General features: G+C 46.2%; 1 long non-coding RNA gene across 1 annotated transcript; it reads left to right on the forward strand.

The window, feature by feature from the left end:
- The first annotated feature begins 885 nt into the window (after positions 1–885).
- On the forward strand, positions 886–97,154 carry LOC141073717 (uncharacterized). Its single transcript, XR_012227051.1, has 3 exons — positions 886–1,056; positions 58,557–58,732; positions 94,988–97,154. It is a non-coding gene; the product is annotated as an uncharacterized lncRNA (long non-coding RNA).
- The last annotated feature ends 47,025 nt before the right edge of the window (positions 97,155–144,179 follow it).

A 144,179-nucleotide genomic window follows, 5' to 3' on the forward strand; every position in this document is an offset into this window, starting at 1 on the left:
CTATAAATGGAGAAGCTGATAAAAAAGAGATGAATCTCATGGACATGAGCGATATGTCCTTGGTGTAATAAGGAAATATTATTATTATTATATGTTACCTGTCCCAAGTCTATCCACAGGATTTTTTCTGAGCAGCTGAGTGATGAGGTCCTGAGCTTGGGGAGGAGGAGTGTAATCAGGATCCCATATTATATTTCCTGTTATATAGAAAATTACAGAACATAAAACCTCTTTACTGGACTGTAAGATAAAGCAAAGAAAGTAACTAAACCAAGATAACAGGTCAAAGCAATGATCAGATTATTCTACTTACCAGTGACCACATTGTCATAAAGCTTAGTTTTGGAATCTGCCTTAAATGGTGTGTATCCCATGAGCATTTCATATAATATGATGCCCATTGCCCACCAGTCAACAGGTCTTCCATAGCCTTTGTTCAGGATGACCTCAGGGGCTATGTAATTCAGGGTGCCACCGAACTAGAAACCAACAGAAGATACAGATGAGAATTGATGAAACAATTATTATGACAAGTTCTTGACATAAAAACAGAATGACAGAAGATAAAATATCAGTAAAAAAGCTCTAAAAATGAAGAATGTAGGGAAGAGAAAATAGAGTTATGAGATTTGTACAGAACAAGCACAGTTCCTGTAGGTATTGCTGACCTCATGGTCCATGAACTCTCTGGAGATGTTCTCTGCTGATTCCTTGTAGACGTTGGTGTGTGGTATCATGACACCAAGTTTTGAAAGTCCAAAGTCGGCAACTTTAATATGTCCAGTAGATGTTATCAGGAGGCTGTGAAAGAGAAGATGAGTTTAGCTTCATAGACCGTGAGATAATAAAGGATAACTTTCCTCTCTTTGTTATATTATAGGTATTCACTTACTTATCCGGCTTCAGGTCTCTGTGCACCACACCGTAACTATGCAGATATTCCACAGCAAGGACAGCTTCTGCAAAGTACCGGCGGACCAAGAGGACAGATAAACGACGCCTGGTCGTTAGAAGGGTCCTACAGTCTCCACCTATAGAAGAAAGGAAATATGACCGGTGAGAGGTTTATACAACAGATCAACATGATGTATAATGAGAAGTGAGCGGAAACATTGGGGCAGGAAACAATATTTAAAGATAAGTCATGGTGAAATGTCATCTATAAAACTAATGACATAAAGTGACATCACAACTCGTCTACAGCTGGAGATACTGACGTGCTCAGGGCGGATATACAGAGAGATCACACACATCAATGCCTTTATAGGCTTCTTGGCATTAGAAAACTTATAGTAAATACTCTGTGGGGATGTAACCGTCCACGGGGACAAGTCCTAATGATATGAGATGTGATAAGATGTCAGCAGACATGGGCGGAATATAATACAATGTACGTGTCCTACCTCCTACATACTCCATGACCATACACAGGTGAGATTTAGTTGGGAAGGAGCAGAGCATGGAGACCACAAAGGGACAGTCTGCGAATGTGAGGATGTCTCTCTCGATATAGGCCCTTTCCACTTTATTACGAGTATTCAGGTTCCTCTTGGCCATTTTCTTCATAGCGAAGATCTGTTGTGATTCCTTATGGCGCACTAAGTAGACGGCCCTGGAGAGAAGGAGAATCCATGGTTTATAATGAACCCTTATTAACAGTCTATATATACAAGTCATTATATGATCTTTTGTAGTAATGTTTGATACCAGCAGTCCGGCCATCACTAGAAATCCACATCTAGAAATACATAAAAGAACTCTACATGGATCACCTATAGGAAGTCTGCACAAGGCCACGTCTGCCGGACCCTCACCCAGGTCACATTATAGATGAGAGAATCTACTGAAATTCATCTTGGGCAGATTCCCTATAACCGACCAGTAGATACGATTCACTATAAATAAAAATTGGTCTAAATTGAAAGTTCTCCAATTGTCGTAGCAAGATGTTTTTTTTTTTTTTTGCTTTCTCCACAGACTAAGGCACAATAAATGGAGGGGAGGGAAGAAGTTAAAATATAATTTAACACATTACACCCACTTGTCCTCGTCCCTGCCCTTCCATCACTGCAGACCTCCGTCCTCTGTGCCAGTCTTTGGTTGTTCTCTCTTCTGCTGCTGAGGCCAGTGATCGGACTCACATGGTCATAGTGGAGGGTGGGGGTGCAGATGTCATTGGCGTCAGTATCGTGTCACCCCTCATGTGACCGTGTGCAGCCAATCACTATTATCAGCTCCATAATGGGGCCCCATAAAATCCGAAGATTGGTACGGAGGACGGGGAAGCTGTGGTGGAGGCGGCAGCATAAGAACAGATGAGGTCTAGGGGCGGTGAGTGTAATGTATTATATTATATCATATTATATTATATCATCCCTTTCCTTACAGACTGATTTGCTACAGATCTGGTGGCTCAGCTGTATATAACTGACCAGAATAGTGACATCTAGATGTGGACAGTGATGTGGACTCTGATCGTTTCCCTATGATAACACTGAATGGCAGAGCACAATGGTAAATCATTGTCATAGGGAACCCCGAGAAATGGGGATTATAGGAAATCTCACCCAAAAGCTCCACTACTGATCAGATTGGTAGTTTCATAGTCGCTCATACGTGGCTCTGCTGCCGGGATCAATGATTTGATCAAGTCCTAAAAAAGAATAAGAAATAATACTAAGAAATAGAATCAGCAGGAAAACATATCCGGATGTAAAAACTCCTATATTATGTCCCAGTTGATTTACACTGACCTGATGTAGGGGACAATACAAGCCGAACACTCCACATGGATGTAATATAAGGGGAGATCCTCTATATACCGGTATTATTGTAAAGTGCTGGATAATATGGGAGATCACACAGGGGAGAACTATGTATTCTGAGAGCAGCATGATTTAGGAGCAGAGACCCTGATTCCAGCGATGTGTTACTTAATTGTGTGCTGTTGTTTCAATAAAATCAGTGTTTTATCAGCAGGAGATTATCAGTGGAGGACTAGGTGTCTCGTGCCATGTACTCCTATTGCTCTACATAATCAGAAAGGACTAACCCAAGATTTACAGATGCACCAATTGTAACTCTACAAATCACGCGCCATCATGAGAACTTTTCTCAGAAACTTCTCTCACTTATGTGGGCTAAGATGAGTTAACATTGAAAAATCTCATGTTCGGTGCCAGTTTTCATTTTATGCATCGTGATATCCCAGAGCTGCGTTATTTGCGTTCTTTACACCATGGATACATCTTGTACTTTATCCATTACATTATTGGGTAGAATTGCTTTACACTGCAGCTCCTCTCCACAAGTCCACATTAACATACTGTACAAGGGACTGGTATACACAACATTTCTTTAATGACGTGTATTATCTTATTACAAGCAGGAAGACTCTGAGGGCATGTTTCCACGTAGCGGAAACATTCAGTATTTGCTGCGTATTGAACGCTGCATCCTTCCGCAGCGGCCAGATATTCCAGCATAGTGGAGGGGCTTTTATGAAATCCGGTCTCAACTATGCGTCCTAGTATGCGGGTGACACACCCACGAAACCGGACATGTGGCGCTTCTTTTTAGACCGCAGCATGTCTGTTTACCTTGTGGAGGCACTCAGTCTCTCCAAAGTAAATAGCCTACTCTACGGATACGCTGCGGAGATTCCGGATATGTTCAGTGAGCACATCCGGAATCACCACGTGTACAGAAGGGGGCGGGGCTTTGGGCAGAGCAAGGTTTCCGCTCCATCCAAAGCGCAGGGATTACGGTAAGTGGAAACGTACCCTGATAGAGCGAGAAAGAAGGGAAAATACAGACCCCCCCGCTGAGCTGTGACATCAGCAGAATACAGACTGTCCTCACAGACGAGAGAGCAGCACAACAGGCGGCCATAAAACCTCCTGTGGCTGCCGGGGACTGACAGGGAGGCTTGTAAGATCTGATACCAGATCTTCTGATATCTGGTGATCGGGAGAAGATCAGAAAACAAGGACATGTGATAGAGAAGATGAAGGCTCCTTACCGGGTGTTCCGACGAGCAGACCGGACTTCCTAGTACACGCAGGATTTTTTTGGCCAGGTCTTTAATAAAAGCCAAATCTCCAATTTGAGATCTTTTTTCAGCCTATGAAGAAGAAAAGAAACAAAAAAAGAAAAGTCTGAGATGAGAGGCGGCCATTGTATGTGTCATCTGCTCCTCTCTGCAGATACACTGACTCCATACAGTATTTGGGGACACATCATATTTTATATTGGAGGAAAGAAGAAGCTTCTATCCACCATTATTATCTATTATAGAGTAGATTTGTGCGGAGTGTCCGCCACTTACCTGGTGTAGTAATGTCCTGATGTTGTGACGTAAATCCGTCAGATACTCTGACGTGATGTTGTGACGTAAATCCGTCAGATACTCTGACTTTAGTTGATCTTGTCTGTTTTTGGTCAGGCAATCCTTTACTAGCTGCACCATCAGCCGATAAGTGAAGCAGAGGACGCCATCGGGTGGTAGAAGCAAAATGTCAGGGCGATTATTATTGATAACAATCTCCCACAGTGCTTGTACCTGAAAATCGTGCAAACGTAATTCAGCCATAGTGAATAATTGCAAATGCTCTCAGTCACTATAGAACCAAAAATGGCACCGGTGATCCTGTGTACATTCTATAAGTAGAGACTGTGATCAGTGATGTCATAATGGTTGAGAATCATCAGTGATGTCATAATGGCCACGCATCATCAGTGATGTCATAATGACCGATCATCACCAGTGATGTCATCACGGAATCTTGTGATAGAATCTTCAAGGATCGGCTCTGCACTAGTACAGTGGGGAAAATAAGTATTTCATACACTGACAACTTTGTAAGTTTTCCCACGTACAAAGAATGGAGAGCTCTGTAATTTTTATCGTAGATACACTTCACCTGTGAGAGACAGAATCTAAAATTTAAAAAACAGAAATTTGATATTGTATGATTTTTAGTTTCAACGAGTTTATTGAAGAACATAAGTATCTTTTAACATGAAAGACATTGATATCAAAGCAGTGAAATCCCCGCGCAGGGGGGTGCGTATGAAAGCATACATGGGAAAGTATACAATATCTTCCTGATCATATGCCAAGTTTTATAAAGCTATAAAACAACAGTCTCAACATTACTAAATTAGGGTAGGGGGGGAATAAACGGTGAGTGCTGTTATTAAGAACTGAGTCAATGCGGATTAATGTAAGTTTTGTTTCAGGCTTTATATTTATCAGCGGCGGTATCTATTTCTATATACTACACTGATAGGGATATCACTCTAGGGAGATCACTTATTTTGTGCCTGAATCCAAGGTTCCCAAATACCCCTAAAGGTTCCGAATGAGTTAGTTCTGATGGCTTCTATTTTTTCATATAGCATCATTAAGTTAACCCGATTCTTCACCTGTAATATTGATAGCTAGCTGAAGAGCCCGGCGCTGCCCGGGCATAGTAACTAACTGTGGTTAGTTATAGCAAATTATAATATCCTCCATCCCATAGTCCCGTGCCCATATACCCATCATACATATCCACGATCCCATAGGCCCGTGCTCATATACCCATCATACATATCCTCCTTCCCATAGTCCCATGCCCATATACCCATCATACATATCCGCCATCCCATAGTCCCGTGCCCATATACCCATCATACATATCCTCGATCCCATAGTCCAGTGCCCATATACCCATCATACATATCCTCCATCCCATAGTCCAGTGTCCATATACCCATCACACATCCTCCATCCCATAGTCCCGTGCCCATATACATATCTGCCATCCCATAGTCCCGTGCCCATATACGCATCACACATCCTCCACCATCCATGTGATTCCTAGCTGCCATGGCGATAAAATCAATAAGACGGCACATTTTGTTATTAACATGAGTTGGTCTGTCCCTTAGCAGTAACACTGTCGGTGTTAGTGTTAGCTTCCGATTCAAGGTAGTATTGATAAGTTTTATGATGTCTTTCCAGAGGGATTTTACTATGGGGCATGTCCACCATATGTGGAGTGTATCCCCATTGTCAGCGCAACCCCTAAAACAGTTACCGGGAACCGTGTGGTAAACATTATGTAGGAAACTGGGGACATAATGTATTCCATGAAACACCTTGAGTGACGTCTCAGTGAGTGATACCTGGTTACTACCCTTTACTATATTTTCATAGCATTTGTACCATCTTTGAGGTGTAAGGGAGATTTGTAAGTCTTCCTCCCATTGTTCCATGACTTTCATTTTCAAACATTCCCCAGGTTGCTGAAATACAGAGTAGAGATATGATATAAGACCATTTCCCAATGGATTGTATAGGCATTTTAATTCGTAGGAAGTAGGTTTAGGGTTTATAGCTAATTTTTGTAGAAAATGAAAAACTTGTTCTAATCTAAAAAATTCAGACCCTGGTACCTGAAACTTTGTAATGAAATCTTATTTTGGCATTAGCTTAAACTGGATTGATAAATTTTGTAGCTTAGTTAAATTGTTTTGTTTCCATCATGTGTGATTTCTTGATGCTACTCCTGGCGTAAACATGGGGTTGTTGAATAAACCCAAAAGAGGGGAAGGTTGGGACTGCAATGAAAATTGGAATCTGTTGGTTCTCCATATCCGTAGCGAGTGGGAGGTGTATGGCGAGTGCATAGCTAAATCTTTTGGCAAAGGACCCGTAGCCCACATCAAACTTTCTAAAGAGTAAGGAGCTATTTGCGAGTTTTCTAGTGATATCCAGGTGGGTGCCTGTGGTTCAGAATTCACCGCTGCCAGTTGAGCGATTTGGGCCGCCTTATAATAAAGAGCAAAATTCGGCAGCGAGAGTCCACCATGTCTTTTGTGTTTAAACAAGGTAGTCTGAGAAATGCGAGATTTTTTATTATTCCAAACAAAGCGCAGTATTTGTGAATGTATCATTTTCAATGTCATTTGAGGTATCGGGATAGGCAAGGATCAAAATAAATATAGAAATTGAGGTAGTATAACCATTTTCACTGAATGAATCCTACCCAAAAAGGAAAGGGGTGGGGCAGACCATTTTGTGAGAGTTTGCGGTAACTTATGGAGGAGAGGGGCGTAGTTATATTTAAATAGGGTGGATTTGGACATTGTAAGTTTAATCCCTAAGTAGGTGATATGATGTTTTGCATGACAGAAATGAAAATTATTTAATATAGATGATTGTTCCGTTGATGGGGTATTCAAAAACATAATCTCTGATTTATCCATGTTAACCTTGAGTCCAGATATCTCCTCAAAATGGTTAAGTGCTCTTATAAGATTGGCCCATTATGTCGGGGTGTAAACGAATCTTTTGAGCCAATGGCTCCATCACCATAGCAAACAGGGCCGGGGACAAAGGGTATCCCTGTCTGGTCCCTCTGCCAATAACACTGGTCAACAGCATTTTTGGTGCCAAAGATATTTCATCGAATTTAGGGTATTTTTGGGGTGCTGATTCTGAATATGTCATCAGTTTTGCCAGATTGGCTCAAGTTTTTGAGATTTTTGGTATCTTATTTATAGCACTTGTTGGTAAATGCGACGCATCATCTCATTAATTTCTTTGGATTAGTACTTGAACTGAGCAGTTCTCAATATAGTTTTGTGTTAATTAGTGTTCTAAAAGTTTGTTCATAGCTTGATTTTTGCACTAACTTTATGTTGTTGTCTGTTTTCCAGTGAAAAGCATGAACTCATCAAGAAGAAGTTGTCTTAACGATCCAGACTCATTCTGTTACATTTGTGGTGAATACACACTGCCAAAACATAGAAGAAACATAACAGACTTCGTAAAAAAAGTGTATTTTGCCTATTTTGGGGTTATGCTTGGGGACCAAGACAAGTTTTGGGCACCACACATAGTGTGCAAAGCATGTATCGAATTATTACAAAAATGGAGCAAAGGACAAAGAAAAAGCTTCAAATTTGGTGTTCCAATGGTGTGGAGAGAGCCAAAAAATCATCATGATGACTGTTATTTATGGTAAACACAGGTACAGGCACATCTTCACAATGAGGGACAGGCCTTCTTGCAGATTCCATGTTACTCCCATTTTCGTTTCTTATGCTTATTGAATCCTTGCACTTGCACTGCACAGAAATAACAGTCATCATGATGATTTTTTGGCTCTCTCCACACCATTGGAACACCAAATTTGAAGCTTTTTCTTTGTCCTTTGCTCCATTTTCGTAATAATTCGATACATGCTTTGCACACTATGTGTGGTGCCCAAAACTTGTCTTGGTCCCCAAGCATAACCCCAAAATAGGCAAAATACACTTTTTTTACGAAGTGTGTTATGTTTCTTCTATGTTTTGGCAGTGTGTATTCACCACAAATGTAACAGAATGAGTCTGGATCGTTAAGACAACTTCTTCATGATGAGTTCATGCTTTTCACTGGAAAACAGACAACAACATAAAGTTAGTGCAAAAATCAAGCTATGAACAAACTTTTAGAACACTAATTAACACAAAACTATATTGAGAACTGCTCAGTTCAAGTACTAATCCAAAGAAATTAATGAGATGATGCGTCGCATTTACCAACAAGTGCTATAAATAAGATACCAAAAATCTCAAAAACTTGAGCCAATCTGGCAAAACTGATGACATATTCAGAATCAGCACCCCAAAAATACCCCAAATTCATTAAAATATTTTGGACACCAGAAAAAAAATTTTTTTTCGTTGACCTGTGTAATTGTTGGTTCGGGGATAGTTGAGGGTAGTTTCAAGTAAGCTACCGGGTTATTGTAAAGGAGTTTAAGCGAGTTTATTAATTGTTGTGAAAACCCCATTTTATATAATATAATATATATATAGGGCCAAACGACGATATCAAAAGCCTTTTCTATATCTAGGGCTAACAAAATCAGGGGGGATTTTTGTTTATAAGCGTTATGGATGAGATTTAAATTTCTACGAATATTGTCTGGGGCCTGTCTTGTTGGGATAAATCCGATAGGGTCTGTCAGGAACACCTAACTGAACTTGCTCACTGAGCCAGTGTGCGTGTCCTGAGTAAAGCGAAACAGTGCTCAAAGATACCTGTGGAGCGGGCAGCAACCGAGTAGATGCGTACTTCAGAGCCGCAGGACCTGAAGCACGTGACTGCTAGAGGCGTGGCCTAAACTCCATAGAGCTAGTGGCTGCAAGAGAATTCCTAGCAGAGTAACTGCGAGACAAAGTTACCAAGGGGCATAGACAGGGAGAATAGTCAGGACGTAGCCAATGAGTCACACACAGATATAGCTGCAAGGTACCAAAGGGGCGAGCAGAGAGTAGTCAGGTCACAGGCAATGAGTCATACACAGATAATAACGCAGTACAAAATCAACAGGCAAACTCACAACGGGAAACCGAGCCGGGTCAGAACCATATAAACAAGCTATAGCAACAAACAGGCACACAGGGGTCAGCACACTAGGCCAAAGGCAAAAGTATAACTGGCAGGGATTGAAGCTTCCCAGGGGTTTAAGAAGCTCTCCCAGAACCAGAAAGAGGCCACAATCATTAACCCCAAGTGTGCAGGTCAAAACCTGCACCAAGCTCCAGACATTAACCCCCGGTGTGCAGCTCAAAAACCTGCACTGGGATCATGACAGTACCCCCCTCTCAACGGAGGGCCTCTGGACCCCCAGGCTTCCCCGGTTACTTGGCATGGAAAGCCCGAACCAGGCGATCTGCATGTACTGAGCAAGCAGGGACCCATGAGCGCTCTTCTGGTCCATATCCCTTCCAGTGGACCAGGTACTGCAAAGAGCGGCGCACCCGCCGAGAGTCCACAATATGTCCGACCTCATACTCCAATTGACCCTCCACCAACACTGGAGGAACAACAGTCTCAGAGTTCTCTTTGACAGATCCTGCGGGTTTCAACAGAGACTTATTGAACACATTAGATATTTTTAAGGAGGCGGGGAGACGCAACCTATATGCCACAGGGTTGACTATCTCCATAATCTCGTACAGACCAAAGAACTTTGGTCCCAACTTAACTGATGGTACCTTTAAGTTGATGTTACGTGTGGAGATCCACCTGAAACATGTCTCCCGAGGCTCTCTTTTTGTCCGCAAAATATTTGTATCTCCCCTGGGCTAGAGAGATATTACGCTGGACTTCAGCCCAGAGGTTTTTTTAACCATTGAACGGACCCCTCTGTTCCTTGGCAACCGGAATCCACCCGAGAAAACTCCCCAAAATGCGGATTAAAGCCATAGTTAATCAGGAATGGGGACATGGTGGACTGACTCACCCGGTTGTTAAAAGCGAATTTAGCCAACGGTAATGCATCACACCAATCCTCCTGTCTGGCGCAGGTCAGACACCTGAGAATTTGTTCCAGGGATTGATTGGTGCATTCTGTCTGACCATTGCTCTCCAGGTGATATGCCGACGAGAAGGAGAGTGAGATGCCCAATTTCATACAGAACGCCCTCCAAAATTTGGCCACAAACTGCACACCTCTGTCAGACACAACATTCAGGGGTACCCCATGCAATCGGACCACATGCTGCACAAACAGAAACAAATTCCTTGACATCGGACCTTAATGAAGGCCACCAAAAACCCCTGGCTACTGCCTCTCTAGTGGCCATGATACCTGGATAAGCACTCAGCCTAGAATCATGAAACTCCTGCAGAAGTCTAGGCCGCAATGAATCTGGAACAAACAGTTTATCGCCTGGCCTGGTTGCCGGAGCTAGGGCCTGAGCCCTTAGGACTTCTTGTTCCAACTCAGTTGAGACCCCCGCCACTACCACCCCTGGGGGAAGAATGGAGGACGGCGGCTCAGGGGGAGACACTGGATCAAAACTTCTGGACAGGGCATCCGCTTAACATTTTTGGACCCCGGTCGAAAAGTAATGGAGAACTGAAATCGTGAAAAAAAAAAAATTGACCAAAGGGCCTGTCTAGGAGTAAGCCTCTTAGCAGATTCAAGGTATGCCAAATTTTTGTGATCCGTGACAACCGTGATAGGGTGAGCCGCCCCTTCCAAAAAGTGCCTCCATTCCTCAAACGCCAGCTTGACCGCAAGAAGTTCTCTATTGCCTACATCATAGTTTTTCTCAGCTGAAGAGAACTTCTTGGAGAAGAAGGCACAGGGTTTGAGATTGGTAAGGGTGGCCGGACCCTGGGACAGCACAGCCCCCACCCCCACTTCGGAAGCATCCACCTCCACAATGAATGGTTTGGACGGGTCAGGTTGTACCAACACCGGGGCAGACATGAAACATTTCTTAATCGCTGAGAAGGATTCCTTAGCGAGTACAGACCAATTTTTTACATCAGCTCCATTCTGGGTAAGATCCGTGAGTGGTTTAACCTCTTGTGAGAAACCTTTAATGAATCTCCGGTAATAGTTCGCAAATCCTAAGAAGCGCTGGAGCCCCTTGAGATCTCGAGGCTGAACCCAGTCAGCGATCGCCAGCACCATCTTAGGATCCATACGAAACCCCTCACAGGACACAATCAACCCGAAAAAAGACAGCTCCTGTACAAAAAACAAACATTTTTCCAATTTAGCAAACAATTGGTTCTCCCTGAGTCTCTGGAGAACTGTCTTTAGATGTTGCAAGTGAGATTGACTGTCCGGGGAATACACCAAAATATCGTCCAAATAAATAATAACAAAACGGCCTATCAGATCAGAAAACACAACATTGATGAAATTTTGGAAAATAGCGGGTGCATTAGCTAACCCAAATGGCATTACCAGGTTCTCAAAGAGTCCTTCTGATGTGAGGAATGCCGTTTTCCACTCATCCCCTTCCCGAACCCTTATCAGATTGTAGGCCCCCCCGCAGATCTAACTTGGAGAACCATTGGGCCCCAGCTAACTGGTTACATAAGTCTGGGATGAGGGGAAGCGGGTAAGAGTTCCTAACCGTTATCTTGTTCAGTTCCCGAAAGTCGAGGCACGGCCGCAAACCACCATCTTTTTTCTTCACAAAGAAGAACCCTGCTGCCACAGGTGACACAGAAGGCCTGATATGCCCTTTGCGGAGGCTCTCAGCTATGTACTCCTTCATGGCTTCATGCTCAGGCCCAGACAAATTGAACAATCGAGCCTTAGGTAACTTGGCTCCAGGTACTAAATCAATGGTACAATCGTAGGGTCTATGTGGTGGCAGCGCCTCAGCCTCACTTTCGGAAAAAACGTCTTCGAAATCCTTCAGGTACTCCGGAATACCTTCCAGATCGACAGACGACACAGACACGGATTTAACAGCATTAACAAGATGTCCCCGGTTACCACATTTATTATTGCATCCCCATTGAGTGATTTCCCCTGTAACCCAATCAATGGTAGGATTATGGTGTTGAAGCCAAGGCATCCCCAGTACCAGTCCTGCAGGCAAGTTATCTAGCACCAGACAACTTAGTTTCTCCACATGAGTGGAACCCACTTTTAGAGAAAAAAGTTCAGACCTGCAACAGATACCGTCTTGGGTAAGAGGAGATGAGTCAATTGCCACAAGTTTAACAGGATCGTGAAGCCTGACTGTCCCTATCTTATTAAGAGTCATAACCTTGGTATCAATCAGGTTTACAGCAGAACCGCAGTCAATAAAAGCAGTAGTCTGAACAGGACCATCACCAAGTTCCAGTTCCACCTGCAGCACCATTTTTGCACATGAGGAAAATTGTACCTGAAGGTCTGGGTAGCCTCCTCTACTACTACCCAGACCTAGTCATTTCCCGCCATCTTGGAGGATGATGGACAGGAGGGGCAGTCCTTCTTCCAATGTCCAGATTTCCCACAATAGAAGCACAACTGTTTTTCACGGCGGCGTCATCTTTCCTTTCCCTCACAGGTGACAGCGCTCACCTCCATAGCCATAGGAAGAGTCCGGGTCTCATCTCCACTGAAGAATAAGGGTGTTTCCCGTTGCATAATGCCTCTAGCCTGCAGCCTGCGATCCATGCGAACCACTTGGACCATAGCATCCTCCAGGGAGTCAGGCAGAGGATGAAGTGCCAAAGCATCCTTCAGACGTTCACACAGGCCTCTGTGGAACAGCCCCCGAAGGGCGGCATCACACCAGGAAATTGCCGCTGCCCAACGTCTGAATTCAGTACAGAACCATTCGGCCTAGTGCTCCCCCTGACAGACACTCATCACTTTGTCCTCAGCCAACCGCACTCTATCAGGCTCATCATAAATAAGCCCTAAGGCTTCAAAAAACGTATCCACAGACATTCTCTCCGGGGCAGAAGAGGAAAGTGAAAATGCCCAGGCTTGTGGGGACCCCCTAAGCAGGGACATCACCACCCCCACCCTCTGTTTCTCATCCCCAGAGGAGCGGGGTCTCAAAGAAAAAAAAAGCTTTCAGCCCTCCTTAAATGCCCTGAAATCATCCTTGTTACCAGAAAATATATCTGGCAATTTAACCGGGGATTCAAGTGGGACTAAAATGACATCTCTATTCCCCACCTGCTGGAAGCCTGCGGAAAGTACCCCCTGAACTGAGTCCTCCACCCGCCGTTGGGACTGGGCCAGAGCTTGGTGTTCCAAACTAAGCTTCTGCAGTGACTGAGTCAAGCATTTCACCTACTCAGATAAAGCACACATTGGGTCCATGCTGCAGAAGTGAGGAGAGAAAAACAAATTGTAGGCCAGTTATAATGTCAGGAACACCGCACTGAACTTGCTCACTGAGCCAGTGCGCGTGTCCTGAGTAAAGCGAAACAGTGCTCAAAGATACCTGTGGAGCGGGCAACAACCGAGTAGATGCGTACTTCAGAGCCGCAGGACCTGAAGCACGTGACTGCTGGGGGCGTGGCCTAAACTCCAGAGAGCTAGGAGCTGCAAGAGAATTCCTAGCAGAGTAACTGCGAGACAAAGTTACCAAGGGGCATAGACAGGGAGAATAGTCAGGACGTAGCCAATGAGTCACACACAGATATAGCTGCAAGGTACCAAAGGGGCGAGCAGAGAGTAGTCAGGTCACAGGCAATGAGTCATACACAGATAATAACGCAGTACAAAATCAACAGGCAAACTCACAACGGGAAACAGAGCCGGGTCAGAACCATATAAACAAGCTATAGCAACAAACAGGCACACAGGGGTCAGCACACTAGGCCAAAGGCAAAAGTATAACTGGCAGGGATTGAAGCTTCCCAGGGGTTTAAGAAGCTCTCCCAGAACCAGAAAGAGGCCACAATCATTAACCCCAAGTGTGCAAGTCAAAACCTGCACCAAGCTCCAGACATTAACCCCCGGTGTGCAGCTCAAAAACCTGCACTGGGATCATGACAGGGTCTTTGTGAATAAGGCTGGGTAAACATTTATTGATCCTATTTGCAATGATGGCCGAGAATATTTTAAGGTCTAGATTTAATAAAGAGGCCTGTAGTTCTTGGTAAGTAGAGGGTCTCTCTGCTGCTTTGGAATAACTGTAATATGTGCAGTAAAGAATTCTGGTGCCATTGGTCGACCCGTTAACATGCTATTACAGTATGCTTGGATATGTTTAGACAGTACTGCAGAAATTTTTTTATAGTATAGCGCCGTTAACCCATCAGGGCCTGGAGCCTTTTCGGCTTTTAAATGTTTCATAATTGAAGTTATTTCTTCCTCTGAGATAGGGGAGTGCAGTGACGCAGCGCAAGTCAAGGTTAAAGAGGGTAAGGGTATGTTGGATAGAAAGTCATCTAATTTGGGCAATGAGAAGCTCCCATTGTCAGTGTATAACTTCTGAAAATAATTTTGGAATGTCTTGTAGATTCTGTTCGGATTAAACATGGTATGGGACTGCTCGTCTTTTATAGAGAAGACTGAGTTTAACCTCTCTGTTTGCTTCAATTTTCTCGCAAGCATTCGATCCATTTTATTGGAAAACCTGTAAAATGTCGCTTGAGTCCACCGTATTGCCCATTCAGTACGGGTAGTTAATAAGGTGTTCAGCTGCAGTTTTACATCGTATATTCGTTTAGTTAAATATAGTGAGGGGCATGATTGGTTGGCGATTTCTAATTTAAGAAGCTCATTTTCGAGTGATATTTGTTCTCGGAGACGGTCTCTCTTTTTTTGGGAGGCTAGCCTAATGAGAATGCCCGTGATATATTTTTTGTGGGCCATCCAAACGTTACCCACAGAGACGTCAGAGGTAGTGTTTGAAAGAAAAAAGGTTTTAAGTTCACATTCAACTAGTGATCTTATCTGGGGGTCCGCTACTCATTCAGCCTCCATCTATATAGTCGTGAGGTTACTATGTCAAATTTAAACACAGAGAGCACACCATCATGGTCAGACCATGAGGAAGGGATGTGTCTGGAGTATAGCAGTGAAGGTATATTCTCTGAGTTAGTAAGAATCCAATCTATCCTGGAATATGACCTATGTACTCTAGAGAAGTAGGTGTATCCTCTTGTTTGGCGGTGATTTTCCCTCCATGAGTCCACCAAATGATGGGCCTGGAAAATATTTTTAAGCGCGTTTTTTTCCTTTTGCGGTATGTCAGCTCTCTTATTATTAGAGCTATCAAGTGCCTCATCCATGTTCAGATTGAAGTCACCCCCCCAAATAATATTGTCATATTGAATAGAGTTTAGTGATCTTGCAACTAATTTAATGGTCTTCATTTGTAAGGTTGGGGGTGCATAACAGCTGATAAAACAAGCTCGCTTCTCCTGCACCTTGCCCCAAAGAATTATATATCTGCCTTCTGTATCTCTAATTACGCCCTCCTGTATAAATGGAAAAGAATTGTGAAATAAAATAGCGACCCCTCTAGTTTTTTTTATCTTATTAAGCCAAAAAGAACCTTGAATAAAGCCTATGGAAGAATCTGGGGGATGAAGCATTAGAAAAATGAGTCTCCTGTAAAAATATCACATCAGGGGAATGTTTTTGATAATAAACGCACGTTTACTTTTTATCGGGGAGTTGAATCCCCTAACATTGTGTGATAGTGTTTTAAACATTTAACATGTGCGGGGAGGTTCTGATATACATATAACTAAGTCCCCCAGAGTGACAGAATGTGTAGCATGTTGTTCCACATCTTCTATCAAATCATCTATACTTTCAAAACTTTTCAGCACTGTTACAGGGTAAGGGAAAACACCGAGGTCAAAAGGGAAAATACAACAAGGTAGAAAACGGTTACAACCATTAACCAATATGTGGGGTAAAGCATGTCGGTCCAATGTTAGTAGGACCTGGAACAGCAATATCCCAAGGTGGAGTGGCATGGCTACTCCAAGGGCACAGCACTCCAGTACAAAAGGAAAACTACATATCTTAGAACTCTCTAAAGAGAATATAAAAGAATATAAAGTGGCAGCGACATCGGAACAGTAGCTTTAACTGATCTTTGGGTCATATTCAACATAAGGTCCGACAAAGGCCTCGGATGGCGAGTCAAGAATTATTCTGTAACCTGTCAGGCCTCGCATGGTGGACTTCAGTCCAGTCTCTACGGGGTCTTTGTCTCTGCGGCGTGTCTCCCGGGTCCAGCATTGGGATTCCTGCTTTTTCTAGCGCCCTTTTTCCTTCTTCTTGATTTTTTGGCGAGTAGACGGTGTTACTGTGAGAGAAGATTAATGCTGTCAGGAACACTGCACTGAACTTGCTCACTGAGCCAGTGCGCATGTCCTGAGTAAAGCGAACAGTGCTCAAAGATACCTGTGGAACGGGCAGCAGCCAAGTAGATGCGTACTTCAGAGCCGCAGGACCTGAAGCACGTGACTGCTAGGGGCGTAGCCTAAACTCCACAGAGCTAGGAGCTGCAAGATAACTCCTAGCAGGGTAACTGTGAGACAAAGTTACCAGGGGGCATAGACTCCCTCAGCACCGGAGCTGGCCAAAATCTTCATTCATCAAATCTTCAGACTTCACGGATTACCTCGAGGCATTGTGTCTGACCGAGGGGTTCAGTTTACCTCCAAGTTCTGGCGTTCGCTTTGTAAGCTCATGAATGTTTTCCTCGACTTCTCCTCAGCCTACCATCCACAGTCCAACGGACAGGTAGAGCGTACCAACCAAACTCTTAAGGGGTACTTGCGTCACTTCTCCAACGCCCACCAGAACGATTGGGTCATCTTACTCCCCTGGGCAGAGTTCGCTTATAACAACCATGCTGGTGAATCTTCAGCCAAGTCTCCGTTTTTCATTGTTTTTGGCAGACATCCTGGTGTTCCTCTTCCGATAACTCCTGCCTCCAAGGTACCTGCGGCCAACGCCTTGTCCTCTGAACTTTCTAAGATTTGGGCTGAGACCAACACATCACTCAAGAGATCCGCTGATCAGATGAAGAACTATGCCGACAAAAAGAGGTTGGATCCTCCTCCGTATCGTGTTGTGGACAAGGTCTGGCTCTCCTCCAAATTCGTCCGATTAAAACTGCCCTCCTACAAATTGGGTCCACGCTACATCGGTCCGTTTGAAATTCTGGGACATATTAACGAAGTCGCCTACAAATTGAGGTTGCCTGCTTCGTTCCGGATCCCGAACACCTTTCACGTCTCTCTCCTGAAGCCTGTGGTGCTGAATCGCTTCCATTCCTCGCTTGATCCTGGTCCGCAGCCGGTGGGTGCCGATGATGTTTTTGAAGTGCAGGACATTCTCGCTGTGAAGAGGGTTAGAGGTAGGACTTTCTTTCTTGTTGATTGGAAGGGCTTTGGTCCTGAGGAGAGATCCTGGGAGCCTCGGGAGAATATCAATGCTCCCGTATCCTCAAGAGGCTTTTTACTAACCTCCGGGGGGGGCGGCTTAGGGGGGGTACTGTTACACCGCTCCGCCATGCTCACCTGACCTCTGCTCCCACGCCGCAGTCCACCTGACCTCTGCTCCCACGCCGCAGTCGGCCTCCGCTTCTACGCCGCATCATCTCTCCAGCCGACGGCCGCGGCGGTCACCTGAAACGAGCTCGCGACCGATGCCTTCCCTGCATGGTATGCGCATGCGCCATAGGCCGCAGCCGCGCCTCCTTCCTGCTTCTTGTGCTCCGGCTGTGCCCTGACCCGGAAGCACCTTTGGACCAATGGCTGACCAGACGGGGCCATATCAGGCCGCTTCCCCCTGAGGGAGGCACCTGATCGGTGTGTTTCCTAGCACTCTGGCCTCGCTTCATCGTGTGCTCTCTGCTCCTGCAGTTCCGTTCTCGGCTGCTCCCCGCAGCAGCCTCTCAGTCCTGCTACCTGTGTTCCTTGCTCTCGTCCGCAGTTCAGTCTCCAGTGTTCCTGCCGTCCTACTCCAGTCCTGTCTCCAATGTTCCTGCCGTCCTACTCCAGTCCTGTCTCCAGTGTGTCTGCTGTCCTACCCCAGTCCTGTCTCCAGTGTTCCTGTCGTCCTACTCCACTCCAGTCTCCAGTGTTCCTACTCCTGTCATTCCTCCTCGTTCCAGTCTTCTGTCTCTCTTCATTCCAGCCTCCTGGTTCCAGTCTTGTTCTGTTATTCTTTACTCCAGTCTCAGTCTTACTCTGGTCTATCCTGAGCCGTCCCTCTCGGTACCGGGTACCGTGGTACTCGAACCCCTGGGCCTGCTCCTAACGGTCCCTGTATAGGGGTCGGTTCCATCTGGCAGCTCGTCCGGGGCCCCTCAGTGCCACGGTCCAGAGAGTCCACTCCTGGAGGTTCCTTCTCCAGACCACCCACGCTAACATCCATTGGGAAAAGAAGGTGCCGCTGCCAATAACTCAGAAGAGGAGGAGAGGATCCGCAGCAGGCATCGACATCGCAACAGCTGTTATCTGGCAGGCCCGTAGCATTTCAAAAACGGTTTACAAAAACCCAAAGGGTTGCAGGACAGCTTGGCCAGACGGTCAAATTTGCAAAGCGTGCAAGGCCTCAAAATGTCTTCCATAGTAGGAAGAGTGCAGTGTGGCACTTTTTTGAACAAAATCCTAATGATCAGGCAAAGGTTATCTGTAAGAAGTGCGCAAAGACCTTTAGCCGGGGGAAAAATCTGAGAAATTTGAATACCAGTTGCATGCTTAGACATTTAACCACCATGCACTTGCAAGCGTGGACGGACTACCAAACCTCACGTACCACATGTGCACCTGCTGCGAATGAAGGTAGTCAGCAACGCTACATTGTTTCCCCCACTGTAAGCCCACCGGTTAGCACACCACCAGCAGCAAATGTTGAGGTGTCGTCGCAAGGCCAAAGCAGTCAGGGAATCACAATGTTATTGCTGCGAAAGACTGAATCTAGGCCATCAGCAAGACCACCAACACCATCAACATCACCAACCCTCTCTCAGTCCGCCATGTCCACCGCTAGTTCCACCATATGCAGCTCTCAAGTCCAGCTCACCCTACCAGAGACTCTCAGTAGGACAAGAAAGTACTCATCCTCTCATCCGCGTATACTGTGTTTGAACGCCCACATTGCCAAACTAATCTCGTTAGAGATGATGCCCTACCAGTTGGTTGAAAGCGAAGCTTTCCACGAGCTCATGGCCTACGCAGTACCACACTATGACCTACCCAGTCGGCACTTCTTTTCTCGAAAAGCCATCCCAGCCCTCCACCTGCATGTGAAAGACCGCATTGTCCATGCACTCAAGCAATCAGTGAGTGGAAAGGTGCACCTCACAACAGATGCATGGTCCAGTAGGCATGGCCAGGGCAGTTACGTGTCCATCACTGCGCACTGGGTTAATGTGGTGGATGCAGGGTCCACAGGGGACAGTGGCGGTGGGACAGTGCTGCCTAGCCCACGGTATAGGAAACAGTTGGCTGTAGGTGTTCGACCCTCCTCCTTCAGAAGCGAAAGCTCATCCACAGAGCGCAGTCACACGAGCTCTCCATCCGCAGCTGCCAGTGTTGCACACGAGGTGTCCCACTATCGAACAGCTAGTGGTAAGCGTCAGTAGGCTGTGTTGAAGATGATGTGTTTGGGCGACAACAGACACACCGCGGAGGTACTGGCTGACTACTTGCAGCGACAAACTGAGTCATGGATGGACAGTCTACATCTTGAGGCAGGCAAGGTAGTTAGTGATAACGGCCGGAATTTTGTGGCAGCCATAGCCCTTTCAAAACTCAGACACATACCTTGCCTGGCTCACACCTTGAACCTGGTGGTGCAGTGCTTCCACAATAATTATCTGGAGTTAACAGCCCTGCTCCATAAGGTGCGAAGACTGTGCTCGCACATCCGCCGGTCACCCGTACACTCCAGTCGAATGCAGAAGCTGCAGCGATTGCTCCACCTTCCCAAGCACCGCCTAATTATCGATGTTGCAAAAGGTGGAACTCCACCCTGCACATGGTTCAGAGGCTGTGCGAACAGAGGCAGGCTGCAATGCATTTGTGGGAGGATACATGGGCAGGCAGTTTGAGGGCAGACATGGAGTTGTCTGGTGTGCAGTGGTCGAAGCTGAAAGACCTCTGTAAAGTCCTTCAGTGTTTTGAGGAATGCACATGGATGGTAAGCGCAGACAGCGCCATCATAAGCATGAGCATCCCACTTATGCGTCTGCTCATGCAAACTTTGATGCACATTAAGGAGCAGGCGTCTGCAGCCGAGGAGGAAGAGGAGGAGGGAAGCCTTGATGACAGTCAGCCATTGTCTGCTTAGGGAACTCTCCTGGACGAGGTGGAGGAAGAAGAGGAGGAGGATGCTTCTCAGGGGGCAAGAGAAAATGTTGGCGTGGCAAGGTCAGGTACAGGGTTTGTGCGTGACTGGAGGGATGTTGATTTGCCAGAAAGTGCTCCTCCACCCAGCACTCGCAGTGCATCATTGACACCTGGAACATTGGCCCACATGTGTGATTATGCCTTGCAGATCCTAAAAAGGGACCCCTGCATTGCCAAAATGATGAACGATGACGACTACTGGTTGGCCAGCATCCTGGATCCACGCTATAAAGGCAAATTCCAAAACATCATGCCACAGGAGAACCTAGAGCTAATATTGGCTAACAAACAAGCAACTCTGGTAAACCGTTTGTTTGAGGCATTCCCAGCACACAGCGGTGGTGATGGTTATCCCACGAGCTGTAGAGGGCAACATGGAAGAGGTGTTCGTGGTGCACACAGCCGAAGTGGCGTTGGACACAGTGGTTTCATGACCATGTTGTGGACTGATTTTTCAAGTACCGCTCACACAACTGGTAATACTGCATCGATTGAAAGTGACAGGAGACAGCAGTTGTCAACTATGGTTACAAACTACTTCTCCCATATCGATGTTCTCCCTCACAGGTCATTCCCCTTTGACTATTGGACCTGTAAACTGGACACCTGGTCTGAATTGGCACAATATGCCTTACAGGAGCTCACTTGCCCTGCTGCTAGTGTGCTATCCAAAAGAGTCATCAGTGCTGCTGGATCAATCCTGACAGAAAAAAGGACCCGTCTGTCGACCCAAATTGTTGATGATCTAACCTTCATTAAAATGAACCATGCATGGGTTTCAAAGGATTTTGTCCCACCTTCCCCTGCTGACACGTAGGTTGCCAGAAAAATGGCTCGTTTTTGTCCTCCTCTTCCTCGGACTTCTCCAATTCCTCCATTTGCAGCTGCTGAATGTCCAACATCATGAAAATAAGGATGAGTGACCTCATGGAGATCAACATCCAACACTGCGGAGACACCATCACATGTTTCTCAACGCAGTGATGCTAGAGCAATGCCCCCATCCCTTATGGGAAATATGCAAAAACATGTAAATCAACAGCCGCGGAGACACCATCACATGTTTCTCAACGCAAGCAATGACTAGCCAGGTCTTTCACCGGGAAGGAACAACCACAGGAAGGGCAGTCTGCAATGAAGGAAACCACCTATGCCAAAACATGGTATCCATCCACAGACAGCTGTTTCGGGGTATTGCCCCTTATCAGTGTGGAGTAGGAAATGTCCAACATCAACATATGCCATTTTTTCAACCTCACTAACTGGGCTGCCTCCCCCCAGGGCCGGGGTCACCACCTGGCGCACGCACCCGTGCGAGTGCCGTTGCCCTGGACTGGTGGGTGGGCCCACTCTTGGGTGACGGCACTGGCACAGGGTCCCTCATAGTACAATCAAGTGTCTCTGATGGTGGGGGTGCACACCCGCTGTCAGACACATCGGTGTACTATGAGGGGCCCTGTGCCAGTACCGCCGCCCACGAGTGGGCCCCCCCTGCTTGAACAGGGCCCCAGCACTTGCAATACTTACCTCTCCCTGCTCCACCGCTGTGTAGTCTGGGCTGTTAAATCCTTCACTGGGACTGCCAATACAAATTTGGTGGACTGATAGATGATGGTTAAGACGTAGCTATGCCCTGTCCTGCTGGGCTCTATCTTCAGATGATCAATGGCTTCCATTTGTTATGGACGTCGACTCACAATGAGATGCAGTGGTGGTTTATCATCAGCTTTCACGGTTTTCCTGCTCACAGACGTGTGATATTCCTACCCACATTTTTAAATGTGTCCTCTCATGCCAATCCAATAGAATCGCCTACGGCCTGTAGCTTCTGTCTTTTGCACTCCAAAGTTACCTGAAAGAATAGAGGTACAGAGAGATACATAAATTGCATGTATACTAATATGAAAACCTCCATAAAAGGAAAAAAAAAATCCTCCAAAAAATTCAGTTACAAACCAGACAGGCCCAAATGCATCTGCACTAGTCCAGGGTGCAGCAGAACCAAGTAAAATGGCAGTTACACAGGTGCATAAATACCAAATGAAACAGCCAGCCTACAATCAGGGATTGGCCGTGTGGTACACCTGTGCACTTTTTATATTTTTTCCAGGGTGCAGTTGGGCCCAAATGGTTCTGCAAACTTGTGGCCTCTGTTCACACGGGATGCATTCTAGTTGGCACTGGGCAGCCCCCCTAAATGGTGTTACTAAGAGGTTGTGAGCCAGAAGCCCTGCATTCCCTGTGTGAACACTGCCACATTCGGATTATTTTTTCTGCACAGGTGTACCACACGGCCAATCCCTGATTGTAGGCTGGCTGTTTCATTTGGTATTTATGCACCTGTGCAGCTGCCATTTTACTTGGGTCCGCTGCACCCTGGATTAGTGCAGATCCATTTGGGCCTGTCTGGTTTGTAACTGCATGTATACTAATGCCAGAAGCATCGTCAACAAAATGGAGGAATTGGAGTTAATGTTGTTGGAACATAATTATGACATGGTGGGGATATCTGAGACGTGGCTGGGGCTGGACGAGAGCCATGAATGGGTGGTTAATTTACAGGGCTATAGTCTGTTCAGAAATGACCGAACAAATAAGCGAGGGGGAGGCGTGTGTTTATATGTAAAATCATCCTTAGAACCCATCCTGCGTGATAATATATATGAATCTAATGAAAATGTAGAGTCCCTGTGGATAGAGATAAGGGGAGGGGGGAAAAATAGTAAATTACTGATAGGGGTTTGTTATAAGTCTCCAAAAATAATGGAAGCAACAGAGAATATCCTCATAAAGCAAATAGATGAAGCAGCGACTCAAGGAGAAGTCATTATTATGGGGGACTTCAACTACCCTGAAATACATTGGGGAACCGAAACCTGCAGTTCCAGCAAGGGTAATAGGTTTCTGACAACGATGAGAGACAATTACCTTTCACAACTGGTTCAGGACCCAACAAGAGGGTCCTGCTAGACCTAATATTAACCAACAGGCCAGACCGCATATCAAATGTAAGGGTTGGGGGTCACTTGGGTAATAGTGATCACAAATTAATAAGTTTTGATGTATCCTTTAATAAGATGTGTAGTAGAGGGGTTACAAGGACACTAAACTTCAGGAAGGCAAATTTCCAACGGATGAGGGATGATCTTGGTGCAATTAACTGGGACGATAACCTGAGACATAAAAATACGCAAACAACATGGGAGACGTTTATTAGCATCCTGAATAGGACCTGTGCACAATATATACCATATGGGAATAAACATTCTAGAAATAGGAGGAAACCACTAAGGCTAAATAGAGCTGTAAGGGGCGCAATAAGAGAGAAAAATAAAGCATTTAGAGAATTAAAGCAAGTAGGTAGTGATGAGGCATTAACTAAATACAGAAAATTAAATAAATTCTGTAAAAAGCAAATCAAGACAGCAAAGATTGAGACAGAGAGACTCATTGCCAGATAAAGTAAAAATAATCCCAAAATATTCTTTAACTACATAAATAGTAAGAACCTAAAAAATGATCGTGTTGGCCCCCTTAAAAATAGTCTGGGTGAAATGGTGGATGAGGATGAGGAAAAAAAACAATATGCTAAATGACCTTTTTTCAACAGTATTTACACAAGAAAATCCCATGACGGATAACATGATCAGGGATAAAAATTCTCCATTAAATGTCACCTGCTTAACCCAGTAGGAAGTACGACGGCGTCTAAAAATCACTAAAATTGACAAATCCACGGGCCCGGATGGGATACACCCCCGAGTACTGCAGGAATTAAGCACAGTCATAGATAGACCATTATTTTTAATCTTTAAAGATTCCATAATAACAGGGTCTGTACCACAGGATTGGCGTATAGCAAATGTGGTGCCAATATTCAAAAAGGGGATAAAAACTGAACTTGGAAATTATAGACCAGTAAGTTTAACCTCAACTGTGGGTAAAATCCTGGAGGGTTTTCTAAGAGATACTATACTGGAGTATCTGGAGAAGAATAACCTCATGACCCAATATCAACATGGGTTTACAAGGGACCGTTCCTGTAAGACTAATCTGATAAGCTTTTATGAAGAGGTAAGTTCCGGACTGGACCAAGGGAATGCAGTGGACATGGTGTACATGGACTTTTCAGAAACTTTTGATACGGTGCCACACAAAAAACGTTGATACATAAAATGAGAACAATGGGGATAGGGGAAAATATGTGTAGGTGGGTTAAGAGCTGGCTTAGGGATAGGAAACAAAGGGTGGTTATTAATGGAGCACACTCGGACTGGGTCACGGTTAGCAGTGGGGTACCACAGGGGTCAGTTTTGGGCCCGCTTCTATTTAAAATATTTATTAATGACCTTGTAGGGGGCATAGAGAGTAGAATTTCAATATTTGCAGATGACACTAAACTCTGCAGGGTAATCAATACAGAGGAGGACAATTTTATATTACAGGAGGATTTATGTAAACTAGAAGCTTGGGCTGATAAATGGCAAATGAGCTTTAATGGGGATAAAGGTAAGGTCATGCACTTGGGTAGAACGAACAAGAAGTGTAATTATGTGACTAATTGTAAAACACTGGGCAAAACTGTCACTGAAAAAGACCTGGGTGTATGGGTGGACGACAAACTCACATTTAGTGGCCAGTGTCAGGCAGCTGCTGCAAAGGCAAATAAAATAATGGGATGCATTAAAAGAGGCATAGATGCTCATGAGGAGAACATAATTTTACCTCTATATAAGTCACTAGTGCGACCACACTTAGAATACTGTGTACAGTTCTGGTCTCCGGTGTATAAGAAAGACATAGCTGAACTGGAGCGGGTGCAGAGAAGAGCGACCAAGGTTATTAGGGAACTGGGGGGTCTGCAATACCAAGACAGGTTATTACACTTGGGGTTATTTAGTTTGGAAAATCGAAGGCTTTAGGGGTGATCTTATTACAATGTATAAATATATGCAGGGACAATACAAAGACCTTTCTAATGATCTTTTTACTCTTAAATCTGTGACAGGGACATGGGGGCATCCTCTGCGTCTGGAGGAAAGAAGGTTTAAGCATAATCACAGACGCGGATTCTTTACTGTAAGAGCAGTGAGACTATGGAACTCTCTGCCATATGATGTTGTAATAAGTGATTCCCTAATAAAATTTAAGAAGGGACTGGATGCCTTTCTTGAAAAGTATAATATTACAGGGTACATACACTAGTTTCCTTAATATTGCGTTGATCCAGGGAGCTAGTCTGATTGCCGTATGTGGAGTCGGGAAGGAATTTTTTTCCCCAGTGTGAAACTTACTGTTTGCCACATGGGTTTTTTTTGCCTTCCTCTGGATCAACATGTTAGGGCAAGTTAGGATAGGATATGGGTTGAACTAGATGGACTTAAAGTCTTCCTTCAACCTTAATAACTATGTTACTATGTTACTATATTAGATCATGATAGGCAGTGAGGACAATGTCTACATCTCTCCCTGTGATCAAAATTTGATGGAGATGTGTTATGAGCTCATTTTCTGCTCCACCAGCTGGGAGTTCTCCTTCCGTTCTCCCTCTGGTAGTGACAGGAGGTAGTGAGGTTAGTTTAATTGGTAATGGTCTGCCACCTGACGAGGATAGTGATTGGATCTCTGGAGTATCAGACTGGAATATAAGACAGCCAACGCCCTATCCTGTTGCTGGTGATTCAGTCTGTTTCTCATGTCTTGGACTTCAGCTCTTCTCCAGTCATCTCAAGTTAAGTTTGTTTTTTGCTAATGTTCACACTTGCTCTTGTTGGTCAACTCAGTTTTTGTGTGGTCAGCCAGCCCGGCTGGGCTGTGCTGAATTTCCACTCTTATTTATCTGTATTTGCCAATTTGTCTTTTTGTCCTTTATTAGATTGGCCTCTTTTTGCTCTTTCTCAGAATATTCCAGAGTGCTGATATAGTGGGAGAAGTCTAGTGACTTCAGGGTTAATTTTGTTATCAGAAGCGTTGGACATTATTTTTGTTAGGGTTTTTTGGCAGATTGCAGACAGTATCTTTCCTTTCCTGTCCTTTCAAGTTAGTTTGGCCCCATCGTTTGCTCAGCCTATTTTTCTGACTTTGTTTGTGTTTGTCACTTCGCTGTCAGACTCGGGGCCAGCTGTTCCGCCCTCAGCCACTAGGAGGCGACGGACTGTCACGCCGCCCTCGGGCTCGGGGCCTGCTGTCCAGGCCTCGGCCACCAGGAGACGCTGGACTGACATGTCGTCGTCGATCTCGGGGCCTGCTGTTCCGCCCTCAACCACTAGGAGGCGCTGTGGCTCGCGCCCGAGTGAGGGCGGCAACAATGAAAGGGCTTCTGCGCAGGCGTCTACTGGACGCAGACTCCGCTCCTCTGTAATTCATGAAGGGGCTGGTGCATCATCATCAGGTCTGGTCCTGGGGGTGGTCCTGATGACATCACCAGCCCGGGAGCCTGTGAGGGACGACTTGATCCCTCAAATACCTTGGGACTGGGCTTGCAAGCCGCCGGATATATTCTTGGTTCCCCTACGTGTTACTTGTGATTGCCTATCGTTAACTCCGACCTCAGCCTGAACTTCTGACTACTCTGTTGCCTGCCGTTTTTGTACCTTGCATTTCTCCTGATTACTGACGCTGACCTTGGCCTGGATTCCTGACCCCCTCTACTGCCTGACGATTTTGTACCTCCGCTACTCTCCCGGTTTTTGACCTCTGCCTGGACTCTCGACTCTGCCTCTGCCTGCCGTTTCTGTACCTCCACTGCTCGCCTGGTTTCCGACTCCATTTTTGGCTCCCTTCCTGCTTTTCTATTGCAACCGTTCTGCTCTGGCACTCTGCTCCTGTTCAGACAGCGCTTCCTGGGCTCTGCAGTAAATCCAGATCCCTGTATAGGGGTAAAGGGTGTTGGTGCTACTCGGGGCGCTGTCTGTCTGCAGCCCAGACTTGCAGACGGACGCGACATTATATCCGGCCCAAATAAAACTGTCTCTTGTGTGTGTGTGTGTGTGTATATATATATATATATATATATATATATATCACACCTATATAAAGACAGTTTCTCTGAATTTTTTTTTTCCCTTTCCTCTCTTGCCTGAGCTGATTGTTGGCCTAAAACACCTGTTACTAAGCCTCAGTATACAGCCTGGAGGATCAGTCTCACCTTCCTGCTCGAGCATGCTGCAGTTAGGAGATTCCAGGGACAAAGCTGAACGTCAGAGATCCGTACCCCGGGAACATCAGCCTCTGAGCAGCTCTGGCTATGGTTGCGCAGAGGCTCAGATATTGCCCGCAGATGCGGCCAAAGTTTTACTACCTATTTCGTTGTATTTTGGTCAGGATTCTCTGTGTTTAAAAGTCTATTTTTGATAGCGGGTCTGAAGGGAATTTTATGGACTCTTTTGCTGCTAAGATAACTATGTCAGTAGGAGCACTACATACTGAGCTTATTTCCTTTTTTGTGTTGGACAATCTATCTTCTGCAGTCATTTTGGGGATGCCGTGGCTACGTCAACATAACCCTGTCCTTGACTGGCACCTGGGTGATGTGGTGCGCTGGAGTTCGCAATGCCAGGATAATTGCATGTCTGTAGCAGTAAATCAAACCAAGCTATAAAAACACCCCTTCATACCGTTTGCTCTCAGGGATTATGGAGATGTCTTTTCCGTTATAGAGTCTGAGAAACTACCACCCCACAGAGAGTATGATTGTCCTATAAACCTAATTCCAGATGCCCGTCTTCCAAAAGGGAGAATATTTAATCTCTCTGGTCCAGAGCGTCAGGCCATGAATGAGTACATAGCGGATAGCTTAAGAAAGGGGTTCATTAGACCATCTATTTCACCAGTTGGAGCTGGGTTCTTCTTTGTAGAGAAGAAAGATGGTGGTCTCAGACCCTGCATTGACTACCGGGAATTAAACGCAATCACACTAAAGAACCAGTACCCGCTTCCACTCATCCCTGATCTTTTTAATAAGCTAATTGGAGCCCGTTGGTTTACTAAACTTGACCTTCCGGGGGGAATACAATCTAATCCGCATAAGAGACGGCGATGAGTGGAAGACAGCGTTTAATACACCTCTTGGTCACTTTGAGTACCTAGTAATGCCTTTCGGACTCAGTAATGCTCCTGCAGTGTTTCAGCACTTTGTTAACGATATTTTCAGGGACATCTGTGGTGTGTATGTCGTTGTGTACTTGGATGACATTTTGATTTACTCCACTGACCCTGTGACACATGCTCAACACGTCCGTTCAGTACTGCAGAGACTGCGGGAGAACTCCTTGTTTGCTAAGTTGGAGAAATGTGTCTTTTTTGCTGAGGAGGTACAATTTTTGGGGTACATGGTCTCAGGCAGGGGGTTCCGCATGGATCCTGCCAAGATCCAACCTATTAAGGCGTGGGTGCAACCCAAATCGCTGAAAGCACTGCAGCGATTTTTGGGATTTGCCAATTACTACCGTAAGTTTATCAGGAGTTTTTCTGAGATTGCCAAGCCACTCACGGATCTAACCCGGAAGGGGGCGGACGTGGCCAACTGGAATCCCGAGGCCATTCATGCATTTTCTACGTTAAAAGAATGCTTTGTGGCCAACCCGGTTTTAGTACAACCTAACTTAGACCGCCCATTTATTGTGGAGGTGGATGCCTCCGAAGTCGGAGTGGGAGCAGTGCTATCGCAAGGCACTGCAGCCCTCACTCAGCTGCGCCCATGTGCATTTTTTTCCCGAAAGTTCTCTGCCACAGAGAAGAACTATGATATTGGGAATCGGGAATTACTAGCAATCAAATGGGCCTTCGAGGAATGGCGTCACTTTCTCGAAGGCGCCAAACAAAAGGTCACCGTCATTACAGACCACAAAAACCTTACCTACCTGGAGTCAGCTAAAAGACTGAATTCCAGGCAGGCCAGGTGGGCCTTGTTCTTTTCAAGGTTCGATTTTTTTTTTTAATCACCTTTCGCCCTGGTACGAAAAATGTGAGGGCCGATGCCCTCTCTCGCAGTTTTTGCCCCACACAAGCCGAAGACTGTGAACCCGTTCCGATATTAGCCAATGGGATCGTCGGGTCGGCAGTTTCCTTGGACCTTCTGGAGGAGATCCGTAGGTCTCCGGAACGAGCTCCTGACACTACACCCCCCCCAAAAATTGTTCGTTCCGAATTCCTTTCGCCTTCAAGTTCTTAAAGAGTCACATGACTCTGTTCTGGCAGGCCATCCTGGGCTCAATAATACCACCAGGTTGGTAACTAGGAACTTTTGGTGGCCGACGGTGGTCAAGGACTGTAAGAACTATGTTTCAGCATGTGAAGTCTGTGCCCGCGCCAAATCCCCCCTATAATCGCCCTGCTGGCTGGCTTCAGTCCTTTCCCACCCCTGAGAGTCCATGGACCCACATCTCCATGGACTTCATCACAGACCTGCCGACCTCAGATGGGAAAACATGTATCTGGGTGGTGGTAGACAGGTTCAGCAAACAGTGCCATTTTATTCCCCTGTCTGGCTTACCTAACTCCGAAACCTTGAGGAAATTGTTCCTTGTGCACATTGTACGTCTTCATGGTGTTCCGTCAAATATTGTGTCCGACAGAGGTACCCAGTTCGTCTCAAAATTCTGGAGGGCGTTCTGTAAACGCATCGGTGTTGAGTTATCCTTCTCCTCGGCCTACCACCCCGAAACCAATGGGCAAACCGAACGTGCTAATCAAGCTCTGGAGCAATACCTCCGTTGTTACGTGTCAGGACACCAGTCCGATTGGGTGGAACATCTGCCATTGGCTGAGTTTGCCTTAAATAATCGCTACCAAGACTCCATTAAAACTACCCCTTTTTTTTGTAACCTTGGATTTCATCCGCGCTTTGGGTCGTTCTTGGCTAGGATGTCGGAGCTCCCTGGGGTAGAGAAAAACATACATCGCTTGAAAACAATATGGTCTGAAGTAAATACGAATTTGAAAGGAGCTCAGGTTAGACAGGCTTCAGCTGCAAACAAACGACGGTCCAAGGGGCCACACTTGGGGGTTGGGGACAAGGTTTGGCTTTCTACTAAAAACATCAAACTGAAAGTACCGTCTGCCAAACTGGGTCCCAAATTTATCGGCCCATATGAAATTATAGAAGTGGTTAACCCGGTAGCCTTCCGTTTGAAACTTCCGCAGTCATTTAAATTACCTAACGTGTTCCACAAGTCTCTCCTCAAACTGTATCGCTCCCCAATTCACCCTGTCCAGTCCCCTCCTCCTCCTGTTTCGGTCGGAGGGTCCTTGGAGTATGAAGTCCAGGGTATCCTTGACTCCCGCCTTGTGAGAGACTCCATACAGTATCTTGTACACTGGAAGGGCTACGGCCCGGAGGAGAGGTCCTGGGTCCCCGCAAGGAACATCCATGCCAAGGCATTAATTAGGAGATTTCATCTCCTTCACCCTGACAAACCGGGTTTTGAGGGTCCGGAGGCCCCTCCTGGAGAGGGGGGTACTTTCACGTCGCCGTCAGACTCGGGGCCGGCTGTTCCACCCTCAGCCACTAGGAGGCGACGGACTGTCACGCCGCCCTCGGGCTCGGGGCCTGCTGTCCAGGCCTCGGCCACCAGGAGACGCCGGACTGACATGTTGTCGTCGATCTCGGGGCCTGCTGTTCCGCCCTCAACCACTAGGAGGCGCCGTGGCTCGCGCCCGAGTGAGGGCGGCAACAATGAAAGGGCTTCTGCCCAGGCATCTACTGGACGCAGACTCCGCTCCTCTGTCAGTCATGAAGGGGCTGGTGCATCATCATCAGGTCTGGTCCTGGGGCGGTCCTGATGACATCCCCAGCCCGGGAGCCTGTGAGGGACGACCTGATCCCTCAAATACCTTGGGACTGGGCTTGCAAGCCGCTGGATATATTCTTGGTTCCCCTACGTGTTACTTGTGATTGCCTATCGTTAACTCCGACCTCAGCCTGAACTTCTGACTACTCTGTTGCCTGCCGTTTTTGTACCTTGCATTTCTCCTGATTACTGACGCTGACCTTGGCCTGGATTCCTGACCCCCTCTACTGCCTGACGATTTTGTACCTCCGCTACTCTCCCGGTTTTTGACCTCTGCCTGGACTCTCGACTCTGCCTCTGCCTGCCGTTTCTGTACCTCCACTGCTCGCCTGGTTTCCGACTCCATTTTTGGCTCCCTATTGCAACCGTTCTGCTCTGGCACTCTGCTCCTGTTCAGACAGCGCTTCCTGGGCTCTGCAGTAAATCCAGATCCCTGCATAGGGGTAAAGGGTGTTGGTGCTACTCGGGGCGCTGTCTGTCTGCAGCCCAGACTTGCAGACGGACGCGACAGTGTTTTCATCTTGCTTCACCGTCAATACATGTGGGGGGCTGTCTTTCCTTTGGGGTCTGCTCTGGGGAGTTAGTTTTCCTCTTTTCTTACTTTAGGCTTATTTAGCTCTCCGGTTGTGACGAGGCGTCCAGGACCACCGTAGGCACGCTCCACGACTAGTTCTAGTTGTGTGTTAAGATCAGGGCTCTGCAGTCTGCATAGTTACCAACCTCTCTGGTTTTCTGAGACTTAGCATGTGTTGCTTTTTTCCTCCTCTGTGACCCATTCATAACAGACTCACCAGCCATACCGCAGATTCTAGGGTACTCAAAAGCAGGAAGGAATTGTTTAAGAAAAAAAGGGGGAAAAAAAGTGTCAGAATTTTTTTTTTTTTTTTCCTCTTTTTCTCTGGGGCCGTAGGAGGATTTTTTTTTCTCTCCTAATGGAGATTAAGCAACTGTCTGATCGTATGGAGCAACTTGCTGCTGAAGTGCAGGGAATTTCTACCTACCTCATTCAGTCACATGTTGCTGAACCCAAGATCCCTACTCCTGATGTGTTTTCTGGGGATCGGTCTAAATTTCTGAATTTTAAGAATAATTGTAAATTATTTCTTGCCTTATAGCCTAACTCATCGGGGAGCTCTGTGCAGCAGGTTAAAATTGTCATCTCCTTGCTGCGCGGCGATCCCCAGGATTGGGCGTTTTCTCTTGACACCTGAAAATCCTATTCTGACTAATGTGGATGCATTTTTTCAGGCTTTGGGGTTGTTGTATGATGAACCTAATGCCGTTGATCAAGCTGAGAGAACCCTGTTGGCATTAAGCCAGGGTCAGGATCCTGCAGAGTTATACTGTCAAAGATTCCGAAAGTGGGCGGTCCTTTCTACATGGAATGATAGTGCACTGGCAGCTCTCTTTCGGAAAGGTTTATCAGAGACCGTAAAAGATGTTATGGTGGGATTTCCTGTTCCCTCTGGTCTGGATGGCTCTATGTCATTAGCCATTCAAGTTGATCAGCGTTTACGTGAACGTAAGACTACACGGGAGGCGCTGCCACTTTCTGAACAAATGTCTGACCCTATGCAATAATACAAATAACTTGGCACTCAACTGAATGATCCTTTGCACATGGAGATATCTTATTTTTTATATATATATTTCCTATGCAGTCCTAGGACTGCATAGGAAATATATATAAAAAATAAAATAACTCCATGTGCAAAGGATCATTCAGTTGAGTGCCAAGTTATTTGTATTATTTCACGTTGGTCTGGGTAACCTACTTGTGCACCTTGTGGTGGTGCCACGCTATACTTGACACTGAACCTATGCAATGTGATGGGGTGTTGTCTAGGGCGCAACATCAGGAGTTTAGAAGGCATAATAAGCTGTGTTTTTTCTGTGGAGACGCCTCTCATATTATTTCTGTCTGCCCTAAACGAGAGAAACGTTTTGCACACACATTTGCTGTGGGCAGCGTACAACCTAAGTTCCTTTTGGCAATTACTTTGATCTGCTCCTTGTCCACATTTTCCACAAAGGCTTTTGTGGATTCAGGAGCAGCTCTGAATCTGATGGATTTGGACTTTGTTAAACATTGTGGTTTGTCCATGACGCCTCTGCAGACGCCCATTTCTTTGAGGGGTATTGATGCCACTCCTTTGGCAGAGAATAAACCTCAGTTTTGGACCCAGGTGATAATGCGAGTTGCCCCAGACCACCAAGAAAATTGTACATTTTTGGTTCTGCATAATTTACATGATACTGATGTTCTGGGTTTCCCCTGGTTGCAAACTCATAACCCAGTTTTGGATAGGAAATCTGGGTCTGTGGTGAGTTGGGGTTGTCAGTGTGTTCTTAGGGACGCTCCTGTTTTCTCCACCTCTCCTCAGTCTCATGATATTCCTGATTATCTGACTGATTTCTCTGATATATTTAGTGTGAGTAAGTCTGCGTCTTTGCCTCCTCATAGAAGTTATGACTGTGCAATTGAGTTGATGCCTGGGTGTAAATTTCCCAAGGGTCGGCTTTTCAACTTATCTGTACCCGAACATGATGCTATGCGATCCTATATTAAGGAGTCGTTGGAGAACGGTCATATTAGACCATCCTCGTCACCTTTAGGCGCTGTTTTTTTTTTGTGGCCAAGAAAGATGGTTCATTAAGACCGTGTATTGATTATCGTTCCCTTAACAAGATGATGGTTAAATATCAGTACCCATTACCTCTGATGTCTGATTTATTCTCCAGAGTTAAGAGTGCCTGCTGGTTTACTATGCTTGACCTCAGGGGGCGTATAATCTTATTCGCATCAAGCACGGGGATGAAAGGAAGACTGCGTTTAATACTGCGGAGGGACATTTTGAGTACCTGGTGATGCCTTTTGGGCTCTCCAATGCCTCTTCTGTCTTCCAGTCCTTTATGAATGATAATTTTCGAGACTTTGTAGATAAGTTTTTGATCATCTATCTGGATGATATTTTGATCTTTTCTAGTGATTGGGATTCCCATGTGGAACATGTCCAGACTGTGTTCCGGATTTTGAGGGAGATTTCCCTGTTTATTAAGGGATCGAAATGCCTCTTTGGTGTACAGAGGATTTCATTTTTGGGATTTATCTTGTCTCCATCGACTATTGAAATGGACCCGGCCAAGGTACAGGCCATTTATGATTGGGTTCAGCCCACTTCTTTGAAGGCTCTCCAGAAGTTTTTGGGTTTTGCTAATTTCTATCGTAAATTTATAGGTAATTTTTCTAGTATTGTCAAACCACTGACTGATCTGACCAAGAAGTGAGCTGATGTGCTGAATTGGTCTCCTGAGGCTGTCTCAGCATTTCAGGAGCTTAAGCGGAGATTTACTTCAGCTCCAGTTCTACGGCAACCTGATGTCTCACTTCCATTTCAAGTGGAGGTAGACGCTTCTGAGATTGGTGCAGGAGCTGTTTTGTCCTAAAAAGATCCTGTGACTTCTAAGATGAATCCCTGTGCCTTCTTTTCTCGAAAGTTCTCCCCATCTGAACGCAACTATGACGTGGGGAATTGGGAATTGTTGGCCATGAAATGGGCATTTGAGGAGTGGAGACATTGGTTGGAGGGAGATAGACATCAATTTGTGGTCCTCACCGATCACAAGAATCTGATTTATCTGGAGTCGGCTAAACACTTGAATCCTAGACAGGCTAGATGGGCCTTGTTTTTCATGCGTTTTAATTTTGTGGTCTCTTTTCTTCCGGGCACTAAAAATGTTTAGGTAGACGCCCTTTCTAGGAGTTTCTTTGCTGATTCTCTTAATGTGACTGAGCCTACTACTATCCTAGGTGCGGGGGTAGTTCTTTCTGCCATTTCGCCCGATTTGAGACGCGCCCTGGAGGAATTTCAGGAGGATAAACCTGAGCGTTGCCCTATGGGAAGATTGTATGTTCCTGACCAGTGGAGAAAGAGAGTGATGTCTGAAGTCCATTGCTCCGCATTGGCTGGTCATCCAGGTATTTTTGGTACCAGAGATTTGGTGAGTCGGTCGTTTTGGTGGCCTGCCTTGTCTCGTGATGTCAGGAATTTTGTACAGTCCTGTGGGACTTGTTCTCAGTCTAAACCCTGTTCTCATTTTAGTGGGTTGCTGATGCCCCTCCCGGTGCCCAGGAGGCCATGGACCCATATCTCAATGGATTTTATTTCAGATCTTCCTGTCTCTCAGAGAATGACTGTTATCTGGGTGAGTTGTGATAGATTTTCGAAGATGGTCCATCTTGTACCACTCCCAAAGTTGCCATCTTCCGCTGAGTTGGTACCCTTGTTTTTACAACAGGTGGTTCGGTTACACGGGATTCCTGAGAACATTGTGTCCGATAGAGGGGTCCAGTTTGTTTCCAGATTTTGGAAAGCCTTTTGTTCCAATCTGGGAATTCAGTTATCCTTCTCCTCCGCGTTTCATCCCCTGACCAATGGGCAGACTAAGAGAACAAACGAGACCTTGGAGTCTTATTTAAGATGTTTTATATCTGCTGATCAAGATGATTGGGTCTCATTTTTGCCCTTGGCCGAATTTGCGCTGAACGATAGAGCTAGTTCTGCCACTTTGATGTCACCCTTTTTCTGTAATTTTGGGTTTCATCCTCGATTCTCTTCAGGACAAGTGGAATCTTCGTCCTGCCCAGGTGTGGACACTGTGGTTGTGAGAATGCAGCAGATATGGGACCAAGTGGTGGATAAGTTGTTACTCTCTCAGGAAAAGGCCCAGCGTTTTTCCAACCGGCATAGGACCATTGGTCCCCGGTTTAAAGTGGGTGATATGGTTTGGTTGTCGTCTAAGAATATTCCTATGAAATTTGCATCTCCAAAATTTAAGCCAAGATTTATTGGACCTTATAAGATTTTGGAGATTCTTAATCCTGTTTCTTTTCGGTTGCCTCTTCCAGTTACGTTGAAAATCCATAACGTATTTCACAAATCACTGTTAAAGAGGTTTGTTGAGCCAGTAGTTCCTGTGGTGGCTCCTCCTGACCCTGTTTTGGTTAAAGACAATGTGGAATATGAGGTAGAGAAAATATTGGATCCTCGCTTGGTCAGACGGGGACTCCAGTATTTGGTCAAATGGAAGGGTTATGGCCAGGAGGATAATTCTTGGGTCTCTGCCTCGGATATTTATGCCGATAGATTGGTTCGTGCTTTTCACCGGGCCCATCCTGATTGGCCTGGTGGCGTGGATGAGGGTTACGGTGACCCCTCCTCAAGGGGGGTACTGTTATGAGCTAATTTTCTGCTCCACCAGCTGGGAGTTCTCCTTCCGTTCTCCCTCTGGTAGTGACAGGAGGTAGTGAGGTTAGTTTAATTGGTAATGGTCTGCCACCTGACGAGGAGGATAGTGATTGGATCTCTGGAGTATGACTGGATATAAGACAGCCAACGCCCTATCCTGTTGCTGGTGATTCAGTCTGTTTCTCAGGTCTTGGACTTCAGCTCTTCTCCAGTCATCTCAAGTTAAGTTTGTTTTTTGCTAATGTTCACACTTGCTCTTGTTGGTCAACTCAGTTTTTGTGTGGTCAGCCAGCCCGTCTGGGCTGTGCTGAATTTCCACTCTTATTTATCTGTATTTGCCAATTTGTTTTTTTTGTCCTTTATTAGATTGGCCTCTTTTTGCTCTTTCTCAGAATATTCCAGAGTGCTGATATAGTGGGAGAAGTCTAGTGACTTCAGGGTTAATTTTGATATCAGAAGCGTTGGACATTATTTTTGTTAGGGTTTTTTGGCAGATTGCAGACAGTATCTTTCCTTTCCTGTCCTTTCAAGTTAGTTTGGCCCCATCGTTTGCTCAGCCTATTTTTCTGCCTTTGTTTGTGTTTTCATCTTGCTTCACCGTCAATACATGTGGGGGGCTGTCTTTCCTTTGGGGTCTGCTCTGGGAGTTAGTTTTCCTCTTTTCTTACTTTAGGCTTATTTAGCTCTCCGGTTGTGACGAGGTGTCCAGGACCACCATAGGCACGCTCCACGACTGGTTCTAGTTGTGTGTTAAGATCAGGGCTCTGCAGTCTGCATAGCTACCAACCTCTCTGGTTTTCTGAGACTTAGCGTGTGTTGCTTTTTTCCTCCTCGGTGACCCATTCATAACAGAGATGAGTAACGGTGATGGGATCCACGGTACTGCAATACAGCAAACCTTTTTTCACAAGAACTGTTTTCGCTGTCTCCACAGACAAAGTAATTGAGGGTCAGCATCGCCTCTGAGAATTCTCCCGGGAGTTTGTCCCGTGATTAGTAAATCCAAAATTTCTGCAATCACTCGACTTTCCGTCTGTACTTGTATCCATCTCGTTTCCTCTTGCGGAGAGTCTGGACTGTCTTACTGAGACTGAAATCTTTATGAAGATTGAAAAATACCTCAACAGTGTATACTGTTGCACGCTTCGAATACATTACCCTTTTTCTACTTTTTAGATTCTTGTCTAATCCATACTGAGGCTGTGAGTGTCTTTGTCGGACTCCGGAAATATACACGGAGATTTTTAATGTTTAAACTATGCTATATATACCTGGTATCCGGTGATACTGTACCCTTTCTCAACTTTCTACAATCTTGTCGAATCCATACTGGGCCTGAGACTGTCTGAGTCTGCCTCCTGTTATATATGAACATAAGGATGAGTGACCTCATGGAGATCAACATCCAACACTGCGGAGACACCATCACATGTTTCTCAACGCAGTGATCTAGAGCAATGCCCCCATCCCTTATGGGAAATATGCAAAAGCATGTAAATCAACAGCCGCGGAGACACCATCACATGTTTCTCAACGCAAGCAATGACTAGCCAGGTCTTTCCCCGGGAAGGAACAACCACGGGAAGGGCAGTCTCCAATGAAGGAAACCACCTATGCCAAAACATGGTATCCATCCACAGACAGCTGTTTCGGGGTATTGCCCCTCATCAGTGTGGAGTAGGAAACTGCCTCCTGTTATATAGACATAGATTTTTAATGTGTAAACCAGAGGTCTCAAACACGCGGCTCGCGGGAGTGGAGCCATATGTGTACAAGGTTTACGGAGCGGAGCCACGTGTGTATGAGGTGTAAGGAGCAGAGCTGCGTGTGTACGAGGTGTGCAGAGCCACGTGTGTACGAGATGTACGGAGCGGAGATGTGTGTGTATGAAGTGTACAGAGCTGTGCCTTGTGAGTATGAAGTGTACGGAGCGGAGGCACGTGTGCGAGGTGTGCAGAGCCACGTGTGTATGAGGTGTACGGAGCGGAGCCACGTGTGTATGAAGTGTACGGAGCGGAGCCACGTGTGTATGAAGTGTATGGAGCGGAGCCACGTGTGTATGAAGTGTACGGAGCGGAGCCACGTGTGTATGAAGTGTACGGAGCGGAGCCACGTGTGTATGAAGTGTACGGAGAAGAGCCGTGTGTGTATGAAGTGTACGGAGCGGAGCCGCATGTGTATGAGGTGTGCAGAGTGGAGATGTGCGTGTACGAGGTGTGCGGAGTGGAGATGTGCATGTAGAAGGTGTGCGGAATGGAGATTTGCGTGTATTTTGGCATGGCACCAGGGCCCATAACTTTGTAGTTACGCCACTGCTCACGCTAGAAGAGAGGAGGAGTGCGCCGCTCCATAGTGGCTGTGGCCCTGCGTGATGACATCCCTCTGGCGCTGTGTAATGACATCACGCCAGTGCACAGAGAGCAGAGGCGTGACTTTCCTCCCATTGCTGGATTTTGCAGGTGACTGTGGCTGTGCATGTACAGCGAGATGATAGCGCCGGCTCACATGCAGAGCTGATACTATCATCTGCTGAGGTTAAGGCCCCGTCACACACAGCGATCTCGCTACCGAGATCGCTGATTTTGTGATACCACAGCGATCTCGCCAGCGAGATCGTTGTGTGTGACGGGGATCAGCAACTGGCCCCCCTGCCGGTTATCACTGATCGTGCAGCAGCTGCCTGGGCCGTTTTTCGATCGCTGGTCTACCGCTGCCCAGCACGCATCGCTGCGTGTGGCAGCGAGAGACCAGAGATCAGCGACGCTGGACGCTGGTGTCTAATGTAAACATCGGGTATCCAGGAGTCGCGCGGCTCCTGGATACCCGATGTTTACATTAGAAACTAGTGTCCAGCGTCGCTGGTCCTGATCGCTGGGGCTGTCTAACGATGTCCCAGCGATCCCATCATGTCGGATCGTTCGTGGGATCGCTGGGACATCGTTATGTGTAACGGGGGCTTAAGCTGTACATCACAGCTGACAACCTATTTAAACGGCCACGATCGGTATTAGCACCGATCGCGGCCGTTTAACCCCTTAGATACCGCTATCAATTGTAACTGTATTACGTTTGAAAGGAATGCGGCCCACCAGCTTAAATTTTTTTTTATGTCTGGCCCATTTACTCTGCCGAGTTTGAGACCCCTGGTGTAAACTGTGCTTCATATATACCTGTTATCCGGCGATACTGTACCCTTTCTCAACTTTCTACAATCTTGTCGAATCCATACTGGGCCTGAGACTGTCTAAGTCTGCCTCCTGATTAGAGATGAGCAGTGTTCGAGTCGACCCGTTTGCCAAGCTCAAATTCGAGCTGTTTTGGGAGGTGTTTGAGCCGTTCGTTGAACTCGAACACTTTGCTTAAAATTCGGCTGTTCGAGGTTCCGTTCGAGAACGGTTCGTTCACCAAAAGCGTCACTTTATTTTCACATTAATAATGGTTTTCAATGTTAATAGACAGTTTCATGGCATAGTAGCGGTGTCTGGTAGCCAGCGGGGTAGTACACCTGTCAAGGAGCTACACCGTGTGTGTTTCTAATAATTTTTTACCGCATCTTGTCCAGAAAATCCTTTTGGGCCTTGTAGCACTCTTTGCTACTCAGCAGAGGAGCCCACCTAGCTATGCCGCCTGTTTATGTAAGAACCATTTTTTAACTCCATTTAGCCCAGTGAATACTTTGGGCCTAGTACCTGTGTCTACTGCTCAGCAGAGTTGCCCACCTGTGAACCAAGCTATGCCACCTGTTTATGTAAGAACTGCGTGCTACTCAGCAGAGGAGCCCAGCTGTTAAGCAAGCTACAGTACCTGTGGTTTGGACACTTAATTTTTTCATATTCTTTCTGGAATGCCGGTTAGGCCTAATTCCAGAATTCCGGTTGACCTGCACTTACTGGGAAATCCTCGTTCGCGGGGAAGAATTGGAATGCCAGATCCCCATCACTAACGGGGTTCAGCGGGTTATCTGCACCTGTAAGCGACACATGCTGGTCCTTTCAGTGTAGCGCGCATGCAGCCCCGGACATGTAAGGGCGTGACAGACCTGTTACTGCTCGATCTCATGTGCCAGAGCCTCGCGTGTCCCTCTAGTAAGCTGGATGCGGACCGCGGGGGCATGCCGGAGTCTCGTTCATTAACGGAATTAAGCTGACAAATCGCTAGCACAACTAAAAACGGCCATGCACTACCACCCACAGAATCGACAAAGCTTGCAATCTGTCCATCCTTTCCGTGACTGGCATGGTTGAGGTTGCCCATGTGGAGTCAAATTAAGACGCAGGCTCCACTCCTGGTGGTGCCCTTCTGGACATTCCTTTAAGGTTCAGCTTTGCAACCATACTGCCCCTGGAAACCAAACACTTTGCCTTCATGGACGCTGTTCAGAGGGTCGTGGGAATAACGCCGCCCGATCGGCAGTTGGCATAATTTATGGTGGGAAGTCCGACGGTATATGATCATCTTCGATTTTAGAATTTTAGATTTTTTTTTTATTTTAAATTTTTATTCCAGCCTTTCTTGACTTCATAAGGGCATGACATGCCTATATCTGTGTCTCCTCCTCCTCCTTTTACTCCTCCACCTCTTTTATATATGTAGTTGCCCTTTTCCATATGTTACTTGTGTCTTCTGAGCATTTCGTCTGCTTTGGGACACCTTTTAAGGTGTTATGTAATTGTTTTCTATGTGTTTGTATGTGTTTGTCTGCCATTGTTTTCAATGGGGTTCGACGGTGTTCGTCGAACGTTCGACGAACATTCGACGAACTTGCCTCCTGTTCGACGAACAGAACCGAACTCGAACACTAGCGGGGTGACTCAACACTACTCCTGATTTATAGACGTACATTTTTAATGTTTAAACTATGCTATATATACCTGGTATCTGGTGATGCTGTACCCTTTCTTCCAGGAAGTCCTCCTCCACCCACCACTCTAAGTGTATCATTGACACCTGGAACATTGGCCCACATGTGTGATTATTTATTTTTATATTGTGGTGTGATCCATCCTGAGCGTGTGAGAGTCTGTGGGTTAGTCCTGCAATTTATATGTAGATTTAAAAATTACCCCAACACTGTATACAGCTCTACGCTTGTGATATATTACCCATTTACTGCTTTTTATATTCTGGTCTAATCCAAACTGACCAAGTGAGAGTCTGTTTCTGACTGTGGAAATAAATACTGAGATTGGCAATGACCCCTACACTGTGTACAGCTGTACGCTTCAGATCCATTACCGTTTTACGGCTTTTTATATTGTGTTGTAATCCATACTGAGCCTGAGAGCGTCAGTGTCTGACTCCTGAAATATATACGAGAATTTAGAATGTTTAAACTATACTATATATACCTGCTATCTGATGATACTGTACCCTTTTTCTACTTTTTATATTCTTGTCTAATCCATACTGAGCCTGTGAGCGTCTCTGTGTGACTCATGAAATATATAGGGAGATTGACAATTATCCTTTGACTGTATAGAGCTGTACGCTTCTGATACAGTACCATATATCTGATGTTATTTTGGGTACATTTTCTCCAAAATTTGGAAGTATGGTGGAAGAGGCCGTGGGCGTGGGGGGCCAGCTGGTACTGATGGTGGTGGTGCATCTGCTGGTAGTGGCAAAAGCACAATAGCAGCTATGGTAGGAGGTGTTGATCCTGCGTCATGGTCTGTCTCCGGAACACCTGGAAGGCTACCTTTTCTGGGAGTAGGTTAACCGCTTTTAAAGCCGGAGCATCGGGAACTGGTTTTGGCTTACATTGCCGAAACAGACTCCAGCTAATATGCCCTCCTTTTCTGAGGTTTCAAAAAATGCAAGCACTGAGTCATCAAGTGCTGGCTCCTGGTCAGGAAGAACCCCTTTCCTTGTGTCCTTCACCCCCACCAAAAGTGAATGATGCAGCAGGCCACTCTTCACATTAGTCCATGTAGCTCTTTCTCACATACCATGCCTGGGTTATCAAGTCAAATCGTGAATTCCCCAGTCCAAGATGAATCTGACATGGAGTGTGGGTGGCCAGCCAGGGCAGTGGGGTTAATCGGTACCAGGCCGGTGTCTCTGAGAGATTTGTCACGGTGGTGGTGACCCTGTCTGTGGCCCTGGGCTTCCATGCAAAGGGGTGAATAACATTTATAGGTGAATGATACGTGACGCCACCTGTGGTTTCTGATCAGATTGACCAGCGCTGCAGTGTTGCTTCTCTGGGACAGATGTTGTGGTGCAGCTAAGATGTAGAAGCCCTGCACAGGTAGGGCCGTAGTCGCAGGGCAGATGAAAAAGTTGGTAGATGGTGTGCAGTGCAGGATGTAGCAGAGCCGTGCGCCAGGCGCAGGAGAAAGATGACAGACACAGTTGTGTAGTTCCTTTACCTGTACTTGGTAAGTGCCGTCCAGGACCCAGAGTACAGATGGAGAAGGAGTTGGTCAGCTTGGAAGCAAATTAGGAATTCTCTCTCTGCAGATACTGTAGGTAGTGTGGCCTCCGTTCTAGCGCTTATCTGAGGTACTCGCAGTACTGAGTTCACTGAAGTTCCCCCTGTTGACTCTCTTTTGAAACTTTGTCATATGGCAGGCAGCCGTAGCCTTTTCCTTCTGGCTCACACAAGTCGCTGCTGGGGCCTCCGAGCCTTAGTTGGGAACAGAGCATTTACAGCTGCTACTTCCTCCGGTTTCTGCTGCAGGACCGTCAGTGTCCCTACAAACTCGGAGACCGGAATCTGGACCATGCGCTCCAGCTAGGAGTGAGCTTTAACTCTGCTCATCCTCCAGCTCCCCTTCTCACGTCCACACACTTCCCCTTCCCTTCACAGACTGCCCTAACTTCCCTCCTCCCGACCACAGAGAGCAGCTCCTCAGCAGTCAGGTTCAGAGCTCTCCCTGCTGGCCTGGAGTGGGAATTGTGTTGTGTGATGGTTTAACTGCTAGAGAGATCCTTTGTTGCTCCCAAGCATGACATCACACTCCCTAGGAGGATGGTAATGCCACTGTGCCGACCGTCCTGGGGCCCCACAAGTGCACTGATGTCCAGCCACTGCTAGATGATTCTGCTGGTACATTGACCCAGACCACTACATTCCCATCGCACTCTACACAGCCAGAATCTGACCCTGATGAAACTCAGGTTCCCCTTCCCACACACTATATACCACCTTACACGGTGACAAAGAGGAAGGTGCAGATGAAAGTGCAGGTTCTTTGAGCAGGTGGGGGGCATACTCATGGGCGACGGCACTGGCACAAGGCCCCTCATAGTACGCAAAAGTGTCTCTGCTGGTGGGAGGGACCACCCGCCGTCAGACACACGGCCGTACTCTAAGGGGCCCTTTGCCAGTGCCGTCGCCAATGAGTGGGCCCCCCCTGCTTGCTAAGGATCAGAGCACTTGCAAAGTTGAAATACTTACCTCTCCCTGCTCCACCGCCGTGACGTCTTCCGTGTTTCCTGACAGTGACATTCTGGTCAGAGAGCGCGATGACATCACGTCTGTACACCCTCTGCCTAAACAGTCCAAGTGCAGACAGATGGAAGATGGGGACGACGAGGAGTCCACACTAGTACAGGGATTCCCTAGCGAGGAGACTCATTTAATTGTTTTAAAGGTTGGGAGCAATTTTTGGGGAGCACTATACTCTGGAGAATGATATATGGGGCCCACCGTACATTGGAGCATTCCAAAGGTGGACATCAGACACTGGAGCAGCATTTACAGGGCCCATTATACACTGGAGCATTAGAAATGGGGCCCATTATATATGGAGCATTATTTGGGCCCATAAGACAGTGGAGCTTCATCCATGGGGACCAACATATACTGTAGCATTATGTGGAGCTCATCATATACTGTATCGAACATTATATGGGACCAATGATTCTGTATGGAGAAATATATGGGCCTCATTACTCTGTATAGCGCACTATGCGGTGGCCATAATACTGTATTGAGTAATATACTGTCCGTTTTTAGAGCTATTTGAGAATTTAAAATTGATATCAGTCATGTGATGTAAGAAGTGAAGTATTTTTCATTGTACTATACAGCTGTTTCTCTGCCGTATCAGAGGATCATGAATTGTGGCATGTGTTAAAGGAGCCCATTGACACTCTTTGGCCCTGGGCCCACAAAAATCTGGAGCCAGCCCTACCCCCCCACAACTTTAGCCATATAACCCGCAGTTTTCAATGCCTAACTATTAGTAAGCTTAAGTAATAAGAATTTATGTTTTTGGCATTAAAATAGGCACTGTAGGTGTGTTTCCTGTCCTCCACTCACTGCCGACTTTTCTTCCCCATTGACTTGCATTGGGTTTCGTGCTTCAGTCGGCCTTCGACTTTTCACGATAATCGGCCGATTTGCGTTCGACCCGACTTTTGCAAAAGTCGGGTTTCATGAAACCTTACTCGACCCGAAAAAAGGCAAAGTCGCTCATCTCTACTCACAACAAATGCACTGCACACTTTTAGGAATCTCCCTTACCGTTGGCAAGAGTACACGGTCATGTCAGCACAAGCATGTGATTTATATACTTCTGGCCACATTCCGACTATACGTGAGATAGAATGACCTCCTTGCTTCCCTTCTAATTGTCTTTTATCTGTTGATGTTTACACACGTTAATGTTGATAATGTCTATGATAAATGCTTGCGGTACTGCTACATAGAAAAGTGTATTATCGCTCATATTCATGGTACTGCCACATTTATATATGTGTTACCATCCTTTGGAGAACTGTATTATGTTGTGATGTGTTTCTAAGAATCATACTGTAAATAATGTTATGTGACTAATGTTCATGTACAGTTTAGGGTCAGTAAAGTGCATCCTTTTTGGGGACATTAGAGGAGGGCACTTTAGTATTATAGTTCCTATACATAGGAACAGAAAAAGCGATCACAAGTCCAAAGTTATTATGAAAAATCCATGAAAAAATTCTTTATTATAAAAAAGCATACAGATGAGGAAAGCAAAACACCACAATGTGAAATTAGCTAAAAAGCCAAGGCGCTGACAAATGCTGCAGACATCTCAAATATAAATTACAGTAAGATAATATTGCGTTTTAGAAAAACACCCCTATGCCCTTTTTATAGATCATGATATCAGGTAAAATTCTGTAAACAAAACACATTAGTAATATGTAAGCACCAACATAAGTGGGCACTCAATTTCTCTCAATACATGGGTAGTTACTGAGGAAGGAGCATAGCGCTCTGAAACGCGCGTTGGGGTGACGCTGGCACATTGATTGCTCTCATTTCTTCTCCCCTGCTGCCGCTCTGCTAAATAGGTATGTTTACTTCAGTAACTACCCATGTATTGAGAGAAATTGAGTGCCCACTTATGTTGGTGCTTACATATTACTAATGGGTTTTGTTTGTAGAATTTTACCTGATATTATGATCTATAAAAAGGGCATATGGGTGTTTATCTAAAACACAATATTATCTTGCTGTAATTTACTTAATATTTGAGATGTCTGCAGCATGTGTCAGCGCCTTGGCTTTTTAGCTAATTTCGCATTGTGGTGTTTTGCTTTCCTCATCTGTATCCTTTTTTATAATAAAGAATTTTTTCATGGATTTTTCATAATAAGTTTGGACTTGTGATCGCTTTTTCTGTTCCGTGTTTATATATATTTGCGATTATTCCTTATTTTGGTCCATTATTCCAGCATCAAATTTATTTGGCATTGGCCCTATGAACTCATACATTAATTATGATATTGGTGCGTTTGTTGAATTGTTTTCTCCCCTTTCCTATACATAGGGTAGGTGTAGTTCTGTTGTGGGTCGCTAGATGGGGGCATATTAGTGTGCACTGTAAGTATAGCTTATAGGATGTTTACAGAGGGTTAAGTGTAGGAGGGGCTGCCGGCTGGTAAGACAGGAGTTTCTAGGAAGTTAGGTCAGACGGGGCCAGGGTGCCCAAGTGTCCAGATTGGCTATAGGCCCGGATAGCTCAGCAGCCACGTAACGTTAAAGCACTGCAGCCCACGTTATCCATGGCCACTGTACATCATTGCAGTGGGCCAGAACAGGAAAGGAAAAATGTGGCGACTCATTGCCTGGGCAGATGCCTTTAGGGCAGAAGTCGGTTGGAGTGAGGAGTTGAAGGAAGTTGGAGCTTCGTCGAGATCGGTACAGACTGGCCAGATGCTTTACCAGAAGCAACCGAACCTGGTGACTGATGATTTCGAGTCTGGGGCGAAACAGGCAGAAGGAATTGTCATTATGGCGAGGTTAGGCCAGAAAGGAACTGGGGAGCAGTCTAGCACAGAAGCGACAGCCAAGCAGGGAAAGATGAGGAAACAAGTGAATATCATGATGTGCCAACTGTGGATGTAATATGTGAAGTATTAAGTAAAGAGAATGTTCAAGTTAACCTGGACTGTGTCTCCATTACTGGGGGTCACCTGAAGGAGGGACCGCCGTTGCCTGGGAAGTGCTCAGGGAAGTCTGGATTTGGAGATGCAGGTATGCTGAAGAGAAGAATACAGTTTTCTGTAGGGGAAGGACTGGACATAGATGTTACAGTATCTCAGGTCACGACTACAGTCCTGTCCCTCCCTTACACATTTTCATTGAGTGAGGCCACACATGTCTAGTCAGCACGTGACCACATGTATGTAAATTACCAGCATGAGAGAATCCTAACAGCGTTCAGTGCGCACTGTGAGAATTCAGAAGTCTGCAGTCACGTGGAATGACTGCACAAACCAGGCCAACCCCTTTTAATGCTCCTAACATAAATAAAAACATGAGAATAAGTCAGTTTCACAAATAATATTTACATCCAGGAACTTTACAGAGGAAGTCGTCTCTGGAGTCATTCTCCTTGTTTTCTTCATCTTGTCCAGACCCCATGATGATTTTTCTCATCTACAGCTCTTCTCTGCAGACTTCCATCTTCTCCGGTCTTCTGCAGCAAATCTCCACATGATGCCCTTAAAGATAGCAGTGTCATTATAATGCTCCTGAATAAAAATATCTGCAATACACTTAGCCCCTGAATAAATAATTGCCCCTCACTATATTGTCTGCACAAAATATTACCCCACACTGTCCCTCTTTTGGTACATGCTCTTCACACTGGCCTCTTCTTTCCAGACTGGGATACCTTTTCACACTGTCCTCTCCTCTCACACTGTGTCCTCCCTGTAGTGCCCATTCACTATACTGTATCTTTTCCTTACACTCCCCCTTCTTGGTATACTGTCCCCTCCTGGCTGTACCCTTTCACTGTCCCCTCATGCTACACCCCCGCTACTCAGTCTCTATTCTGTGCCCACTCACTTTTCTCCCCCCATACTGTTGCCTCACACTATTCCCCTCCCTCCTCATACTGTCTCCTCTCACATCCCCTGTTCACCATATTGTCTCCTCATATATTTACCCCCTCGCTCTCTATACTGTCTGCTCACACATACCACTGACCCCCACACTGTGTCTGCACACATCCCATCACCCTCACTCCCCATACTGTGTCCACATACATTTTTCCCATCGCTACTCATACTGTGTCCACATAGATTCACCTGTTTGCTCCCCATACTGTCTGCACCCATCCCCCCACTCACCATACTGTGTCTGCACCCATCCCCCATACTGTTTCCTCACACATGCCCTCATACATACATGCGCCTCATTTTGTGTCCTCAAAACTCCCTACACACATTAAATCCCCCATCCCCAATCCAAATCTCCTAACACACATTAAATCCCCCCATCCCCACTCCAAATCCCCACACACATATTAAATCTTCCCATCCCCTCTCCTAATCTCTCCACACACATTAAATCCCCCCATACCCAATCCAAATATACACACACACATTAAATCCCCCCATCCCCACTCCAAATCCCCACACACATTAAATCTCCCCATCCCCACTCCAAATCTCTCCACACACATTAAATCCCCCCATACCTAATCCAAATATCCCCACACACATTAAATCCCCCAATCCCCACGCCAAATCCCCACCACATTAAGTACCCGCCATTCCCACTCCAAATCTCCTCCACACATTAAGTACCCCCATCCCCACTCCAAATCCCCCCACACACATTAAATCCCCCCATACCCAATCCAAATATCCCCACACACATTAAATCTCCCCATCCCACTCCAAATCCCCAACACACAGTAAATCTCCCCATCCCCACTCCAAATCTCCACACACATTAAATCCCCCATCCCCAATCCAAATCTCTCAACACACATTAAATCCCCCATCCCCACTCCAAATCCCCACACACATTAAATCTCCCCATCCACACTCCAAATCTCTCCACACACATTAAATCCCCCCATACCCAATCCAAATATACACACACACATTAACTCCCCACATCCCCACTCCAAATCTCTCCACACACATTAAATTCCCCCATACTCAAGCCAAATATCCCCACACACATTAAATCCCCCATCCCCAATCCAAATCTCTCAACACACATTAAATCCCCCCATCCCCACTCCAAATCCCCACACACATTAAATCTCCCCATCCACACTCCAAATCTCTCCACACACATTAAATCCCCCCATACCCAATCCAAATATACACACACACATTAAATCCCCCCATCCCCACTCCAAATCTCTCCACACACATTAAATTCCCCCATACTCAATCCAAATATCCCCACACACATTAAATCTCCCCATCCCCACTCCAAATCCCCTCCACACATTAAGTACCCCCCATCCCCACTACAAATCTCTCCACACATTAAATAACCCCCCAGCGCCAGAACTCTCTGGTTCTTATAGGTTTTTATGCAATCAGGGTGCACCTGTCTAATGTGTCCCTGACCAATTATCAAAAGGCCTCTAGTATTTAGAGCAGCTCCACCCGGTGGTAGCTGCCTGTGCAAAGCCTAAACTCAGTTAGTGTCTTGCTGCTAAGTTGCCAGGTCCTGTCCTATGTTTCGCCTTCTCTGGAGGCTTGATTCCTAGTTCTGTGTCTGTGCCTGTCTTTCCACCCTCTAGGAGGCAGAATATCCTTGTTTCTGTGTCCTTGTTCCTTGCCTTGACTTGTACCTCTCCGTCCGCCCTCCAGGAGGCAGAATATCCTGATCCCTGTGCTATTGTTCTTTACCTTGCCTTGTACCTCTCCATCTGCCCTCCAGGAGGCATAATATCCTTGCCTTGCCTTGCATGTGTCCTCTCTGCTCACCAGGAGGCAGTATATCCATCTTCCTGTGTCTTTGTCCTTGTACCTTGTCTTGTACCATTACCTTGTCTGAACTTAATCCTACCTCTGCCTGTGCTCCGTACTCTTGTGACTCTTCCTGTGCTTCGTACTCTTGCTGCTCTGCCTGCTCTGCACTCTTGTGGCTCTGCCTGTGCCCCACACTCTTGCGGCGCTGCCTGCTCCGCACTCTTGCAGCTCTGCCTGTACTCCGCACTCTTGCAGCTCTGCTTGTGGTCCGCACTCTTGTAGCTCTGCGTGTGCTCCGCACTCCTGCGGTTCCGCTTTGTTCTGCTTTGTTCTTCTTCTACTGCTGCGGAGACTCTTGCTGTTAACTGCAGCTCCTCACTGCAGCCTTGCGGTTCTTCACCTCCTGTGTAAACAGGTCTCTACCTGTTTCTTCATACACAATTCCTTCCTGCCAGTACCTGCACCTCCTGTGTAAACAGGTCTCTACCTGTTCCTTCATACACCACTCCTTCCTGCCCATGTCCCTGTGTCTCAGCCGTGTCCGCCTGTCAGTGTCTCAGCCATGCCTGCCTGCCAGTGTCTCAGCCGTGTCCGCCTACCAATGTCTCAGCCATGCCCGCCTGCCAGTGTCTCAGCCGTGCCAGCCTGCCAGTGTCTCAGCCGTGCCAGCCTGCCAGTGTCTCAGTCGTGACCGCTTGCCAGTGTCTCAGCCATGTCCTCCTGCCAGTGTCTCAGTCGTGCCAGCCTGCCAGTGTCTCAGCTGTGCCAGCCTGCCAGTGTCTCAGCCGTGCCCGCCTACCAGAGTACCAGCCGTGCCTGCTGTGCTGACCTGCCTGTCTGTCAGTCGCACCTGTCCTAGTGTCCTGTTCCCCAGTGGGATCAGCAGCCACAGCCAGACACCACCCTGGAGTGGAACTTGGCAGCTACCTGCTGCACAAGCCTGACCTCACCATCAGAGGCTCCAGCGAAGACCGAGGTAGCTGTCTTAGTCACGCCCCTTCCAGGGTAGTCTGGTTTGTGGCACAGTGGGGCCACAACCCCCTCGCTAGCGCCAGCCTGCTAAGGCACCAGCGTGACAGCAGACATGAGGGAAATGTTATTTATTAACTATTTTGTTTGGTGTAAATATTCAGGTTAAAGAGATAATCATTCAGAGTTTGAAAATTGCAATTTGAAAATTGCAGATTTGAAACATTTGGTCTCGTCGCAAAGAGGCTTTAAGAGTGTTTTTTGCTGCATGAAAGGTGTTGACTTTTTCATATCTTTGTGGCGTAATAGGGAGATTTTAACATGTATGAATAAATATAATAGAAAATTTTACTGAAATGTTGTAGCACATATGTTTTTTCTATCGAAAATACTGGCTGCTTCATAGGAGAATGATGGCTGGCTTAACCGGTTTATTTCTGCCCTCAGTGCTATCAGTGCTTTCCTTGGTGCTTTCCTTGTGGTGTTCCCTATGTGGTATTCTATAAAAAGTCCATTTCCATGGGATACCAGATGTAAATTGTGTTTCATGCAAATACTGCGATTTCTGTGTAAACTGTATGTTGTAACATATTGCGAGAACTACTGACAAGCCCCATATCATTAGTAAAGAGACTGTTCATTTTAAATTATCTCTGCTTCTTCATAATTGTGCATCAGGTGCACAAACCACCATCACCACCACCATACTCTACTTAAAAAGACATTACTGCTCAAATCATCATTTTCCACATTATATATTCTAATGTCCGCAGATTTGGGATTCATCGTCAATATAATTGGGAACATGGGGGTGAGGAATATATTTCAAAACAAACAAGTAGAGGTCACAGTTGAATTCTCGCTAGCCATGCGGTTGCAAAGTGTCAGGCATAGTCACCCAGCAGTAGTTGTCTGAAGAGGGAGATGATGGTGCCAGTCTAACGGTCTAATTAGGACGACTATATGAGGGTATAATGCCATAGACAAAAGGCTCACAGTAAACGATCCCTGAGTATTGGGCACATCCATAGCCTTATTACTGCCCCTTGACACATGATGACTCTGTATTGAAATTTTTTTTAGAAAAACGGACTTAAAAATATTTTAATTGATCAATATCATAAAACATAAATCTAAAAATATTAGGCATTTTATATAATAATAAGAATTAATAATAAAATAATGTAGCTATCCCACGATGTTTCCCAATTCAGAGGCTACAGGTACAATGTCAGACATTACAAGGTAACACATAGTTCAATTCCTACAAGAGGAGGTGAGGACTGCTCGAACATTTACAGCTCATAATACAGCTCATAAGTAAAATGTTGGACAACAAAGGTAATAAGTGTTTGCTGTATAAGGTCCAGCCACCTTTACAATAAATAAGGATATACATATAAGGCTGCATGAATCGGCCAGTATCTGTATATGTACAGATTTTTGTCAGATAACAAAATGCGTTCATAAATGTGAAAAAAATTTCAATAAACGTAAAAGTTTTTTTTTTTAGATATATTTTTTATTTTGACTAATAATAGGATAGAAGTATAAGGGAGGGGTAAAACTAGGAACAGAATCAATAGACACAAATCATAGTCAGGTAGTCAGCCGGGGTCAGATACCAGGTGATCAGTAAAAGCCCAGTCAGGCGAGCAGTAGGATTACCGCGGAGCCTGGTGATAGAGGTGATACCAAAACATGACCGGGTCTAGATGTAAGCGTCAGAAGGCCACAGGTAGATGGTGAAGGTCCTTCTATACAGGTCCAGCAGTGATGGTGGATCTGCTGGACTTCAGGGAGGGAGAAGATAGGAAACAGAATCAATAGGCTAAATCATAGTCAGGAGGACAGCCGGGGTCAGATACCAGGTGATCAGTAAAAGCCCAGTCAGGTGAGCAGTAGGATTATCGCGGAGCCTGGTGATACAGGTGATACTGAAACATGTCCGGGTCTAGATGTAAGAGTCAGAAGGCCACAGGTAGATGGTGAAGGTCTTTCTATACAGGTCCAGCAGTGATGGTGGATCTGCTGGAATTCAGGGAGGGAGAAGATAGGAAACAGAATCAATACGCTAAATCATAGTCAGGAGGACAGCCGGGGTCAGATACCAGTAGGAGCCCAGTCAGTCGAGCAGTATGAATACTGCGAAGCCGGGAGACAGAGCTGATACATGTCTGGCAAGAGATGTAACAGAAGGCCACAGATAGCTGGCGAAGGTCCTTCTATACAGGTCGTTAATACTGTTCGGGTAGAGCTATTCGATAGTGCTATCCATGAAGAAAGTGCACGGGTAGAGCTATCCCATAGCTCTATTCCTAAAGGAAATGAATGGGTAGTGCTATCCGATAGCGCTATCCCTCAATCTTCCTGAGCATAAGCTATTTTACATGGTTGAGCGCACTTGGGATCTGCCCCCAAGGCCCTGCCCATGCCCAATGTTTGGTCCGTAGACCGCGGCTAGGAGTTAGTCCCGCTTCTAAACAGGTCCAGTAGTGATGGTCCAGCAGTGATGGTGGATCTGCTGGACATCAGGGCTCTGGATGCTTAGGTTTCCTGTTCTTTAGATGTACTACAGCAACAGTGACAACAAGCAAATACTTGCGCTGCCCTGGATAATCCGCTCTGGCAGGATGATAATATCCAGCGGAAGATGGAACCTATGAGAAGAGAAGTAAATATAATGCAAGTGATGGGACTCCATATGACATGATACTACTGTGCGGTCACTGTGGCTGGACTGCAGAGGAATATGATCACACAAAGGGCAGGATCATTGTCAGCCATCATACAAGTGATAATCCCATCACTGACAGATGACATCTGCTCCCCACGAATGATTCTCACTGACATCCCAGAACATGGAGATGATTCTCATACTTACCGAGATTCTTTATCCCCTTTTCTCCATTTTCTGATTTTTCTTCTTCTTTACTCAGATTTACTGGAGATTTTTTTCTTTCCGTCTGACCTGGAAATTCTGATCAGAAAGTAAACCTCCCCTCATTAATAATATATCCTAATGGGATCTGCTTTGTCTCCTTTATATAGTAGGATTGTTCAAGTCCTGTCTCTAATAGTCCTGATAATCTGGTATTATATCATAATAGGGTAGAATATGTCCAATATAATGTACATAATTCCATATGAGGGGCATTAGATGTGTCACTTATATACAGCAGTAAGCGCCCTGTGTGCCGCCATAAGGTGCATCACTGATGAGCGATATTCTATGATAGGAGACGTCTCCTTATGATAATGCAGGTTATTGTATGCTACAACATATCTCACAGAACTCATAAAATAGCTGTACAAAATTAGTGAAATAGAGGTACAGTATGGGCCCATGGGCAGCATAATTGGGATCCATGAAACATGGCTAACATAGGAGACCTATTACAGAAAAAACATGTGGAAATATTTGAGCCTTGAAGTTAACATTCACATTGTTGGTGCAGCAGACATGGACATACCTGATAGTGGGGACAAGGTTGGCAAGGTGGTAATAGCGTTGTCTCTATCAGATACAGGGACAGATTCTTTCTGCCTGTTTGGAAGAAAAAAACATGTCAATCACAAGTAAACGCAGTATAAAAGGGGTTGTTTCACTAAAAGAACACCGACTATAGGGCCTAATAGGACATATGATTGTCATAGTTGGGAAGGTCTTCTGCTCAAAACTATGCTTTATAGAGCGAAGCGGAATTAAGCTACTAAGAATATCTGACATGTAATACTACATCTCTCCTACAGTGTGGGCAGCACTAAAGATGCATGACTGGCTGCAATCATGGGCTGTTATCACCAGCACTTTCTAAGGACAAAAGCAAAACGACTGGTAACCATGGGCCGGTGGATGTTGCATTTGATATTATGTCATTTCTATCCTATATTTGATGGTGTGCACATATAACATATTTCTCCCAGTAATGACCCCATAATCTACTCACATTTCTGAGATGTTTGTGATGGGTTTTGGTGCATACTTTGGAGGTGACTTGGGATCCTCATCGTTCATCACCCCGCTAGTGGTGGTATAAAGCTACATGCAGAAGCAACAAGATATGAAATTATTTCATGTTTACTTTTATGGGTCTTTTTTATACATCTTTTGGATTTACTGATCATACACTTACTTTAGAAAGCCTTTCAGATGATGATGTAAAATTTTGGAAGTCCTCACTTGTGTCCTTCTCATCCTCTGAGACCAGATGTTTTTTCATATCAGAATGGTCTATAAAACATAGATAATGAAGTGTTATTAGAGGTTGTCAGTATAACACAGTCACCATTTATCATTAATATGAATGGGAACCGATTAGCACATAATATGGAAGACGAGACAAACAGACACTTAGTCTAGATGACGTCTTTTCTACTTACTGATAAATAAACTGGTGTCCACATTTGATGCAAGATGAGGAACGTACAATGGACTTTGACTTAGAAGGTTATCAAAGTCTAAATCTCTAACGAATGCATGATTCTTGATCTCAAATGCTCCTCCTGGATAAAGAAAAACAAAAGTGATGCAGACATTGTCAGAGAGAGCTCTATACCAGGGTTTCCCAACTCCAGTCCTCAAGGCACACCAACAGATCATGTTTTCAGGATTTCCTTAGTATTGCTCAGGTGATAATTGCTTCACCTGTGCAATACAAAGGAAATCCTGAAAACATGATCTGTTGGTGTGCCTTGAGGACTGGAGTTGGGAAACCCTGCTCTATACCAACAAATTAAGGGAAGAGCCTAATTGAGTAGGCTGGGACCATCTCATGGTAACTGGGGATTCCGACCGTAAATGGGGCATATTTAAGGATATACGACGAGAATCCAGTATTAAACTTATACTCTCTGGTAATAAAAGGTCCAGGAATAAAAAGAAACCATTATGCATAAATAAGACACTATAAAGTTTAATCAGACTAAAACAAAAGGCATTCAAAATCTTGAAAGCCGAGATTACTGAAATAGCATTTCAGGAGTATAAAGATCTAAGTAAGAAATGTTAAAAAGAAATCAAGCTGGCAAAATTATCCACAGAGAAACAAATTACCAGTGACATTAGAATAAATCCCATAAAATTTTATACATTCATCAATGCCAAAATGGATAAAAAAAGATGGTATAGGTCCCTTAAAAGACAATAATAACAAGAGAATAATACAGGACAAAGAAAAGGCTGAGATATTAAACAGGCACTTTGCATCCGTGTTCACCAGTGAACTAACTGTTCCAGGGATCATTTAAAAAAGGCAAAAATCAAAGGTCACCACCGGAAATAGCCTAAGAAGCATGCCTGCATCTGAGCAAATTAAACATTGACATATCCCCTGGCATTCATCCACGGATCCTGAGGAAATTGAGCCCAGTAATTGACAGGCCGCTGTATCTTCTATTCTTAGCTTCTCTTGTAACAGGGGTGGTGCCACAGGATTGGGGGATGGCTGATGTAGTACCGATATTTAAGAAAGGTAAGACTGACATCAGTAGTGTGCAAAATTTTTGAGGGCATTATAAGAGATGACCTGCAGAAATATATTGTAGATAATATAATAGCTGACAAACAGCACAAATTCGTTAAAGATAGGTCGTGTCTAACTAACATGTTGGGTTTCTATGAGGAGGTAAGTGCAAATCTGGATGTTGGTAATGCAGCTGATGTGATTTATATGGAATTTGCAAAGGCATTTGATACTGTACCAAAAAGCAGCCTTATACTGAAGCTACAGAAGCCAGGACTGGGGGGAAACTATACGCAGATGGGTAAGGAATTGGCTAAATGACAGGAAACAAAGTTGTCATAAATGGTATGTTCTCTAAATGGGATGTAGTCAGCAGTGGGAACCGGAGGGATCTTACTGGGAGCAGTGGGGACCGGAGGGATCTTACTGGGATCAGTGGGGACCGCAGGGATCTGTACTGGGAGCAGTGGGGGCCACAGGATGTGTACTGAGAGCAGTGGGATCCGCAGGCATCTGTACTGGGAGCAATGGGACCGCAGGAATCTGTACTGGGAGCAATGGGGACCGCAGGGATCTGTACTGGGAGCAATGGGAACTGCAGTGATCTGTACTGGGAGCAGCGGCGTATCGCAGCCATCTGTACTGGGAGCAGTGGGACCGCAGGAATCTGTACTGGGAGCAGTGGGACCTCAGGAATCTGTACTGGGAGCAGTGGGGACTGCAGGGATCTGTACTAGGAGCAGTGGGGACCACAGAGTTCTGTTCTAGGACCAATTCTTCTAAACCTATAAATCACTTTGTGAGGCCACATCTAGAATAATGGGATCCAGTTTTATCCTCTACATTTAAAAAGGATGTTCAGAAATTAGAGTCAGTTTATAATCAGGCAACTAGATTATTACAAGGGATGGAAGACAACCATATGATGAGAGGTTGGAAAAGTTGGGCTTGTTTTGCTTAGAAAAAAGATGCCTCAGAGGAGATCTCATTTATATGTATAAATACATGTGTGGTTAGTACAGAGGACTGGCGCATGTCTCATACCAAGGACCAGGGGGCTCTCATTACGGGTGTAGGAAAGGCGATTCCAGTAGGTTAATAGGAAAGGGTTCTTTACAGTTAGAGCAGTTAGACTATGGAGTGCCCGACCACAAGAGGTAATAATGGCAGACAATATGACAGCTTTTAAAAAAGAGCTGGATGATTTCCTCAATGCACATAACATTGTGGGTTATAGTTAATCTAGTTATAAAATGAACAACTGGTGGAGAAAGGTTGAACTTGATGGACTCAGTTCTTTTTTCAACCTTTGTAACTATGTAACATATCTAAACAGTTTATCTTAATCTGAACTAATTACGTAACTGAGCAGACATGTAGGAAATAGACTGAAAATCTTAGTATTAAGAACTATAAATGAAGAAGCTGATAGAAAAGAGATGAATCTCATGGACATGAGCGATATGTCCTTGGTGTAATAAGGAAATATTATTATTATTATATGTTACCTGTCCCAAGTCTATCCACAGGATTTTTTCTGAGCAGCTGAGTGATGAGGTCCTGAGCTTGGGGAGGAGGAGTGTAATCAGGATCCCATATTATATTTCCTGTTATATAGAAAATTACAGAACATAAAACCTCTTTACTGGACTGTAAGATAAAGCAAAGGAAGTAACTAAACCAAGATAACAGGTCAAAGCAATGATCAGATTATTCTACTTACCAGTGACCACATTGTCATAAAGCTTAGTTTTGGAATCTGCCTTAAATGGTGTGTATCCCATGAGCATTTCATATAATATGATGCCCATTGCCCACCAGTCAACAGGTCTTCCATAGCCTTTGTTCTGGATGACCTCAGGGGCTATGTAATTCAGGGTGCCACCGAACTAGAAACCAACAGAAGATACAGATGAGAATTGATGAAACAATTATTATGACAAGTTCTTGACATAAAAACAGAATGACAGAAGATAAAATATCAGTAAAAAAGCTCTAAAAATGAAGAATGTAGGGAAGAGAAAATAGAGTTATGAGATTTGTACAGAACAAGCACAGTTCCTGTAGGTATTGCTGACCTCATGGTCCATGAACTCTCTGGAGATGTTCTCTGCTGATTCCTTGTAGACGTTGGTGTGTGGTATCATGACACCAAGTTTTGAAAGTCCAAAGTCGGCAACTTTAATATGTCCAGAAGATGTTATCAGGAGGCTGTGAAAGAGAAGATGAGTTTAGCTTCATAGACCGTGAGATAATAAAGGATAACTTTCCTCTCTTTGTTATACTACAGGTATTCACTTACTTCTCTGGCTTCAGGTCTCTGTGCACCACACCGTAACTATGCAGATATTCCACAGCAAGGACAGCTTCTGCAAAGTACCGGCGGGCCAAGAGGACAGATAAACGACGCCTGGTCTTTAGAAGGGTCCTACAGTCTCCACCTATAGAAGAAAGGAAATATGACCGGTGAGGGGTTTATACAGCAGATCAACATGATGTATAATGAGAAGTGAGCGGAAACATTGGGGCAGGAAACAATATATAAAGATACGTCATGGTGAAATATCAACTATAAAACTAATGACATAAAGTGACATCACATCTCGTCTACAGCTGGAGATACTGACGTGCTCAGGGCGGATATACAGGGAGATCACACACATCAATGCCTTTATAGGCTTCTTGGCATTAGAAAACTTATAGTAAATCTTCTGTGGGGATGTAACCGTCCACGGGGACAAGTCCTAATGATATGAGATGTGATAAGATGTCAGCAGACATGGGCGGAATATGATACAATGTACGTGTCCTACCTCCTACATACTCCATGACCATACACAGGTGAGATTTAGTTGGGAAGGAGCAGAGCATGGAGACCACAAAGGGACAGTCTGCGAATGTTAGGATGTCTCTCTCGATATAGGCCCTTTCCACTTTATTACGAGTATTCAGGTTCCTCTTGGCCATTTTCTTCATAGCGAAGATCTGTTGTGATTCTTTATGGCGCACTAAGTAGACGGCCCTGGAGAGAAGGAGAATCCATGGTTTATAATGAACCCTTATTAACAGTCTGTATATACAAGTCATTATATGATCTTTTGTAGTAATGTTTGATACCAGCAGTCCGGCCATCACTAGAAATCCACATCTAGAAATACATAAAAGAGCTCTACATGGATCACCTATAGGAGGTCTGCACAATGCCACGTCTGCCGGACCCTCACCCAGGTCACATTATAGATGAGAGAATCTACTGAAATTCATCTTGGGAGGATTCCCTATAACCGACCAGTGGATACGATTCACTTAAAATAAAAATTGGTCTAAATTGAAAGTTCTCCAATTATCGTAGCAAGATGGGGTTTTTTTTGCTTTCTCCACAGACTAAGGCACAATAAATGGAGGGGAGGGAAAAAGTTAAAATATAATTAAACACATTACACCCACTTGTTCTCGTCCCTGCCCGTCCATCACTGCAGACCTCCGTCCTCTGTGCCAGTCTTTGGTTGCTCTCCCTTCTGCTGCTGAGGCCAGTGATCAGACTCACATGGTCATAGTGGAGGGTGGGGGTGCAGATGTCATTGGCGCCAGTATCGTGTCACCCCTCCTTTGACAGTGTGCAGCCAATCACTATTATCCGCTCCATAATGGGGCCCTGAAAAATCCAAAGATTGGCACGGAGGACGGGGAAGCTGTGGTGGAGGCGGCAGCATAAGAACAGATGAGGTCTAGGGGCGGTGAGTGTAATGTATTATATCATATTATATTATATCATCCCTTTCCTTACAGACTGATTTGCTACAGATCTGGTCGCTCAGCTGTATATAACTGACCAGAATAGTGACATCTAGATGTGGACAGTGATGTGGACTCTGATCGTTTCCCTATGATAACACTGAATGGCAGAGCACAATGGTAAATCATTGTCATAGGGAACCCCGAGAAATGGGGATTATAGGAAATCTCACCCAAAAGCTCCACTACTGATCAGATTGGTAGTTTCATAGTCGCTCATACACGGCTCTGCTGCCGGGATCAATGATTTGATCAAGTCCTAAAAAAGAATAAGAAATAATACTAAGAAATAGAAGCAGCAGGAAAACATATCAGGATGTAAAAACTCCTATATTATGTCCCAGTTGATTTACACTGATCCGATGTAGGGGACGATACAAGCCAAACACTCCACATGGATGTAATATAAGGGGGATCCTCTATATACCGGTATTATTGTAAAGTGCTGGATAATACGGGAGATCACACAGGGGAGAACTATGTATTCTGAGAGCAGCATGATTTAGGAGCAGAGACCCTGATTCCAGCGATGTGTTATTTAATTCGTGTGCTGTTGTTTCAATAAAATCAGTGTTTTATCAGCAGGAGATTATCAGTGGAGGACTAGGTGTCTCGTGCCATGTAGTCCTATTGCTCTACATAATCAGAAAGGACTAAACCAACATTTACAGATGCACCAATTGTAACTCTACAAATCACATGCCATCATTAGAACTTTTCTCAGAAACTTCTCTCACTTATGTGGGTTAAGATGAGTTAACATTGAAAAATCTCATGTTCGGTGCCAGTTTTCATTTTATGCATCGTGATATCCCAGAGCTGCGTTATTTGCGTTCTTTACACCATGGATACATCTTGTACTTTATCCATTACATTATTGGGTAGAATTGCTTTACACTGCAGCTCCTCTCCACAAGTCCACATTAACATACTGTATAAGGGACTGGTATACACAACATTTCTTTAATGATGTGTATTATCTTATTACAAGCAGGAAGACTCTGAGGGCATGTTTCCACATAGCGGAAACATTCAGTATTTGCTGTGTATTGAATGCTGCGTCCTGCCGCAGCATTTAATCCACAGCGGCCAGATATTCCAGCATAGTGGAGGGGCTTTTATGAAATCCGGTCTCAACTATGCGTCCTAGTATGCGGGTGACACACCCACGAAACCGGACATGTGGCGCTTCTTTTTAGACCGCAGCATGTCTGTTTACCTTGTGGAGGCGCTCAGTCTCTCCAAAGTAAATAGCCTACTCTATGGATACGCTGCGGAGATTCCGGATATGTTCAGTGAGCACATCCAGAATCACCACGTGTACAGAAGGGGGCGGGGCTTTGGGCAGAGCGAGGTTTCTGCTCCATCCAAAGCGCAGGGATTACGGTAAGTGGAAACGTACCCTGATAGAGCGAGAAAGAAGGGAAAATACAGACTCCCCCCTGCTGAGCTGTGACTACATCAGCAGAATACAGACTGTCCTCACAGATGAGAGAGCAGCACAACAGGCGGCCATAAAACCTCCTGTGGCTGCCGGGGACTGACAGGGAGGCTTGTAAGATCTGATACCAGATCTTCTGATATCTGGTGATCGGGAGAAGATCAGAAAACAAGGACATGTGATAGAGAAGATGAAGGCTCCTTACCGGGTGTTCCGACGAGCAGACCTGACTTCCTAGTACACGCAGGATTTTTTTGGCCAGGTCTTTAATAAAAGCCAAATCTTCAATTTGAGATCTTTTTTCAGCCTATAAAGAAGAAAAGAAGCAAAAAAAGAAAAGTCTGAGATGAGAGTCGGCCATTGTATGTGTCATCTGCTTCTCTCTGCAGATACACTGACTCCATACAGTATTTGGGGACACATCATGTTTTATATTGGAGGAAAGAAGAAGCTTCTATCCACCATTATTATCTATTATAGAGTAGATTTGTGCGGAGCGTCCGCCATTTACCTGGTGTAGTAATGTCCTGATGTTGTGACGTAAATCCATCAGATACTCTGACGTGATGTTGTGACGTAAATCCGTCAGATACTCTGACTTTAGTTGATCTTGTCTGTTTTTGGTCAGGCAATCCTTTACTAGCTGCACCATCAGCCGATAAGTGAAGCAGAGGATGCCATCGGGTGGTAGAAGCAAAATGTCAGGGCGATTATTATTGATAACAATCTCCCACAGTGCTTGTACCTGAAAATCGTGCAAACGTAATTCAGCCATAGTGAATAATTGCAAATGCTCTCAGTCACTATAGAACCAAAAATGGCACCGGTGATCCTGTGTACATTCTATAAGTAGAGACTGTGATCAGTGATGTCATAATGGTTGAGAATCATCAGTGATGTCATAATGGCCGCGCATCATCAGTGATGTCATAATGACCGATCATCACCAGTGATGTCATCACGGAATCTTGTGATAGAATCTTCAAGGATCGGCTCTGCACAAGTACAGTGGGGAAAATAAGTGTTTAATACACTGACAACTTTGTAAGTTTTCCCACGTACAAAGAATGGAGAGCTTTGTAATTTTTATCGTAGGTACACTTCACCTGTGAGAGACAGAATCTAAAATTTAAAAAACAAAAAATTGATATTGTATGATTTTTAGTTTCAACGAGTTTTTTGAAGAACATAAGTATCTTTTAACATGAAAGACATTGATATCAAAGCAGTGAAATCCCCGCGCAGGGGGGTGCGTATGAAAGCATACATGGGAAAGTATACAATATCTTCCTGATCATATGCCAAGTTTTATAAAGCTATAAAACAACAGTCTCAACATTACTAAATTAGGGTAGGGGGGGAATAAACGGTGAGTGCTGTTATTAAGAACTGAGTCAATGCGGATTAATGTAAGTTTTGTTTCAGGCTTTATATTTATCAGCGGCGGTATCTATTTCTATATACTACACTGATAGGGATATCACTCTAGGGAGATCACTTCCATTTTGTGCCTGAATCCAAGGTTCCCAAATACCCCTATAGGTTCCGAATGAGTCAGTTCTGATGGCTTCTATTTTTTCATATAACATCATTAAGTTAACCCGATTCTTCACCTGTAATATTGACAACTACCTGAAGAGCCCGGCGCTGCCCGGGCATAGTAACTAACTGTGGTTAGTTAAAGCAAATTATAATTATCCTCCATCCCATAGTCCCGTGCCCATATACCCATCATACATATCCTCCTTCCCATAGTCCCATGCCCATATACCCATCATACATATCCTCCTTCCCATAGTCCCATGCCCATATACCCATCATACATATAAAAAAAAAAAAGAAAGAGAAAAAAGAGAAAAGAAGCCAGCGCTGCTAAGGTTAGAATGCATAACATAAAGTGCATATGCACATAATATCTAACTGTATTCAAAATGAGACATTTGGCAAAAAAATTGATCAATTCAATTGAGCCACCCCGCCGCGCCAAGGCAATCTCATGTGGAGGGTCCTACTCTACGTTTTTAATAAACACTGTGCTATTACAGCCTCCTAGATACATTAAAATCAAGACTACTTTAAGTGCAATCCGTACCTGAGCATTTCTGGATCGCTCCCATGATGCCAGAAAAAGCAAGTGCAGATGAAGGCCAACCAGGTCTGAATGCAGACGTGTCAGGTTTAGCCTCCACACATTGCCCGACCAGCAAGCATAGATGAAGGGCAATGCAGGTTCAGACACAGGTGCACAATTAAATAAAGCTTGGGGCAGGGCGGGGCTGCTGTGTGTGTGCACAGCAGCCTAGATCCATCACAGTGAACACAGAAAAAATGGCGAACATAACCCAGCGCGCACGGCAACAGTGGTGGTCAGCCACATACCAACATACAAAAAGAGAAAAGAAGCCAGCGCTGCTAAGGTTAGAACGCATAACATAAAGTGCATATGCACATAATATCTATTAAGTGGTCTTGCTTTTAATGTATCTAGGAGGCCGTAATGGCACAGTGCTTATTAAAAACGTAGAGTAGGACCCCCCACATGAGATTGCCTTGGCGCGTCGGGGTGGCTCAATTGAATAGATCAATTTTTTTGCCAAATATCTCATTTTGAATACAGTTAGATATTATGTGCATATGCACTTTATGTTATGCGTTCTAACCTTAAGCAGCGCTGGCTTCTTTTCTTTTTTTTTCATCATACATATTCTCCATCCCATAGTCCCATGCCCATATACCCATCATACATATTCTCCAACCCATAGTCCCATGCCCATATACCCATCATACATATTTGCCATCCCATAGTCCCGTGCCCATATACCCATCACACATCCTTCATCTCATAGTCCCATGCCCATATACCCATCATACATATCCTCCATCCCATAGTCCCGTGCCCATATACCCATCATACATATCCTCCATCCCATAGTCCCGTGCCCATATACCCATCATACATATCCTCCATCCCATAGTCCAGTGCCCATATACCCATCATACATATCCTCCATCCCATAGTCCAGTGCCCATATACCCATCACACATCCTCCATCCCATAGTCCCGTGCCCATATACATATCTGCCATCCCATAGTCCCGTGCCCATATACGCATCACACATCCTCCACCATCCATGTGATTCCTAGCTGCCATGGCGATAAAATCAATAAGACGGCACATTTTGTTATTAACATGAGTTGGTCTGTCCCTTAGCAGTAACACTGTCGGTGTTAGTGTTAGCTTCCGATTCAAGGTAGTATTGATAAGTTTTATGATGTTTTTCCAGAGGGATTTTACTATGGGGCATGTCCACCATATTTGGAGTGTATCCCCATTGTCAGCGCAACCCCTAAAACAGTTACCGGGAACCGTGTGGTAAACATTATGTAGGAAACTGGGGACATAATGTATTCTATGAAACACCTTGAGTGACGTCTCAGTGAGTGATACCTGGTTACTACCCTTTACTATATTTTCATAGCATTTGTACCATCTTTGAGGTGTAAGGGAGATTTGTAAGTCTTCCTCCCATTGTTCCATGACTTTCATTTTCAAACATTCCCCAGGATGCGGAAATACAGAGTAGAGATATGATATAAGACCATTTCCCAATGGATTGTATAGGCATTTTAATTCGTAGGAAGTAGGTTTAGGGTTTATAGCTAATGTTTGTAGAAAATGAAAAACTTGTTCTAATCTAAAAAATTCAGACCCTGGTACCTGAAACTTTGTAATGAAATCTTGTTTTGGCATTAGCTTAAAGTGGATTGATAAATTTTGTAGCTTAGTTAAGTTGTTTTGTTTCCACCATGTGTGATTTCTTGATGCTACTCCTGGCGTAAACATGGGGTTGCTGAATAAACCCAAAAGAGGGGAAGGTTGGGACTGCAATGAAAATTGGAATCTGTTGGTTCTCCATATCCGTAGCGAGTGGGAGGTGTATAGCGAGTGCATAGCTAAATCTTTTGGCAAAGGACCCGTAGCCCACATCAAGCTTTCTAAAGAGTAAGGAGCTATTTGCGAGTTTTCTAGTGATATCCAGGTGGGTGCCTGTGGTTCAGAATTCACCGCTGCCAGTTGAGCGATTTGGGCCGCCTTATAATAAAGAGCAAAATTCAGCAGCGAGAGTCCACCATGTCTTTTGTGTTTAAACAAGGTAGTCTGAGAAATGCGAGATTTTTTATTATTCCAAACAAAGCGCAGTATTTGTGAATGTATCATTTTCAATGTCATTTGAGGTATCGGGATAGGCAAGGATCATAATAAATATAGAAATTGAGGTAGTATAACCATTTTCACTGAATGAATCCTTCCCAAAAAGGAAAGGGATGGGGCAGACCATTTTGTGAGAGTTTGCGGTAACTTATGGAGGAGAGGGGCGTAGTTATATTTAAATAGGGTGGATTTGGACATTGTAAGTTTAATCCCTAAGTAGGTGATATGGTGTTTTGCATGACAGAAATGAAAATTATTTAATATAGATGATTGTTCCGTTGATGGGGTATTCAAAAACATAATCTCTGATTTATCCATATTAACCTTGAGTCCAGATATCTCCTCAAAATGGTTAAGTGTTCTTATAAGATTGGCCCATTATGTCGGGGTGTAAACGAATCTTTTGAGCCAATGGCTCCATCACCATAGCAAACAGGGCCGGGGACAAAGGGCATCCCTGTCTGGTCCCTCTGCCAATAATTGTTGGTTCGGGGATAGTTGAGGGTAATTTCAAGTAAGCTACCGGGTTATTGTAAAGGAGTTTAAGCGAGTTTATTAATTGTTGTGAAAACCCCATTTTGTATAATATGTGGAACATATAGGGCCAAACGACGATATCAAAAGCCTTTTCTATATCTAGGGCTAACAAAATCAGGGGGGATTTTTGTTTCTAAGCGTTATGGATAAGATTTAAATTTCTACGAATATTGTCTGGGGCCTGTCTTGTTGGGATAAATCCGACTGGGTCTGTCAGGAACACCGCACTGAACTTGCTCACTGAGCCAGTGCGCGTGTCCTGAGTAAAGCGAAACAGTGCTCAAAGATACCTGTGGAGCGGGCAGCAGCCGAGTAGATGCGTACTTCAGAGCTGCAGGACCTGAAGCACGTGACTGCTAGAGGCGTGGCCTAAACTCCAGAGAGCTAGGAGCTGCAAGAGAATTTCTAGCAGAGTAACTGCGAAAATAGTTACCAAGGGGCATAGACAGGGAGAATAGTCAGGACGTAGCCAATGAGTCACACACAGAGATAGCTGCAAGGTACCAAAGGGGCGCAGCACAGAGTAGTCAGGTCACAGGCAATGAGTCATACACAGATAATAACGCAGTACAAAATCAACAGGCAAACTCACAATGGGAAACAGAGCCGGGTCAGAACCATATAAACAAGCTATAGCAACAAACAGGCACACAGGGGTCAGCACACTAGGCCAAAGGCAAAAGTATAACTGGCAGGGATTGAAGCTTCCCAGGGGTTTAAGAAGCTCTCCCAGAACCAGAAAGAGGCCACAATCATTAACCCCAGGTGTGCAGGTCAAAACCTGCACCGAGCTCCAGACATTAACCCCCGGTGTGCAGCTCAAAAACCTGCACTGGGGTCAAGACAGTAACCCCCTCTCAACGGGGGGCCTCTGGACCCCCAGGCTTCCTCGGGTACTTGGCATGGAAAGCCCGAACCAGGCGATCTGCATGTACTGAGCGAGCAGGGACCCATGAGCGCTCCTCTGGTCCATATCCCTTCCAGTGGACCAGGTACTGCAAAGAGCGGCGCACCCGCCGATAGTCCACAATATGTCCGACCTCATACTCCAATTGACCCTCCACCAGCACTGGAGGAACAACAGACTCAGAGTTCTCTTTGACAGATCCTGCGGGTTTCAACAGAGATTTATGGAACACATTGGATATTTTTAAGGAGGCGGGGAGACGCAACCTATATGCCACTGGGTTGACTATCTCCATAGTCTCACGGACCAATCAACTCTGATCCCAACTTAGCTGATGGTACCTTTAAGTTGATGTTACGTGTGGAGAGCCAAACCTTCTCTCCCACCTGAAACATGTCTCCCGAGGCTCTCTTTTTGTCAGCAAAATATTTGTATCCAACGGCCGTTTCGCGCTGCTCGGACCCGTTGAAGCGCTCGAGCAGCGCGAAACGGCCGTTGTCAGCCTTTCTTGCACTCCTTATGTCACTCCCCCGACTTGACATGTTTATGATATGTCAATAAATCAATGAAACTTCTATCTCGATGAGTGCGACCTTTTCTCTTTGCATGGATTCCCAGGATTGACTGTTTCCAGGTCTGGCACCCGAGATTCCCAGCTGCTGGGCTTCTGCATGCCGCACATCATTTGAAGTCACACGGTAACAGCGGTGCCGTCCGCTTTTTATCTTGAGTTTTGTGAAAATATTTGTATCTCCCCTGGGCCCGAGAGATATTACGCCGGACTTCAGCCCAGAGGTTTTTAACCGTTGAACGGACCCCTCTGCCCCTGGACAACCGGAATCCACCCGAGAAAACTCCACAAAATGCGGATTAAACCCATAGTTAATCAGGAATGGGGACATGTTGGTGGACTGACTCACCCGGTTGTTAAAAGCGAATTCAGCCAACGGTAACGCATCACACTAATCCTCCTGTCTGGCGGAGGTCAGACACCTGAGAATTTGTTCCAGGGATTGATTAGTGCGTTCTGTCTGACCATTACTCTCCAGGTGATATGCCAACGAGAAGGAGAGTGAGATGCCCAATTTCATACAGAACGCCCTCCAAAATTTGGCCACAAACTGCACACCTCTGTCAGACACAACATTCAGGGGTACCCCATGCAATCGGACCACATGCTGCACAAACAACCTTAACAATGTTTCTGCTGAGGGTAATGCTGCCAAGGGAATGAAATGGGCCTGTTTAGAAAACATGTCCACCACCACCCAGATCACGGTATTGCCCCTGGAAGGTGGAAGGCCGGTAATAAAATCCATGGAAAGATGAGTCCATGGCCTATCAGGAACCGGTAAAGGTATGAGTTCCCCAGCCGGTCTGTTATGCGAGCTTTTGGAACGGGCACACATGCCACAAGCAGAAACAAATTCCTTGACATCGGACCTTAATGAAGGCCACCTAAAAACCCTGGCTATTGCCTCTCTAGTGGCCGTGATACCTGGATGAGCACTCAGCCTAGACTCATGAAACTCCTGCAGAAGTCTAGGCCACAATGTCTCTGGAACAAACAGTTTATCCCCTGGCCTGGTTGCCGGAGCAAGGGCCTGAGCCCTTAGAATTTCTTGCTTCAACTCAGTTGAGACCCCCGCCACTACCACCCCTGGGGGAAGAATGGAGGACGGCGGCTCAGGGGGAGACACTGGATCAAAACTTCTGGACAGGGCATCCGCTTAACATTTTTGGACCCCGGTCGAAAAGTAATGGAGAACTGAAATCGTGAAAAAAAGTGACTAACGGGCTTGTCTAGGAGTAAGCCTCTTAGCAGATTCAAGGTATGCCAAATTTTTGTGATCCGTGACTACCGTGATAGGGTGAGCCGCCCCTTCCAAAAAGTGCCTCCATTCCTCAAACGCCAGCTTGACCGCAAGAAGTTCCCTGTTGCCTACATCATAGTTTTTCTCAGCTGAAGAGAACTTCTTAGAGAAGAAGGCACAGGGTTTGAGATTGGTAAGGGTGGCCGGACCCTGGGACATCACAGCCCCCACCCCCACTTCAGAAGCATCCACCTCCACAATGAATGGTTTGGACGGGTCAGGTTGTACCAACACCGGGGCAGACATGAAACATTTCTTAATCGCTGAGAATGATTCCTTAGTGAGTAGAGACCAATTTTTTTATATCAGCTCCCTTCTGGGTAAGATCCGTGAGTGGTTTAACCACTTGTGAGAAACCTTTAATGAATCTCCGGTAATAGTTCGCAAATCCTAAGAAGCGCTGGAGCCCCTTGAGATCTCGAGGCTGAACCCAGTCAGCGATCACCAGCACCATCTTAGGATCCATAAGAAACCCCTCACAGGACACAATCAACCCCAAAAAAGACAGTTCCTGTACAAAAAAGGAACATTTTTCCAATTTAGCGAACAATTGGTTCTCCCTGAGTCTCAGGAGAACTGTCTTTAGATGTTGCAAGTGAGATTGTCCGGGGAATACACCAAAATGTCATCCAAATAAATAATAACAAAACAGCCTATCAGATCAGAAAACACAACATTGATGAAATTTTGGAAAATAGCGGGTGCATTAGTTAACCCAAACGGCATTACCAGGTTCTCAAAGAGTCCTTCTGATTTGAGAAATGCCGTTTTCCACTGGTCCCCTTCTCGAACCCTTATCAGATTGAGGGCCCCCGCAGATCTAACTTGGAGAACCATTGGGCCCCAGCTAACTGGTTACATAAGTATGGGATGAGGGGAAGCGGGTAAGAGTTCCTAACCGTTATCTTGTTCAGTTCCCGAAAGTCGAGGCACGGCCGCAAACCACCATCTTTTTTCTTCATAAAGAAGAACCCTGCTGCCACAGGTGACACAGAAGGCCTGATATGCCCTTTGCGGAGACTCTCAGCTATGTACTCCTTCATGGCTTGGCGCTTAGGCCTAGACAAATTGAACAATCGAGCCTTAGGTAACTTGGCTCCGGGTACTAAATCAATGGCACAATCGTAGGGTCTATGTGGTGGCAGCGCCCTAGCCTCACTTTCAGAAAAAACGTCTTAGAAATCCTTCAGGTACTCCGGAATACCTTCCAGACCGACAGACGACACAGACATGGATTTCACAGCATTAACACGGTGTCCCAGGTTACCACATTTATTATTGCATCCCCATTGAGTGATTTCCCCTGTAACCCAAACCATGGTAGGATTATGGCGTTGAAGCCAAGGCATCCCCAGTACCAGTCCTGCAGGCAATTTATCTAGCACAAGACAACTTAGTTTTTCCACATGAGTGGAACCCACTTTTAGAGAAAAAAGTTCAGACCTGCAACAGATACCGTCTTGGGTAAGAGGAGACGAGTCAATTGCCACAAGTTTAAAAGGATCGTGAAGCCTGACTGCCCCTATCTTATTAAGAGTCATAACCTTGGTATCAATCAGGTTCACAGCAGAACCTGTTATGAATGAGTCACCGTAGGAGGCAAAAACAGAAATACTAGCTAAGTCCAGAAAATCAGAGAAGTTGGCAGCTATCGGATTGCAGACCCCTGAACCTAACAACAACAACTAGCAGTAGCCGTGGGGGGTTCCTACGGTGCCCTAGACCCCTCGATCACAGCCGGAGAACTACATAGCCTAAAGACAGAAAGGGATCTCTAAACTGCCCCAGAGCAGACCCCAAAGCAATAGGCAGCCCCCAACATATGATGACGGTGAAGCAAGATGAAAAAACACTCACACAGATAGAAAGATAGGCTGCGCAAATGATGGGGCCCAAGCTAACTAAATTGGACAGAATAGAAAAGCTGCTGTCTGCAATCCACCAAAACCCTCTCAAAAACAAGAGCCAACAGACTGATAGGGAAAAAAGCCCTGAAGACGCTAGGCTTCAAAAAGACTATATCAGTACTCAGGTATTTTCTGAAGACAGAGCAAAAAGGAATTCAGCTCACCCAGCAGGGAATGGCAGAAATCCAGAAAAACAAGGCAAAACAAAACCAAAACACAAATGCAAAAAACAGAGCAGAAAACTTAGCTTTTGAGGAGCAGGAATCAGACTGGTCTCCTAGAATCCCTCAGAGAAATCACCCACAAGGCAGAAGGGCGTCAGCTGCCTTACTGTATATCCAGTCAGCAACCCCAGTCACCCAGTCATCATCATTCTGCTCAGGTGCTCTGTAATCAGCCTCACTACCTTCCTTCACCAGAAGAGGGAGTTCATCAGACCTCAATGGTGAAGGGGAAAATGAACTCACATCAAGAACTGCAGTCAATAAAAGCAGTAGTCTGAACAGGACCATCACCAAGTTCCAGTTCCACCTGCAGCACCATTTTTGCACATGAGGAAAATTGAACCTGAAGGTCTGGGTAGCCTCCTCGACTACTACCCATACCTAGTCGTTTCCCGCCATCTTGACGGACAGGAGGGGCAGTCCTTCTTTCAATGTCCAGATTTCCCACAATAGAAGCACAACTGCTTTTCCCGGCGGCGGCGTCTTTCCTTTCCCTCACAGGTGACAGCGGTCACCTCCATAGCCATAGGGAGAGTCCGGGTCTCATCTCCACTGAAGAATAATGGTGTTTCCCGTTGCATAATGCCTCTAGCCCGCAGCCTGCGATCCATGCGAACCGCTTGGATCATGGCATCCTCCAGGGAGTCAGGCGGAGGATGAAGTGCCAAAGCATCCTTCAGACGTTCACACAGGCCTCTGTGGAACAGCCCCCGAAGGGCGGCATCACTCCAGGAAATCTCGGCTGCCCAACGTCTGAGTTCAGTACAGAACCATTCGGCTGAGTGCTCCCCCTGACAGACACTCATCACCTTGTCCTCAGCCAATCGCACTCTATCAGGCTCATCATAAATAAGCCCTAAGGCTTCAAAAAACGCATCCACAGACATTCTCTCAGGGGCAGAAGAGGAAAGTGAAAATGCCCAGGCTTGTGGGGACCCCCTAAGCAGGGATATCATCACCCCCACCCTCTGTTTCTCATCCCCAGAGGAGCGGGGTCTCAAAGAGAAAAAGAGCTTACAGCCCTCCTTAAATGCCCTGAAGTCATCATTGTTACCAGAAAATGTATCTGGCAATTTAACCAGGGATTCGGGTGGGACTAAAATGACATCTCTATTCCCCACCTGCTGAAAGCCTGCGGAAAGCACCCCCTGAACTGAGTCCTCCACCCGCCGTTGGGACTGGGCCAGAGCTTGGTGTTCCAAACTAAGCTTCTGCAGTGACTGAGTCAAGCATTTCACCTGCTCAGAAAAAGCACACATTGGGTCCATGCTGCAGAAGTGAGGAGAGAAAAAAAAATTGTAGGCCAGTTATAATGTCAGGAACACCGCACTGAACTTGCTCACTGAGCCAGTGCGTGTGTCCTGGGTAAAGCGAACAGTGCTCAAAGATACCTGTGGAGCGGGCAGCAGCCGAGTAGATGCGTACTTCAGAGCCGCAGGACCTGAAGCACGTGACTGATAGGGGCGTGGCCTAAACTCCACAGAGCTAGGAGCTGCAAGATAACTCCTAGCAGGGTAACTGCGAGACAAAGTTGCCAGGGGGCATAGACAGGGAGAATAGTCAAGACGTAGCCAATGAGTCACACACAGAGATAGCTGCAAAGGTACAAGAGGGGCGAGCAGAGAGTAGTCAGGTCACAGGCAATGAGTCATACACAGAGATAATAACGCAGTACAAAATCAACAGGCAAACTCACAATGGGAAACAGAACTGGGTCAGAACCATATAAACAAGCTATAGCAACAAACAGGCACACAGCGGTCAGCACACTAGGCCAAAGGCAAAAGTATAACTGGCAGGGATTGAAGCTTCCCAGGGGTTTAAGAAGCTCTCCCAGAACCAGAAAGAGGCCACAATCATTAACCCCAGGTGTGCAGCTCAATAACCTGCACTGGGATCATGACAAATGCGTGTGGGAATCCCCATCTATATTTGATCAGAGCCAACGTCACATCTTTCATATCTCTTCTCCTCAACAGGGTTGCTGGGCATATGTCTGGGAATAAGGAAACCGTGTCTGGAACCACTGATAATTTTTGCATTTTACAAGCTGCAGCCAAGATCAGGTCCCTAGATTCCTCGTAGTGCATTTTAAGGATAATGTCCCTAGGCGAAGTCCGGTTTGGGTCCCCCCAACGCTCTATGAATCCTGGTTTTTCGTAAGGTGGCAGGGTCTGCCTGAGGCAGGAGAGCACTGAATAGACCCACAGCAACCTCCATTAAGTTAGTATTGCTTTCTGGTAGTCCCTTTATTCTAATGTTGGCCCTTCGTGAGCGGTTTTCCAGGTCTTCACACTTAAGCTCTAGGAACTCAACTCTAGAGTCTTGCTCCTTTTAGTTGTTCTCTGTCGGATTCCATAGCATCAGCAGTATCATCCATTCTTTTCTCTAAATCATTGGTTCTTTGAGCAATATCATGGATTTGCTGGGTAAAATTATCTACTGCCGTTGAGAGTTCAGCTCTGAACGTCTTCTGAATGGTGGTCAGTAGGTCCTCCATCGTCATAGGAATCATAGTTGTAGAGCAAGTCGGGTCATTATGTTGGGACTTCAAAGGGGGACTTCTAGAACTCGAAGTCGATAGTGGTGCCGACATGGCGTGGCTTGTTGATTTAGCCTTCTGGGACAATAAGTGTGTGATCGATCGAGTATTGACTTCTGATGCAGTGGCTTTTTTGGGATGCATCGCCTATAAACCTCCCATGTGCTGCCTTTCAAATCATGGAGTTTAATTATTCATTTGAGTGCGTGTTTGCGCCCGTGGCGGCTGACCTAGTGTACCACAATCATAGTCCATCAGGGCCGCCCATGCCCTCCGTGTTGAATTACTTCAGGTTATGGGATAAATTGCGATATCCACAACTATGCATCTGTTTGTTTCTGATTCGGACTTATATAGCTCTGTAGTTATGCTCGGATATATATCCCGTGGAGCCGTGGCCACCTCTCATGTATCAGATATATTTGATCTCTGCTATATAGGGAACTGAGGGCACCAAGTTTGTGCAACAACACCCAGTGGTCAGCAGGTGGAGTCCCACTCCCTCATAAAAACCACGAGGAAGCAATAAATACAGCACCTCTTCACGTGGGGTTCTGGTCCCTCTAATCGTCAGTAAATAAATCAAGGAGTAGTCCCCTAATCCCGGGAATTAATCAGAGCCCACGATATAGTGATTCTGCAGGACCTCTATTATAACGGACTAGGTCCTGTCAGGAAGCCGTAATGTGTCTCCTGCAGCGTGCACCCAGACTAGGATATTCTTTTGTGCTCCCTTGTCCCTCAATGAGATGTCCGCCCCCGGGTACTGGGATCTCTGGTGCCCCCTCTTATGTTACCTCCTCTGGGTTATACTCGCGCCTCTCACTATCGGCACTGCTGTCCGGCCGTCCTTTTCAGCCCGCCACCTCTTCAGAAGTGCAGGCCACGGGCACCGCCGCGCTCTCTCCCGGTCTCACCAGGCAGCTCCACTCACATTCTCCCCGCAGTCCCGCCGGCGGGCGAGGTAGGGCAGGCGTCCTCCGTCCTCCGCTCTCAGCACTCCCAGCACGGGAGGGAAATTCCCGGCCCCCAAAGTCAACGTCCGGTCCGGTGCGCCTCCAGCAGGCTTCAGGCTCCCAGGTAGGCCGCAGGCGTCTGCCCCGCTCCACGGGTCCAAATGCAGTCGCAACGGGCAGAAATCACCCCGCAAGTCTCCTCCAGGTTATCGCAGCTTCAGGTGGAAGCGGGTGGGCATTAAGGGGTTGAGGGTTACCCGTAAAGTAAATAGGGTAAGAGGAGCTCTAATCCACACGCCTTGTTCCTTCGGCGGTTGATATTGTATGATTTTTAAATAATTAAATTGCATTTTATTGCATGAAATAAGTATTTGTTCATCTATCAACCAGCAAGAATTCTGGCTCTCACAGACCTGTTAGTTTTTCTTTAAGAAGCTTCCTACTTTGCACTCATTACCTGTATTAATTGCTCCTGTTTGAGTTTGTTAACTGTATAAAAGACACCTGTCTACACAATAACACTCCAACCTCTCCACCATGGCCAAGATCAAAGAGCTGTTTAAGGACACCAGAGACAAAATTTTAGACCTGCACAAGGCTGGGATGGACTACAGAACAGTAGGAAACCATAATGATCATGCCGCATGTGTGCAACAGAAAGATCAAGAATTGCTTATATTCAACGCAAAATTAAATGGAACACCTTATTTTTTAAATGTAAAACAATACATAAAAGACAAAACATTAACGAGATAAAAAGGTGTCTCAACCAAAAAACACAAGGAGGGCAGCTGCAGCAACTTACTAGTATACTAGTAGTTGTAACACAAATGACCCTATATAAATCCTAATTGTTCCCGTGTTCAGCCGTCGTGCATAAAGATAGATCTTAAATATATATAATTGAATAAACATGCCATACTATAATATCCTGATATCTGCATGGAAGCCAACTATTGCCAGACCTCAATGGAATCAGGTGACGGTGAACAATTGCACCCCTCACATGAATAAATAATTGGCAAGAGTGCCTTGACAACAGTGCGCCCCCAATCATCAATCCTTGAGGCCTGGGAATGATACACCCTGCAGACACAGTGTATGCTGGGGTGATATGAGATACTGTGTAACAAATATATAAGGTATGCTGCCTATATAGATAGACACTGCTGTAGTAAAATTCCCATCTGATGATAACTACTCATAGAGGTGACATCACAAAATGACATGCGTAGCAAGGCAATGTAGATATAATCGGGAGTGCACTGGCATACATAAACATGAGATAAGGGAGCAGAACAGAGATTAATAAGCCTACTACATGGAACCAAGCCTGCTACATAGAAGCTGGAGCAGAACTGAGCTTACGGCATACATACAGTACCATAATCTAGATTACTACATTGATACAGTACCAGAACCAAGCTTACTGCTTAGATATGGTGCCATAACTGAGCTTACAAACAAACATACTGTACATACAGCAATACGGCTTCACAATGCCTAATACTATCACCACTACACAGCAAATACAGCATATTATAATATCACCATTACCTCTACACAGGGGCGGACACAGACTGTAGTGGGCCCCTGTGCAAGAAATTTTTCGGGGCCCCCCCGTCCTTCATAGGGCAACAAAGTTATGTAAACATATAGATAGGTAATATATATAGGCACCCCCGTTTCCCTTTGTTTCATAATGCTCTCCCCTATATGCGGTCTACTTTTGGCATAGTGCTTCTCGCCCTATGTGGCCCCCCCAGTTTATGCTGCTTCTCCCCCTATGTGGGCCGCCCGATTCATGTTTCTTCTCCTCCCCCATGAGCCGTCCCATTCATGAGCAGCCAAACATCTCCCCCAGGGCCCCCCCATTCATGAGCAGTCATGCTTCTCCCCGGGGCCCCCCCATTCATGAGCAGCCATGCTTCTCCCCAGGGGCCCCCCATTCATGAGCAGCCAGGCCATCATGCTTCAGTTCTTCCCAGGACGGAGCCCCCCCAAAATCATGCCTGCCATGTTCAGTTCTCCCCCACCCCAGGAGCCCTCCAAAATCAAGCCTGCGCCTTCGTCCCTGTCCCTCAGTCCTGCTCAGCTCTGGTAGTACTCTTACCTGGAGCAGGCAGGGCAGGCCAGACCAAGAGGATCCATCCATTCCACACTGTCTAGTGTCCGCACTCCACATTCCTTAACTGCTGCAGCATATGGGCAGGGGCAGGGCTGCCACTAGGAATTTTGGCGCCCCATACTGGGAAAATTTTCGGGGCCCCCGTAAGACTCCGCCTAGGCTCCACCCCAGCCCCACCTCCACCCTTCAAACTGTCCACAGTCCCACCGCCCTCTCTTGGAAAACTCCACTCCTCACCAATCACACATTAACAGTTCCATCACCAGATCACACATATAGCCGGCACACTTTTTTTTTCCGCCAAAATATTTTTTAAGCCGCCATCACAACACTGTAGACACTTTTGGCCGAGCTTTACTTTACTGTAACCTATTAAATATTTGTTAAAATATGCAATACAATTTAGGTACATTTGTATTAATTTTTCAATTTTTAAAATGACCATTAATATCACATACAATGGACAAATAACACCGCACCATGACCAGACACAATATTACCACCACATAGTGACCTATAATTAATACCACATACAAGGAACAAATACCGCCACACCAAGACCAGACTATACAGTATATTACTACCACAGTGACCGAACAATATCACATACAAGGAACAAATACCATCGCACCTTGACCAGACCACATATTACCACCACAAAGAGACCAAATAATAGCACATACAAGGGACAAATACCGCAACACCATGTCCAGACCACATATTACCACCACATAGTGACTGAATACTACAATACTGATCAGTAATAAAAAAACAATACTATCGCCATAAGTGCCATTATACACAGGGGATCTGTACTTACTATCCAGTGTCTGTGTACAGGTAATACAGTGATTAATGACATTATACACAGGAGCTCTGTATATAATGTACAGGTAATACAATGATCACTGGTGACATTATACACAGGACCTCTATATATAGTATACAGTGTATAGTGTCAGTTTATAGGTAACACACTAACTCACCAGTGACGTCTCTAGGTAAAGTCCTTCATCCTTGCTTTTCATCTTTGATCCAGCACAGATCGCCATCACTTCTTCCAGCCAGGGCTCGTCTCTGCAGGAAATAACAGTTATCTAGAGCTCCATTTGCAGAACACATTACTTATTTTTTCCCAACTTCTACACTACACCACATGAAGAAAAAAAGGCAACATAGTATCACTCTACACATTAACAGGACTGCCCCCCATTTAAAATAGTATACTAAAAAAATAAAATAAATACATCTCTGCAGTAATAATATCCTTTAATTAGCCCCTATGGCAATAATATCCCCCATCCTGGCTCCCGTGTGTCTCATTCCTGGCTTCAGCCATATGTTCTCCCATCCCACCCTCATGAGTAACCTTTGTGCACCATATGATCTCCCCATCTGTCTCCATTGTGTCCATCCTGCCCCATGATCCTGCCCCATCTGTCTACAATCCCACCCCATCTGTCTACAATCCTGCCCCCTGTGTCTCCAATCCTGCCCCATGTCTCCATTTTGCCCTGTTTCCAATCATGCCCCTTGTGTCTTTCATCCTGCCCCCTTTGTCTCCAATCATGCCCGTGTCTGCAATCATGCCCCCTGTACCTGCAATCCTGCCCCCATTTCCTTCATTCTGCCCCCTTTGTCTCCAATCATGTCCCCTTTACCTGCAATCCTGTCCCGTGTCTCCAGTCCTGCTCCCATGTCTCCAGTCCTGCCCCGTGTCTCCAGTCCTGCCCCATGTCTCCAGTCCTGCCCCATGTCTCCAATCATGCCCCTTGTGTCTGCCATCCTGCCCCCAGTATCTCCAATCCTGCCCACTGTGTCTCCAATCCTGCCCCCTGTATCCAATCCTGCCCCGTCTCCATCCTGCCCCCAGTGTCTCCATCCTGCCCCCTATGTCTCCATCCTGCCCCCAATTGTTGTGAACTCATTTTCTGGTCTACCAGTTGTGAGTTCTTCTTCCGGGCTCCCTCTGGTGGTAACAGGAGGTAGTGAGGTTGATTTAATTAGTAGAGATCTGCCACCTGATGATGAGGATAACGATTGGATCTCTGGAATCTCAGACTGGATTTAAGACAGCCGATGCCCTATTCTGGTGCTGGTGATTCCTTCTGGCTTTTCAGGTCTTGGTTTTCAGCTCTGTTCCAGTCATCTCAAGCTAAGTGTTTCTGCTAATGTTCACACTTGATTTTGTTGGTCTATTCAGTTTTTTGTGTGGTCAGCCAGCCCCGGCTGGGGCTGTGCTGAATTTCCACTCTTATTTATCTGTATTTGCCAATTTGCTTTTTGTCCCTTATTAGATTGGCCTCTTTTTTGCTCTGTCTCAGAATATTTCAGAGTGCTGATATAGAGGGAGAAGTCTAGTGACTTCAGGGTTAATTTTGTTATCAGAAGTGTTGGACATTATTTTTGTAGGGTTTTTTGGCCAGATTGCAGACAGTGTCTTTCCTTTCTTGTCCTTTCTAGTTAGTTTGGGCCCCATCGTTTGCTCAGCCTATTTTCCTGCCTGTGTTTGGGTTTTCATCTTGTTTCACCGTCAATACATGTGTGGGGGCTGTCTATTCCTTTGGGGTCTGCTCTGGGGCAGTTAGTTTTCCCCTTTTCTTGCTTTAGGCTTATTTAGTCCTCCGGCTGTGACGAGGCATCTAGATTCATTGTAGGAACGCTCCACGGCTGCTGCTAGTTGTGTGGTTAGGATCAGGGGTCTGCAATCTGCATAGTTACCAACCTCTCTGGTTTTCTGTGAATTAGCTTGTTTAGTTTTCCTCCTCGGTGACCCATTCATAACACTCAATGTCTCCAATCTTGCCCTGTCTCCATCCTGCCCCCAATGTCTACAATCCTGCCCCCAATGTCTACAATCCTGCCCCATCTCCATCCTGCCACCGTCTCTCCTGCCCCCATCTCCATCCTGCCCCCATCTCCAATCCTGCCACCCGTCTCCAATCCTGCCCTGTCTCCAATCCTGCTCCCGTCTCCAATCCTGCCCTGTCTCCATCCTGTCCCGTCTCCAATCCTGCTCCATCTCCATCTTGCCCCCAATGTCTCCAATCCTGCCCCAATGTCTCCATCCTGCCCCGTCTCCATCCTGTCCCGTCTCCAATCCTGCCCCATCTCCATCTTGCCCCCAATGTCTCCAATCCTGCCCCCAATGTCTCCAATCCTGCCCCAATGTCTCCATTCTGCCCCATCTCCATCCTGCCCCCAATATCTTCATCCTGCCCCTAATGTCTCCAGCCTGCCCCAATGTCTCCATCCTGCCCCATCTCCATCCTGCCTCCATCTCCATCCTGCCTCCATCTCCATCCTGCCCCATCTCCATCCTGCCCCCAATGTCTCCAATCATGTGACATTATACACAGGAGCTCTGCATATAGTGTCAGTGTACAGGTAATACAGTGATCACCAGTGACATTATACACAGGAGCTCTGTATATAGTGTCAGTGTACAGGTAATACAGTGATCACCGGTGATATTATACACAGAAGCTCTGTATATAGTGTCAGTGTACAGGTAATACAGTTATCACCAGTGATATTATACACGGAAGCTCTGTATATAGTGTCAGTGTACAGGTAATACAGTGATCACCAGTGACATTATTATTATTAATAATAACACTGGTCAACAGCATTTTTGGTGCCAAAGATATTTCATCGAATTTAGGGTATTTTTGGGGTGCTGATTCTGAATATGTCATCAGTTTTGCCAGATTGGCTCAAGTTTTTGAGATTTTTGGTATCTTATTTATAGCACTTGTTGGTAAATGCGACGCATCATCTCATTAATTTCTTTGGATTAGTACTTGAACTGAGCAGTTCTCAATATAGTTTTGTGTTAATTAGTGTTCTAAAAGTTTGTTCATAGCTTGATTTTTGCACTAACTTTATGTTGTTGTCTGTTTTCCAGTGAAAAGCATGAACTCATCATGAAGAAGTTGTCTTAACGATCCAGACTCATTCTGTTACATTTGTGGTGAATACACACTGCCAAAACATAGAAGAAACATAACACACTTCGTAAAAAAAGTGTATTTTGCCTATTTTGGGGTTATGCTTGGGGACCAAGACAAGTTTTGGGCACCACACATAGTGTGCAAAGCATGTATCGAATTATTACGAAAATGGAGCAAAGGACAAAGAAAAAGCTTCAAATTTGGTGTTCCAATGGTGTGGAGAGAGCCAAAAAATCATCATGATGACTGTTATTTATGGTAAACACAGGTACAGGCACATCTTCACAATGAGGGACAGGCCTTCTTGCAGATTCCATGTTACTCCCATTTTCGTTTCTTATGCTTATTGAATCCTTGCACTTGCACTGCACAGAAATAACAGTCATCATGATGATTTTTTGGCTCTCTCCACACCATTGGAACACCAAATTTGAAGCTTTTTCTTTGTCCTTTGCTCCATTTTCGTAATAATTCGATACATGCTTTGCACACTATGTGTGGTGCCCAAAACTTGTCTTGGTCCCCAAGCATAACCCCAAAATAGGCAAAATACACTTTTTTTACGAAGTGTGTTATGTTTCTTCTATGTTTTGGCAGTGTATATTCACCACAAATGTAACAGAATGAGTCTGGATCGTTAAGACAACTTCTTCATGATGAGTTCATGCTTTTCACTGGAAAACAGACAACAACATAAAGTTAGTGCAAAAATCAAGCTATGAACAAACTTTTAGAACACTAATTAACACAAAACTATATTGAGAACTGCTCAGTTCAAGTACTAATCCAAAGAAATTAATGAGATGATGCGTCGCATTTACCAACAAGTGCTATAAATAAGATACCAAAAATCTCAAAAACTTGAGCCAATCTGGCAAAACTGATGACATATTCAGAATCAGCACCCCAAAAATACCCCAAATTCATTAAAATATTTTGGACACCAGAAAAAAAATTTTTTTTCGTTGACCTGTGTAATAATATTATTGTGCATTTGTATAGCGCCATTTATCCCATAGCGCTTTACATGTGAGAAGGGGAAATATAGACAAGTATAATAAACATGTGTAAGACAAGGGACACACAAGTACATAAGGAGAGGGGACTCTGCCTGCGAGGGCTCACAGTCTACAGGGATGGGTGAGGATACAGTAGGAGAGGGTAGAGCAGGTCATGCGGTGGTTCAGTAGACGGAGGATCATTGCAGGCTGTAGGCTTGTCTGAACAGGTGGGTCTTCAGGTTCTTCTTGAAGGTTTCCGTTGATGGTGAGAGTCTGATGTGTTGCGGCAGAGAGTTCCAGAGTATGGGGGAAGCAGGGGAGAATTCTTGTATGCAGTTATGGGAAGAAGAGATAAGGGGAGGGTAGAGAAGGAGATCTTGAGATGATCGAAGGTTGCGTTCAGGTAGGTACCTGGAGACCATGTCACGGATGTATGGAGGAGGCAGGTTGTGGATGGCTTTGTATGTCATGGTTAGGGTTTTGAATTGAAGCCTCTGGCCAATAGGAAGCCAGTGAAGGGCCTGGCATAGGGGGGAGGCTGGGGAGTAGCGGGGAGACAGGTGGATTAGTCGGGCAGCAGAGTGCAGGATGGACTGGAGTGGTGCCAGAGTGCTAGAGGGGAGGCTAGAGAGGAGGAGGTTGCAGTAGTCGAGGCGGGAGATAAGAGAATGCACTAGTGGTTTTGTGGTTGAGGAATGAGTGGATCCGGGAGATACTTTTGAGTCTGAGGCGGCAGGAGGAGGCGAGGGCTTGGAAATGTAGTTTGAAAGAGAGCACAGAGTCGAGGATCACCCCAAGGCACCGAGCGTGCGGGACTGGGGAAAGAGAGCAGCCATTGACATTGGTGGATAGGTCTGGTGGAGGGGTAGAGTGAGATGGGGGAAAGATGATGAATTCTGTTTTGCCCATGTTCAGTTTGAGAAAGCGAGCAGAGAAGAATGCTGAGATAGCAGACAGACATTGTGGGATTTCGATCAGTAAGGAGGTGAGGTTGGGTCCAGATAGGTAGATCTGCGTGTCATCAGCGTAGAGGTGATATGGCAAACCGTGGGATTCTATGAGCTGTCCCAAACCAAAGGTATGGATGGAGAATAGTAGGGGTCCTAGGAGAGAGCCTTGAGGAACACCTACAGACAGGGGGCAAGGTGAGGAGGTGGTGTGTGAGAGGGAGACACTGAATGTTCGGTCTGTTAGATATGACGAGATCCAGGATAGGGCCAAGTCTGTGATGCCAAGAGATGAGAGAATCTGTAGCAGGAGGGAATGGTCCACGGTGTCGAAGGCAGAGGACAGGTCCAGGAGAAGCAGGACAGAGTAGTGTCGCTTGCTCTTGGTGGTTAGTAAGTCGTTAGTGACTTTAGTTAGGGCAGTTTCAGTTGAGTGATGCGGTCGGAAGCCAGATTGTAACCGGTCAAAGAGGGAACAGGAGGAGAGGTGGGAGGACAGTTCAAGATATACATGCTGTTCCAGTAGTTTTGAGGCGTAAGGGAGAAGCGATATCGATCGATAGTTAGACACAGAGGATGGGTCAAGGGCTTTTTGAAGATGGGTGTGATTGAGGCATGTTTGAAGGATGAAGGAAAGACACCATTTGTTAGTGAAAGGTTGAAGATGTGTGTTAGAGATGGGATGAAGACTGTGGCCAAGTTAGGGATGAGGTGGGACGGCAGTGGGTCGAGGGCACAAGTGGTGAGTTGTGATCTTGACAGAAGGGTGGAGAGCTGATCTTCTGTCATGGTGGAGAAGCTGGCTTTTGCAGAACAAGGCTGAGCGGCTAAGAGGGGCATTGGGGGCTGTCTGATCGTATCGATCTTCTGCTTAAAGAAGGATGCAAAGTCTTCAGCAGAAATGAGAGGAGAGGGAGGAGGTGCTGTCAGACGGAGTAGAGAATTGAGTGTTTTGAAGAGCTGTTTAGGGTTGTGAGCCAGGAAGGATAAGAGAGATGCGAAGTAAGTTTGTTTTGCGGCAGAGAGCGTGGACTTAAAGCCGGCAACGGACTGCTTGTATGCGCTGAAGTGCTCAGTAGAATGGGTTCTCTTCCATCTCCGCTCAGGGGCCCTGGAAACCCGTCTCAGTTCTTTGGTCAGGCTGGTCAGCCAGGGCTGCCTGTTGATTGTTCGAGTTTTGCTCTGCGTGAGGGGGGCAGCCGAATCAAGTGTTGCTGTTGTTGTGGTGTTATAAAAAGTGGCAGCAGCGTCTGTGTCATGAAGGGAAGCTATGTCTGTAAGAGGGAGAAGGGACTCAGAGCGTGATTGTAAATTGAGGTGTTTGAGATTCCTGCGAGGGTGAGTGGGTTTATGGAGCGGTGATTGCGGAGTAGGAGAGGAGAGGGAAGAGAATGTCAGTGTCATGATCCAGGCTGGATCTGACAAGCTAAATGGACAAATTGAACTTTTTTTCCTTTGGCTGTGTGCCAAAGTGTGGTGATTGCCCCCGGTGGCCATTAGAATTATTGCACTGTGGTGTCGTTTGTTCTAAGATGCCCCGGTGGTGGTGAGCGGTAGTGCACTTTTTTCTTTGGTTAAGTGCACGTAATTATAAAGCAGGTGTGAATGCTCTATAAAAGAGTGTCAGGTGTATTAATCACTGTTGGTGATAGGTCTTCAGTTAGTCATTCACAAGTAAGCCTGGGTGAAAGATGGAGCTGAACAAGAATCCTGGGCAGCCCAACCAGAGGGGACGAGTAGCAGCTATGGAGTCTGCAAGGAGTGCTGGCATGGATTGGTGGAGTCCAACGATGGGGTCTGCAAGAAGGGTTGGCATGGCGTGGTGGAGTCGCAGTTTATGGTGTCAGCAGGAAGTGCTTGCATGTCTTGGTGGAGTGGCAACTATGGTGAGAGTTGCACTCAGCATGCTGGTCTTGGTTGCTGAAAGCTGGACTCAAGCATGCTGGACTTAAAGGCAGAAAAGTTGGACTCAAGCATGCTGGACTTTTTGGCAGAAGCTGGACTCATCTTTGGGACTCTGTTTACTGGGCAGCTGCAACTGGTGGTGGACTCTGCTCCAAGGCTGCACTATGGTGATGGATCCAGTTATGGTGATGAATCCGGTTGAAGGAGAAGATGCACACAGGTGGTGGGTTCTGTTGCGGGGAGCATAAGCAACAGAGCAAAGCTAAGTGGTGTCCCCCTGTATTGTCATTTTTCCTTGTGTATGTTTAGTGCAGTGGTGGGATTAGTTTCCGCACCGACCAATTCCCTAGTGAGGGTTTAGGTGCAGGGCGAGTCAGGGTTTTGAGGTTCCTGCATCGCTCGGTGTGGAACCGGCATAGGGAACGTTAGGAGTGTAGAGACAGACTCAGGGGAGTGCAGGAGGTCTCCACTTCCCCGTTTCCCTATCACAGGGCTCTCCATTGTTATTGTTTCCCAGGTTTCCCTTTATTATTTAAATTCGCCTTACTGGAGGCAGGGTTTCCAGACTTACGTGTATTACCTAAATTCGCCTGTTGGAGGCAGCGTTTCCAGCTGCACGTGTTATTATTTAAATTCGCCCCACTGGAGGCGGTGTATCCAGGGTCACGTGTGACCGTGACAGTCAGTAGGTTGTGGTCAGACAGGGGGAGACACAGGAGCTCTGTATATAGTGTCAGTGTACAGGTAATGCAGTGATCACCACTGCCAGTGACATTATGCACAGGAGCTCTGTACAGAGTATACAGTGTATAGCGTCAGTGAAAGAAAATACTCAAGAAAAAAATCAGCAAAATTAATTTCAATAATAAATAGAAGTATTGCCTAACTATTGGCTGACATATTACTAGACATAAATATGGACTAGTCGCTGACAAATAGGAAGGGGAAGATGTATAAATACCAAAAAAATGACCAATGAGTCCGTAAAAGTATTAATATAAAATAACAACTTTATTGAAACCAGTGAACAACACAGGTGGGGAAAACATGTACCATGGAGCACAACCTAAATGCATAAGTGCATGACTACAAAAAAGGACGCACGGACACAAAGGAGCTGGTAAATCATATAGTGTATACCTAATGGTGGATAATACATATCAAGACTCAGACAGAGCCTTGAAGAGATGCATAGATGACACAACAAGATGAACAATGAACATATTGTCTGGGAAGGAATTGCATTGCCAGTATACAGAAATAGAAAAGTAATAAGCATTTTAAGGCCATGGACAAGCCTGTTAGTAGATGGTAATAAATGCAAGGCATGTAAGCAAATATTATTAACAGCACAATACATCATTATAAAGAGTACATATGCTATAACAATAGAGACATCAATAAATCATAGATCTTCCACATGACCTCAAGGGGGAGAGGGGGGGATCTACACGGGTGATACAAAATGCATATAATATTAGTCTGAATAATTGGCTTGTCCCATGATTATCACAAATATAGACATATATTTATACAGTATGCATAAATATGTGCACATGTATAAACATCCACCTAACAGCACATAGATTTGTGTTGTGAACTCATTTTCTGGTCTATCAGTTGTGAGTTCTCCTTCCGGGCTCCCTCTGGTGGTAACAGGAGGTAGTGAGGTTGATTTAATTAGTGGAGATCTGCCACCTGATGATGAGGATAACGATTGGATCTCTGGAATCTCAGACTGGATTTAAGACAGCCGACGCCTTATTCTGGTGCTGGTGATTCCTTCTGGCTTTTCAGGTCTTGGTTTTCAGCTCTGTTCCAGTCATCTCAAGCTAAGTGTTTCTGCTATTGTTCACACTTGATTTTGTTGGTCTATTCAGTTTTTTGTGTGGTCAGCCAGCCCCGGCTGGGGCTGTGCTGAATTTCCACTCTTATTTATCTGTATTTGCCAATTTGCTTTTTGTCCCTTATTAGATTGGCCTCTTTTTTGCTCTGTCTCAGAATATTTCAGAGTGCTGATATACACTCACTGGCCACTTTATTAGGTACACCATGCTAGTAAGGGGTTGGACCCCCTTTTGCCTTCAGAACTGCCTCAATTCTTCGTGGCAGAGATTCAACAAGGTGCTGGAAGCATTCCTCAGAGATTTTGGACCATATTGACATGATGGCATCACACAGTTGGCGCAGATTTGTCGGCTGCACATCCCTGATGCGAATCTCCCGTTCCACCACATCCCAAAGATGCTCTATTGGATTGAGATCTGGTGACTGAGGAGGCCATTTGAGTACAGTAAACTCATTGTCATGTTCAAGAAACCAATCTGAGATGATTCGAGCTTTATGACATGGCGCATTATCCTGCTGAAAGTAGCCATCAGATGTTGGGTACATTGTGGTCATAAAGGGATGGACATGGTCAGCAACAATACTCAGGTAGGCTGTGGCGTTGCAACGATGCTCAATTGGTACCAAGGGGCCCAAAGAGTGCCCAGAAAAAATTCCCCACACCATGACACCACCACCACCAGCCTGAACCGTTGATACAAGGCAGGATGGATCCATGCTTTCATGTTGTTTACGCCAAATTCTGACCCTACCATCCGAATGTCGCAGCAGAAATCGAGACTCATCAGACCAGGCAACGTTTTTCCAATCTTCTACTGTCCAATTTCGATGAGCTTGTGCAAATTGTAGCCTCAGTTTCCTGTTCTTAGCTGAGAGGAGTGGTACCCAGTGTGGTCTTCTGCTGCTGTAGCCCATCTGCCTCAAAGTTCGACGCACTGTGCGTTCAGAGATGCTCTTCTGCCTACCTTGGTTGTAACGGGTGGCAATTTGAGTCACTGTTGCCTTTCTATCAGCTCGAACCAGTCTGCCCATTCTCCTCTGACCTCTGGCATCAACATGGCATTTCCGGCCACAGAACTGCCGCTCACTGGATTTTTTTTCTTTTTCGGACCATTCTCTGTAAACCCTAGAGATGGTTGTGCGTGAAAATCCCAGTAGATCAGCAGTTTCTGAAATTCTCAGACCAGCCCTTCTGGCACCAACAATCATGCCACGTTCAAAGGCACTCAAATCACCTTTCTTCCCCATACTGATGCTCGGTTTGAACTGCAGGAGATTGTCTTGACCATGTCTACATGCCTAAATGCACTGAGTTGCCGCCATGTGATTGGCTGATTAGAAATTAAGTCTTAACACACAGTTGGACAGGTGTACCTAATAAAGTGGCCAGTGAGTGTAGAGGGAGAAGTCTAGTGACTTCAGGGTTAATTTTGTTATCAGAAGTGTTGGACATTATTTTTGTAGGGTTTTTTGGGCAGATTGCAGACAGTGTCTTTCCTTTCTTGTCCTTTCTAGTTAGTTTGGGCCCCATCGTTTGCTCAGCCTATTTTTCTGCCTGTGTTTGTGTTTTCATCTTGTTTCACCGTCAATACATGTGTGGGGGCTGTTTATTCCTTTGGGGTCTGCTCTGGGGCAGTTAGTTTTCCCCTTTTCTTGCTTTAGGCTTATTTAGTCCTCCGGCTGTGACGAGGCGTCTAGATTCATCGTAGGAACGCTCCACGGCAGCTGTTAGCTGTGTGGTTAGGATCAGGGGTCTGCAATCTGCATAGTTACCAACCTTTCTGGTTTTCTATGACTTAGCTTGTTTAGTTTTCCTCCTCGGTGACCCATTCATAACAGACTTGGTTAATACAAATGGAGACCTATATTTATATGGTATGCACATATGTACACAAATACATGGACATCCAACCAACGGCATGTACAGATTGAACTATTATCAGCAATGACAAATTGAGAGAAAAGGCATCAAGGGGAAATGAGTAAGTGGGCGGAGGGAAGAGATGGAAAGGAGGGGAGAGGGGAGGGAAGAAGGACGGGGAAGGAGAAGGAAAAGATGGTCCAATCAATTCCAGCAGTCATCCAGGCAGTCAGGCAAGATACAAGAGAGAGTAAGTGTGAATTGTGAAAAATAAAATATAGAAAGATAATTAAAACCAATATAAAACTACAGTCAGCAGAAATACAAGTAGGAGTATAACAATGCAGAAAGCCGGCGATCACAAAAAAGAGGCAAAACTGAGGCTCTCATTGAGGCCATGCGGGTAGACCGTGTTGAGGGTCCAAATCCACCACGCCTCAAGTTGTGCCAAACGTTGGGTAATTTTGCCACTGCGGATGCCTGGATCTAACATATCAATACCCACAACCCTCAAGCTTTTGCTGTCACAATTGTGATGCAACTTGAAGTGTCTGGGTATTGTTCTTAGTGTGGAAGTGTCATCATGGTTCACTGCGGCCTGTATGCCAAGCACTTGCTCCCATACATGGACCTTGAGTTGGCGTGTGGTAAATCCAACATATATCAGGGAGCAAGGGCATGTGGCATAGTAAATCATATTTTTTGAGGTACAAGTAATAAATCTTTTTATTTTATAGTTACGAGAACCGGTAGAGTCAGTAAAAATTACCTTGATCAATATTGCCACATGCCACACAGTGACCACAGGGGATACAACCACATTGGGCACTGTCCCTACTCAAGAAGGTTTTGAGGGATTCACCAATGTAGTGACTGCATACCAAATGATCCCGTAGATTTTTGGCACGTCTAAAAGTCATTATTGGCCTGTCCGATATCAATTTAGAGATTATGGGATCAGTTTTCAGAATAGGCCAAGATTTTAGGAGAGCTGTACGTATACAGTATATTCAGATTGAGAGTGATAGTTGGTAATGAATCTAATCATTTCTAATTTATTGGTGGTGCCCTTGGTGTTATAAAGAAGAGAATTCCTGGAAGAATGTTTTGCACGGTTATATGACCTTTTAATTAGCCGACGGCTATATCATCGTTCATAAAACTGTGTTTTCAATACCTCTGCTTGTTCCTCAAAGTCCGCCTTTGTAGAACAAATGCGACGAAGGTGGAGGAATTGACCTATAGGCACTGATCGTATCATGTGATTTGGATGGGAGGAGGAGGCAGGCAGTAGCATGTTGGTGGATGTAGGTTTCCTATAAATGTTGGTTTGGATACCACCCCTCTGGTCTCTCTTTAGAGTACCATCAAGGAACTCACTTTCGTTTGGGTCATATTTGACTGTCAGGTGTATATTACGGTCATTATTGTTCAATTCCTGAATAAATGTTTTGATAGATGATGATGTACCCTGCTAGATCAAGAAGACATCATCGATGTAATGCACCCAGGTGAAGACGCTGTCCAATGATGATGACTGTTGATCCGACAGGAAGAGGTCTCTCTCCCACAACCCCAGGAACAAATTGGCATAGGAGGGGATGAAAGCTGCTCCCATGGCCATTCCCTGGAGCTGCAGGAACAAGGACCCCTTGAAGACGAAGAAATTATGAGTGTGAATTCAAGCAGTTCAAGCAGGAATGCCCTCATACCTGAAGAATAATTAGATGTGTCAAAGAAAAATATAGTAGCACATAATCCGTCGCAGTGTTTTATATTGGTATAGAGGGACTCAATGTCCGCTGTAACCAACAGGGTGTCGGGGTCAATGAAAAGGCCATTGTGACGCTTCAGGGATTTGGCAGCGTCCGAGAGTGGACCCTCTGGATCGTGGAACTGAGAGCCCCTGGGCAAGTGCGCCAGGTGGAACCGACCCCTATACAGGGACCGTTAGGGGCAGGCCCGCAAGGGTCAGACACCGCGACAGCTGGAACCAAGAGGGACGGATCGAAGGACCGAAGTGGCCACAGGCAGGAGCGGGCTACCGGACAGGAACCAAGGTACGGGACTCCATGCGGTAAGCGCGGGGAGAGGCACGGAGCGGTTTAGCACCAGGAACTAGGACGACAGACGGACAGCAGACAGCAGAACTGGACAGGGAGTGGAACAGACACTGGAGAACGGAGACGGAGACCAGAGGGAACATAGGCTGTGGAAGAAGGGCCAGGCAGGGCAGAAGACAGGCAGGGAGGCAGGAGAAAGCACACAGTGGCAGAGACAACAAGGCTGGGACTGGAGAACCAAGAGACAGAGGCAGAGACAATAGACAAACTATAAGCGGCCAGATCAGTGCAGAACAATATTCAGAATTGAGAGTCCTCAGTGGTTGATACCTTTTAATGGCTAAGTGAAAAGATGGTAACACATTGCAAGCTTTCGAGACTACTCAGGTCTCTTCTTCAGGCTAGACTAATACAAAATCTGAAGAGTCACATATTTATGCACAATACAACACAGAAAAAATGCAATGGATAAGACAAGTGACGTGAAGCAGAACTATCAATATGGGAGAGGGAGAAACATAAATATTGGACCAGTACATAGATAAGGAGTCCGGATGTTTTATAGTCCTCTGATTGGGGTCTCCTAATGTGTTGTGATGCCCCCACCAGGTCTTGAAAGCAAATTCCTTAATTGATGTAAAAAGACATAAATCCATGCGACACATTCATTCCAGCACTGAAAGTGTAAAAGGTCGTCATAAATTTATACTCCCAAACACGTCTCTCTCTCTGAGATGTGAAGTTACCTTTCAATACCAGTAATTTCATATCCATGTTGCTGTGATCAGGGATACAAAAATGTTTTGCCACAGGTAGATCCATTCTTTTTCCTCTTATTGTGTGACGATGAGCATTCATCCTTGTTCTAAGCTTTTGCCCTGTCTCCCCCACATACAGACCCCCAGTAGGACATTTAGTACAAATAATTAAGTACACCACATTAGATGTAATGCAGCTGAAAGTACCTGGGATCTTGTAGTCCTGATGAGAGTTGGGGATCTTTATCTTGTCCGTGGTCATTATAAATGGACAAGTTTTACTTTTTTTTCTGGTTGCAAGGAAAGGGTTAAACAATCAGGCAGGCGTGCACCCGCGACCTAAAGCGCATGTGCGGGCTTGCAGCAGCCCGAGAGGAAGGAGGAGGAGGGAGCGTGCGTGAGCAGAGAGGAGCGCGGCAGGCTGGGTAAGGAGATGCAGCGGCGGGACCCGGTGCTGGTGGGACGGCGGCGGGCACGGCCGCCGTTACAGCCATCGACCCTATGCAAAACTTGACTAGTTTTCTACAACCAGAGGTTGTAGAATAGAATCAATCCATTGGTTAATGTGCTCCAAGTAATTCCCCGGCCCGAAATAATAGGACGACCAGGTGGTGTTTGCATATTTTTATGGACAATGGTGAGAAGGTAGATAGTATAACCAGTTCAACAACTGTAATTCTGAGGCTAAATCTTTGGTAATCACCTCATTCTCAATGGCCTTTTAGAGAATATTCTTGAGTAATGTGCTGTAGGCAGACAAGGGGTTATATGTCATTTTCTTATAGTAAATGCCATGATTCAATTGATGGAATGCCTCCTTTTCATACATTACTTTGGGCCATATAACAATATTGCCCCCCCTTGTCTGCCAACTTTATTACAGATAAATTCTGAAGGTGGTGGTGACGTTGACGTTCTTGACCCCTCAAGTTATCGTGATAAATGTGATGTGGAATTTTCAAAAAGTCCTTGGTTACCACCTGAACAAATAAATCAATGCTATTGCAGGTGGAGAGCGGAGGAATTTCTTGGAGCACGGCTGTAGCATGTCCTTCAGACATGTTGTGTTCATTGGACAGATCCTCCAACACCCTGAGCGCTGATTGTTCTTCCACGGCATTTAAGCAATAAAGACCGTGCGAAGATATGGAGATCTTTAATAGCCGAAAAAGTGTCAAAACCTGCAGATGGAGAGAATGAGAGACGACCGCTACATAATAAAGAAACATCTGCTGCACATAATTTGTGATCACTCAAATTGATTACCTGATTGTTTCTATGACCACCATCAAGGGAACGAAACTCTTGTCGACTATAAGGATGGTAATTGCGATTCCGTAGCTTCTTATTGGTAGCCCCTGAATGTGTGACCATAGATGAAACAGAGGTATCAGAGTGTTCGCTAACAGAAAAGATGGATGCGTTGGAGATTGTCCGATGCATTTGTTGCAACTGGGATGATACTTTTTCTCCATTGATAGACATTTTTGAGTTGATAGTCTCTCACATCTCAATTGAACTTAGAGAGTTGTGATTCGTATATTTTTTTCACAGTTGCATCCAAAATCTTCTCCAATTCTACCTCAAAAAACTGTAGCCTATCAGTGGTGTAGCCAGCCCGAAGTGTATAGTGTCAGTGTACAGGTAATACACTGACTCACCAGTGACGTCTCTAGCTGAAGTCCTTCATCTTTGCTTTTCTTTTTCATCCAGGTCACACCATCATCACTTCTTCCAGCCAGGACTCATCTCTGCATAAAATAACACAGTTACGTAGAGCATGGCTTCCAGAGCACATTCCCCACTTTTTCCCTTTCTTCTACACTACACATCTGAATATAGAGGTGCATCCACAGTCAATATATAATTGGTTATTATGCAACCCACCATTCCAAATATAAATTATAATCCACCACTGTGCACCCACTAACTATAAATAGCCACTTTCCCAATTTAATATATAAATTAATTAGCATCTGTACTCTTTCCCCCAATTCATTACCAGTCACTTCATCCTCAACACCCCCACTATGTACCTGCTGCTCTAACCCTAACCCCGATTCATTATATTTACATGCCCCTCCCACCCCAATTCATTGTCATGTTTTTATCTCCCACCCTCTGTTCATTATCAACTGCTGTACCCCACATTCAATACATCATTTACTTCCCCACCCTCAAAATTCATTATTTGTTCTCCCCCTAGATCATCATTTGCTCTCCCCACTCTCCACCTTCAATTCATCATTTGCTCTCTCCATCCCTACCTTCAATTAAATTGCTGTCCCCATCCCTCACACTGAATTCATCATTTGCAGTCCCCCATCCTCTCCCCCACTTCATCATTTGCAGTCCCCCCACTTTAATTTGAAGTTCCCTTACTTCATCCATTACAGTTCCCTATCACCCCCTCATTTCATCTGCAGTGCCCCTTCACCATTTGCAGCCCCCTATCACCTTCCATCTCATCATGTGCAGTCCCCCCTCAGACACACTTCATCATGGGCAGTCCCCTTCCCTCCACTTCATCATGTGCAGTCCCCCTTACCCACTACTTCATATACAGCCCCATCTCCTTCATCATGTGCAGTCCCCCTTACCCCCCCACTTCATATGCAGCCCCACTCCCCTTCATCATGTGCAGTCCCCCTTACCCCCCACTTCATATGCAGCCCCACTCCCCTTTATCATGTGCAATGCCCCTTACCCCCCCACATCATTATGTACAGCCTCACTCCATCAGGTACAGCCCTACTCCCCTCACTACATCATGTGCAGTCCCACTCCATCATGTGCAGCCCCACTTACCCCCCACTCCATCATATGCAGTCTCCTTTAACCCCTCACTTTATCACTTGCAGTTTCCCTCCTCTCCTCACCCATTGAATTAATTTTATATAGAAAACAATAAAGCTTTCATACTTACCTCACAATCGCTCCCCAGGAGCGCCTCTCTGCTTCCAGCGCCCGGTACATGTCGGCTCGTGTGCGATGATGTCAAACACACGCCCAACACCTGACCTGAAAGTACAGAGAACATGGAGGGATCGGGAGCTGCACAGCCGACAAGGTTAGGCGGCCGTGCCCAGCTCCCAGCCCCGGCGCAGACTTGTGCGCTGATAGACTGTGATGCGGCTGTGTCTGCTGCCGGCCGCGCATAATTTGCTGTGGGTAGCCATCAGGCGGCCAGCCCTGTACTGCTGCTGTGGGAACAGCCTAGGGGGGGCATTTGCCTCCCTGCCACCTGGCCCAGCCCGCCCCTGCCCATCTGGGACAGCGATGATAATGTAAAGCGCTGCGGAATATGTTAGCGCTATATAAAAATAAAGATTATTATTATTATCCAAGTAATATAAAATCTATGCATCAATCAGAAAACTGCCATTCCCACAGTTAAGTTAATATAAGCTGAAACGTATATACCAATTTGATTATATAGCAATTCATTTCTGGGTGTATTCTTAGCTCGTAGGTTTCTCCTGTGTATTGTCCTGTTGCTATACCCCCACTCCTGAAACCTCCGTGTTAGTTCTCTCAACTGGTTTTCAAGTCCTCTTCAATTGAGCATATCCGCTTAGCCCTCAAAAATTGTCTGATGGGGGACTCCCCGTGGGTGGTCATGGAGGACAGAATTAGTGGCCATTGATTTTCAAAATACATCTGTTTCCAAGATCCACATCAGCTGGTTCCATCCACATCTGCATGGGACTGACATTATACACCTTCTGGTCATGAGACATTATCATTGCTATCTTGGGAAGACTGTAGGCCTTTTTATGTAGGTATCATTTTAGATGTTTGGTTGGGGGAGATTTTTATATTTTTTGCTAATTGTTTTTAATTCACTTTGTCTTACCCAGGAACCATCATCATATTGTCTATCAGCAACCATCAAACTATAAGATGGAGGGTACTTGAAGATTCTTCCAGGTCGACACTATGAACAGATTATGTGGAGGAATCGATGGTCTGGGATACACTTGCCCTGTTTCCAGGATCCGCATCAGCTGGCTCCATCCACAGCTGCATGGGACTGACATTGTACACCTTATGGTCATGAGACATTATCGTTACCATCTTGGGAAGACTGGATGTCTGTACCAGGGCTGCCACTAGGAATTCGGGGCCACATACTGGCAACATTTTCGGGGCCCCCTTGAGATTCCACCCAGGCTCCACCCCTCAAACTGTCCACAGTCCCACCGCTCTCTCTTGGAAAAATTCCACTTCTCACCTATCACACATTAACAGTTCCCATCACCAGATCACACATACAGCCGGCAGCTTTTGCTTTGGACAAAAGATTTTTTTAAGCCACCACCATAACAGTGAAGACACTTTTGGCCAGGCCCTACTCTACTGTTACCTATTAAATATTTGTTAAAATATGCAATACAATTTAGGTATATTTTTATTTATTTTTCAATTTTTAAAATGACCAATAATATCACATACAAGGAACAAATAACGCTACACCATGTCCAGACCACATATTACCACCACATAGTGACCTATAATACTACATGCAAGGAACAAATACCGCCAACACCATGACCAGACTACATATTACTACCATAGTGACCAAGTAATATCACATACAAGGAACAAATACCACCACACCATGTCCAGACCACATATTACCACCACAAAATGACCAAATAATAGCAAATATAAAGGGACAAATACCACCGTACCATGCCCAGACCACATATTACCACCACATAGTGACCTATAATACCACATACAAGGAACAAATACCGCCACACCATGCCCAGACCACATATTACCACCACACGGTGACTGAATACTACAATACTGATCATTAATAAAAAAAAATACTATCACCATAAGTGGCATTATACACAGGAGATCTGTACTTAGTATGCAGTGTCTGTGTACAGATAATATAGTGATCAATGACATTATAAACAGGAGCTCTGTATATAATGTACAGGTAACACAGTGATCACTGGTGAAGTGACATTATACACAGGACCTCTGTATATAGTATACAATGTATAGCGTCAGTGTATAGGTAACACACTAACTCACCAGTGATCTCTCTAGGTGAAGTCCTTCATCCTTGCTTTTCATTCATCCAGCACAAACCGCCATCACTTCTTTCAGCCAGGGCTCGCCTCTGCAGGAAATAACATAGTTATCTAGAGCTCCGCTTGCAGAACATATTACTTATTTTTTCCCAACTTCTACATTACACCACATGAAAAAAAAAAGGTAACATAGTGTCGCTCTGCACAGTAACAGGACCACCCCCCATTAAAAACAGTATCCTCAAAAAATTAAATGCATCACTGCAGTAATAATATCCCTTAATTACCTTAATTAACCCCTATGGTAATAATATCCCCCATCCTGACCCCCGTGTGTCTCATTCCTGGCTTCAACCATATGTTCTCCCATCCTACCCTCATGAGTATCCATTCTGCCCCATATGATCTCCATCGTATCCATCCTGCCCCATGATCCTGTGCGATCTGTCTCCAACCCTGCCCCATCTGTTTCCAATCATGCCCCGTGTCTCGCATTCTGCCCCGTGTCTCACATTCTGCCTCCGTGTCTCGCATTCGGCCCCAGTGTCCAGCATTCGGCCCCAGTGTCCAGCATTCGGCCCCAGTGTCCAGCATTCGGCCCCAGCGTCCAGCATTCAGCCCCAGCGTCCAGCATTCGGCCCCAGCGTCCAGCATTTTGCCCCAGCGTCCAGCATTCGGCCCCCATGTCTGCATTCTGCCCCAGTCTCCAACATGCTGCCCCAGTCTCCAGTGTTCTGCCCTAGCATCCAGCATTCTGCCCCAGTCTCCAGCATTCTACCCCCGTGTCTGCATTCTGCCCCATCCCCAGCATTCTGCCCCAGCCTCCAGCATTCTGCCCCAGTCTCCAGTGTTCTGCCCCAGCATCCAGCATTCTGCCCCAGTCTCCAGCATTCTACCCCCGTGTCTGCATTCTGCCCCATCCCCAGCATTCTGCCCCATTCTCCAGCATTCTGCCCCCGGCCCCCTGGACCGCCGCTCCCAAAAAAAAAAAAAAAAAAAAAAAAAAAAGACAAGCTCTTCTTACCTGGCCACGCTCCAGCGGCGAGGCTCCGTCCCTCCAGGCAGCTGAAGCGCGCTCTCGACGGTGACTGACAGTGACGTCAGATGCCGGCGATGTGCGCGCTGCGGCTGACGTCAGCTGCCAGACTCCGATTGGCTAGCGGCTGTTAGCTATTGAAGTGCGGGCCCGCATGTCAATAGGGTTTAGCTGCCGCAGCGCAGCGCCGAGGACCCGGTTTACCTGCCGGTAGGGGCACGGTGAGCAGAGGAGACCGGGCCTGATGCGGGCTCCCTCTGCCCACCGGGCCCCATATGCCAGTCAGGGCAGTAATGCCCTGATGGCGGCCCTGGTCTGTACTCCTGACATGATGGCTATCGGCCCGTTCTTATACTCCCCATATACCAACTCAGACTTGAATCGTTTTTTTGCGGCCCATGAAAACAGAACCTACGGACATGGCTGACTTACCTCGAGGATCACACACTGACTGGACTCATCCTTATGTGGCTCATTAATAATTGTAAAATCTCAGAGCCGCAGTGACCAGTGTACATCTCCATTGTAATACCCTGAACTGACGAGGCAGTGGAATCTGACCACCTGGACATACTGGCCTTATCTCTGGGATGCACTGCAATTGGCTTTCTTCATCACCAAATTAGATTGACTGGGAATGGCAGTTTTCTGATTGGTGCATAGAATTTGTATTACTTGGGTATATAGTTTAATTTTAATGTCAACGGGTCTTGTGCAATAAAATACTTTCTATCTTTACTTAAACAGTGCAGATATCACCAATCTTCACTTTTTCACTTCCCACTTCCCTCTCACTCACCTTGTCATATTTTCCTTGTAGTTGTACTTTGGCTTTCTACATGTATTTGTTGCCAGGGTAATAATTCTTCTTTTTACACATTGTTTGTCATCTTCACATCTTCTTCAGGAGGGCATACTGTGTTTGTCGGCCCTTTTGATTTTTGAATGTCCGCTCTCTTGCACTTTAATTTATACCCACTTGATCGCATCCTCACCGTTACATGATGACTATAGTCGGATTTTTCACTTTTATTATTTTCACCACTTCTTTTTACTACAGCTCATTAACTAAATTCTATAACTACTCTTGTATTTACTTTTTATATTTTTTCACTTTTACGTATGAGCTTTGGCTCACTTGTACCTCACATGTATCGCCAGTATAAAATAACCTGTCTTCTGCTTATAGCAATCTATACCTGTGCAGCCATTCATCACTTCTGAGTGAATTAGGAGACTGATGGACAGGTGGATGCCACTCTATTCATTTGTTAATAGGCCGTATAACTTCATTAAAATGTCTCTCCTTCCCAAGCTGCTCTATTTCTTTGAAACTACCGGTTAAGGTTCCCATGGGTGAACTTAAGTCCTTACAGGCAGCCAGAATGAGGTTCATTTGGAATGGTAAGCATCACCAGATCTCCAAACGTCTCCTTGCCTCTCATAAATCACAGGGGGACTCTCCGTCCCTGACATTACTAAATATTACTGGGCGGCTCATTTACATAGGATTCCCTTGTGGACTTCATTATGGGCTTAAAATAATGGAAAGAAATAGAAAAACTATGGCTTGCACCAATCCATCCAAATTCATTATTGTGGACAAATAAACTCACTAAAATTACAATACCTTTGTTGGGCCTTTTGCAGTTTACGACGGAGGTCTGGCTTTCATGTATGAAGAGGTTTAGTCTGGCCTCCCCTTATTCACCAAATTGATACCAAATAGTATGGAATCTGCAATGGTCCATCAGTAGATATCTATGGGTTTATTCAGATTTGGGGATCTAGTAGATATAAAGTCCAAAATTGCCATTTCTAAAAGATTTCTTCCAGTATCTGCAGATTAGACATTTTGCTTCTTCACTCTATGGTACAGTTTGACTTCGAGAGGATCTGCAAAAGGGGTCCGTCAACCAAAGGATTAGTTTTGGAAATATGTAGGATTCTGAATTATCCCCAGGGAGGTCAACAGCTAAAAAATCCATATATGAGCAGATGGGAGCTTATACTAGGGAGGGGATTGTCACCACAGTGTTGGCAAACTGGAAAAAAGCTGCCAAATCCTCCATTTGCACTCTTTACCAGGAAAATCAGTACAAAATATTGCTATTCTTCAGAGGCGTAGCTGGGGTTTTGGTTCAGGGGGGTGAAACTTCTGAGTGGGCCCCTAACCAGGTAACCTTGATTATAACTGGATGACACACCCTAATATTGGAGGAGAACCTCAGCAGATGACTGCGCTTTTACTGGAAATAATCTCTATATAAAGACCAATATTGATATCACCGCCATATGGTCAGTGGTAGATACCAGTCCTACAGAACATATAAGAGATTACAGCAGAGTTACAGATAATGACTTACCGCTGAATTTCTTTCTGATGGAATCGTTCACTTTTCACGCCTTTTCCATCTGGCACAGATCGACATGACAACTCTTCCAGCCTGGACTCGACTGCAGAGATTACAACAAAGACACATTTCACATTTTCAGCAGTGTCCGAAACGGGACTATTCCCAACCTGCACAAACCCCTCATCCTGCTGATACCCAAATGCTGAGCCGCTGCTGCCTTATGTGTCCCTATTACTTCACCTACTGTGTGGCCCTTTGTGACCTCTAAATTCTAAAGCAACCCTCTAGAAAATTGTAATGCCGGGTGCAAGTGCCCTAGAAAACAGTGCCCACATTTTGTCCCCTAAAAAGTAATATTGCCCTGTGTGCCCCTTTGACAGTCACAGTAAGCTGAGTTCCCCTATAACAATAAGTGCCCACTTTACATTTAATAATGTCCCGAGTCTCCCCCTGTACAGCTCCCCTAAACACAGTATGATGCTCTCTTATACACAATGTAATGCCCCCTCACTGTATATATACTGACCCCTTAATATCCTCCAAACTATTTAATGGCTCCAACACTGTATGATTGCCCAATCACTATAATCCCCACACTGTATGATGGGCCCCCAGATAGCCTCCATATAGTATAATGCACTAGATAGTTCTCAAAATAGTATAATGTACTCCCCATAGCTCTCCATATAGTATAATATACTCCCCTTTAGGCCTCCACATAGTATAATGCCACCCCATAGGTCTCCATATTGTATAATGCTCTCCTCATAGGTCTCCATATTGTATAATGCACACCCCATAGGTCCACCATCTCCATATAGTATAATGCACTCCCCATAGGTTCACCGTCTCCATACAGTATAATGCACTCCCCATAGGTCTCCATATAGTATAATGTACTCCCCATAGGCCTACACATAGTATAATGCCCTCCCCATAGGTCTCCATATTGTATAATGCCCTCCTCATAGGGTTACCATCTCCATATAGTATAATGCATTCCCCATAGGCAGATTCTATATAGTATAATGCACTCCCTATCGGCCTCTATCCAGTATATTGCACTCCCCATAGGCAGACTCTATATTGTATAATGTATTCCCCATAGGCAGACTCTATATAAAGTATAATGCACTCCCCATAGGGCTCCATATCGTATAATGCACTCCCTATATATCTCCATATAGTATAATGCACTCCCCATAGACAGACTCTATATTGTATAATGCACTCCCCATAGCCACCCTCTGTAGTGTAATGTACCTGATAGCCACCCTCTGTAGTGTAATGTAGCTCCATAGCCACCTTTTGTAGTGTAATGCACCCCCATAGCCACCCTCTGTAGTATAATGCACCCCCATAGCCACCCTCTGTAGTATAATGTACCCCTCATAGCCACGTTTTGTAGAGTAATGTAGCCCCATAGCCACCCTTTGTAGTATAATGCTCCCCCATAGCTACCCTCTGTAGTATAATGCACCCCCATAGCCACCCTCTATAGTATAATTCACCCCCATAGCCACCCTCTGTAGTATAACGCACCCCCATAGCCACCCTCTGTAGTATAATGCACCCCCATAGCCACCCTCTATAGTATAATGCACCCCCAAAGCCACCCTCTGTAGTATAATGCACCTCCATAGCCACCCTCTATAGTATAAAGCACCCCATAGCCACCCTCTGTAGTATAATGCACCACAATAGCCACCCTCTGTAGTATAATGCACCCCACATAAACTAAATACTCACCTCTCTTCCTCCTGGTTCCTGCGCTGCTCCCTGCTCCCGCTCATCTCCGACTGCAGGCGCCGAATACTGACGTCATCGCGCCCGCTGTCAGTGTCTGAGCATTGGTGATGTCAGACACTGACAGAGGGATGATGGGAGAGGGAGCGTAAAGCTCCCTCTCTCTCATCACTGCGGTGAGCTGCATCAGCTAGATGCTGATACAGCTGAACCTGCGATGACGGGCGCTGGGGCCCACTGCTGGCACCGGGCCTCCCTGCCTGCTCAGGGGCCCATAGTGGCTGGGCAGCAGTATAGGGAGATTGATTCTCCCTGCTCTGCCGCAGAATCTAACTGTATCGGCGCGATGTGCATGCCGATACAGTTACAGTAGCGTAGCTCCGGGTGGGCACTCTCAGAGCGTGGGATCTGGGGCCACCGCACCCTCTGCCCCCGGTAGCTACGCTACTGTTGTTTTTGTGTCACACCCCTGATCTCCTCCACAGATTGAACCCTCAACTTACAAACTTGTGCTGGCGCTGTGGCTCCGAGGTGGGCACTCAGTACCATATCTTTTGGACTTGTTCTGGGATCATGGGATTTTGGGATGAAGTGAGCGTCTTAATTAGCAGGGTTCTCAATGTAGAGGTTGGGCTTGATCCAGATACATACAGTATTTGCTAAATGTCTCTCCAAAGGGATGGGGAAGCAAAGAAGAGGACGTCATCACTAGAAGATGGGAGGCGCCGAACCGAGACACCCTCCCGACCGGGACCGACCCTAGGTGAGTATAATATAACTCATTTTTCTTCTCTTTCAGGTTACATCGGGGGCTTATCTCCAGCATTCTGTAATGCTGTACATAAGCCCCTGATGGCGGTGGCCGCATCTTATCTACCAAAAAATAGGTAACAGATTCCCTTTAAATAAAATATAATTTTCTTCTGTTAATATATGGAATAAGGGAGCTAGCTAATAGTGATGCTGAAAGTAATGGTTCTTTTCAGAGTTGTAGCTAGGGTTTTAGTTCAGGAGGAGTGAAGCTTCTGAGTGAGCCCCTAACCAGGTAACCTTGATTATAACTGGATGACGCACCCTAATAGTGGAGGAGAACCTCAGCAGATAACTGCGCTGTTACTGAAAATAATCGCTATATAGATATTACTGCCATATGGTTAGTGGTAGATTACAGTCCTATGGAACATATAAGAGATCACAACACAGTTACAGGTGGTGACTTACCGCTGATGTTCTTTCTGATGGAGTTGTTCACTTTTCCGGTCTTTTCCATTGGGCCCAGACCGACAGAACTTCTTCCACTCAGGACGTGGCTGCAGAGATTACAACAAAAACACATTTCACATCTCATAATTTCAGCAGATTACCATCTATTCCCAAACTGCACAAACTCCTCATCCTCTTGGTACCCCAATGCTGAGCCGCTGCTGCCATATGTGTTCCTATTACTGCACCTACTGTGTGGTTCTGTGTGTCCTCTAGATTCTAAAGCTATCTCTAGAATATAGTAATGTCAGGTGCAAGTGCCCTAGAAAACAGTGCCCACATTTTGCCCCATAGAAAGTAATAGTGCCCTGTGTGCCCCTTTGATTGTCACAGTAACCTGAGTTCCCCTATAACAATCAGTTCCCACTTAACATTGAAACAAACAATGTACTGCTCCCCTATACACAGTATGATGCTCTCTTCGACATAACATGATGCCTTCTCACTGTAATGTACCCCCACACAGTATACTGACCGTTTAGTAGCCCTCAAACTGTTTGATGGCCCCTTCACTGTAATCTCCACACTGTATGATGGCCCCCTAGATAGCCTCCATATAGTATAATGTACTAACTAGTCCTCAATATAGTATAATGCACTCCCCATTGGCCTCTATAGTTTAATGCACTCCCTATAGGCCTGTATAATATAATGTGCTCCATATACAGCCTCTATAGTACAATGCACCCCCATAGGCAGCCTGTATAGTATAATGCACTCCTCATAGGCCTGTATAATATAATGCATTCCCCATAGGCAGCCTGTATAGTATAATGCACTCCCCATAGGCAGCCAGTATAGTATAATGCATTCCCCATAGACAGCCTGTATACTATAATCCATTCCCCATAGACAGCCTGTATAGTGTAATGCATTCCCCATAGGCAGCATGTATAGTATAATTATTATTATTTATTTATATAGCACCATTAATTCCGTGGTGCTGTACATGAGACAGGGTTACCTCAAAATACAAATATCACTTACAGTAAACAAAACTAACAATGACAGACTGGTACAGAGGGAAGAGGACCCTGCCTTTGCAGGCTTACATTCTACAGGATTATGGGAAAGGAGACAGTAGGTCGCTGGTTTCAGTAGCTCCGGAGATGTTGAAGTGGCTGTGTGGTCATTACAGGTTGTTTTTCAATTAATTTTTATTAATTTTCAAAAGGGAAGGATGGGTGAACAAAAGGGAAAAGGGAATAACATAAAACTTAGAGAACTCTTCTTTTATAATAGATGCTTTGCAAAACATGCCATACAATATACTTCGTAAACATTAAACATTTTACTGTTGTATTTATCTTAATAGTATTAAATTAAAGACTAAACTACCCTAACACTACTACCAATCCAGACTATAGGCCTCGTTCAAGTACCACTTTTTTCGCGCTTCCGCGGCGCTATTTTCCGCATGTTTTTGCTGTGAAAAATAAGCATCCCATGCATTCCTATGGGATTCCGCAATGCTGTGCTAATGCTGCGGTTTTTACCGCGGCGGAATCGCTTCGCGGTAAAAAACGCAGCATGCTCATTAATTTCGCGGAATCGCGGTGATCCTGCACCCATAGGAATGCATTGTTCTGCTTACTTTCCGCATGTGGCTGTGTCTCCATGCGAAAAGTAAGCAGAACATTTGCGGATGGTACCCACGGTCCGGAAGAGAGGAGACTGTCCTCTGGGCTTTGGGTACCATATCCCTGTAAAAAATAGAATTTAAAAAAAATATATATTGTTATTCTCACCTTCCGACATCCTGCGCAGCCTTCCCGCCTCTCTCCACGCTCCCGGTTCCAGTAAGCCTTTGTGAGCGATGACGTCTGCTCTCGCGGGATCGCGAAGTCTCGCGGTCATTCGCGCCACGTCATCGCGAATGATTGCGAGACGTCGCGATCCCGCGAGAACAGACGTCATCGCGGTAATTGTCGCAAAGGATTACTGGGACCAGGAGCGTGGAGAGAGGCGGGAAGGCTGCGCGGGACATCGGAAGGTGAGAATAACAATATTTTTTTTATTATTATTTTTTACATTCTATCTTTTACTATTGATGCCGCATAGGCAGCCTCAATAGTAAAAAGTTGGTCACACTTGTCAAACTATGTTTGACAAGTGTGACCAACCTGTCAATCAGTTCTCCAAGCGATGCTACAGATCGCTTGGAAAACGCTAGCAATTCTGCAAGCTAATTACGCTTGCAAAATGCTCGTTTTTCCGCGGGAAAATCGCGGGAATTTAAAATGCGATTTTCCCGCGGAATGGAATTCCGGAATTCTCGCGGTAATTTCCGCGAGAGTTCCGCTACGTGTGAACCCACCCTAAAGCTTAATCTTAGTCACGTTCCTGTAGGAACCGTAAGCAGCTTATTGTAACTACAAAAATTTTGAGTTCCACCGAGCCCACTTTGTGTGGTATTTATTCAAAGAGTTGCTATTAAAAGCAAATCTTTCTTCTGTAGAGCTATGGAAGCATAATGTGTCTAGAATATCTGAGAAGGAAGGGATATCTGATTTTTTCCAAAAAAATGCTAATTAATTTTTTATAGTTAGAAAGATGTGAATCATTATATATTTGGTTGAAGGATTGATACTCTCCAGATCTAAAGAGAGAAGTACCATCTGCGGGGTTACAGTAATTTCACTATCATGTAAAGTATTAATATGGATTTTGACTTCCTTCCAGAGGATTTTTAGTTTTGGACAGCTCCAAAAGATATGATATAAATTGCCAGGGTTTCCACATCCTCTCCAACATTGGGATGAGATCTCCTGATTAATATGGGATAGGCGTATAGTACCATCTATTCATGACTTTATAAACGGACTCCTGTAAGGCCATAGAAATAGTAGACTCATAGGTATGCCTATTGGCGTACTCCCATTGTTCTGGTTGAACTATAATATTTAAATCAAGCTCCCATTTGTGCATATAATTGTTTTTTTTTCGAAAAGGACGTATCTTTGTTAAAAAATACTCCATTTAAACTTATGACTAATATTAACTAGTAATGAAGAGACAATTTCCAGATTCTTAGCCCTGCTGCGTAACAGCTTTTTTATATTCTCTTTTACCGTGAAAAAAGAATGTATTTCTGACGAGGGCAGATGATATTTGGATTTAAGCTCGCTAAAAGTACTAAACTCTTTCCCATCCCATAAGTCTCCAACTTTTTTTATGTGTACCAGGTATCTGGTATTGAGAAATTGTAAATCTGGGCCAAGAAGGAAAGAGGGAGTCTTATAATCATATCCTCCTTATTCTCTTTCCTATGTAGCTTAGTCAAAATGTTCCAGGCCGAGAATATGGCCTGGAGGATTGGATGGTGGTGCTCCTTCTGCCGAGATTCCAATAAGTAACTGAAAAGGAGTTTTGGAATGGAATTATAATTTATTTGGGCTCTTTCTATATCCAGCCATGCTGGATGCGAACTCTCTTTGAACCAATCCTGACTGAGTTTGATGAGTGTCGCTTGGTAGTATGACCAGATTTTGGGCAAAGCGAGTCCGCCATGTCTCTTTGTTTTGTATAAAATATCCGCTGCAATCCTTGCCTTTTTATTTTTCCATACAAAGAGCTGAATTAAATTCTGAATTTTTGTTATAAACGAGACATGTATGTTTAAAGGCATAGTTTTAAATAAATAAAGAATTTTTGGTAAGATGAAGACCTTTACCACTAAAATTTTTCCTAGTAGGGTCAGGAATGGAAATCTTTGGAAATAGTTTTAATAAGGTTATCTATATTGGTGGGGATAATGGATTTAAGTTTAGTGGTAATTGTGATACCCAAATAAGTAATTCCCTTTTCTTCCCATACAAAATTGGATTGCTTTTTGATTTTTTCAATTACCGTGTAATTTAGATTGAAGGGTAGAATTTTTGATTTCTCTGCATTGATCTTAAAGTAAGAAACTTTTGAGAATCGGTCTAGGACCTGGGTCAAAGCTTTTATTGAGTTTATTGGATCTGAGATTGAAATGATAAGGTCATCAGCAAAAAGTGTTATCTTATGCTGACATTGCTGTGTTTTGATGCCAGATATAGAATTATGACTCCTAATTTTTTCAGCCAGGGGCTCAACCGCGAGGGCAAATAGGGTGATAAAGGACAGCCTTGCCTAGTGCCATTTGAGATGTGGAATTGCGTAGAGAGATGGTTGTTAATATAAATTCTTGCATTCGGTTGAGAATACAGGGAAAAGATTGAGGAGATAGATTTATTATCAAAGCCAAAATTAAATAAAGAAGTTTTTAGATACTGCCAATTCAATCTATCGAATGCTTTTTCTGCATCTAGACTTACGAGCATAGAGGGGATGTTTGATGTCTTTATCAGATTAAGCAATTTATAATTCTTCTCGTCCCATCTGAGGCCTGCCTGCCCGAAATGAAGCCAATTTGGTCTTTTCTAACCAGGTAAGGCATGATATTTTTTAGACGCTCTGCAAGGACTTTGGCATATAACTTAATATCGCCATTTATTAGCGATATGGGTCTGAAATTTTGAACTTTTTCCATGTCTCCAGTTTCTTTTGGTATCATTATTATAGATGCTTCCAACATGTCTGCAGCGAATGCTCCTAAATTCCAGGCATGGTCAAAAAGGGTTTTCAAATGAGGTGAATTAATATCTGAGAATATTTTAAAATATTCGTTTATAAACCCATCTGGGCCGGGAGACTTCAGTGATTTAAGTTTGTTTATAGTGCCTGCTATTTCTTTCACACTGAAAGGTGAATTTAATAGCTCTAAATCTGATGGAGTTATCTGTGGAAGGTTTAGGTCAGAGAAGAAAGTCTATGGCAGCTTGATCTGGGCTAGGCATTGCAGAGTCAGACTTTAGATTATAAAGCTTGCTAAAACATTCTGCAAATACATCTGCAATGTCCGAAGGAGGGTGTTTAAGATTCCTGAGGAAGATCTAATTTTCTCTATTCTCCTATGTATGCGTTCTTGCTTTAGTTTGTTAAGCATGTATCTAGTCTGCTTATTCGTGGACGTATAAGCATTAGATTTGGATGCCTGCATAATTGAGTCATACTCTGTTGAGTTCCGCCCTAAGTTCCTGCCTTAGCTTCATCAGTTCTAAGTGAATGGCATGAGATGGATAGTCAGATTTATTTTGTTGATCCTCTTTTATTTTTATTTGGGATTGCAGGTTGGACATTTTTTCCCTTCTTTTTGTTTCATGCCTAGCTGAAAGTTGCATTAAGCAACCCCTAATTACCGCTTTGTGCGCTTTCCATAGTATAAATGGGTCAACATCTGATGAGGAGTTTTCAGGGAAGTAGTTATCAATAGTATTCCTAATTATCTCTCTATATTCTGGGATTTTAAGCAATGTCAGGTTGGTTTTCCAAAGAAATGAATTTTTTATCGGGGAACCTAGAATAAATTCCCCCATAACTGGGGAATGGTCAGAGAATGATTTGTTTAGTATTTCAAGCTTTTTGAATTGAGGTAATGAGAAAATATTAGTTAAGAAGAGATCAATTCTGGATGATGTTTTATGCACATCTGAATAATGTGTAAATTCTCGTGAGGTTGAATTGAGACATCTAAAGACATCAAAAAGTTCATTTTGGGTGATCCAGTTATTTAGAGTTGGAGCCAAATGACGTACGGTAGACGAGGAATCCATATTTCCATTTGGCACTATATTGAAATCCCCTACTATTAGTAGCTCTCCCCTTTTGGCTTCTTTTATTTTTTTAATAAATTTATTAAAGAAGGGAAATTGTCTCTTACTTGGAGCATACACATTGACTATTGTACATATTTTACAATTTAGGCTGCAAATCAGGATGTGGTATCTACCCTGAGGATCAATCTCCTCACTGATCAGTTGGAAATGGATATCTTTGCTTATATAATTGTGATAACCCCTGCCCTTTTTTTGTCATTAAGTGATTTGTACATGTGGGGGTAGTTTTTGTGTTGGAAGTAAGGGTGGCCATCCCTGGCTAACTTGACCTCCTGGAGGCAAACAATATCAGCCTGTGCTTGTTTCTTAACTAAGCCTAAACCTGCACAGTAATATTTCAAATAAAACTTTGTTCAACTCAAGTAGAGCTCTCCTGAGGGATCACACCTCCAGTGAGACCTCTCTCTAGTTTGGGGGGAACAAACAAGAATTGTGGCAAAGAACCCGCCCAGTCACCCCAGCACTATACGTAATAAGACTAAAGGCATGTAGACGAAGAGATTAAGGCATAGTGTTCATCCCTTATCTTTGTGGGGTAGTTCTTCTTGGAGGTAGTGTACAAAGTTTAAACCCTCTTCCATTGTAAAGAGAGGGATATTCTTTCCCTTGTGCCAAATCAGCAATTTAGTCAGGAATCCTCATCTATAGGGGGTTCCCAGATCTCTAAGTTTGGACGTTACTTCTCCAAAAGCCTTTCTAGCCTCTATCGTGGCTTTTGAGAAATACAAGTAAATTTTGAGGTTGTTATATGGAGGTGGGAAGGACCCCTTTTCTCTAATGGATTTCAAGATTAGTTCTTTCATTTGGAAAAAATGTAAGTGCAAGATAGTATCTAGCGGTTTGTCAGCAGCGATGCCTCGTGGACGCGGCAGCCTGTGGATCCTGTCTATAGTGAGCTGTAGCTCAGATAGAGAAGGAGCTGTTTTTTTAAAAAGGGACTTGGCATAATCTGCAAGGTCATTCTGCAAGACATTTTCAGGGATTCCCCTGATCTTAATATTGTTTCTTCTAAGTCAGTTATTTTTGATCTCAGGGATAGGAGCTCCATTTTTAATTCCAAATTTTCTTTTGCCAGGGATTCTGATTTATTTTCCACTTTTATTATTCTTGCCTCATTGCTTTCAAACCTCTGTGTGAAGCTCCTACATACGTCTTGTAGGGAGTCTTTGTGACTCGCCCCCAGAGGCCGTGGGGTACTCGGTGCCGAGCCCGTTGATTACAATGGGAGATGTCACAGTGGCAGTGACCCGGTCCGTGGCCTCAGGCAGTCAATGTAAAAGGGGTAGAGTGATGTGGATAAAGTCATTGAGATGATTCGTAGTGCCACCTGTGGTTTCTGGTCAGTTTGACCAGCGCTGCAGGGTTGCTTCTCTGGGACAGATGGTGTGGTGCAGCAATGATGTTGTAGGGCTGTAGTCCCAGAGCAGAGTAGATGAGGTTGGCAAATGAGATAGTGAGGAGAAGTAGATGATGCAGTGTTAGGCACAGAGATGTAGCAGTGCTGAGTGGGTTGGCGCAGGAAGAAGGCAATGAGACAGATGAATGCAGTTCCAGTTCTTTTACTCACGTTCTTGGCACAGACAGGTGCCCGCTTCAATGCTGCGGTCTCCAGATCAGGGGCTCAGCCAACTCCCAGGCAGATGGAATTAACCTTTCCAGCTCTCCCTTTTGTGTGCCTGTTCTGAACGTCTCCTCACTAGCGCTTAAACTGAAGTACTTGTAGTTGTGTGTTAAACCCAAGTTCCTCCTCTCAGATGTTCCTTGGAACTCTACTCGCATGACAAGTGACTGTAGCCTGCTTCGGGGATTCCATCCATCATGTCCCGGCTCACACATAGGTTGCCACCGTGTCTTCAAGTCTTTTGTGGGAATAGAGTGGTCACAGCTCCTATTCCTCCGCTGTCTGCTGCTGGAACATTAGTTTCACAAACAGCCTCGGGGACCGGGGACCGGCCATGCGCTTCAAACTTCAGGAAAGGCTCTGCTCAGACCCTAGTCCTTATTTCTCTTCTCCTTACGTTCTGTACTAAACTATCTTCCTTCTGAAGTGTGGTGTTTGCAGGTACGCAGGATGCAGTGACGAGTCGCGAGACAATTAGGTGCTTTCTATGTTAACGTTTATAAGACTAGAAGGAACTTTCCTCAGTCCTGGCCTGATCACCAAAAGGGGTAACACGGGTTGCCCTCTCAGGGTTTCTATACAAGCACAAACAAACGGGTAGAACACGACTACTTCCGGCAACAGCCGGTCACTATAGGGCCTCGGTATGGCCGACTACGGGTCCTTAATTATAAAGTCAAATTAGCCGTCCAAATGTCCCTCGCCGTTGGGTTGGTGGTCTTTCGGCGTAGTAGTTGTTGGGCCCAGTTGCTGAGGCGATGACGAGGTCTTCGCACACTCCGGCGCGCTGATGACACTGGAGCCCCACAGGCTCCGGTGGAGTCCTTGGACGGTTGGGCCGCAGCCCCTGGCCTGGGGCAAGCGGCAGCGATGTGTGGTGGTGAATGACAGGCCACCTGCGCAGCTAACAGCTGCGACAGGGGGTCTGCGGTCAGCAGAGGCCCGGCCCCTGCTGTGGACCGGAGTGGGACAGTGGTGGCCGCCGGTGGTACTGTACTTGCCACGGCCACTGGTGAGAACAGGGCAGCTGCAGGTGGCGGGGAACAGACCTCAGCCACGAGCTGGGGCGAGACGGCAGCGGCCACGGGTAGGCCGCAGCCACGGGCTGAGGGGAGGCGGCAGCGGCCACGGGTTGAACTGGGGCCGCAGTGGCCCCGGGCTGGAGCGGGGCAGCAAGTCCCGGATAATCGCCTCGGTACCGTCCTTCTGGAGTCCTCGGTGAGCGTCCTCCCTGGCACTGGTGAGTCGCTTTCGCTTTCAGCCGCTCCCACGGTCTCCTGCTGTCTCTGTGTCGGTCTGCTGACTCATCTTCCCAGGAATTCCCCGCCTCTTTTGTACTGGTCCCTCCCCCAGCCCATCTGTCTGTCACAATAGTCCGTCCCTGAATTCTGTCCCCTGGGGACAGTTTCCCCCGGAGCCGAGATGACGGCTCCCTTGGTTCCGGCCCGGACACTCAATGGGGGCCGTTCCTCCCACACTCCCCCGCCCTGTATGCTCGGTAGTCCTCGGGCGAGGGTTTTTGTAGATTCGGGTTAGCTTATGGGATGACAGTCCTTGTCGCCACACAAACTGGTCCTGTTGCCAACTGTTGACCACTCGGAGCTTCGAAACTCGGGTGTAGTGAAGTCTTCTGGGGTGGTCGAGGGTGGTCGAATAGTTGGTTCTGGTAGGATGCCCGAGTCTACTGTAGTGCCACTATTAGGGCGACCCGCAAATGCGACGGGGAAGTCCTCTTCGTCATCCAGGCACCAGACCGGGGGGCAGGGGGTCGGGGACCTGGAGGGTCGGTTCGAGCCGCGGGGGATCTGTAGACGTACAAGCTCGTAACATGTTACGGTGCACAACCCGAGTGAGAGGCGCGTTGTTTTCTTCGGATTGTATTTTGTACACAGGCCCGTCGGGGCTTATTCGGCGCAACACTCGATACGGGTTCACTTCCCACCAGGGTTCTAACTTGTTTTGGGAGCGTTGATCGAGTACGAGTACCCGATCCCCAGTCTGAAAATCAATGGGTGGGACATTGCTCCCCCCTGGTGTTCTAGATCCTGGAGCTTTGTATGGACGATATGGTGGAGGGTCTGCAGCCGGTGCCGGTGGTTTCGGACCCACGAGGATACCCCGGTCCAGGGTTGGGGTTCTTCCGGGTTCAATTCCACCTCCGTAATTCCTTTTCCTTCCCGTTCGAACAGCAATGAGTAGGGGGTGTAGCCAGTCACTCGATGCACCCGATTGTTATATACCCACACCAGCTCAGGGACATATTCAGGCCAGCGGGCCTTGCGGTCACTCTCCAGGGTGCTCAGCATTTGGATTAGCGTACGATAGAATCGTTCGCAAGCTCCATTTCCCTGCGGGTGGTATGGCGTAGTCCGTGATTTATCGATACCGTAAAGATGGTGTAGCGCTTCCATGACTTTTCCTAGGAAGCACGCTCCTTGGTCTGAATGTATTCGTTGTGGACAGCCGTACACTTGAATAAAGTTCTTACAAATCGCATAGGCGGCCGACTCCACTGTTTGGTCTCGGGTGGGGGTGACCACGGCAAACTTGGTGAAATGGTCCACCATAACGAGACAATGTTCATACTCCTGATAGGCAGGAACTATGGTTAGATAGTCCACCGTAAGAAGCTCCAGAGGGGCTGATGTTACAATAGTTTGCACCGGGGCTCGTTGCGCGGGGGGTTTAGCGAGCTCACACTGGCGGCAGGTTCGACGAACTTCTTCTACAGCAGCGTGCAAGCGTGGGTGGTACACAGGGCCGGCGTTAGGGGCAGGCAGACCAGGCAGCTGCCTAGGGCCCCCGCCCCCGCAGGGGCCCCCAGCCAGTGGCCGCAGCCACTATGGTGCCCGTGGGTCAGGAAGGCCCGCCTGCACCCAGCGCCGACTCCCCCCGCCACTGCATTGAAGGAGGCAATGATGGAGGAGAGAGTGTCAGTTGACGCTCCCTCTCCCAGCATTCCCCTCTGCCACACAGCGGGTGCGTGATGACGTCATATCATCGTGCGTCCGCTGTGTGCCGGGCCCAGGCAGTACAGCATCTGCACAGGTGATGGCAGCCGCCATATTGGCAGAGCCTGTGGCTGCAGCGGGGACCATAAACAGGCAGCTACGGAGGGGGTATTCTCACCTCTCCGCTCCCCCTGGCGGGGGGCCCACATATACGAAGAACGCGACACTCGGGGAGCGCAGACATCATGTACAGATGAGGTCACGGACACAGTACCTGGAGTCTGCTGAGGAGGGGAGAAGCTGATAAAGGTACTGCAGCCACCATGCTGAACAACAACAAATATGTATGAATATATGTGGGTGTCAATTAATATATAGTGTGTGTATGTTTGTACATATCAGTGCATATGTGTGTATATGTATATATATATGTGTTATATCTGTGTATGTATGTTATACGTGTATGTGTGAATGTAATGAATAAATATATACACTGTGTGCATATATAAATATTTATATACTTAGTGTGTGTGTATACACACATGGTGAATACATGCTTTCTGATACCCGGGGCATTCATGTGTCTCTATATGTTCCACATCTTGCGGACTGGCCCCTGTGACACACATATATATATATATATATATATTATATTGTGTGTGTGTGTATATATTAATACATATGTATGTGTGCTTGGCTATACAGCAATGTAACTTCCGTAGCTGTCCTGTGCAGCATTATATACACTGGACCAATGACTTTGTATTACATGATACATGTAATTTTGCACACATGGTGAATACATGCTTTCTGATACCCGGGGCAGTCATGTGTCTCTATATGTTCCACATGTTGCGGACTGGCCCCTGTGACACAAGCCCCGTTTCCTCCATGCTCTGCCCTTGCTCCATGCTCCCTCCCGTTCCCCATGTCCTCATAAGTCTCCAGGTTCAGGTCATTGTGCTCCTCCGAGTCCCGGTACATGCATTGTCCCTCCTCCCCTGGTCCCCCAATGCTCCCCATCTCTCATGCCCTGAGTCCTCCTGCACCCCCCATGCATTCCCTGCCTCTTGTCACCGTGTGACCCGTCTGCCCTGTTCGCAAGTCTCCCCTGCATCCCCTTGTTCCCTCATCTCTCTTCCCCTTGCGACCCTTTCTCACCGTGTCCCCATCTACCCTGTCCTTGTAATCCCTGTGCTCCCTTCTTCCCTGCTCCCAAGTTTCCCCCCGTCTTCCCATATCCCCTTGCAGCCCCGTCTCCCCGTACATCCCTACCTACTCTGCCCTCAGAGTCCCCTTGTGTCCTCGTGTGCCTGTCTCCCTAGCCCCCTAGTCCCTGTGTGTCCCCTTGCGCCCTTATCCCCTTCCTTCATGTCCCTGTGTGTCCCCTTGTGCCTGCCTCCCTTGCTCCCTAGTCCCCCTATGTCACCCTTGTGCCTGCCTCCCTTGCTCCCTAGCCACCCTATGTCACCCTTGTGCCTGTCTCCCCTAGCCCCCTTGTGTCCATCAAATCTACCAGGAAAAAATAAGCAGATCTTGCATCAGATTTAAGAAATCCCAGTCACTCTGTTAGAATAGGAAACCTACGGTAACTTTTTCTGGACAAAAGTGTAAGAACATTCTCTCTTGGAAGAAGGGGTATTATATTCTATGGGGAGGTAAATTATTTTCTATGGGGAGGTAATTTATTTTCTATGGGGAGGTGGGCTGTATTATATTCTATGGGGGCATATTATATTCTATGGGGGCTGCATACTCTGGGGTGGCTACATTATACTCTGTGGGGTGGCTGCATTATATTCTGTGGGGTGGATGAATTATGCTCTGTGAGGTGGCTGCATCATGCTATATGTCGGCTGCATTATACTGAATTGAGGACTATGGGGAATACATTATACTGTATGAATACTTATGGGGTGCATTATAATATGGAAAATGAATTGTACTACATGGATAACTATGGCGGTGCAATATGCTATATGGAGCACTATGATGAGTGCATTATACTGTATGGAGGACTGAGCAGTGTATTTTAATATATGGAGGACTATGAGGAGTGTATTATACTATATGGAGGACTGCAGAGTGTATTTTAATATATGGAGGCCTATAGGTAGTGTATTACACTATATGGAGGACTATTGGGAGTATATTATACTATATGGAGGATTATGGGGTGTATTACACTAAACAAGAAAAATGCTGCATATTCATCAAGTGATTGGATTGTTTATGCTGGAACAAAAATCATTGTTCTCAACAGCACATCGCCGGTGTAAGGCTAGTTTCACACTAGCGTAACTGGGCGCAGCGCACGGCTGCCTCTAAGCTCCGCCTCCGGCTGTGCCCCCTCCGGTCAGTTCCTCCTCTGACCGCATGACGCTGCATGCGATCAGCATACCCTATATTTAGCATTGGATTCTCTGGTCATGCGCTGGCACACTTTTGCCGGCGCATCCGCCCTTTTGGCGCTGCGCTGACGTGCGCCTTATCGTGATTGTTCGATTCCCATCATTCTTTCTCAGTTGGTGTAAAGAGGCCGGGAAACAAGCGAACAACTTCAATATTGTTGATCACACTCGCTTAGCGGCCTGAACACAGCACACATAACTACAACCGAAATGCTTCTGCGTGATTTGCAATATGTTAGCATTTGGGGCCCCATTTTAAACTTTTGCCTAGGGACCCACTTTGCCTAAAACCAGCCCTGGTGGTACACTATCTGCTGCAGCCATTGTAAAGTCTTTTGAGCACCAAAATGAGCCCCCTTTTCATGGGCTACCCGGGCCAGTTGGTTGAGATGGGCTCCGGGCACGATTACCTGCCATATCGTAGCTGACGTGGTTCGTGACATGGCTTTTCGATATAAAAGTCCTTTTTTGATGGCTAGTTTTTCCTACTGGCGCAAGATCAGCAACATATCTTGGGTCAAAGTCTGTCTTTTTGAGCCCGTGGGCAATTTACCGGTGGCCACCCATCGGTGCAGGAGTCCAATTTCTGTATCTTCTTGTTGCTGCTGGATCCAGTTGTCGCGGGGCTGTTCCAGCATCCCTCCTAGGAGTCCCGGGTGAGGCGCTTTTCGCGTCTGGACTGTTAGCACAGCGGTGGAGAGGGCGAACGTCTCGACTTCTCCCTGGCGTGGTGTGTCGGATTCTGGAGAGCGCGTCGGCGTGCACGTTTTCAGCTCCCCGTTTGTAGATGATCTTATAACTGAATTTGGCCATCCGAGCCACCCACCGCTGCTCGAGGGCCCCCAGTTTGGCATTCTCCAAATGGGATAACGGGTTGTTATCGGTCCGCACTACTACCTCGGAGCCCGCCAGGTACTCTGCGAACCGCTCCGTCATTGCCCACACTATCATTATACAATCATTCCTTCCCCTCCCCCTTCGACTCCCCAATAGCAATATATATATGGTAAGTATAATCACATACTGAAATGGTGGACAAACGAATACATGGACTTGTTACTTACTCACACAGCCGGTGTTGCCGCCGAGACCACCACCCAGTCAAGAAGAATCTAATGGACGCCTCAGCCTGCCCACCAAATGAATGGAAAGTGTATATTATTGCATATATAATCACTGATTATACACTACAAAAAAAATCTTTATTGGTAATTATTAAAAAACGATAAATTATAGAACGTAAATACACCTCAAAACGTAACTGTAAGTGATTATGTAAAAAAATAAAAATAAATAGGAGTCAAGAGTAAGGCTATGTGCACACACTGCGGATTGGTCTGTGGATTTTTATCTGCAAAACCGCAGCAGAACCGCAGCAAAAACTGCAGCGTGTGCACATAGCTTAAAGGGCTGATCACCCCATTTAGTTTGCTGACTTTTATACAGTCATAATTCAAAAACTCTTAAGGCTATGTGCACACGCTGCGGTTTTTGCTGCGGTTCCGCTGCGGTTTTGGCCCTGCGGAACCGCAGCAGTTCCGCAGACATGGTACAGTACCATGTAACCCTATGGGTTTTCAAAACCGCTGTGCTAACGCTGCGCTTTTTTCCGCACGGTTTTGCGTTTTTTTTTCCGCAGCATGTCAATTGTTTCTGCAGATTCCGCTGCGGTTTCACACCTTTAACATAGTAGAGGTGTGAAACCGCAGGGCAAAACTGCAGGCCAAACCGCAGCAAAACCGCAGGTCACTTTACCTGCGGTTTTACCTGCGGTTCCGCGGGAAAAAACTCGCCGGTGAATCTGCAGCGTGTGCACATAGCCTTAGGGTATGTTCCCACGATCAGTAAACGCTACGGTAAAGTAGACCCCTTAAGGAACTTATCTAGATGTGTGGTGAGCACTTTGAACCCCCAAGTGCTTAACAGTTTATAATGTAGAGCCATAAAAATCAAAAATCTAATTTTATTTTCACAAAAATGATCTTTTCACACCCAAAGTTTGTTTTTTCCCAAGTGTAACATGAGAAATTGGACCCTAGCAGTAGTTGTGCAATTTGTCCTGAGTAGGCTGATACCCCATATAGGACTACGGGCTGAGCTGTAGTTGGAGACAGTCAACATGCTGGTACTGGTCAGCACAGTCTGAGATAACTAAAATGATAGGACTATGGGCTGAGCTCCAGGTGGAGACAGTCAACATGCTGGTACTAGTCAGCACAGTCTATGCTGACTGAAAGGATAGGACTACAGGCTGAGCTGCAGGTGGAGACAGTCAACATGCTGTTGGTACTGGTCTCAGCACAGTGTGTGCTGACTAAAAGCATAAGACTACGGGCTGAGCTGCAGGTAGAGACAGTCAACATGCTGGTACTGTGCATGTGAAGCACAGTCTGTGCTAACGAAAAGGACAGGACTACGGGCTGAGCTGCAGGTGGAGACATTCAACAATGTGCCTACTAATCATGGACGCTGGAGATTTGTCCCCCTGGGCCCTGGCTCTCCCCATCAGCCCCCTGGCTCACTCCATCATCAGTCGGGCCTCCTGGCTACCCCCCCATGAACAGCCTGGCCCCTGGCTCCCCAGGACCCCACAGGATCCCCACAGGACCCCCTGGCTCCCCAGGACCCCACAGGACCCCCTGGCTCCCCAGGACCCCACAGGACCCCCTGGCTCCCCAGGACCCCACAGGATCTCCACAGGACCCCCTGGCTCCCCCGAACCCCACAGGATCCCCATGAACAGCCGGGCGGGCCCCCGGGTCCCCCACGAACAGCCGGGCGGGCCCCCGGGTCCCCCACGAACAGCCGGGCGGGCCCCCGGGTCCCCCACGAACAGCCGGGCGGGCCCCCGGGTCCCCCACGAACAGCCGGGCGGGCCCCCGGATCCCCCACGAACAGCCGGGCGGGCCCCCGGGTCCCCCACCATCAGCCACCCGGGCCCCTGGGTCCCCCACCGTCAGCCACCCAGGCCCCTGGGTCCCCCACGCCCCACCATCAGCTGCCCGGGCCCCTGGGTCCCCCACCTTCAGTCACCCGAGCCCCTGGGTCCCTCACAGGACCCCAATGTCCCTCATGATCAGACAGCAACTGTCCGGCCTTGCCGGGGCCCCCAAACTCCCCCCCATGATCACAACAACCGGCCCCGATCCCCCAGACTCCCCATGATCAGCACAGTCAGGGCCCCCAACTCAGACAGACATAAAAAGAATATTCACTTAACTGCTCGCTCACCGTCCACCGCACCATCAGACCGACGTCTTCTGCTCTGCTGCAGCCGCTTGCCTCCCAGTCCCATGCCGACGCCATGTGCACACTGCTCTTCTGCTTGGTCAGGAATGAGGAAGTGAAGAGCAGCGTGTGACGTGAGCCAAGGGCGTTGCTGGAGTGGACCATGGTGCACTGGGGGTGGGGGAGAGAAGAGGAGGAGGGGGAGCCAAGCGCTGGCCGGACCTTCCCTGCTGTCTGTCACAGTGAGTGAATGTAACACCACAGGCAGAGCAGGCTGAGGGGGAGGACGGGGGCCCCGAACCGCTGAAAAAATTCTAGGGGGTGCCCGGCCGGGACCCAAGCTGTAAGCGTGGACCAGACTGCAGTGGCCAGCTTGCTCAGGCGCCGCCGCGGCCGCTGGGCCCGGGCGGGCCCCTCTAATCACCGGGCCCCATACAGGTGTAATGCCTGTCATGCCCTGATGGCGGCCCTGGGTAGGGCTGTAGTCCCAGGGCAGAGTAGATGAGGTTGGCAAATGAGGAGATAGTGAGGAGAAGTAGATGGTGCAGTGTTAGGCACAGAGATGTAGCAGTGCTGAGTGGGTTGGCGCAGGAAGAAGGCAATGAGACAGATGAATGCAGTTCCAGTTCTTTTACTCACGTTCTTGGCACAGACAGGTGCCCGCTTCAATGCTGCGGTTTCCAGATCAGGGGCTCAGCCAACTCCCAGGCAGATGGAATTAACCTTTCCAGCTCTCCTGCCTGTTCTACATAGCAACATAGTTAGTAAGGCCGAAAAAAGACATTAGTCCATCCAGTTCAGCCTATAAAATTCTGTCAGAATAAATCCCCAGATCTACGTCCTTAAGAACCTAACAATAACTGTAAGATACAATATTGTTATGCTCCAGGAAGACATCCAGGCCTCTCTTGAACCCTTCGACTGAGTTCGCCATCACCACCTCCTCAGGCAGGGAATTCCAGATTCTCACTGCCCTAACAGTAAAGAATCCTCTTCTATGTTGGTGGAAAAACCTTTTCTCCTCCAGACGCAGAGAATGCTCCCTTGTGACCGTCACCTTCCTTGGTATAAACAGATCCTCGGAGAGATATTTGTAATGTCCCCTTATATACTTAGGGTACCATTACACTTAGCGATGCACCAGGGATCCCGACAACGATATGGATCGCAGGTGCATCACTAAGTGGTCACTGGTGAGCTGCCACACAGGCAGATCTCACCAGCGACATAGCGGGGGTCGGGGGTCGCTACTTACCTGTCAGACGCGGCGATCCTGACGTTCTCCTGCCCGCCTCCACACCTCGCTTGTCGGCGCCACAGGAAACGCAGCAGGAAGTGGCCGACGAGGACGTTCTCGCGCGACCAACGATGAGCAGTGGGGGAGCGGGTCGGAGGTAAGTATCACATGCAGCGATATCGCTAGCAATATCGCTGCAACGTTACAAAATCGGTGACTTTACAGCGATATTGCTAGCGATATTGCAGTGTGTAACAGGGGGCTTTATACATGGTTATTAGATCGTCCCTCAGTCGTCTTTTTTCTAGACTAAATAATCCTAATTTTGCTAATCTCTCTGGGTATTGTAGTTTCCCCATCCCCTTTATTAATTATGTTGCCCTCCTTTGTACCCGCTCTAGTTCCATTATATACTTCCTGAGCACCGGTGCCCAAAACTGTACACCGTACTCCATGTGCGGTCTAACCAGAGATTTGTATAGAGGCAGTATAATGCTCTCATCATGTGTATCCAGACCTCTTTTAATGCACCCCATGATCCTGTTTGCCTTGGCAGTCGCTGCCTGGCACTGGCTGCTCCAGGTAAGTTTATCATTAACTAGGATCCCCAAGTCCTTCTCCATGTCAGATTTACCCAGTGGTTTACCGTTCAGTGTGTAATGGTGATATTGATTCCTTCTTCCCATGTGTATAACCTTATATTTATCATTGTTAAACTGCATCTGCCACCTTTCGGCCCAAGTTCCCAACTTATCCAGATCCATCTGTAGCAGAATATGATCTTCTCTTGTATTGACTGCTTTACATAGTTTTGTATCATCTGCAAATATCGATATTTTACTGTGCAAACCTTCTACCAGATCGTTAATAAATATGTTGAAGAGAATAGGTCCCAACACTGACCCCTGCGGTACCCTACTGGTCACAGCGACACAGTTAGAGAATATACCATTTATAACCACCATCTGCTTTCTATCATTAAGCCAGTTACTTACCCATTTACACACATTTTCCCCCAGACCCAGCATTCTCATTTTGTGTACCAACCTCTTGTGTGGCACGGTATCAAACGCTTTTGAAAAATCAAGATATACCACATCCAATGACTCATCTTGGTTCAGTCTATAGCTTCTAAACGTCTCCTCACTAGTGCTTAAACTGAAGTACTTGTAGTTGTGTGTTAAACCCAAGTTCCTCCTCTCAGATGTTCCTTGGAACTCTACTCGCATGACAAGTGACTGTAGCCTGCTTCGGGGACTCCATCTATCATGTCCCGGCTAACACATAGGTTGCCACCGTGTCTTCGAGTTTTTTGTGGGAATAGAGTGGTCACAGCTCCTATTCCTCCGGTGTCGGCTGCTGGAACATTAGTTTCACAAACATTCTCGGGGACCGGACCCCGGCCATACGCTTCTAACATCAGGATGGGCTCTGCTCTGACCATAGTCCTTAGTTCTCTTCTCCTTACGTTCCATACTAAACTATCTTCCCTCTGAAGAACCAGGCTTTCTATTCCTCTTTCCCGTGCCAGCAGCTCCAGGTCACTGAAGTCTCCTGCAGCACCTCCTTCACTCCATCCCTCTCTTGGGATCTTCTCTCACAGACTGACCTTTTCCTAATATTCTCTCTTGTGCAGTCTAAGCTCCATCCACCTCCCAGCACTCTTCGTGTTCCAAGCAGGGAGCCATGAAGGTTGCTCTGCTACACTACTGTGTTTGTGTGGGATGCAGGTGTTGGAGGCTGATCAGGTGTTCCCATCTAACCTGGAGAGTGGGATACTACACCTCAGGAGGAGGTGCAGTACCTCTGTGGCGACTGAACCCTCAGGGGCGCCACATTTGTTCGCCTCAAAGCCGAGTCTAATAGACTCAGTCAGGGCTTTGCAGAAATTAGCTATGAATCCCTCAGTAGCTACCTTGTTTGATGTCAAAAATTTATCAAAATTGACCGGTAAAAATGAAGGATCTGCTAAGCCAGTAGAATCCGAGCACCCCCTTTTTGGTTGTAGTTTAGTAGGACTATGGTTGGGGGAGCAATTATGCGACGCACAGGTTGAACCCGTTGCTCGAGGGCTGCCTTCCAAAGCTCCCTCCTCTGGTCCCTTCCTTTTATATGACTTAGAGCTGTCCATCTCCTCCTCCAAAGATATCTTCCCCCCTACATTAATATCTATAGCGTTTGCGTTTTGTGGGGGACCTTGTGTCTCAGTTTGAGATTTTGGGTCCAGAGGTCTATGGTCCAGCCCTTCTTGTATCACTTTACTGTAAGATGTCATATATAAAAATTTTTTGAGGGAGTTAGAGGTCATATTTCCTTTTTTTTATAGGAGATCTGGACCTAAAGGAGTTAATAGATTTTAAAGAATCTGATGTTGGACTTGTATTATTAGGACCCCTGAATTTTGAAGCCCTAGCAGTGGAGGAGTCTCCCTTTTTTGTGGATTTAACTCTATTGGCCCCAGTTTCCATTTACAGGGCTCCTGTCACAGGTTAACAGAATGAGTTATTTTATAGGGTCTTCCTTCTGAAAGCAATTAAGCAAGTCACAGTCCTAAAAATCTTATAGTTGAAACATTAAATTTAAACCCACATATAATTCCTAGGAACTCAATGTTTTTCTTCAGAATAAATGTTTTGACCACAGCGGGAAGGGGGTTATTACTTATTTTGCTTATTAGGAGAAAGCAATCCTACAATAAGTAAGTTAGTCACTGTATATGTAAAAAGGCACTATATAAGTACTAAAATAACTGTTCAGTTCGAAGAAATTAGGACTTCAATGTTATCCTTCTGTAACAGATGACAGTGTTGTAAATAATATCTTTCTCTATTTCACTGCTTGATCTATTAAGCACATATAAGTAAATATGCCAGGGATGATGAGAAGTTATGGCTGTGTTATACTAGTTATCTCAGTCCAGTTATATCACTGACCTCTGGCTCACGCTGAATCAGGCTGATTTCTGCCTCCCAAATCAGTTCCTACGTATCTCCTATTGTACCTCAGGGTCACCAGTTTTAATTGTATGGTTTATCAATCACTCCTTGACCCTAGGTTTAACAATAGAAGTGTACTCTGAAGCAGCCAAAGCTGTTTCCCCTTCTGTCATTTATTTACAGGGGATTAATGGCAGTCTCTCAGTTATGCCTCTGCTGCTGCCACTCACCGCCTCTCTGGCCCTTCTTACTCAGCAGGTGTCACTGCCAGTTTCCTGCCTTATGTCCGGTCTCTGGCTTCTCCTTTTGTCTTGCCGCGCTCAGTGTCTCTAGAGCACTGCTTTCTTCCACAGGTCCCTCCGTCCTTTCTTTACCACAGACCCGACTCACAGCCGCTTCCTGGATCTTGCTGCTTCGTCGCCACCTCGTGTGAGGTAATTCCCTGTCAGCTGGTGAGCAGGCTTTTCCCGCTGCTTCTTTTCTCTCACCACCGCCGACTTCAGGGGTCTGTAACTCTGGGCCAGAGGTAGATCTGAATGTCATCAGTATATAGATGGTACTGGAAGCCATAGGACTTTATGAGTTGTCCCAGGCCAAGGATATAGATTGAGAAGAGAAGGGGTCCTAGGACAGAGCCTTGAGGGACACCAACAGAGAGGGGGTGAGATGAAGAGGTAGTATGGGAGTAAGAAATGCTAAATGTGTGGTTGGTAAGGTATGAGGAGATCCACTACAGTGCAAGGTCTTTGATACCAAAGGAAGAAAGGATCTGCAGTAGGACGCAGTGGTCAACTATGCGAAGGCAGAGGACAGGTCTAGAAGGATAAGTATAGAGAATTGTCTGTTAACTTTGGTTGTAAGGTGTTCGTAAGTTTGGTCGGGGCAGTCTCTGTGGAATGGTGGGGACGGAAGCCGGATTGTAGGTTGTCGAAGAGCCAGTTAGATACAAAGTGAGAGGAAAGTTCATGGAGGTTGGCGCATCTGAGGTGGGGGTGGGGGGCAGCGTTGTCTCATGGACCCGCCACGTTGACCAACCTTAAACCATATGCCTTCTTTTCCAAAAAGTTAATCTTCTGCAGAGAGAAATTATGATGTGGGCAATAGAGAACTTCTTGCGGTTAAGTTGGCTTTTGAAGAGTGGAGGCATTTTTTGGAGGGGGCTACTCATCCCATTACGGTAATTACTGATCATAAAAATTTGGCTTACATCGAGTCTGCCAAAAGACTGACCCCCAAGCAGTCCCGGTGGTCGCTTTTTTTTTTTTTCGGTTTCAGTTTTCTATTACTTTCCGCCCAGGATCTAAAAACGTTAAGGCTGATGCCTTTTCCCGCAGTTTTGATCCAGTATCTCCTCCTGAACCTCCGTCCTCCATTCTTCAACCTGCGGTGGTGGTGGCAGACATCTTGTCGGAGTTGGAGCGAGAGATTTTTAAGGCCCAGTCTCTTGCTCCTAGTTCTAAGCCAGTTGGGAAGTTGTTTGTCCCAGAACAATTTCGTCTTAGACTCCTTCGGGAGTTGCAAGAGTCCGAGTTGAGTGCTCAACCGGGGATTTCAGCCACTCGCGAGGCTGTGACTAGGGTTTTTTGGTGGCCCTCAATGGTTATTGATATAAAAAAATTTGTGTCTGCATGTGGGTTATGTGCCCATTATAAAAGCTCTCATTCCTGGACGGCCAGGGAATTGGTACCTCTACCAGTTCCTGAAAGGCCATGGACTCATCTGTCCATGGATTTTATCACCAACCTCCCTCCCTCCAGAGGTAATACCGTTGTGTGTGTGGTGGTGGACAGGTTCTCTAAACAGGTCGATTTTGTACCCTTATCCATGTTGCCCTCAGTGGAGACCTTGTCCAGACTGTTTGAGCAACATGTGGTGCGCCTGCATGGTGTGCCGACGAATGTGGTGTCTGACAGAGGTGTGCAGTTTGTCGCTAAATTCTGAAGGGCGTTTTGTAAGAAATTGGGGATTACTTTGTTGTTTTCTTCTGATTATCACCCTGAGTGTAATGTGCAAACTGAACGCACTAATCAGTCCCTGGAGAAAATTCTGTGGTGCTTGGCCTCTACTAGGCAGGATGAGTGGTATGATGCTTTACCTTTGACTGAGTTTGCTTTCAATAGTCGTGTGAGTCGGTCCACTGGGGCTCAGGGGAGATACAAGTTTTTTGCAGACAAGAAAAGGGTCTCAGATCCTACATTCCAGGTAGGGGAGAAGGTATGGTTATCCACTCATAATATAACACTCAAGGTCCCATCAGTCAAGTTGGTTCCGAAGTTCATTGGCCCGTACGAGATAGTGAAGATTATTAATCCAGTGGCTTGTAGATTACGACTCCCGGCTTCGTTGAAAATTTCCAATGTTTTCTACAAGTGTAGGAGCGAGAGCTCCGGGATAAGGGCCCGCTGTATAACTGGGCCGGAACCTAGGGTGCTGTCACCTAGGTTCCCAGAGGGTATGTTTCCGGGGGAAGTAGTTACAGGACGGGACAGAAACTCTTCTAGAAAGTGTGGGGGTGGGGTGACTATAAAAGAAGCACCTGAGGCCAGTAAGCGGCAGTCGAAGGAGAGAGAGACGAGAGGCAGGAAGGAGGAGTCTAGGTGAGTCCAGAGAGACAGGACAGGGGCTCGCCTCACCCAGGGAGATGACGGTACCGAGCGATGCGAGGAAGAGACACAGCGCAACCCGCGGCAGCCTTTGCCCCGCTCCACACTTCGGCTGCGGCCCATACGCTGAGACCCGCAGCCGCCTCTGCCCCCCTCCATACCGAGGCTGTGGCCCATACGCTGACACCCGTGGCTGCCTTTGCCCTGCTTCTTACCGTGGCTATGGCCTGTACGCTGACACTCGCGACTGCCACTGCCCCACTTCAGACCGCGGCTGCAGCCTGTATGTCAAGGTCCACGGCTGCCACTACCTCGCCTCCCAGAGGGGCAGCCCCAATGCTGGGGAACTCTACTGGGGCCTGCTGTGCCCCTTCTGCACCTGGGTTTAGGAACGCCTGAAGCCTCCAACAACTCCTCGTCGGCTGGGCCCAGCGGCTGAGATACCGAACAGACACCTCCCGGACAACAACTCTGCAGGACATCAGAGATTGATAAATGACACTCTGTTGATCGTTAATTATAGTTCCAGGACTCGTATTCGCCCATATCGAGGCCATACAGTTGCCGGCACTTGCCGAGTAGTCTAATATCGTGTTTTTGGTGTAGTAGTGTCTAGCTTCCCTGTGTGGAAAACTATTGTCAGCTTTACCGTTTATCCATATAATCCATGTACAGTATATATATCTCCGAGTGCGAGCAGGGAAGCTGCAGACCAAGGGGGTGAGGGTGGCCCATGGTCCAGCATATCCTTAGGGGCTATGCTGAATAACCTGCCCAGGTTCACATGCAGTAATACAATGCTGTGGAGTTGGACGGAACTGTATTGCCAACTGTTTAGCAATAAGGTTCGGATACGGCTTTAAAGAAGGCTACTACTTGGATATAACACAATTTTATTATACAATGGCTATAAAACACCAAATTAATGGAATGGCAGATATAATATTACCCTGTCTTGTTAATTTCATGTGAATCATACAATTATTATGAATTATAATACATAGAGAAATAAGTATCCATACTATACATTACCAAGCAGTATTGCAACATCACTTCTTCACTGGAGGGACCACAGTGTCAAATGAGAAGGAAATGCTCTGGTCTCGTCATCACAGAAACCGTGCACCCACGATAGCTTCTGGAAATGTCCCTACCTCACTGAACTGGGTCCACCTTTTTATGCACAAAATTCCCACATTCCCTCTGTGCAGTATGTTTAGGCTGAGTCATCAGAATCTTGAAACTGCACAAGACTTCAAGGTCTGTTTGTTATACAGTAGACTACTATAATCTTAGTTTGCTTGAGATTCGTTTGTCATTAGCATGTCTCTTAGCAATAGCACAATGCATTACTACTGATTATAACCCAGGCTCTGTTTGCCTCTGGTCAACTTGTCAAAGTTGTCTATCATTGTTCAAAGTTCAACATATGTTGCTTGTTACAAAGTTAACTCTTCATGCTCATAGCATAATGCTCTAAGATGGGCAGCATGACTTCCATAATCACCTATTCTGAAAACTGGATACCTATCGTAACTCAGACACACACTCAGACATGTCAAGATATGTATCACAATCGGTCCTCGATTATTGATGTCATGTATGACCCAAAATTGCTACATGAGACCATAAAACATTTTGGTCTCTCTTGTTAATCGAGAATCATACTATTATTGAGCACAAGACTTCCTTGTTCAAGCAGCATAAATATTCATTATCTGTACAGTTGTTATTCTAATTGTCCTAGCTTATATGTAAGAATGCACCACACAACTCTTATATTAGAATACCACACAGAATTAGTTGGAAAGCTCCTTGTAGAATTCCCATCAACCACCCCCCAAGTGAAATATTCAGTATCTATCACTGTTTGTCAACAGGGGTCACTTGTGTGCAAATCAGGATAATGAATCTATGAAACACAGAGCTTCAAAGACCACAGAACAATTCCTTGTCTTACGGTATTGACACAGAGCAAAGGCTTTGTGTCTCAGTATCAAAGTCCAGCATTAATGATATTACACCCTAGTATATTGCAATATAATGTTTGGATTCAAACAACCATATTTCATATTTGCAATACTTTCTACCCTTGGTCTAATGACCACACTATATCAAAGCATATAAACAATATATTACAATATGTAGGCTATAAGATATCCATATTTTTATTAGCACCACAGGACCAAATGCAGGGGGTTGTTGAGGATGCACTCGATGACACCTGACCTGGATGCCGAGGTGGCCCTAATGGCATTGGATGGGGAAGCCCGGGACTCAGTGATGTTAAGACCCCCGGGACAGCGAAACACTTTTGCCAGGGTATTATAGATCCTGGAGGAGACCCATGGGGACCCGACTGATGTGGGACAACTGAAAACCCGGCTGTTTAGTCGCATGCAGAGGGAGGTGGAGACGGTCACACAATACATGAATGTCTTGCAGGAGCTATATACGGCCATTGAGCGGAAGGACGGGGTAGGTGTGGGACCCATCGACATAACCCTACGTGACCACTTGGTGACCGGACTGCGGGACCCCCTGACAAAGCTAGCCTTGAGGGAGTGGGTACAAGTGAACCCGCGTTTGACCTTCTCCAAGATAGGGAGTTAGGCACACACATGAGAATGGGAGCATGAGTTGACAGTCCCCGTATGGAAGGCCCGGAGCACTGAAGCCTCTGTGAACGCCATTAGTGAACCCCAGTGGGTGGAGGAAATGCGACAAGAGCTGAAGAATATTAGAGGTGAATTGGCTGAGGTGAAGAGAAGAGCCAAAGCTACGAGTAACCGGCCGTGGCCGAGCGCGGCAACCTTGAGCCCCCGTAACCCCCAGGCAGCCAGCCTTCGCGACCCCTCGCTTGCTTTGATTGTGGCGAAGTAGGCCACTTCGCCCGAGAATGCCCTCGGCGTTGAAGGTACCCGCCCTGGTGGCCATTAAACTAGAGGGCTCTGAGCTGGAGAACGCCGCTCGGAGACAGATCCCACAACGCGGGGTGGTGGAAGTCCCGAAGATCTAGTTGCAAAGTGTCCGCTGAATTGGGCAGAGTTTGAAGGCCACGCGGTGCCCTGCCTGGTGGATACGGGGTCACAAGTTACAACCATTCCAGAGACGTACTTCCTGCAGCAATTCCCCGAAGCCACAAGGCCCCAGTGGGGTCCGTGATAAAGCTATTGGCCGCCAACCAACTACCAATCCCTGTCGTTGGAGTAGCTTGGATGCAGTTCTCGATGTGCGGCAAGGAATTGGGCTGACGAGGCGTGGTCCTGACTCGGGGAGACACTGGCGATAGACACACTGTCACCCAGGGCATGAATATATTAAAGGAGTTGGGCAGTCTTCTCCTCGGTGAACCAGCCCAAGAGACTCTGAAACGATGGAGCACCCGCACCCCCCAAGGGCAAGTCTTCCAACAGCTGGTGCAGGGGGAGCGAGTCCAAGAGGCCTGTCAGGAGGGGGAGGTGCTGGGGAGGGTGATTGCTCCTGCGGCTCCCCAGCTTGTGCTGCTGCCAGGACAGACAGTTATCGCTCTGCCCGTCTGGGCCCATGTACCTCTGGAAGGAGTGGAGGTGCAGGTGGAGCCATGCTTCTCAGAGTGCTTACCCCCCAGGCTCCTGGTGGCTCACGCCCTGGCCACCGTTAGAAAGGGGACAGTCCTCGTACGCTGTGTCAATCTGGAGGACCAAGACATTATCCTAAAACTTCGCACCAAAATGGCAAAACTAGTAAAACCTCTTGAAGAGGTGCTCCTGCCCCCGGCGTTGCGGCTGGGGGTGAGTGTAAGGGACCCCTGGGCCGTAGTTGTGAATTCAATCCAGACCGTGGGGTCCCACCTGAGCAGGAAGGATGAGCAATCTTTGAGCAAATGCGAGCAGAACTCTCCGGACTAGGGCCAGCCCAAATACAGCAGGTAGAAGCCCTCCTGGGCCATTACAAAGAGGTATTCCCTGGCCACAAAGATGACTTCGGTTGCACCACCGCCATTACGCATGGCATCCCCACTGAAGGCACAGCCCCCATCAGGGAACGATATCGGCACATTCCTCCGCAATTATACCAAGAAGTAAAGACACTACTGGGCCAAATGCTGCGAAAGAGGGTTATCTGGGAAAGCCAAATTCCCTGGGCAGCCCCCATCGTGCTGGTGCGTAAAAAGGACGGAACGCTGCGTTTCTACGTGGACTACCGGAAGCTGAACTCCTGCACCAAAGATTCATATCCACTTCCCCGTATAGAGGAGTCTCTGTAGGCCCTGGGAAAAGTGAAATATTTTTCTACCTTGGACTTGGCCTATGGATACTGGCAGGTACTAATGTCGGAAGAATATCGTGCAAAAACTGCCCTCATCTTGCCCATGGGGCTTAATTTAATTGGATGCCTTTCAGACTGGCCAACGCCCCCGGAACCTTCCAGCGACTAATGGAGTGGTGTCTGGGTGACCTAAACTTCGAGGCCACCCTAATATACCTGGACGACATCATCATCTACGCTGCTACATTTCAGGACCACTTGCATCATCTGGGCCAGGTGCCAGGCCGGCTAGAAAAGTATGGGTTGAAGGTAAAACCCCAGAAATGCCATCTGTTCCGCACACAGATCGAGTATCTGGGGCATGTCGTCTCCGCTGAGGGCGTGAAACCGTCTAGGGAGAAGGTTGCTGTGATACGGGAGTGGCCTACCCCCGAGACGGTGAAGGATGTGCGGGTCTTTCTGGGGCTGGCTGGATATTACCGTCGCTTCGTGAAAAACTTTGCCCGCCGAGCCCGAGCCCTACAGGACCTACTAAAATGAACCCCAGCCGGTTCCAACAGCTGGAAGGTACAATGGCGTGAACCACAGGAGGAAGCTTTCCGAGACCTCAAAACCGCACTCTCGGAAGCCCCGATGTTGGCCTACGCGCATTTCTCGCAACAGTTTACTCTGCACACCGACGGGAGTTTACACGGACTGGGGGCTATGTTGTCTCAGAAGCAGGACGGCCGAGAGAAGGTGATCACCTATGGCAGCTGGTCACTTCACGACTCCGAACACAATCCCGACAACTACAGCTCCTTTAAGCTCGAGCTCCTTGCGGTGGTGTGGGCCATGACGGAGCGATTCGCGGAGTACCTAGTGGGTTCCGAGGTGGTGGTACAAACAGACAACAACCCACTAGACCACCTCGAGAATGCCAAATTGGGGGCCCTGGAGCAACGTTGGATGGCCAAATTTAAGAACAAAATCATTTACCAACAAGGGGCAGAGAACGTCCACACCGATGCCTTGTCCCGAATCCGACACACAGCCCCAGGACGGAGCGGAGATGAAGAGTTAGAAGGAGAAGAAACACCGTTTTCCTCAGACACTGCCGAAACAACGGCGGTGACAAGAGAACAGTCCCATGCGGGACCCACTAGGGGCATCCTAGAACAGTCCCGGGACGAATGGATATGTCAGCAACTGGAAGATGAGGAAATCGGCTCCCTACGTCGATGGATGGCCACGAAACAACTGCCCAATGATGCTCAAAGAAAGACGCTTTCTAGGGACACATTACTAATGCTACGCCAATGGGAGAAGCGAGTGATCATGTTGAGGTAGCTATTGAGGGAGGACTAAATTAACCCTTCACGGTTGATCCAGTGATTTCCAAATTAGTTCATAGGGCGTGCTAGCAACTGGGAATGACCACACCGAGACGGGGGTCTCTGTACGGGAGGATCGAGACAGATCACTAGTCCCCTTTATTTTAGTCACTTCTTTTATAATCTTTTGCTTAATTATGCAAAGTTCTCAACTACCAATAGCATCATTTCACTTTATAAGCCAATAATATTTGTACCCGGGCCGGAACCAAGGGGGCTGTCACCAAGGTTCCTAGGGAAACTGTTTCCGGGGGACAGAATTAGAGGACAGGACATAGAGAGTTCCAGAGAGATTGGGGGAGGAGCCAGTATAAAAAGGGCTGAGGACGCCAGGAGGGGTGAGTCAGCAGAACAGGAGAGGTGGAGAAAGGAAGCCAGGAAGCGCCAGAGAGCCAGAGCAAAAGCCAGAGCCAGAGCAGAGCGGGGAGAGCAGCGACCAGAGAGACTGCAGGGAGACTCACCACAGGCAGAAGGGAGACGGCACCTAGCAGTCCAGGAGGGAGACGCCGACCAGTCAGCCACGCTCCTAGTAGCCGCCACTGCCCAACTCCACATCGCGGGTGCGGCCCATCTGCTCCCGCCCGCGGCAGCCACCGCCCGACTCTACCCCACGGGTGCGCCCCATCCGCTCCTGCCCGCGGCAGCCGCTGCCCGACTCCACCCCGTGGGTGTGGCCCGTCAGCTCCCGCCCGCAGCGGATGCCGCCCAGCTCCAGTTTGCGGCTGCGGCCTGCCTGCTGCCACCCGGGGCCGACACGCCTCACTCCAGTTCGCGGCTGCGGCCTGTCCACTGCCGCCCGCGGCCGCCGCACCACCACTCCAGCCTGCGACTGTGGCCTGCCCGCTGCCAGCCACGGTCCCTGCAGCAACGTTCGGGGCTGCGGCCTCCATTCTCCAGCCCCCAAGCGCCACCGCACCGCCTCCACTGGGGGGCGCCGCCTTGCTGAACTCTTCCGGGGCCTGTTGTGCTCCCACCTCGCCTGGGCGCCGGAACGCCTGAAGTCTTCATCAGATCCTCGTCGGCTGGGCCCAGCGGCTGCAACGCCGAAGCATCATCGTTCAGGACCCTGCCAGATGTCAGAGAGGATAAGTGACACTTTTATAACTAAGGAACCGTAGTCGGCCATACCGCGGCCCTATAGTGACCGGCCTTTGCCGGGTTAGTCGTGTTCACATTACCGTGTGTTTCTTGTATTGACCTGCGTGGGCAGTTATTGTTCGCTTGATCGGTTGCTCAAGACAGCCTCAAAGGCATCTACATTATAGGTATAAAATTTACACCTTTAAGCTCAAACCGTCTCACGCCTCGTCACTGCATCCCCTGTACCTACGAGTACTACATTTGGCGCAGTCGGCAGGATGCAGTCTCCGAGCGTGAGCGGGGATGCCGCAGTCCAAAGGGGGGCAACGCTGGCCCCCGGTCCAGTATTTCCATGGGGGCTATGCTGAGCAACCTGCCTAGGTACTCCGGCGCCAATACCATGCTCTGGAGCTGGACGGAACGGATGCGAGGCTTGTTTGGAATGCATCCGATGACCCCCGACTTGGAAGCTGAGGTAGCCCTTATGGCAATGGACGGGGAGGCCCAGGATTCCGTAATGTTGAAACCCCCAGGATAGCATAACACCTTTGTTAGGGTCTTACAGATATTGGAGGAGACACATGGGGATCCGACAAATGTGGGGGAACTGAGAACCCAGTTATTCAGTTGTATGCAAGGGGAAGGGGAGACGGTCACCCATTACATGAATGCTCTTCAGGAATTATGGTCTACCAGTTGTGAGTTCTTCTTCCGGGCTCCCTCTGGTGGTAACAGGAGGTAGTGAGGTTGATTTAAATAGTAGAGATCTGCCACCTGATGATGAGGATAACGATTGGATCTCTGGAATCTCAGACTGGATTTAAGACAGCCGACACCCTATTCTGGTGCTGGTGATTCCTTCTGGCTTTTCAGGTCTTGGTTTTCAGCTCTGTTCCAGTCATCTCAAGCTAAGTGTTTCTGCTAATGTTCACACTTTATTTTGTTGGTCTTTTCAGTTTTTTGTGTGGTCAGACAGTCCCGGCTGGGGCTGTGCTGAATTTCCACTCTTATTTATCTGTATTTGCCAATTTTCTTTTTGTCCCTTATTAGATTGGCCTCTTTTTTGTTCTGTCTCAGAATATTTCAGAGTGCTGATATAGTGGGAGAAGTCTAGTGACTTCAGGGTTAATTTTGTTATCAGAAGTGTTGGACGTTATTTTTGTAGGGATTTTTGGGCAGATTGCAGACAGTGTCTTTCCTTTCCTATCCTTTCTAGTTAGTTTGGGCCCCATCGTTTGTTCAGCCTATTTTCCTGCCTGTGTTTGTGTTTTCATCTTGTTTCACCATCAAAACATGTGTGGGGGCTGTCTATTCCTTTGGGGTCTGTTCTGGGGCAGTTAGTAGAGTTGAGCGAAACGGGTCGAAAAAATTCAAAAGTCGCCAACTTTCGCCAAAGTCGGGTTTCATGAAACGAAACCCGACCTTAACATGAGGTCGGCCACGAGGTCGGCGACCATCGTGCCAAAGTCGCGTTTCAAAAGATCCTTTTGCGCCCTTTTTCAGCCAATCAGGAAGAACGGACACTGTGGGCAATGTGATGACATAGGCAGTGGCTACCACCATGTTTGTGAAGGGCATGTAAGTGATTGGCTTGCTTTGTGTGGCATCACAGGGGGTATAAAAGGGCGTGAACGCCAACCGCCATGTTACTTATGCTGATCTCAGAATAGGGAGAGCTGCTGCTGATTCTGTAGGGAGAGCATTAGGCAGGGAAGAAGATACCAAAAACTACTTCTGCTGCTAGCGATTTTGCCTGTACAACACACCAGTTACTGTGCAGTGCAAGGGGAGACTATATTTTGGTGCATCAGCTCTGTTGGTTATTAGGCTGCCTTTTAAGGCTCCCTGATGGCTGCATTGCTGTTTTCACACTGCTGAGCAAACTGCTTTTTTCAAAGCAATCCAAATTTTATTGTTTTGTCCTGGTGAGTTACTGAGCGTTCATTTTTTCACACACCGTACAGTGGTGTACGCTCCTCACACAGTACCGTGTACCGGCTGTTATCACGGCCAAATTGAAGCTGTGTGTGACTCTGTAAGGAAAAGCCGATGAGTTTGTCTGTTCTTTCGGACCTACACTCTAGGGAGATTCCAACTCTGCCCAATTCTATATACACCTTGTAGTTAGTCATACACTAGGCAATTTCTACCTGTCACATTGCGGTGTAATCTGTCCTGGGCCAGAGACAATAGTTCAGCGTCCTCCAATCTACAGTGAGCTTCAAATTCTCACCAATACTATATACATCTTCTGCCTTCTCATACACCAGCCAATTTCTGCCTGTCACATTGCCGTGTAATCTCTACTGGGCCTGAGACAATAGTTCAGTGTCCTCCAATCTACAGTGAGATTAAAATTCTCGCCAATACTATATACAGCTTCTGCCTTCTCATACACCAGCCAATTTCTGCCTGTCACATTGCGGTGTAATCTCTACTGGGCCTGAGACAATAGTTCAGCGTCCTCCAATCTACAGTGAGATTCAAATTCTCACCAATGCTATATACAGCTTCTGCCTTCTCATACACCAGCCAATTTCTGCCTGTCACAATGCGGTGTAATCTCTACTGGGCCTGAGACAATAGTTCAACGTCCTCCAATCTACAGTGAGATTCAAATTCTCACCAATACTCTGTAGACCCTTTACCTTGTTTTACAGTACCATATAGCTGTTGTAATTTTGGGTACCTTTTTAAAAAAAATGAAGACGTATGGTGGAAGAGGCTGTGGAAGTGGGCGGGGGTTGCCAGTTGGTCCTGATGGTGGTGTTGGTGGTGGTGCTTCTGCTGGTTGTGGCAAAAGCACAATAGCAACTAAGGCAGGAGGTGGTGAGCCGGCATCATTGTCTGGCTCCACAAGGCCTCGTAGGCTCCCTTTTCTGGGAGTAGATAAACCGCTTTTAAAGCCGGAGCTTCAGGAACAAGTTTTGGCTTACATTGCTGACACAGCCTCCAGCTCTATCGTCTCCTCTTCTGAAGTTTCAAAAAATAAAAGCACTGCGTCGTGAGTGGAGGCTCCTGGTCAGGAACAACACCTTTCCTTGTGTCCTTCACCCCTACCAAAAGTGAAGGATGCGGCAGGCCACACTACAGATTACTCCATGGAGCTTTTTTCCTCTTACCATGCCTGAGTTATCAAGTAAAATCGTGAATTGCCCAGTCCAAGATGAATCTGACATGGAGTGCACTGATGCACAGCCACTGCTAGATTTATCTGCTGGTACATTCACTCAGAGCACTAAATTGTCCTCGCAGTGTACTGAGCCAGAATCTGACCCTGATGAAACTCAGGTGCCCCTTCCCGCATACTATACCACCATACACGGTGACACAGAGGAAGGTGCACGTGACATTGAAGAGGAGGTGATGGATGACCCAGTTGTTGACCCAGATTGGCATCCATTGGGGAAGAGGGTGCCGCTGCCAATAGCTCAGAAGAGGAGGAGCATCCGCAGCAGGCATCGACATCGCAACAGCTGTTATCTGGCAGGCCCGGAACAGTCCAAAAATGGGTTACAAAAACCAAAAGAGTTGCACAACAGCTTGGCCAGATGGTCAAAATAGCACAGCGTGCAAGGCCTCAAAATGTCTTCCATAGTAGGAAAAGTGCAGTGTGGCACTTTTTTTGAACAAAATCCTAATGATCAGGCAAAGGTTATCTGTAAGAAGTGCGCAAAGACCTTTAGCCGAGGGAAAAATCTGAGAAATTTGAATACCAGTTGCATGCTTAGACATTTAACCACCATGTGTTGGGAATCTGTGTCCTGCTATACTAATGCAGAGATCCAGATCCTCACATTCATCTCCAGAGGCCAAGTCCTTTCTGCCAGCTTGTGAGCATGCTCCTGGAATGAGCTCCCATTGGAGTTCAGGAGTCAGGTGCTCAGGTCCTGCTCCTGATTCCATAGGTTCAGCTCAGGTCTCCGGATATTTCCGGAAGGTCCCGGTAACTAAAAAAAGTGCGCATGGCCATTATGCCATGCGCTAGTATTTTCTGATACTTGCTGCTGTATGTTTGTTGATGGATGCATGGTCTGGTGTATAACTTATTATGATACCCCTTCCCTCGGTTATTACGAATGTGTGAGTGATTGGGTCAGCCAGTAGCAGTGCTAGCGCCAGCACGATGAAGCTTCAGCCATCTCAGCAGCAAAGCGTCCAACATTGCGCTTGCGTTATTGCGGTTGCAGACTTCTGTGGCGGTCGCAGTTGCGACGCCGTGCACACGCTCATTCACGGTAAGTCCATTTGGTTGTAGTGCCACTTTAACTACTCCTGTGTTCGGCTACCGTACGTGTGCGGTGTCCCTGTGTGTTTAACAGGCTCAGCGTTACCTTTTCCTTATTATTTTTCTGTGCAGCTCTGTGTTTCATAACAGAGACTGCCTCTTTTGCACTTGGGTGATTTAGAACCCTGTGCACACTACCGCTGTAGTGCACTGCCTCCCTTAGCAGCGGTTTTGCCATCTGCCGCACGGTGGACCCCGAGTGGCGAAGGCACTTTAATTTTTATTTTTTTTTTTTTAGTGCCTTCCACCACTCATAACACCATGCACTTGGAAGCATGGACGGACAACCAAACCTCACATACCACATGTGCAACTGCTCCCAAAGAAGGTAGTCAGCAACGCTACATTGTTTCCCCCACTGTAAGCCCACCGGTTAGCACACCACCAGCAGCAAATGTTGAGGTGTCGTCGCAAGGCCAAAGCAGTCAGGGAATCACAATGTTATATCAATGAACGACTGAATCTAGGCCATCAGAAAGAACACCAACTCCATCACCATCATCAACCCTCTCTCAGTCCGCCATGTCCACCGCTAGTTCCACCATATGCAGCTCTCAAGTCCAGCTCACCTTACCAGAGACTATGAGTAGGACAAGAAAGTACTCATCCTCTCATCCCCGTACACTGGGTTTGAACGCCCACATTGCCAAACTAATCTCGTTAGAGATGATGCCCTACCGGTTGGTTGAAAGCGCAGCTTTCCGCGAACTCATGGCCTACGCAGTACCACACTATGACCTACCCAGTCGCCACTTCTTTTCTCGTAAAGCCATCCCAGCCCTCCACCTTCATGTGAAAGACTGCATTGTCCATGCACTCAAGCAATCAGTGAGTGGAAAGGTGCACCTCACAACTGATGCATGGTCCAGTACGCATGGCCAGGGCCGTTACGTGTCCATCCCTGCGCACTGGGTTAATGTGGTGGATGCAGGCTCCACAGGGGACAGCGACGGTGGGACAGTGCTGCCTAGCCCACGGTATAGGAAACAGTTGGCTGTAGGCGTTCGACCCTCCTCCTCCAGAAGCGAAAGCTCGTCCACAGAGTGCAGTTGCACGAGCACTCCATCCGCAGATGCCAGTGTTGCACACGAGGTGTCCCCCTATTGATCAGCTAGTGGAAAGCGTCAGCAGGCTGTGTTGAAGATGATGTGTTTGGGCGACAGACACACCGCGGAGGTACTGGCTGACTACTTGCAGCGACAAACTGAGTCATGGCTGGGCAGTCTACATCTTGAGGCAGGCAAGGTAGTTGGTGATAACGACCGGAATTTTGTGGCAGCCATAGCCCTTTCAAAACTCAGCCACATACCTTGCTTGGCTCACACCTTGAACCTGGTGGTGCAGTGCTTCCTCAATAATTATCCGGAGTTAACAGGCCTGCTCCATAAGGTTCGAAGACTGTGCTCGCACATCCGCCGGTACACTCCAGTCGCATGCAGAAGCAGCAGCGACTGCTCCACCTTCTCAAGCACCAACTAATTATCGATGTTGCAACAAGGTGGAACTCCACCCTGCACATGGTTGAGCGGCTGTGCGAACAGAGGCAGGCCGCAATGCATTTGTGGGAGGATACACGGGCAGGCACTTTGAGGGCAGATATGGAGTTGACAGGTGTGCAGTGGTCGAAGCTGAAAGACCTCTGTAAAGTCCTTCAGTGTTTTGAGGAATGCACACGGCTGGTAAGCGCAGACGATGCCATCATGAGCATGAGCATCCCACTTATGCATCTGCTCATGCAAACTTTGACGCACATTAAGGAGCAGGCGTCTGCAGCCGAGGTAGATGAGGAGGAAGAGGGGGAGGGAAGTTTTGATCACAGTCAGCCATTGTCTACTCCGGGACCTCTCCTGGACGAGGTGGAGGAAGAAGAGGAAGAGGAGGAGAAGGATGATGATGGGGATGATTATTTAGGGGAGGAGGATGCTTCTTGTGGGGCAAGAGAAAATGTTGGCGTGGCAAGGTCTGGTACAGGGTTTGTGCGTGACTGGTGGGATGTGGATTTGCCAGAAAGTGCTCCTCCACCCAGCACTCGCAGTGCATCATTGACACCGGGAACATTGGCCCACATGTCAGATTATGCCTTGCAGATCCTAAAAAGGGACACCCGCATTGCCAAAATGATGAGCGATGACGACTACTGGTTGGCCAGCATCCTGGATCCACGCTATAAAGGCAAATTCCAAAACATAATGCCACAGGAGAACCTTGACCTAATATTGGCTAACAAACAAGCAACTCTGGTAAACCGGTTGGTTGAGGCATTCCCAGCACACAGCAGCGGTGATGGTTCTCACACGAGCCGTAGGGGCCGGGGGCAGCTTGGAAGAGGTGTTCGTGGTGCACACATCAGAAGTGGCGTTGGAGACAGGGGTTTCATGACCATGTTGTGGACTGATTTTTCAAGTCCCGCTCACACGACTGGATTTGGCTCATCTTTGATCGTTTTTAAGAAATCTCAAGATGGAAGAGGCCAGGAGCCATTTGGTGAGCTGCATTTCTTGCTACATGTTCACAGATTTACCAGTGGAAAAGCCAAACTTCACATGCCACAAATGCAAGCTTGTGTCCCTGTTGGAGGAAAGGTTGCAAAATCTCGAAGAGAGGTTAGCTACGTTGAAGATCATTAAGGAAGGTGAAGAGTTCTTAGACAGAGCAGAATTATCTCTTCATGTTACAGAAAGAGAAGAAATTCGAAGTGCACCTGAAGAAACAGAGGAATGGAGACATGTGACCCAGAGAAGCAGGAGGATCAGGAGGCAGTCAGCACCCATACTGCTCAGGAACCAGTACCAGGCTCTCACGCAGGAAAACAATGAAGAAATACATCAGAATAAGACTTTGCCAACAAACAACAACCTTGTACGCCTTCAGAGTCCTCCCGGATGGAGAAAGAAAAATGTTGTGAAGAAGAAACGGAGAGTGGTGGTCATGGGGGATTCCCTGTTGAGAGGAACAGAGGCAGCTATCTGCAGACCGGATATAACTTCAAGAGAAATGTGCTGTCTTCCAGGTGCAAAAATTAAAGATGTGTCTGACAGGATATCAGGACTCTTCAGACCTACAGATGACTACCCATTCCTGCTACTACATGTGGGGATAAATGACACCGCAAGAAACGACCTGGAAACCATCTGCAGAGACTTTGAAGACTTAGGCAAGAAAGTGAAAGAACTGGGAGCGCAGGTGATCTTCTCTTCCATCCTCCCAGTGGATGGCCATGGAACAAGGAGGTGGAATAAGATTCTGCAGGTGAACAACTGCCAACGTCGATGGTGCCGTCAGCAACGATTTGGATTTCTGGATCACGGAGTGAACTACTTATACGATGGACTACTTGCTAGAGATGGGGTGCACCTTACGAAGACTGGAAAGCATGTATTTGGAAGTCGCCTTGCTACACTTGTAAGGAGAGCTTTAAACTAGAACAACATGGGAAGGGAAGCAAAAGACCAGAAAAAGCCATACACCTGACAAATGCTATCGAGAACTCTGCTATTAGAAGTGGAAAGGAAGAACAAAGATGAAAGAATCTAATTAATAAAAATATTGGAGAAAGAGAAACCAATCACAAACTAAAATGTTTCTATACTAATGCACAAAGCATGGGCAACAAACAAGGAGAATTGGAACTACTAACACAGGAAAAGAAATATGATGTCATTGGAATCACTGAAACTTGGTGGGACAATACACATGATTGGAATACAAGACTAGAAGGATACAACTTATTTGCAAGAAACAGACTTGATAAACGAGGAGGGGGTGTCGCATTGTATGTTAGAAACAAGTATATCTGCACAGAGATTGAAGCTTCAGAGACTGGGAGTTCTGTGGAAACTGTTTGGGTAAGAATACAAGGACAGAACAATGGAAAGGACACCATTGCAGGCATTTACTACAGGCCGCCTGTGCAAGCTGAAGATATGGATGAACTCTTTATGCATCAAATGGCCAAGTTCTCCAAAAAATATGACATAGTTGTCATGGGAGATTTCAAATATCCAGACATTTGTTGGGAATCTCTCTCAGGCAAAACTAACAGGTCAAGGAAATTCTTATCCTCTCTTGCTGACAACTTTATCTTCCAAAAGGTAAGGGAGAAAACAAGGGGAACTGCTACCTTGGATCTAATCCTTATAAGTAGGGAGGAAATGGTTGAGGAGGTAAAAGTGGCTGGGACCCTAGGAGGTAGCGACCATGCTATTTTAGAATTTTGGATAACTAGAGGCGGAAGACCTGTGAAGACTCAGACGTCAAGGTTAGATTTCAGAAAGGCAGATTTTAAGGGATTCAGAAAGAGAATTGGAGGGATCCAATGGCTGGATATCCTAAAAGACAAAAATGTCCAGAAGGGATGGGAAATCTTGAAAAATGAAATTCTCAAAGCACAGTTGTTAACAATCCCGAAAAGAGGGAAGAATAGGAAGCATTTAAGGAAACCAGGATGGATGAACACAGAACTTAAGCACATGCTAAAAAGGAAGAAAAAAATGTTTATAAAATGGAAAGAGGGAGGCATATCTAAAGAAGAATATAATGCTGTCTGCAGAAACTGCAGGGCACAAATCAGATTAGCTAAAGCTGAAAATGAATTGAGGCTTGCAAGAGATGTCAAAAGCAATAATAAAGGATTTTGGGGATATGTCAAAAGTAAAAGAAAAGTCAAAGATGCTATAGGATTTTTACAGGATGAAAATGATGAAATGGTAAGACAGGATGTTGAGAAGGCTGAACTTTTAAATTCCTATTTTGCATCTGTTTTCTCTCAGAAAGGAAATGTAACATCAACTGTTATTCACTGTCCTATTAAGGGAATAGAAGAATCCAGGATATCTATAAACAGAAAGATAGTGAGGAAACACTTAGCTAACCTAAATGAATTCAAGTCTCCAGGTCCAGATGAATTACACCCCAGAGTACTGAAGGAGATAGCAGAAGAAATTTTTGAACCCCTCTCCATAATCTTTGAAAATTCTTGGAGAACAGGAGAAGTGCCAGAAGACTGGAGAAGAGCAAATGTTGTTCCTATCTTCAAAAAGGGGAAGAAGGTGGACCCAGGCAACTATAGGCCAGTGAGTCTGACTTCTATACCAGGAAAGATCTTTGAACAAATTATTAAACAACATGTATGTCAATACCTGGATAAGAATGAAGTGATTAAACAGAGTCAGCATGGGTTTGTAACTAATAAGTCATGTCAGACTAACTTAATTTCCTTCTATGACGGTATCACTGATTGGGTGGATCAAGGAAATGCTGTAGATATAGTATATCTTGACTTCAGCAAAGCATTTGACAAAGTCTCTCATACAATCCTTATTGAAAAAATGACTAAGTATGGAATGGACAAGGCAACTGTTAGGTGGATTCATAACTGGCTTAGTGATCGGACCCAAAGAGTGGTCGTAAATGGCTGCACATCCAGTTGGAAGAATGTCTCAAGTGGGGTACCACAGGGCTCTGTCCTGGGCCCTGTATTGTTCAACATCTTTATCAACGATTTAGATGAAGGAATTGAGGGTAAACTGATTAAATTTGCTGATGACACAAAGCTAGGAGGGATAGCTAATACTAGAGAAGAGAGAGAGAGGATTCAAAAAGATTTAAATAAACTGGAGAAGTGGGCAGCAACTAACAGAATGGTTTTTAACAGGGAGAAATGCAAGGTACTACATCTGGGCAATAAAAATGAAAAAAGCATATATAGAATGGGAGGAATAGGGCTAAGTGACAGCACATGTGAAAAAGACTTGGGTATACTAATAGATCACAGACTGAATATGAGTCAACAGTGTGATGCAGCAGCAAAAAAGGCAAATGCAATTCTAGGATGTATTAACAGAAGCATACAGTCTAGATCACGTGAAGTCATTATTTCCCTCTACTCCTCTTTGGTCAGACCTCATCTGGAATATTGTGTCCAGTTTTGGGCACCACATTTTAAAAAAGACATCAACAAACTGGAGCAAGTTCAGAAAAGAGCGACCAGAATGGTGACCGGTCTGCAAACCCTGTCTTATGAGGAAAGGTTGCAGGATTTGGGAATGTTTAGTTTGCAAAAGAGAAGACTGAGAGGAGACTTAATAGCTGTCTACAAATATCTAAAGGGCTGTCACATTGTAGAAGGATCAACTTTATTCTCATTTGCACAAGGAAAGACTAGAAGCAATGGGATGAAACTGAATGGGAGGAGACACAGATTAGATATTAGAAAAAACTTTTTGACAGAGTGATCAATGAGTGGAACAGGCTGCCACGAGAAGTGGTGAGTTCTCCTTCAATGGAAGTCTTCAAACAGAGGCTGGACAGACATCTGACTGGGATGATTTAGCGAATCCTGCTTTGAGCAGGGGGTTGGACCAGATGGCCCAGGAGGTCCCGTCCAACTCTACGTTTCTATGATTCTATGATTCTAATACTGCATCGATTGAAAGTGACAGGAGACAGCAGTTGTCAGCTATGGTTACAAACTACTTCTCGTCCCATATCGATGTTCTCCCTCACAGGTCATTCCCATTTGACTATTGGGCCGCTAAACTGGACACCTGGCCTAAATTGGCACAATATGCCTTACAGGAGCTCGCTTGCCCAGCTGCAAGTGTGCTATCAGAAAGAGTCTTCAGTGCAGCTGGAGCAATCCTGACAGAGAAAAGGACCCGTCTGTCGACCCAAAATATGGATGATCTAACCTTCATTAAAATGAACCATGCATGGGTTTCCAAGGATTTTGGCTCACCTTACCCTGATGACACATAGGTTGCCAGAAAAATGGCTTGCTTTAGTCCTCCTCTTCCTCGGACTTGACCAATTTCGCCTTTAGCAGAAGCTGAATGTCCCAGATCAACATATGCCATTTTGTAAACCTCCCTAACTGGGCTGCCTCCACCCCCATGGCTGGGGTCACCACCTAGCGCACACAACCGTGTGAGTGCCGTTGCCCTGGACAGGTGGGTAGGCCGACTCTTGGGCACGGGCACTGGCACAGGGTCCCTCATAGTGCAATCAAGTGTCTCTGACGGTGGGGGTGCACACCCACCATCAGACACACCGCCGTACTATGAGGGGCCCAGTGCCAGTACCGACACCCACAAGTGTGCCCCCCTTGCTTGGGCAGGGCCACAGCATTTGCAATGTTTACCTCTCCCTGCTCCTCCGCTGTGTAGTCTAGCCTGTCAAATCCTTCACTGGGACTGCCACTACAAATTTGTTGAACTGATAGATGATGGTTATGACGTAGCTATGCCCTGTCCCGCTGGCCGGGCTCTAGCTTCAGATAATCAATGGCTTCCATTTCTTATGGATGTCGACTCACAATGACATGCAGTGGTGGTTTATCATCAGCTTTCACAGTTTTCCTACTCACAGACGTGTGACATTCCGGCGCTCATTTTTAAATTTGCCCTCTCATGCCAATCCCATAGAATCGTCTACAGCCTGTGGCTTCTGTCTTTTGCACTCCAAAGTTATGTGACAGATCATGATAGGCAGTGAGCAACATGTTTACATCTCTCCCTGTGTTAAAAATTTGATGGAGATGAGTAACGCTGATGGGATCAACGGTACTGCGATACAGCAACACTTTCTTCACAAAGTTATGTTTTCGCTGTCTCCACACACAAATTAATTGAGGGTCAGCATCGCCTCTCAGAATTGTGATGGAAGTTTTTATGTGATTATTAATTCCTAGATTTCTGCAATCACTAGACTTTATGTCAGTAATTGTATGCATCTCATTTCCTATTGCGGAGAGGCTGGACTTTCTTACTGAGACAGAAATATATATGAAGATTTAAAAATACCACCAAAAGTGTACTGGTGGACGCTTCAAAAACATTTCCTTTTTTCTACTTTTTAGATTGTTGTCTAATCCATACTGAGAACACGGAGATTTTAAATGTTTAAACTATGCTATATATAC

Source organism: Dendrobates tinctorius, unplaced genomic scaffold, assembly GCF_039654945.1.
Source record: "Dendrobates tinctorius isolate UK_male_01 unplaced genomic scaffold, ASM3965494v1 ptg000314l, whole genome shotgun sequence".
Taxonomy (NCBI): domain Eukaryota; kingdom Metazoa; phylum Chordata; class Amphibia; order Anura; family Dendrobatidae; genus Dendrobates; species Dendrobates tinctorius.